Genomic DNA, 144,179 nt, shown 5'->3' with positions numbered 1-144,179 from the left:
CTAATAACAGTGCTGCAATGAGACATCGGATGAATGATCAGGTAAAATAAATTCACTACACCAGTAAGAGAGAATAAAGAAACAGATGGAACCTCGGTCGGAATGTGAAAAGAAAATGGGAGCTGTTATATGACATATATACACGAAACAGCCTCTACCAGCCACTCAAAAAATTCCGTCTCTCTACCTGCAACACGGCATAATCCTCTCAATGAATTGTGGTTGATATCAGAGCTACGACTAAAATTACAATTAACTTGTACTAGCATAAACATATATAGTAATTGTGGTTCAAGAGGGCAGTGCAAATGCATCAGACATTCCTCTTAGTTACTAATGATTTTCAAATGCTCAACAATTGGGTTTCTACAATGAGTCAGCTTGCAGTTTCTATGGTGAGTCAGCTTGCCTAGAGAAGCTTCAACCTCTTCCACTACAAAAGGCACCACATGAGTGCTCATCGTCAAATCTAGACCCAGGTCAATCAGTTGAACAAAATGTTCCCCATAGGTTTTTCCCACCCAATAGTGTCGATGCCCGTGGTCAACTCCTTACAATCGAGAACCCTTAACCTTGGCAAGTGCGGTTGATTTCAATTCGTTGATCAGAAATCCATCTCTAGAGCTTTCTTCATCCCCTTCGTAGACAACCTCCATAAAGATTCAAGACTTCTCTAATAGTTACTACAATCCCCCAATTCCCAAACACCCAAACGAATATTAGTAATTAGATCAGCATCATCATCATCATCAACGTAGACTTGTCCCACCCATTATTAGTAATTAGATGCGGGAACTTATAAACCATACACACAAGCCTTGAACACACCAACCTCAAGCCATCATCTAATAGAGGTTAAAAACCGATAGAATGTTATGGTTCTTGTACGATACTCTGCTTCACCCCTTGCATATAGCCTCACCAGAGCTTTGGGGCTCAGCTTGCTCGTCCACCCCAATGAAATACCACTAGCATCTAGAAGAGGTAGAACTCATTAAAGGAAACCATGGTTGTTAGAAGACAATTGATGTGGACATCAGTGGTACGCCCTTTAAAGTGTATCAGAGGAGAAGGCGTCGCCGACAGAGTGCCAGAACGGAGGAGTTGATGTGGATGGATGACGGGTCCATCGGACCCACTTTTTGCCGCGCTACGAGTGCAGGAGTGGCATGACCGCACCCTGACCATAGATCCATGGGTCGGATTTTACACCCTACCACACAGGTGTTCACCCCGACCATAGATCCATAGGTCGGATTTCACATGAGTGTTTTAATTTTGGACTTTTTTGTTATTTTTCTTGTTTCGGAAGCTTTATTGCGACTTTCTTTATTTTTCGTCTTTTTGTTATTTTCTTGTTTCCAGGGGCTTTAGTACACTTTTACTTTTTCCATAGTTTATGTATACGTTTTGAGAAACCCTATTTTCGTTATTATTGAATGAATAAGAATTCGTCTATTTTCTTCCTCTTTATTCAAGATATTATGGTTTCAGGATTGGCTCTTGGGTGTTGAAGATTTCACCTCGATTCGAGTTTCCCTCTTTCTAAGATCTTCGAGATGCAGGAAAATGTAAAAACCATCCTCCTTTTCTTTTGACGACTAAAGGACCTATACTTTCTTCATCTCGAACCTCTCATCCTTCACCCCTTTCGTTTCTCTCTAGATACCCCTTTCTAGTTCGAGGATGGTTAGTCAGTAGAATCAGATCCAAGCTTACTCATGGATTGACTTTTTCTAAATCTGGGATATCCTCATATTCTGAGGTCCTCCCTTTTTACTATTTACGTGATCTTATGCCAAGGGGCATGATCCTGGCGAAATAACCTCATCTTTGTGTTGAGATTTACCTAATCCCTTTAATTGGAAACAGTTAGTTAATTGGTGTATTTATTTGAATATTCTTTAACCTGATTATACATGCATCTAGGGTTAGGTCATCACATGTCCCAGCATCAACAATAGATGTTTTACAAACCAAATAGAGCAAGACAACCTGAGTATTTTTGCAATTCTAAAGAGAGGCAATGCAAATGTTAAGAAATTAATAGAGACTATTGAGAAGATCTAACAAAAGATTATGCATACTTGAAGTAAATTGCTTCCAAAAATAAAAAATAAAAATGGCACGATACCTAAGTAAGATTTGCATTTAACTGAAAACAGAAGGCAAAAGCCACTCACAGAGTACGGAAACATAACTAATATCAGCCAACAACCTGCTTCCAAAGGAAATTGCTGAACAAGCACGTCCAACAAGGCAGTGAATTTTTCCCAGAAGAATTGCCTGCTCTATCATTTTCAGAATCGATACGTTTAATTGTCCCATGCAATGAAGAACACACGACAAGGAGTGAGGCATAAAGATCTTATCGTCAATTCCAAATCAATTTTCTCATGTGCCTGGAATGCTTCCAATTTTATGTCCCAAGAAATTCCACTTTGGAATACAGATTTGATAGCCCACAGACACCACTTGTCACACTCGACTTAAGCCGTCCATTCTTTTCATACAAGTGTAGCCACCTGATGAGTGGGGACCAACCTGACTTTTCCAGATGGTCACCACGAGGGCACAACTGAATGTTGAATGTGGACCATTGTCGACTTGAGATGACTGCACAAAAAAAGAGGCTGTCATCAAGAGGACCACAACAGCATGTTGCGTGTGGACCATTGGCAACTTAAGCCATCCATTCTATTCATAGTAGTGTAGCCACCTGATGAGTGGTGACCAGCCTGATTTTTACATATGATCATCTTCAAGGTGAAGCCCCACACACTTGCCAAGTTGGGACCCGAGCTCCATGTAAAGGTGCATGTCAACTATGGAGAGAGCTTGTGGAGCTAGCAAACCTCAAAAGACACATTACTACATATGCTCGCAATAAATAAACGAGGGCACAAAAGCTAGCATAAGCTTATAATATTGGTGATGACATCAGAAAGCTTCCAAATATTTGCAGAAGCCCATTTGCAGTATCTGCAAAATCTAACATGGTCTAAAGTAGGGTTGGGAAAGTGAACAAACTGAGAAAAGAATGCAGTCTCAATCAACATTCAAAAGGTAGCGAAGGATATCATAAATTGCAGCATTCATATGCACAACCACAGGTATGGGTCAGGTGACAGGTTCAGTGCAGTCAAAATCAAGACTGAGGTGAAGGAAAAAACAAAAAAAAAAAAAATCCATGTATAACTAACATACGAACTTTAAAAATCAAGACTCCAAAAGACTCAGTGGAGAGTTACCTCGAGTCATAAGTCAACCATTAGATCTTTTGCCTGTTAGAATACGAGATATTTGGAGGCCCCGGCTGAAAGCTTGGTTGAAGAGGATCCTTGTCTGCATCGCCTGGAATCCTGGCATCCATGATAGCAGTGCCACAGGGGCCATAACAAACACACCAAACAGTATATCATACAGGCGAGCTAAAGAAACCACAGTTTCCCACACCACGGTGGGTTGTAGGAAGGACCGAAGCACCTGGGCAATACATATTATGCCCCAACCGGTGGGGATGAAGGCCATCAAGCTCGTGAGCAGATCAATAAATTTGAACTGGGTGAATCTCAGCAATATGATGACCACCAGTGTCGTGAGGCAGATGATGAACAATTCAACTGCCCGGTAGTAAATGTGCTCCTTCGCAGCATACTTGTCATGAGCATGCATGATTACCAGATAAATAGCAACAGCCACAACCACATAGATCCAAGACAGCAAATAGACGGCAATGCTGGTGCTTTTATTGGCGATGCCAAGCTGGTATACGATCCCATACTGGAAGAAAAAGTAGCGGAGATCTAGAATTATCTCCAATAACTTCCCCCAAAGACCCGTTGTTCTCAAATGATCCTGTTCCTCGTACCACCATGTCTCCCAGCTCTGCTCCGCTTTTGTGAATACCCCACCACGATACCATATCCAGTTCATAAAATCATCGAAATCATATACAGTTTTCAACCAATCAAAACCAGATGGATTAAAAACAAAGGGAGCCATGATCCACGATGCCACCATAACCCAACTCGAGATTGTCATTATTATGTAAACAAAAGTGGACTTGGCAACAGGGCTGTACGAAGCATATACCGTCAGTATTACCCCGAGCTCGATGGCCTTCACAAAATGGCTACGAGCATAGAGCCTGTAGTTCTCAGCGAAGCACTTGTGCTGCACGACAAAGCCACGCCCAGTGGCTCGATACTTTGCACCTCCATGGAGAATCGTCCGCCCGAAGAAATGCGTACGAGTTCCCATAGAGAAAGTGTAGAAACAGGATGAAAGCTGGAACTGCATTGTCAAGAAATCCCAGACAGCAGGAAGGAAACCGTGCTCAAGAGTGTTTTCCACAATCATTGGGAGGGCAGTGAACAGACCCATCTGGATGACAAACTGCTGATTGAGGACTGCACCAAGGGCCTTATTGCTGGTAGAATTTGCAGTTTCCCTGATGGCATCCTCAATTCCGCTAAGAGCCATATAAAGGCGGCCCCAGACGAAGACGTAGACGGTCACCACTACTGCCATTGTGTTGAAAAAGAACCCTACAGTTGTGTAGTAAAATGACAGCATTCGGAAGAAGTCCAATCTGTGGCCTAACCTATACACATCCCTGCTCAGCATCTGCTCTCCGTTGCCACTCGCAACCTTAGCCTCAAACATAGATATCTGATTCAGTCCGACATCTCGTCCCTTGCCAACCTGGATATATTCATGGTGTGTCACATTGCCTCCACGCAATGTGCAATTAAAGCCAGCAAATATGTCCTCACTGATGTTGATGACCCTGGAAGCCTTGCTGAGGCCACCACGGCTCATAAACCACAGCCGATCGAACACGTCCGGGTGACCGTAATGCATCCGCACCTTCAGAGGGTTGGCCAGAACCCGCTGCCCAAGGGTGACAAAGCTCGTCTCCTGAGCCGACATGAACCATGCCAGCGATGAGACCGAACCGGTGAATATATTCTCTCGTACTCCTAAAATTGTAGGCCTTCGGATGCCATAGTACCTTGGGAATTCCTCTAACAGATTCCGTATTTTGAGGGATTCTTCAAAGTAGTGGTCTTGATTCATGTCAATGGTCTGAACCGCATCGCCCCTCGTGAAGATAATGGCATGGTTCTGGTTCTCCGGCTTACCTTCTCCAAGCTTCAATGGCCCTGGCAACCTGATCCTATAGATCTCCACCTCCTTCTGCAGCCGCTGATCAAACTTCACCAGAACAGAGTAATACTCCACTTCGTCTCGCCCAGTGTGAACCTCGTCGACATAGGCCACCCGAAGGGCTTCATTCTCTCTCATCAGATACAAGATCTCCTCCGCACGTGGATCTTTCTTAGCTTTCTGAGAGCCATATATCTGGCAGGCAACCACATACGTGTATTTCATCAGAGCAGCACCGTACTCATGGCCCTTGAATAACATATCAACCCCACTGCTCACCATGTTATTTACACCTTTGGAAGTCAGAGACCTAGCGGTGCCCAAACCATCGACCTTGCTCTTGCTCCTACTTCGCATCGTTGAACCAATAACAGCAAGCTTTCTCGTCCCTTCGCTGATGTCCATCTCCGACGCTGTATCGAGAAAGGCCAGCATTTTAAGAGCCTTGTCATAATACATCATTCCCCTGACCGTGCGGGCCAGGGTCTGGCCTCTGTACGACGCCCAAAGACGAAGGTCCCTCAATCTGTCTGTCCAGATATCTTCATCGTCATTCATTCCATTCCTGCGCATGCGCTCGAGAAAATTATGCCACTCATCATCGAAAACCTTCTGCAAATAGAACAGGATCGAGACACCATCTTCGTTATCAGTCCGTAGTTGCTCCCTGCTGTACAGCACGTCCTCACTATAGTAGGGAGTAAGAACGCTGAAAGCGAGCATCTTTTCAACCGGAGGAGCACGAGGCATGTTCATGAACAACGAATTACTGAAGAAAGCAATCCGGCGTCGAGCCTCAAGATTCACCGGGATATTATTCATTGAGTCCCTTGACATTAGAATAGTCTGCAGACGCCTGACCTGCCAGTAAAAGGCCGTGTTCTCGGTGCTTGGCAACATGACAGCATTCTCAAAGAGCAGCCCATCCATGGCCTGCCGAGGCACCAGCCCTTCCTGCCTCAACTCCTCAATAGGCCGCTTCACCTTTGGGAGATCACGGAACCAAATGTCGTAAAGCGTCTGCAGCGTATTCACCACCTTGCTCAACTCTTTATTCGGGCTGATGAGGATATCAACGAGGGATATCAGCTTGGCATGGATGGCTGGGAGCACTGCTGTCCTGTATGTCTGTGTGAACTCCCCAAACTGAAGCATTTTGTCGATCTTGACAAACAGGTTTAAGACAATGGAATGATCCTCCGTGCCATCCATAATGATAGCAGGCAGCAAGTACTTCACGCTGTCGTAAGCTTCGACGACGGCGCACCGCTGGTACTCGTTCTTGCATATCTTCTGCCACAGAACCTTGTCTGAGACGTCCAGCTCCTTCGCCTGGTTGAGGGCAAGCAGCAGCTGGTTGCAGAGGAGGATGCATGGCCATCGGATGACCCTTATATTCCAGGAATTCGGCGGCAATTCCATAAGCTCCAGCTCGTGGTCACTGATGATATCTTCTTCCCGGAATGACAAGATTATCTCGTTCCAGACCAGGGCAAACCTGTTTGCCTCCTGATACGATTCAATCTTCTTGTAGGGGCGGCCCAGCCCGTACCGCAGCTTCAGCCGATTGACAGCATCACTGAATTTGCTCATGAGGGTCCCCCCCTTCTCGAACGGGTGCTCCTCTGGTATCAGGTTGAACTGCATCGCGCTCGCGAAGAACTCGAACCTCAGCCTCAGCTGGTTGATATTCCGGATCTCACCCAGGTGAGATAACAGCCCGATCAATGCCCCGACTATGGATGAGAAGATGGAGTACCAGATCTGCATATCCATGAGGAAGATCAGGACAACCGGCAGCCAGATTAGCACGACGGCAAACCTGTTTGTGTTGCCGAAGAACTCATGCCACTTGGGATTGATGCGCCTAATATTCAAGATGGCCTTTGTCGGGCCGATCATGGGCTTGATCTGGAGGAAGTAGCTGAAGGAGAATTTGGAAGCAAGAACCATGACCCAGAACAGGGAATACTTCAAGTTGTCAATGATCCCTTCCCTTAAGCCACGGCCGACGAACGTACGGCCCTGGAACCACCACATCACCACATACAAGATCTTCCAATTCGCCTTCTCAAGGAAATTCCGGATCCATGGAAGGATGAAGAGAATAATTGCCAGCAGCTCCGGCAAAAGGAACACAAGCATGGCCTCGAGGAAATTCCACACCCTCAAATTTGCCTGATACGACCACCTTCTGTCCCGATACCTCTGTGACCAAATCCGACCGTAGAGGACTCCAAAGGCAACAGTCCACGCCATGGATGCAACACTCTTCAGCACCATCCTCACACCAATCCACGGCGTCTCCCTGGAGACGAGGCTGTACTGGGTCCCAGCGTCGAGCACGGACTGGACGAACCGAAGGCCACCCCAAGTGATGAATATGCTGAGAACCCGAACCTGAACGTCCCGATTCTGCAGAGCCCCCCATGGGTACTTTGTGCCCTGCCACGCGACGATGATGGCAGCCTGCAGGAAGAGGATGTGCATTACCCACAGGCGATCGAAGTTGCGGAACACATTCCAGAATGAGCGCTGCTCGACGAACCCCGTCTTCCCGACCTTCTTGTGGCCGCCGCTGCTGGTGCCCGTCACGAAGAAGTTGCTGCTGAGATCGAGTGGCCATTTCAGACGGTTGAAGCAGCGGCGACTCCAGAAGTACTCATTGATGTCGTCGTAGTTGCGCCAGGCAGAATGAGGGGCGGTCCCGTTGCGGCTGGCGTCGACCTCAGCCTTGATGGTTTGGTAGATGGGAGTGATGACGCGGAGGAGGAAGGCGTTCTCGCCGGACACGGAAGGGAGGATCGGCCGCCCGGTATTGTCATCGATGAAGCCCTCGAGGACGCGGTGGAGCTCCGATGCCATGTGGTGGTAGATGTAGCAGATGCACTCGGGAACGAAGCGGAGATTGGCGGCCTCGCCCCATACAAGGAGGTAGAGGGAAGTGAAGAGCAGCTCGCGGCGCGGATCGGCGTTCCGACGCTCACTGATTGAGATGTTGGATTTCCGGCCGAGGTAGCCGCACCAGGAGTAGTAGTTGGAGAGGAGCTTGCGTCGGACGCTGCGGACGACGGCGGGGTCGAGGGAGCCGGCGTGTTCGGGGGCGAGCGGGGCTCGCATCTGGGCGTTGGCAAGAAGGAGGACGAGGTGCTCGCGCTGGTTACGGACGTTGTCGCGCTGGAAGCCGAAGAAGGCGCCGAGCCAGTCGAGGATGTCCATGCCGTCATGCCAGGGGACGAACGGGGGCCGCCGAAGGTCTCCGACCATTCGCAGGACGGCGGCCGCAGCTCGGACCTCCGGGTATCGGAGGGATGGGTGGTCGAATAGAGCGTTGTGGATGGGGATTATGTTGAACGGCTCTTCGTCCAGTACGGTGGGGCCGCGGTGCGGACCGTACCCCGACCCGGGCCCCTGGCCCCGGCCATGGACGGCCTGTGGTTGCCGCTGCCGCAGGCTCATGACATCGAGCTCTATCTCTCTCTCTCTGCTTCTTCTTCTGCTCTGTTCCGCCTGTGAAGAGGGAACAAATGAGGTGAGATGAGTGAGTGGATGATGGATAGAGATGTACTTTGGTACTCTAATAGAGTCTGATGCTTAATACTCAGGCTCTAATAAAATTGCCACGTAGCATATTGATAAGTTAAAATAATCCGTCCACCTAGTGGCTCTCAGTTTTGATAACTTTCGAACTAATAGGAACTGATTCTACTTTTATAAATTGGATGATTAATGTATGGTCATAATAAAAATACAAACCGTTCAAATTGAATGAGCAGATGCCCTTCAATAATCAGAGGTTAAGATTGATTCAATCAACTTAAAATTTTAAGTGATTACCCTTCTACATGCATTGTGCCATTTTGGCCGTTTACTTTGAGTGGATATAAGCCACGTTTACAATTTATCAGTTGCTGCGCATCAACGTCACACTCTATCAGAGTATCAAATAACGCCGAGAATGGAAGTAGGCGGAAACGATGAGGAGAAATGTGCGTGCGTGTGCGTTTCCTGGTTTTAGAGATAATTACCACTGTAAACGTTACCTTTTATCCATAGTCTTTTATGAAATCCAAAACTGACCTTTCGAACTTAGACCTTCTATGTAGGGACATAGCATTTCAGGACGAAAATACACGAACTTTTCACCTGGCATTGCCCATCCTCAAATGCTCTGTTCGTGCGTACAAGGTCTAAAGTTGGAAAGGTAAGTTTTACACGGTTCATAAAAGATGGTGGATAAAAGGTGGCAATACAGTGATAATTTTCTCCTGGTTTTATTGTCTTGTTGACGCACCACACGACTGGTAACTTACGCTGCGGGAGCACCAATTTGGATTGTGCCTCCGTGACTGGGGAATTAGCATGGGCTTCCGAACTATTCAAGAGAACGGCCCACTATGAGCAGAATACGTTGGATTGGTCTTGCAAATGGTCTGAACCGTTCGATTAATGGAAAGCCTAAACCATGGGGACTACTTCTTGAACGGTTCCAAGAGCACCATCCATACACATGCTCAAATAAGAGTCATATGAAATGCTAGGATATTCACGCGACTGGAAATTGAAAAGGCTATCCAGGCCATACTTGCCAACATAAGACACGTGTACATGATCTCCCCCGCTCATCAGGTGGAAGCTGCTGTTGCTCACAGATAAGTCACGTTTATACTGAATATAGGCCCTTGGTCGAGAAATTTCCGACTATACGACCCATTTATGGTCCATTTCCGAGACGAAGCCCACCTCATTTTACCTTTCAAAAATTAGCCTCAGCTGTACGGACGCCTTCCCCAAGGTCGAAAATGCCCCTGCTTTTCCTTCCGCAAGAGTATCGGCCGCTGACGCTCCTCGAACTCCTGGTTGTAAGAACGGTTCGAAAGATATCAAAGTTACATGGCCACAGTTATGTATTTATTATATCCACAACGTTCATCCATATTTCGAGATCATTTCGGAGCATTATCAAAAAAAAAAAAAAAATCATATCCAAAGATCAACTGGACCACACCACAAAGAGCAGCAGCAGAAAATTGATTTTCACCGTTGAAACTTTTGCAGGGCCGCCTCAACATTTATTTTCCATCCAATCTATTCATAAGGTCACAAAGACCTGGATGAAGAGAAAAAACGAATTGCATAATGATCCAAAACTTCTACAACCCCTAAAAGGATTTCAATGGTAGCCGTTCAATCCGCCACTGCCTTTTACAGTGTGGTCCACTTAATAGCTAAAACTGTCTTATTTTTCGTCTCAAGACTTAATACGAGTTCGCCAAATAGATGGACGGTTTGGACAGTTTGGATATAACACATACCTCATAAAAGGACCCACAAAGGCGGTGGGAATTACAACAAGGAAGAAAAAAAAAAAACAAAAGCCCGGAACTTATAGCTATGGATCATAACCGTAGCCATAACCACAGCCCATGCTTTTTCAATATGTCCTTTGCTATCTAACGAGGGCCTTTCGATATATACGTCGATGTATCGAAGGTATTTCGATATGATTGAAAAAGGTCCAAAACTGTCCAACGAGTTTGCATAAAAATCCAGCAATTTTCGATACATATCGAAGTGTATTTGATATGTATCGAAGCTATAGCTACGGATTATAGCCATAGCCATAATTGTAGTCCGTAAAAGTCTATGCAAATTTATTTTTTTTTATTTTTTACATGGAGAACTTTATTCTACCTACAATTTTCTCTAATATATATTTATATAAATATATATATATATATAAGCATATAAAAATTTTTTCCCTCTTTTTTTCATTTCTTTCTTTATTCATTTAACAAGAATGTCTTCCAAACCAAAATTAGTTACTTGACGTACCATATATGATTTTGGGGTAAGAGAAGCTACTTTAGTCAACTAACCTTGTTATTTTCCAAGATTCCATCAGGTCGATGGTCAAAAATCCATTTCATTCACTTTGCGGACAATTTCAATAAGTTTGCGGTCATTTCTATGCACTTCACGGTCATTTCCATGCATTTTATGGTCATTCCCAGCAATTTCATGTCGATTCATGGTCATTTCCATGCATTTCACAGTCAATTTCCTTCACTTCCCGGTCATTTCCATGCATTTTACAGTCAATTTGCTTCACTTCACGGTCATTTCCATGCATTTCACAGTCATTCTCGGCAATTCCGTGTTGATTCACGGTCATTTCCACGCATTTTACGGTCAATTCCCTTCACTTCACGGTCATTTCCACGCATTTCACGGTCAATTCGCTTCACTTCACGGTCATTTCTATGCATTTCACGGTCATTTCCGGCACTTCCGTGTTGATTCTCGGTCATTTCCACGCATTTCACGGTCAATTCCCTTCACTTCACGGTCATTTCCACGCATTTCACGGTCAATTCGCTTCACTTCACGGTCATTTTCATGCATTTCACGATCATTCCCAGCAATTCCGTGTTGATTCACGGTCATTTCCACGCATTTCATGGTCAATTCCCTTCACTTCACGGTCATTTCCACACATTTCACGATTAATTCGCTTCATTTCACTGTCATTTCTATGCATTCCACGGTCATTCTCAGCACTTCCGTGTTGATTCACGGTCATTTTCACACATCTCACGGTCAATTCCCTTCACTTGACGGTCATTTCCACGCATTTCATGGTCAATTCACTTCACTTCACGGTCAATTCCCTTCACTTCACAATCATTTTCACGCATTTCATGGTCAATTCGCTTCATTTCACGGTCATTTCCATGCATTTCATGGTCATTCCCAGCGATTATGTGTTGATTCACGATCATTTCCACGCATTTCACGGTCATTTCCTTTCACTTCACGGTCATTTCCATGCATTTCACAGTCAATTCGCTTCACTTCACTATCATTTCCATGCATTTCATGGTCATTCCCGACAATTCCGTGTTGATTCACGGTCAAATGAAGTTAAGGGCTTATTTGATTTTCGAATTACAGAGGTAATTCTAGGTAAATGGGTAATAATTATTTACCTTTGTGTTTTCGGTTGATTTTCCAAAGGTGATTTGACTGCCGCCTTTCATTTATAGCACTTCTCACGTCACCTGATGAAAAAAAAAAAGTTAAATTGTGGGGCCCACCTTGATGTTTTTGTATTATCCACACCGTCCATCCCTTTAGCCAACTCATTTTAGGGCATGAGCCAAAAAAAATATGTAGATCCAAAGATCAAGTAGACCACACTACTGGAAACAATGGGAATTGAACTCCTACCATTGAGAGCTTCTAGAAGACCCTGGAAGTTTTGGATCAAACTGATATTTTTGTTTCCACTTTATCCATGACTGTGTGACCTTATTAACGGGTTGGATGATAAATAAACATCACTGTGGGCCCTAGGGAGAAAACAACTTTCAACCATTGACGTTTTAATGATCCATGTTTCCTCAGGTGTGGTCCACTTGAGCTTTTTATTTTCCTCACTTTTGGGCTCATGCCTTAAAATGTATTTTTTAAAAGGATGGATGGTGTGGATAACTTATAAATATCATAGTGGGGCCCACATATTTAAATCGGTAATAAAAACGTTTGTATGGACCGATTTTCGAAACGTAATTCCTGTCAACTTTCAAACAGGTGTAGTGAGCAATAATCAGGTAATTCCGTGTATTTCCCAGGGGAAATCAAAAATCAAACACCCCCTAAGTGAATTGACCGTGACGTGCGTGGAAATGGCCGTGAAGTGAAGTGAATTGACCGTGAAGTGCGTCGAATCGACCGTGAATGAACACGGAATCGGCGGGAATGACCATGAAATGCATGAAAATGACGGTGAAGTTAAGTGAATTGATGGCGAAATGCATGGAAATGGCCGTGAAGTGAAGTGAATTGACCGTGAAGTGCGTCAAATTGACCATGAATGAACACGGAATCACCGAGAATGACCGTGAAATGCATGGAAATGACGGTGAAGTTAAGTGAATTGACCGCGAAGTGCGTGGAAATGGCCGTGAAGTGAAGTGAATTGACCATGAAGTGCGTCGAATTGACCGTAAATGAACACGGAATCATCGGGAATGACCGTGAAATGCATGGAAATGACGGTGAAGGAAGTGAATTGACCATGAAGTGCATCGAATTGACCATGAATGAACACGGAATCGCCGGGATTGACTGTGAAATGCATGAAAATGACCGTGAAGTGAAGCGAGTTGACCGTGAAATGCATGGAAATGATCGTGAAGTGAATGGAATTGACCACGAAAAGCATCGAAATGACTGTGAATCAAAACAGAATCGTCGGGATTGACCGTGAAATGCATGAAAATGACCGTGAAGTGAAGCGAATTGACCGTGAAATGCATGAAAATGACCGTGAAGTGAAGGGAATTGACCGTAAAATGTATCGAAATGACCGTGACTCAAAATGGAATCGCCGGGATTGACCATGAAATGTATGAAAATGACCGTGAAGTGAAGCGAGTTGACCGTGAAATGCATGGAAATGACTGTGAAGTGAAGGGAATTGACCGTGAAATGTATCGAAATGACCATGAATCAAAATGGAATCGCTGGGATTGACTATGAAATGCATGAAAATGATCGTGAAGTGAAGCGAATTGACCGTAAAATGCATGGAAATGACGGTAAAGTGAAGGGAATTGACCTTGAAATGCATCGAAATGACCGTGAATCAAAACGGAATCGCCGGGATTGACCGTGAAATGCATGAAAATGACCGTGAAATGCATGCAAATGACCGTGAAGTGAAGGGAATTGATCGTGAAATGCATCGAAATGACCGTGAATCAAAATGGAATCACCGGGATTGACTGTGAAATGCATGAAAATGACCGTGAAATGCATCGAATTGACCGTGATTCAAAACGGAATTGTCGGGATTGACCGTAAAATGCATGAAAATGACCGTGAAGTGAAGCGAATTGACCGTGAAATGCATTGAAATGACCGTGAATCAAAACAGAATCGCCGGGATTGACCGTGAAATGCATGAACATGACTGTGAAGTGAAGCGAATTGACCGTGAAATGCATGGAAATGACCGTAAAGTGAAGGGAATTGACCGTGAAATACATCGAAATGACCGTGAATCAAAACGGAATCATCGGGATTGACCGTGAAATGCATGAAAATGACCATGAAATGAAGCGAGTTGACCATGAAATGCATGGAAATGACCGTGAAGTGAAGGGAATTGGCCGTGAAATGCAACAAAATGACCTTGAATCAAAGTAGAATCATCGGGATTGACCGTGAAATGCATGAAAATGACCGTGAAGTGAAGCAAATTGACCGTGAAATGCATGGAAATGACCGTGAAGTGAAGGGAATTGACCGTGAAATGCATGGAAATGACCGTGAAGTGAAGGAAATTGACCGTGAAATGCATGGAAATGACCGTGAAGTGAAGGGAATTGACCATGAAATGCATTGAAATGACTGTGAATCAAAACGGAATAGTCGGGATTGACCGTGAAATGCATGAAAATGACCTTGAAGTGAAGCGAGTTGACCGTGAAATACATGGAAATGACCGTGAAGTGAAGGGAATTGACCGTGAAATGCATCAAAATGACCATGAATCAAAACGAAATCGCCGAGATTGATCGTGAAATGCATGGAATTGATCGCGATTTAAATGAAATGAATGAAATTGACCGCAGAGTGAATGAAATAGATTTTCGACCATAGACCTGATGGAATCTTAAAAAATAACCAGGTTGGTTGGCTAAAGTAGCTTCTCCTACCCCAAAATCATATATGGTACGTCAAGTAACTAATTTTAGTTTAGAAGATATTCTTGTTAAACGAATAAAGAAAGAAATGAAAAAAAGAGAGAAATTTTTTTTATATGCTTATATATACATATTTATATTTATATAAATATGTATTAGAGAAAATTGTAGGTATAATAAAATTCTTCATAAATATATATATATATATATATAGACTTGCACATATTACACTTATGGCAATGGTTATAATCCGTAGCTATTGGTCAAATCACCTTCGATATGTATCGAAAATTGCAGGAATTTTGAGGAAACTCACTGGATAGTTTTGGACGTTTTTCGATTAATCGAAAAACCTTCGATACATATCGAAAGACATTTCGAAAGACCTTCGATATATATAAAAGGACATATCAAAATGGCAGGCTACGGCTATTACTACTATTATAATCCGTAGATATAGAAAACTCCATAGCCATAAGTTCTTCTTTTTATTATTATTATTATTTTATTTTATTTTATTTTAATTTTTGCTGTTGTAATCCTATTGCTTTTTGTGGGGTCCTATTATGAGGTATGTGTTATATCCAAACCGTCTGTCTATTTGGCAAACTGGTATTAAGGCTTGAGACGAAACATAAGACAGATCTAGCTATCAGGTGGACCACACTGTAAAAGGCCGTGGAGGATTGAACGTCTACCATTGAAACCCTTTTAGCGGTCATAGAAGTTTTGGATCATTATGAAATTTGTTTTTACTCTTCATCCAGGTCTTTGTGACCTTTGTGACCTTATGAATAGATTGGATGGAAAATAAATGTTACAGTGGGCCCTACAAAATTTTTAACGGTGAAAATCAATTTTCCCGGTGCTCTTTGTGGTGTGGTCCACTTGATCTTTGGATGTGATTTTTTTTTTTTTTTTTTTTTGTTGATAATGCTTCGAAATGATCTCCAAATTTGGATGAACGTTGTGGATATAACAAATATATAACTGTGGGGCCCATGTAACTTTGATATCTTTTGAACCGTTCGTACAACTCGGAGTTCGAGGAGCGTCAGCGCTGGTCTTCGAGCACCAGGCGATCTGGTTCCGGAAAGAAGCAGGGCGTTTTCGACCTGAGAAATAGGGCCGTACAGCCGGGGCTTATTCTTGGGAGGTAAAAAGCAAGTGGGCCTCAAAAGGTTGATGGGCCATATATGGGTCGTAAGTTGGAAATTTCCCCCCTTGGTCATGCTGATCTGCATATTTTACCGTACATTGGTGCACCACAGAACAGTAGGGCTAGCTAGGATCGTCCAAACAGTTTCGGGTTTATGGCCACCATATGACCGTATTGAATGATCAGTTCCATTCTTGTCCACTTATGGCACGTGTCAACAAATGATGGGTTCCAGTTCGTGGTGGCCCCCACCTGACGAATAGATAGCTCTGACCCACACAAATGTGCCCCTTATACGCTGCTCCAGCGGGGCACATGCCTTCTTTGAAAAGAGGGGTTTGCTTGCGCGAGGGGACCGGATTAGGTGCGCCCTGGCCACACCCAACACGGTACGTCCCTAACCGTGAGCCCACCTTGATGTATTTATTTTATATCCACGCCGTCCATCCGTTTTTAAAGCTCATTTTAACATGTGATTCTAAAGATGAAGAAAATCCAAATCTCAACTAGACCACACTATAGGAAACAGTGGTGACTGATAATATAAAAAACATTTGTGGACCACAGAATTTTTGGATCGATCTGGTATTTTTATTTCATTCATCCAAGTATTCTTGACGTTATCAACAGGTTGGATGGAAAATAAATTACTGTGATCAATACAATGGGCTACGGTAATTTTTTAATGATAGGCGTTCAATAAACTTTGTTTCCTGTGGTGTGATCCACCTCTGATTTGGATCTGTTTTATTTTTTCACTCGTACCATAAATGAGCTAGAAAAAAAATGGACGGAGTGGATATACAAGACATAAATCAAGGTCGGCCCCACGCTCAAGGCTGCACCTAATTCGCTTCCACGTGGGAGTGAAGCAGAAGGTGATTCGCCCGTCATCATCGTTTGATTCCTTTCAACTCCCAGTGACAGTTTAAAAAGGAGAATCGCAACCGATGCTCACGGTTGATGCTCACGATTCCGCGCAAAATGAAGCTATGAATAGGTAATCTCGATCGGATGATATATAAAAAGAGCTGACCAGAAAATGCTATGGATTGTAATATCTTAAACATTCGATCTGCGGCCCATGCAAATAATTCTAACAGTAGTCAAAGAGAAATATTTAAATAATCAATGCGTTAAAATGTTTCAATCTGGGAAATAAAATCAAATATTTCATATCCATGTCTGGGCCCATCATATAAACGGTTTAGATCGTTTAAAACTGGGACTACGTGAACTGAATTAAAAGAGCATCAGAAGCAATGCGTGTATGGTAATGAGGGCCTGTAACTTCACCTGATCAAATCGTTGAAGCCGTCACGGAGGATCTTGGATAGGAGAACGGTGAAAAAATGGGTAGTTTTTTACTATAAATCCGATGGACTGCCGATGTTTTTTTATTCGATTCTACCGAAATTTACTTACCAAACAAGAACTCCATCTCTATAGGCAAACTCATAAGGACCAAAGTACCTTCACTTTTTTTCATTTGCTCTACTCTAACGGCAAAGGTATTTTTCATTTGCTTTACCCTAAGGCCGCCAAGGGTATTTTTATCCAAAACTTTATTTCCGTGTCCTAAAAATCTATTTTAATAGCATAAGTTTTCAGACATAAAAAAAAAAAAATAAAGGCATGCAAGGGAAGAGTCTACGGTGTTAATTTTTTATGAAAAAATTAATATTATAGACGCTTACTTTTTATGCCTTTTTTTTAATGGCCAAAAACTTATGTTACAAATGTAAATTTTTCAGGTATGCAAAAAAGATTTTAGATAAAAATATTTGTGATTTTTAAGTAAAAGCAGTTGAAAAGATAAGAGTATATTTGTGTTTGTTGGGTTGTCTGTACAGATAGATGTCTAAATTAATAATGTAGGTTTTGTTCAAGTCAAAAAAAGAAAAGCACACGGAAGGTTATGCCTACGGTAAAAAAAATTTACCCAAAAATGATAAAGTTTTATTGTATTTGGTGTATCGGATGGGAAGCAGGAGCGAGACTAAGATTGTGCGGAGATACCTCGTTTCAACACTAAAGGTCTTGGTACCGATCCCCAGTGGGGGCGGCTAACATGGAGTGTGCACGAACACAAGCTAACTCAAAAAATAAAACAAAAAAACAAAGAAGAAGAAGAAGAAGAATGGGAAGTAGGAGCTACCATGGGGCCCATCCATGATCTGTGTATCATATATCCCATACCTCCCATCCATTTTTCCTGATCATTTTAGGTGGCCATATTATAAGGGGAAAAAAACAAATATCAGCCGAATCCAAAACCTTTTTGGCCCATTAATGATCAACCACCACTGTTTCTTATGGTATGGTCCACCTAAAAATTGGATCTACTTCATTTTTAGGTTCATGCACTGAAATCATCTAGGAAAACGGATGGCTGGCTTGGACATAGAATACATATATCAAGCCCAAGTTAAGGGCCGCACCGTCTTGAGTGGGGCCGTGCCGCACTATTAGAAAGTGCGTTTGTCACTGCCATCTTCCTTCTACACGAGTCTACGTTTCTTAAAATGGTTGAGAGTCATCCTGGCAGACGTGTGTAGAAGTAAGTCAATCCAGACGGTCCGAAGCACGGGATGCACTTTAGAAGGAACACATCTGAAAATTATAGTACTCGGACAATCCAGGCCATCCAAATCGTGCCTACAAAGTGTACGGTTAACATGGAAACGATCAGAACCAAATTCAATAGCGGCTTATTATCAGATGGCCAGGATAATCTGATCAGTGCGATTTTCAAGCGATTCCTCATCCCCACCTGGGCCCAAAATCTGGCCCTCTACATTATCACACGTGTCGCACACGCGTCACCGTTTAAGAAAGCGTGAAAATGCACATAGAATACATGGCAGGGTAATTCATCGTTTTGGACCGTCCATCTTGTGGGAGCAGATTAGGTACGGCCCTTACTGTGGGTCCCACCTTGATGTATGTATTTTATATTCACGCAGTCCATCCATTTTTCCAAATCAATTTACGCCATGAGCCAAAATGAAGTAGATCCAAATCTCAGGTGGACCATACTATAAGAAAGAGTGGGGATTGGACGGTTGACAATAAAAATATCCTAAGGGCCTGTTTGGGAGCGTGGATGATCCACCGTGCTGATTTTATATATATATATATATATATATATATATATATATATATATATATATCAGACTGATCCAAGACTTTTACAGCTCATGACAAGTTTATAGAGTTTCGACACCCGGTGATGGGTTCGAGCATCCACAGGTGATGGCGTAATTGTGTGGTGTTGTGTGTGTTCGTGTGTAAATAATAATAATAATAATAATTTGAATTTGCTTCGTTTTTTAGTGAGAAAATTACCACCGTAAATGACAGAGCATTCGAGGATACCCCTGCTTTTTCCATAGCATTGTACCTACGGACAGGGGGTATTTTCGTCCTCAAAAGCTCTATCCGTACATGAAAGGTCTAAGTTGGAAAGGTAAGTTTTGGATCCTTCATAAAAGACTCTGGATAAAAGGGGGGTCTACAGTGGTAATTTTCTCTTGATGAGTGGCTACAGTACATACATCAAGGTGTGCGCCATCTTGGGTGAGACCGGAGCTGCACCTAATCTGCTCCCCTTGTGGGCCCTACCTGCCGTGGATGATAAATGATTTAAAATACACCCTAATTCTCTGATTCTAGCCGTCCGATCAGTGCCTTCAAACTCACGGTCAGCGTGGGAGAGTGAAGAAAGGTGGTGTATTAGATTGTCTAATTGCTGTGATTTTTAACGCATAAGCTATCTATGATAGGGCCCACAAGCTCGACGGCCCCGACTGTAAATCAACCTGCCACGTGTACTATGGACTGAACACTCTACTATATTATCGCTCTTCCAGCTCTAGCATATACAATATAATATGACCATAAGGAAATGACGAAAACACCCCTGAACTTATTCTAACAGAAAGAGAAACAACTCGCAATTTCTTGGCTTTTCAGGCCCTTTTTATCTTTTTAAGCAGAGACAAGCAGCAGCTATCACAGAAAAATCTCAAGAATATCTGAAACGCTTAATAAAATAATCAAATCCCGAAGAATATCTGAAACTCTTAATAAATAATCAAAATCGCGAGGATGAAACACCCGAATTACGAACCTCAAATTAATCGAAGGAAGAAAGGGACTCCGAAGCCCAACTCCAAAATAATCGCCACGATGAGCTTTTCCACATCGCCGAGTTAAAAAGAGCTGGTGTATCTTTCGAGGGAGAAGGGGGCAGGCTAGAAATAGAAGGAATCTGAGATTAGAACTGAGATCGTATTTGAAGGAAACGGTAGAACGGCGTTGCTTTTGAAATTTTGAAAGGCACACTTTTCTAAGAGGTCTCAAGTCCGACTAGAAGTTATGGCCCACCCTGCATATAACTCAAAATCATATTAATATCATGCAATCCAAATCGTCCAATAGGTTGGCAACATCATCTGGATCGCCATTTGAAAAAATTACCCACACCCACTAATAAACCAACCCATAATTATATTGATATTTATTGACGGTCAGAAATTGTTGCCTATGGTTTAGCCCACCTAATTGGTATACAGCTAATGGAACGGTTGGATTTTGCATTGAATTGATAGGAAGTAAGTTATATTACGGTGGACCATAACATGTGGTTAAACCGGTTGGACTTCAGGCCTCCTTTTTTTCAGTATTTGCTTTGTGCTACGTCGCGCCATATTATTACAAGCATGTGTCACCCCTATTGGAGCCCACATCTGAAATGGTCAGATGATTTTAACTTTCCATCTTGTTTATAATTCGATGCATAGGTGATGTACCAAAATTTACAGTTCGTTGATGATCTTAGCCTTCGATTGTTTAGTTGAATTTGACCCATCAAAAAGTTTCTTTTTAATTTCAGAAGCTTATCCTAACGAGATGAACATTTGAATCATTATTCAGCCTAAATTCTGATGGTTATTAGTATTTATTAGATTTAAAGAACTTGGACGGTTCCGATCATTCGAACATATCAGCATGTTGGCCCAAATAGAGTGACACATAATGGAATTCGGAATCTCGGCAGAGGCAAAATAACCTCATTTTTTAAAATTCTGGATAGATTCATATAAATAATCGTTAAATAATCGTTAATGGGACAGGTCAGTGGTCCATTCATCAAGCTGGACTCTCCAACCACTTCGTGAGATAGTCCGTTCATCAATCTAGACCGTTCAATCGTTACAGCTAGCTCTTGGCAGGTGACAATGAAATAATAACACTAATCGGGCCGTCTAACCATCCGATGATTGTGCGTAAAAAATGGACAGTGGAAATCCAGAAGATGAAAATAGGTTGAATGGTTAACTTGAAACGTCTCGTTGGTGGGCCCAACCTTGGATTTCTTGTCATTCTACACAGAATCTTCCGTTAGATGATGTGTACCATCAAATTTACGGCCTTATGAAACAGACGATTGTAATAAAAATGACCAACTTTCAAAGGGTTGGGATCATTCCATCGGTATGAATTTTTCCATATAGACTGAAAATAGGATCTCGTTGTGAATGGATGGTTCAGATTGATGATTGAATGGGCAAGTATCCAGGACAACTAGTTGCATCGAAAGCCTACCAGACAACTAGTTGCATTGGATTCCTTCATTTTCTTTATGTGCAAACAAAAATGAGGTGGAGGTTGGGGAAGCTGTGGCGATCGCCGTCGCATAAAATGAAATCTGAGTTAAAACGGTGCGATTTGGACGGTTGTGATAGAAAAGGAAATCCAATGGGCCTTGATTGAGTGCTCACGAGTGCACTGTGGCTCCAATACATGTGATGCTTCCCTACAATCACACAATACTAAGCTTAAATCCAAACCGTCCAAGTTCCAGGAACCATGCAGATGGATTACAACTCAAAAATTACACTGAAAGCATGCTGAAACTGGCCTACTGATAGGCATCTAATCGACCGTGAAAGTGAAAGCAGTACCAAAATTAACAAAACGTGTCCATTAATCGGAAGATAGATGGTCCAATCAATCTATTTTTTGGTAAATGTCTCACCTGCAGCTGTCCCACTATTTGATCGGTTTGGATTTGAGAAACATGCGGTGTGTACATCAATGAGCCTTACATACACCCTACCCACACCGACCCGTGTTCGCTGCATCAAACTATTCAGACCGGAAAAATAATAAAGCGTGGGAAGGGGAGTTTCATGCACCCTACCCAGATCCACCCGTCTACGGTGCTAATTTTTTCAAAGAGAAATTTCCGCCTGTAAATCCCAGCTTTTACCCACCGTCTTTTCCAAACGCTCCACTCGTTGAAATGGGAGGAACTCGTGTACGAGATCACAGCCGTTTATCATGCGATTCCCTGTGTATAGATGCCAAGCTGCAAATTTTGGGAAAATCTGATCATGATATAATTCATAGACATACATTAGAATTTGGACCGCTGGCCAATTTTTCTTAACCTTCATTTATTTTTATTTTTTTATTCATTCTGCATTTGGCCAATTTATGTCTAATCACGTCGGGCCCGATTTGAGACGTTGAATTTACCCAGTGGGGATCACATGATGGTAGGATCTAAACCCTCACACATGTGAATCTTTTCAACATGGAGCGACCACATGTGTGAAGTGGACCCCAAGTGTAACATGGGAATAGCATTGCTAGATTTTGGTAATCCATACGCATGCATGCAGCCACTTCTCAATTCACCGTGCATCAAGAAGCCATGGCCGCACTTTAGATGAGCCATATCCCAAATCAGACGATTCTGACTACATGATTCGTAGGGCATCCAAATGGACTCTTAAAACCACTTACGATCAACAGCCCGAAATCGAAAGACAAATGTCCATCAATCAAACAGCATCGGTCCAATCTGATTTTGGTGCTCTAGTCCATCTACAGTGGGCCTCAATGCTTGGACGCTTTGGATTCCCGTTCATTTACGGATTTATCTCTACCTACGTATGAATAAATTCCTCGTAGCCATATACCATATCTTCAAGTTACCAAAAAAGAAACCTTTTCAAAAAAATAATAAAAAAGTAACAGCCTAATAAAATAATATTCGCATACTGTTTTCAAAAAGGTTTACAATAGCAATTTTCCCGCGAGAAATTTATGACTGTGGACCCCACCTTAAGTCATTGGATATTCTTAAAACAATACAAAAAAGTAACAGCCTAATAAAATAATATTCGCATACCGTTTTCAAAAAGGTTTTCAATAGCAATTTTCCCGCGAGAAATTTATGACTGTGGACCCCACCTTAAGTCATTGGATATTCTTAAAACAATACAAACTTAACTTCCGACCTACTCGTACGGACAGCGAAAATGAGGACGAAGCTACCCTAATGGCGTGTTTGGACGGGCAGCCTTCGTTGGAGTAGCCCGTATTAAGTTGGATTGGGTACTCGAATCCCACAGCGTCTTAGCAATTGTTTGTTTGGACAAGTGGTGGATTTGCGGCTGGATGAAAATCTGCTGGATTGTGAGGGATTTGGACGCTGGATTGTGAAGGGTTTTTGGGCATACGATGCAATCCTGTAGGACTCAATGGTGAATAGGGGTTTTTTTGGAAACCATGATGTATGTGTTTCATCCTTTCCATTCATCCATTTTTACAGATAATTTTATGGCTTGATCCAAAAAATGAGAGGTATATGCATTTCAGTTGGACCACACCACATGAAAACAATATTGATTGGACATCTATCATTCAAATCCTCGTAAGGCCCATTGTACTGTTTTTTTGACATCCAATAGGTTGATTAGGTCGTATAGCCCCAGATGAAGGGAATAAACAAAAATGACCTTGATCCAAAACTTTTATGGCCCCAAATTGTTTTTTTAAGGTCGACGCTCACTCAATAATGTTTCCTATAATGTGGTCCATTTAAAATTGGGATATAACTTATTTTTGTTGTCAGATCATAAAATGATCTGTTAAATTAGATGGACGGCATAGATGAGACACATACATTATGTGGGTCCCACGGAGCACCGACCAGCAGCCCATTCAAACACAATCACTGGATTGCCATCCGCCTGTCCAAACACGCCATACCCGGGCCGCTGGATACAGCAATCCAATGGGATTGCATGTAATCCACTGACAACGTCTTCAAAGGCGTGCAATCCACCCTAATACTACCTAATCCCATCCAGTGTGCCTGTCCAAACACGACCTTAAGTAAATCGGCCTATGGCTATGGATTGTGGCCTCTATAGCTACGAATTATAACCGTAGCCATATGTATCGCTAATCCGTAGCCATAAATACCATGATCCAGGGACTCGATAAACTGGGTCAGCTAGTTGGGGTTGACCGGGTTGGGACCCAATTGACCGAGTCAGTTGTCTTGCCCACTTGTTTTTTTAGATTTGTCACTTTTTTGTCTTATATCATAATGAGAGTAGTCAATTCATTTTTTGTTTTATATCATAACGAGAGTAGTCAAAATGAATTGACGTGAGACCCACATAGCTTTCAATGGTAAGGAATTCCTTTCCTAAGCTGTTGTGGGCAATCTGCATCCCTTTGAATTATAGGGAATTCATATAACCCTAGGTTACAGGCAAGTTGTATAACTTTTAGACAATTTAGTTTGCATATGGCTCAATTGAGTTTCAAAATTTCCTATTTCAGTAACTTAATTAGAGTCGAACAGCCTCTAAAAGAGGTTTTTGGCAAGTTGTGTTCAAGCCCTACCATGTGGTGTAATCTACTTTAGCACTAGAGTTTCTTCATTTATTTTTTCATCAAAACCTTCCTAGTAATTCAGCGAGGGAACCTAGGAATTGAGCGAGGGAACTTAGGAATCGAGCGAGGCAACCTAGGAATTAAGTGAAGGAACCTAGAAATTGAGCGAGGGAACCTTGAAATTCAGTGAGGCAACTTAGGACTTGCACAAGGCAACATAGAAATTGAGCTTGGGTTTGGGATTACAACAGAATATTTGTCACATTCTCAAACCACCATTTCAGTGTATACCTAGAGCTTGGGTTTGGGATTACAGCAGAATATTCGTCACTTGCAAGGATGAATTGAAAAACATATTAAACATAAAATTCACAAGATAATCATAGTGTACAAAATCAAAAATAATTGAAAACAGTGTAGCATTTCATGAATTTAAACTAGCTTCGTATGAAATCGAGATAGAAATTGAGCGAGGAAATATCGAAAATTGAGCGAGACAAATTATAAAATTAAGCAAGGCAAACAAGAAATTGAGCATGGCAAACTGAAAATTGAGCGGGGTAAACTAGATGTTAAGCGAGGCAAACTGGATATTTAGCGGGGCAAACTAGAAATTGAGCGGGGCAAACATGAAATTGAGCGGGGCAAACTAGGAAATCAGCGGGGCAAACATGAAATTCAGTAGGGCAAACTAGGAATTAAGCGAGGCAAACATGAAATTCAGCGGGGCAAACATGAAATTGGGCGGGGCAAACTAGGAATTAAGCGGGGCAAACATGAAATTCAGTAGGACAAACATGAAATTGAGCGAGGCAAACTAAAAAATCAGCGGGGCAAACATGAAATTGAACGAGGGAAAAGATGCCTACATCAGTTTGAAATCAAAGTAGACAATAGTACTAGTAAGCAAACTGGTAGGTGATTATATGTAAAGCTAACCTACACGGGAATATATATATAACCTTCAAACTTGACAAGCTTGATGTGTGGTGTGTGTGGTGTGTACATGAACTTTATTGCACAAGTGTGTGGACATAGCAAGGCTCATGTTCAGTGCGAGTACAAATATTAAGTTGGCATACGCATTTCAGTAAATTAAGATTTAACCGTTGATTCAAGTTTCAATTTTTGTTTATTAAGATATACTCATTATACATGCATAAGGTGAAAAGAATAGTTATGAATGCCCCGCTGAATTTCATGTTTGCCCCGCTGAATTTCTAATTTGCCCCGCTGAATTTCTAGTTTGTCCCACGCAATTTCATGTTTACCCCACTAAATTTCTAGTTTGCCCCTGTAACACCCCGTACCGATAGTACACGGGTGTTACCTTTTACACATGCATCAACCAAGATCAAAATAGATTAACCAACTAGCTTGAAATCAACATATGCAGGATGGGGATTCTGGTCGAAATTAAGACCATCCATTAGGGTCTCCAGGAGCCAGAACGCGCCATACGACATTCAAGAGGGTGAGGTTATCCAAACACTCTAAACTAAGACCCTTATGTCGATGGATACTGTTACAACACACGTATCGCCAACACTTGAAAGTTACTAAGTAACAAATCAAGCCTTCATTATAAACAGTACCTTATATTAACCATTAAAAATAAGTATCAGGCCCACAGGATCGACAGATCATCTCATTTGGGTTGATAATAACCCAAAAAAGTGTGTAACAGCCCACCTGGGCCTCACCATCGGCCCAAAATGAGCCAGGATCCCAGTGCAGGGTCCCAAATGCAAATGGATGGAGTGGATTGTGATACTGATATTTCAGTGGGCCCCTACACGATGCATGTGCACTGAAAACGCTTGTGCGCGAAGTGCACTAAAACCTCTGGATCGGCCAAACAAGCTTTGACCGAGCCCTTTGCAAACGAAAAGATCTCTCGCCATCTGGAGATTTAAACCGACCACCTTTGAGCTCCAAAGTGGCCCACCACGGCCATTTTCAGAACCATCCAAACCGTCCATCTTATTCACGGGCCCGGCCCGACCAAAATGGTATAGGCTTTTGGGGCCGTGCATAGGGACGAGAAAAATCATATGAGACCGTTTGGGATCCTCTGTGCGACTGAGATTTGAGATGGTGGGCCCATATGTGACCACCAGGGTGGCCCAAGATCGCAATGATCAGGCAATCCCATCCATCCGACCGTTGAAGGAATGTTTTGTCCTTTGTCAAAAATGGTTGGACACTCACCTGTAGCAAAGAAAGAACGAGGGAACCTTTCCCTTTTCAGAAGTCGGCCGCTGATCGTCCGATGGGCTTCATCCAACCGTCGAAATCCCTCCCTCCATGGCTATATATATGGGTCCCTGTAGCCCTAGGGACTGCTGCAAAGGGGAGAGAGAGAGAGAGAGAGAGAGAGAGAGAGAGAGAGAGAGTGGAAAGAAAAAAACAGGGTGGCCATTGCAGCTCGAGAGCTGGGAGCTGAACCAGGTAGCAGGCTACCTCCTCTTACCTCCCTGTCTTTCTTTCTTTCTTTTTTTAATGCCGGGAACATCAACTGGGGAGCTGGTATTGACCTCCTTCATGCCATGGAGTTAGGTCGTGCCAGGCTCCAACAAACCAGGAAGCCGAGCTTGAAAACTGGCGAACTAAAATCCAGGCCTAGTTTGGGTTGGAAACCGGCCAAGTGATGGCTGTGATCTGGCCCCTCAATGGTTGTGGGACGAGCTGAGCTTGGGCCCCTATTTCTAGTCTGAAACTGAGCCGATCAGAGGCTCTGTTTTAGGCTGAAGACAGGCCATGCAAATGGCAGTACCTTAGGGCTGAAATCAGACCCAACTACAGCGTCTGTCTTGGGCCAGGATCAGGCCAAACGGTGGCCATCTATCAGGCAAAAAACAGGCCTCTGTCGAGCTCTGTTTTGAGCTAGGAAAACTGGCCAAACGATGGCTACGGTTCGAGCCGAAACTTAGCCAATCAATGGCTATAGTTCGGGCCGTTCTTTGACGATGAAAGTGGCAGCCACCGTGCCATTGGTTGAACGGTGATATAGGTTGAAAAAAACGGCCAGGGACGGGCTGTGTTTAAGCTAAAAACCAGGACCGGAAGTGGCTTCTAATGACATGCAGCAGGGAGGCCGTTTTTGCACATTTGCAGCTGATGGGCTGCGCAGAACGTGGGCCTCACCAAATGCAGGTGGGTTGCACTGGCGATGGGCCTCACTAAAACGCAGGTAGGCTGACGGTGGGCCACACCAAGCCACATGGGTCTCCCTGACCGTCCATCCAGGGACAGCACGTCCCTGGCCGTCGACAAATGGACGTCATCCATGCCATCCATCAGAGGACGTTCGGCCCTGGGCGATGCTGCAAGCAAATGAGAATATATATATACATATATATATATATATAATGTAATAGTATAAATACTTATATGGTAGGCCCCACGTGGGAACCCACCTGCCTTTAGCTTGGCTTGGGCCTGCTGATCCAGACCGTTCATCCATTTAGTTGGTGGACCACACGTATGGACCCCACCATGATGTATACGTTATATCCCACCATCCAACACCAGGACGGTGGGCCGGTAATCTCACCAACTATATAGTTGTTGTATTTGTCAACAAGTTCTATGGGGGCTCGTGTGACGTATGTGTGCATCCAAACCATCCAAGACTTGATGGTCCGATCGTATGGGACCCGCCTCGATGTATATGTGTTGCATCCAACCGTTTGTCTGGTGGATCGCAATACAAAAAATAGTGGGGGATGGAACAACTACCCTTGAAGCCCTTTGGGTGCATGGGAGTTTTGGGTCAATGTGATATTTGTCTTTCCAAGATAAATCAGGTCTCTGTGACCTTGCAAAGGGATTGGATGGAAAATGAATGGTATGGTGGCCTTGCGTGGTTTAAGTAGTGGAAACCATTATCTCCACTGTTATGGTCCAGATGATCTCTTGATATGACTCGTTTTTGGGATAATACTCTAAAATGATCTCCCAAAATAGATAGACGGTGTAGGTAATGTGGCCATCCATGAGGCCCACCGAATGTATATGAGATCCATGTGTGAAGTCCGGTTCAACCCATAGCGAGGATGAGCTTAAGCCAGTCGGGCCACCTTGCTTGAATAAGTATGTGATGAGCCTAACACAAACCTAAAAGGCCTTGTTGTTGTACTCCTTCGAACCTTCATGTTAGTTGGACAAAACAATAGGAATACCTGACGGATTTAAATTGTGATTATAGGAGATTCCTTGAGTGACCTTGGGCCGCAAGAAGACTTTGGACCGAGTTCGCAAACACGGCCCTACAGGTGATGATTTCCTCCCCTTAAGCTTTCCATCCCTAACTAGACCAGAAATAGTAGTTTTATTAATTTTAATAGTCAGTTGGACTAATGATAAATTGTGTGTGGAAATGGATTGCATTTCACTTGACCCATCTATTTAACAAATTGATTCTTATGCTTACTATTGTTTAGGCTCTTGATTATATACCATAGACTGCCTAGGTGAATAACCCAACCATTCACGTCATGTATCGTATATTAATGTGTTTTGATAGAAATATATGCATTGTTTCTTATTCCCTATTCATGACAAGCTCTACGTTACTAATATGATGATGTGACACATATATTGCTAAAATCTCTCCATAAGAAGTCCTAACAAAAGAGAGTCCGTGCTTGAGGTGTAACTAGCCTACTTGTGATATAAGTAGGCCCCTGACATGGAGGTCTTAGTTATGGAGTTTGACCATGGGGTTTATCATCCATGTGTGGTTTCACCTAACTGACTTAGAATAAACTTCACAATTTTTTTTTTAAAATACCGTTGTTTACTCGTCTTTGAACCATTCATGCCATTATGTTTTAATCGCCACGTTTGGTAACTTCGACTCTTCATTCCCAGTCGACATTGGTGGTGACCCCTTTATGTGAATTGATTGACCACATGTTGGTGGGTACTATCACACCCTAAGACGGTAGCCTCATGGGCCGGGGATGGTAGTCATGAGATGTTATGACCGAGTCATTGGCCTACACTAGGCCACGTGCTCCCCTTAGTGACCATGAGCTTATTTAAAATGGCTGAGTACTATTGGATTATTAATGGACTGGCTAATCATGCATACATGGCACAAACCAACATCTATTGATATGGTACGTGATGTACGTATTGTTCTGACTGGATGATTTCCCCAGGTTTGATGATTACATGGGGGACGAGCCCACTGTCAACACGGATGAGCATCCCCGGGGCGATGATTGTATTCCATACATTCACGCACTTAATAAGACTGCATCTACTGTGTTTTTGATTCCCTATGTGTTTTCGTGCTATTCCTTGTTTATTGTTGTCCAGAATTTTCTCGACAGCTTCTGGTTGATTTTGGACCAGATTTTGGGACTGTCTGGAGGAATATTCATAACCACCAAATATACTTTTCTAAAAGGTGGGGATCTCATCTTGATGTCTCCCAAATTTCATCCCCATCTGACATTCATTGGGGTCCCAAAGGTGTGGTCCAAGTGAGGTGGACAGTCTGGATTTTCTGCACTGTTCCAGCAACAATCCACCCTGGACAGGTTAGAATTTCAAAATTTATTAAAATAGGTTTGGGTGTGTAAAAATTATAAAAATTTACAAGAATGTGTACCACCCATGGTGGGACCCACCTATAAAATTTTGAGGCCAATGGACACCTGTACACACCATAGTGATGGCTGGACCGGCCCATTATAACATGGTGTCCAGATCAGTCCGATTTTCAGGACAGATGGACTTCTTTAAATAAATTAAAATATTTACAGATGTCCAAAAATTTTAAAATTTTTTGAAGGTGTGTCCCACCTATGGTAGTATCACTCTGTAAAATTTCAGCTCCAACGGACCTCATTTGGGCATCCAAAAGAATGGGCAAAGATAGTTGGACTGCCAGATTTTCTGCTGTACAGTCCAGCAATATGCCTTAATAAAACCATAATTCAAAAATATTTTCTCTGATGGTGGGCCACCTTTTTGGGTTACCTCTCATTGTATGCACCAATTTCCCAGAGTTTTAGAGGCCCTGGACCCACTCTAATGGAGTGCCCAAATTTAGGACAGCAACATGTCATAATTATGCTTGGCCTTTGGGCTGAAATTTTGAGGAGTGAGGCCCGCCACATTGTGAAGATCTTAGAGGAAATAATTTATACATTTAATTTCTTATACTTTTGAGGCCCACCACAGTTGAATTTAATTGGGTCTATGGATGTAGCTAGTTGTTGAACTCTTTAGCCCCAATTGGACTGGAACTTTCCAGATAGGCCCATTGAACTCTAGGGCATTTTTACCATACTATTGTGTTGGGTTAGTGGGTCGGATTACACAAGTAGATGGGCCCTTGGTTGCCCACAAAATTAACTTTAATACTTGGGTCGGGTTGTAGGCCCAACTTACTTGACTAAGAGCATGACATTTGCCCATGTGATTTGAGCAATGGGCTGCCCACTAGGCCACCACAATATATGGGATTAGTGGCCTTTATGTTGGGTCCTAACCTATATGTGTTTCCCTTGGACCTATGTTCTGGATAGGCCTTGGGCCGCCCTTTCTAAAGCCTAACATGAGTGTTTGTGGTATAACTATGGCTGCCCGTTTCTTATTTCTGATGTTGCGTGGTCCTTGAGCCTTTATCCATGATCAATTAGAGATGGGCTACCTCTTGGGGACCAATTGTGGTTGGATGTCCACATTGGTGGCCCTAAGGTAGGCCCATGGGCTTCTATGGGTGGTTAAAGGCCCACCATAGACCCTTGCTAGGCCCGTTTCATTTATTTAGACTCATACCATTGTTCTCCTTAGTCTCGTGGGCTACACCAGGTATATGGGCCCCCACTTGAGGTTGTATTCCTTATGAGGGTTAAGTACCTAACCCTTCATGGTTAGGTAGAGAGTTCATCTTCAACTCATTTGCACCCCTATTCATCTTCATGACCCACTCTCATACGCATCATATGCATGCTTGGTTGAGGTGTGATTGGCCATGGTTATGCCATTGTGTAGGACTATCTCACCAAGAGATGGATGCTTGGGATTGATGCATGGGTGATTGTGTGATTCATGCAGCTGGTATGGATATCCGCCCTTACTTTATCGGGGCCTTACCTCCACAGGGGTATTCGTGAATGGCCGTATGTTTGGACACCAAAATATTAGTTGAGAATACCGGGCATATGATGCCCATGGGTGAAATTTCTAAAACTTTCATGGCACCAAGGATCTGCTCCAACGCCGTGACCGGTGGAATACATGAGCGCACGAGGGCCTTATACCATTAGGCCGCGACTCACCGTCGTGTAGTCGGTTGGATAGGGGTATGGCCTTACCTACCTAGTGTGAGGAGGCATTGCTAGAGTCGACCACTCGTAAATGGGTCCAATCTTCGATTGCCTTGTTGGTGATGAGTACGCGGGTAGTGAGGTCTCTTACTGCGACTTAGTGATGGACCCGGTGGTACTTGATTGATAGGAGGCATCGCATTAGCGTACAAGCCCCCTTCGAGGATATGACACCCATTACTCATTGCATCGCGTTCATGGTAAGCCTTGGTAAGCGGCTCCGCCTATTTTGGGATAAAGGCGCGTAGCGGCAGAGCAAGAGTGGAGTTTGAGGACTCCGGTGTTGCCGATTTCTCTCTCTTTTCCTTTTATTCTCATGTATGTCCTTTTGGACCTTATGGATGATGTAAAAGTTTAAATTTTTAGTGGACTTTACGATGTGTACCTTCATTATTCTCGGATGTACTTACTGTGATCTTGGGTATGCTTGAGAAACTTGAGGCTATGTAATTAGCCCCCAACTGAGTGGGCCAGAATATTGTTCGTATGTTGGTTCAGATATATATCATGTTTCTTTTCCCAATATTTATGCTTTGATTCACTCGTTGATTACTATTATCTTTAGCTAACTCCTAGGTTCTTGGAATTTGAGTTGTGTACTCGGGTTCTGAAAAATGGGGCGTTACAGTCCCGCTGAATTTCTAGTTTGCCTCGTTGAATTTCATATTTGCCCCGCTGAATTTTTAGTTTGCCCCGCTCAATTTCATGTTTGCTCTGCTAAATTTCTAGTTTGCCCCGTTGAAATTCTAGTTTGCCCCACCCAAATTCACATTTGCCCCACTGAATTTATAATTTGCCCCGCTCAATTTCATGTTTGCCCAGCTGAATTTCTAGTTTGCCCCGCTCAATTTCATGTTTGCCCCGCTCAATTTTTAATTTGCCCTGCTGAAATTCTAGTTTGCCCCGCTCAATTTCTAGTTTGCCCCGCTCAATTTCATGTTTGCCCCGCTCAATTTCATGTTTGCCCCACTGAGTTTCCAGTTTGACCATGAACTGATTGAAATTGATCGTGAAGTGAATGAAATGGATTTTCGACCATTGACCTGATGGAATCTTGAAAAATAACTAGGTTGGTTGGCTAAAGTAGCTTCTCCTACCCCAAAATCATATGTGGTACGTCAAGTAACTAATTTGGTTTAGAAGATATCCTTGTTAAATAAATAAAGAAAGAAATGTTATAAAAGAGAGAAATTTTTTTTATATGCATATATATACATATAAATATGTATTAAAGAAAAATGTAGGTAGAATAAATTTCTCCATGTAAATTTTTTTTTTCAAAAAAAAAAAGAAAAAAAGTGCATAGCACTACAGTTATGGCTACGGTTATAATCCGTAGCCAAAGGGCCGGCTCTGGTCAACCCAAGCTAGCTGGTTTCTTCTGTTTTTCTTTTCCCCTTTTGTAATCCCCACCGATTTTTGTGGGTCCCATTATGAGGTATATATTATATCCAAACCGTCCATCTATTTGGCGAACTCGTATTAAGGCCTGAGATGAAAAATAAGACAGATCTAGCTATCAAGTGGACTATGCTGTAAAAAGTAGCGGGGAGTTAAATGTCTGCCATTGAAACCCTTTTAGGGCTACAGTAGTTTTGGATCATTATGAAATTTGTTTTTCCTCGTGTCTTTGTGACCCTACGAATGAACTTAGATGGGAAGGATTTCTCACAAACATCACACTAGGCCCCACATGAGTTCCCAGTGCAGGGACATTCGTCGGCCCTCGGCTCTGCACGCCAGCCATTCCGCAGGGCAGGGGTATTTTCATCCTAGAATTTAGAGTCCGTACGAGGAGGTCTAAATTCGGAAGTTAGGTTTGTATTGCTTAAAGAATATCCAATGGATAAAAGGTGGGGCCCACAGTCGTAAATTTCTCTGATCCCGCACTGCACGTTTCCTACGCAGCCGTACCAGCAAAAAGGTTTGCACTGCGGGTACGGCCCACCGTTATATTTATGTGATATCCACTCTGACCATTATTTACTTAGCCCCATGTCATATCGAAGGCCCAAAAATCAGCCCCAGCCATCCTACAGGTGGATACACGGTTGAAAACATTGTTTAGGGCAACTCTAACCCTTAAAAATGTTAACCTTTATGTGGCCCACTTGGATCATCAATGAATCTGATTTTTATACCCCAAGCTTAAATTTTGATATGTTATTTGATGATTATAATGGATTTTATATAATCATCATGGTGGACCATATAAATTCTCAAATAAATAAAAATATCATATGCTCCGGCACCATAAGGTGGCCCTTATGGCAAGCAGGCAGTTGGGCCCACATTTCAGATCCAGATCACTTATTCGTAAGCCCTTCGTTCTAATGAATGATCCAGATCAAGGGTTTTTTCTATGACCAAGATAGAAGCCTGGTGCCCCTCTTTTGTTCTGATCATGTCCTGCACAGTGTCAATATCTACAAAATGCTGATTGGATACACTATGAAGTGATCTGGACCATTCGATCAGTGGACCACCTCTTGGATGAACTATGGCTTAAACTTTCTTACGCAGAAGTGTTAGGAAGGAACAGGCTGCGTGTACTCAAGTAGGGAAGGTCGTAACGGTTAGCTTGCGTGTACAACTTGGGTATTCAAAATGCCGGAATAAAATAGAATCGGGTGTTATGGATTACCTGCTGCACACGTGGCATTTACTTAAAATAATAACCATCCAAATATCGGGACCTACTGTATATTGAACGTGTTCTCTAAAATAAAATCGATTACATAGGTGGTGAAATCCACCATAGCGTGAGTGCGTGGGGATGCGTGTGCGTGTGTAAAATAGAATAAATAAATAAATAAATAAAATTCGATAACTGTGAATTGTTGAATATTGAAAATCTTCAACTTAGAACAAGTTCCCTGATCTGACAGATAGAAACAGGCGCTTCGGTAGATGCCACGAGTACGATAAAACATGCGCTTCTGCACCGTTATTACTGTACAATGGTGGTGGGCCCCACCCTTTCGTAGGAAATCCGCGTCCCACAGTATCCTACCATTTCCGCTCCTCAGTCCTCATGCGTGGTGGGTGGAAATGCTGGGAACAGTTGCACCGTTGGAATGGGCGCGGCTTTGTGGATTGATTCCTGACTGTGGAGCACATTTTGATATATGTTACTTATATCCACACCGTTCATCCGTTTTGAAAACTCATTTTAAAGGATGATACTAAAAATAAAGCAGATCCAAATCTCAGATGAAGCATAATACAGTAAACAGTGGTAATCGACCATTAAAAAGTTCTCGCGGGCCATAAAAGGTTTCTATCAAACTGATATTTGTCTGGTCTCTTCATCCAGTTCTTTGTGACCTTATCAACAGGTTGGATGGTAATTAAACATTCCGGTGGCCCCCGTAAAGTTTTTAATGGTGGGGATTCAGTCACGTGTGTTTCATGTGGTATGGTCTACGTTAGATTTGGATCTGCTTTATTTTTGGGATTATGCCCTTATATAATCTGTCAGAATGGATGGACAGTGCGGATGTAAGGAAAATACATCAAAGTGGGCTCCACTGTTAGGGATTCACCGACCACGGTGGATGGGGGATCCACCCAAATCGCGCCCATCGGAATGCGTGCTAAGTGGATGTCTCTCGTCGTTACCGAGGATTCCATTTCGATACACGTGAGGCACGTGATTCCGGTTCCGCGCCGTCGATTTAATGGGCCAATCTGCGAATGAAGGGCGAACTGGAAAACTTTTCCTCCTGGAAGATTTGAACCTTTTGATCGGAGTGTAGCTTGCAAATTGAATGGCTGATAATTTAAAAAAAAGTACACCATGGTCCACGTTCACTAGAATAAAAAATAATAATAATAAAGAAAAAAGGATTGAAATCAGGAACTGGGCCATCCCCATCCACGGTGTGGACTGTGAAATCAACGATGTAGATTTGCTGGGATTCAATGACAGTTATGGGATTGTCAGATCCACCGGCCGAGGATGTGAATAGATTTTCGGTCGCTTATGCTCCATACGGATAAGGCCCATGGCTCGGTCATCCAGGCCATTGATTTGGATGCGATGACATCACGGCAATCGCACAACGCCTACCATTCTATCCACCCATGGCATCAAATTGACACAAGGACCGCTAAACCATGGGGTCCCATATCACACAACCTCGGGCCGAGGACCATGTCATCTTTCATCCTTTTTAATGCGCTGTATGTTGGGTCGCGTGCATCGCCAACGTTACGGCATCCCTGAGTCACGAGATTCCATGTAAGTGTCTGCCTCGTGCTTTAAATCACACCGTTATTCTGAAAGGGTCCCACTTACAGATAAAGAGTAGGGACGCAGAATGGGTGGTGACCCACTTCGGTGGTGAAATGACACGGTGAGACTCCCCGCAACCCAGACGACTATGCAGTGGGGCTGAAAGTTGGGCGGGTTCAACCAGACCTACCCGTGACCCACCAGCTGGGGCAAGATATATCGGGTCCTATCTCATGCTTGCTTGGGCTATACAAACACCAGCCCCGTAAAACTTGGGTTGGGCTTAAGTTGAGGTCTCGGGTTGCCCGACTCAACCCGAACCCAATTAATATATTAGTTACTTATAAATTGTAATTGACTGTAAATCGTTTGTGTCGAAGGCACACTAGTGATGTTGAGTCTCATTTGTCCACGTCATTTCCAAGTACTCAAGCTAATAAGATATGCCAGATTTTTCTCTCCCAAATAGATTGCATGCTATGCTACATGACTTTTAAAGGAGTAGTTTTTCTATATTTTAGTTTTAAAAAAAAAAAGAAAAAAAAGAAGTTTTTTATGATGAATAATCACATATATAATTAATAAAATCATGGATACAAAAAATAAGTCCTATATTAAAATATAATAAACTAATGTAATAACGAAAATATTAGCATATATACATTCGACCAACTCGATCAACCCGACCGAGCCCACTTGGGTTGGGCATGGGTTGAGAATTCCCAACCCGAAATTGGGTTGGGTTGGGCACCAACCCGACCCAACTCGCCCGACGTACAGCCCTACTAAGTAGTAAGTAAGATGACTCCGGGCGCGGTTTGGCTGGATACTCGGAACCAAGCTGACCTAAATCTTTGGTGGACCATATCACTAGAAACAGTTACGATTGAATCCCAACCGTTATTCTGAAGGGGTCTCGCTTCCAGATAAAGAGTATGGACGCAGAATGGGTGGTGAGCCACTTCGGTGGTGAAATGTACGGTGAGACTCCCTGCAACCCAGAGGACTAAGTAGGATAGCTGAAAGTTTGGCGGGTTCAACCGACCGACCCGTGACCGACGCGGTGGGATATATCGGTCCGATCTCATGCTTGGGCTATACAAACACCAACATGATAAAACTTGGATTGGGCTTAGGTTGAGGTCTCGGGTTGCCCCAACCCAACCCGAACCTGATCAATATATTAGTTACTTATAAATTGTAATTGAGTGTGGATCATTTGTGTTGAAGGCACACTAGTGATGTCAGGGCTCATTTCTCCACGTAGTTTCCAAGTACTTAAGCTAACAAGATATGTCGAATTTTTCTCTCCCAAATAGATTGCATGCTACACTACATGACTGTTAAAGGAGTAGTTTTCCTATATTTTAGCTTTTTTTTAAAAAAGAAAAAAATGAAATTTTTTATGATGAATAATCACATATATAATTAATAAAATCATAGATACAAAAAATAAGTTCTATATTAAAATATAATAAACTAATGTAATAATAAAAATATTAGCATGTATACACCCGACCAACTCGATCAACCCTGGGTTGAGAATTCCCAACTTGAGATTGGGTTGGGTTGGGTTGGGGTTGAGGTATAGGAACCTTAGGTTGGGTTAGGGTTGAGCACCAACCCGACCCAACCCGCCCAACGTACAACCCTACTAAGTAGTAAGTAAGATGACTCCCGGCGTGGGCACCCGGAACCAAGCTGACCTAAATCTTTGGTGGACCATATCACAAGAAACCGTTATGATTGAATCCCGACTGTTTAAAGCTCCATGGGCGACTAAAATGTTTATTTGCTATCCTCGGTAAGTTCATGAAGACATGAGCTAAGAGATCAGACAAATATAAACTTGATCGAAAGCTTTTGTAACCTAATAAAAAATTTTAATAGTTAATTACCACTGTTTCCTAAATTATGATCCACAAGAGATTGTGATTTGCTTCATTTGTTGGATCATGCCTTATAATGCACATCCATTAAGGTGGCCCCCACATCAGGGATCCCACCCACGCATGAATTAAATAGTTGATTAGGTGTGGCCTGGCCTTACCCAAGATGGTGCAACTCTTACCATAAGATTCACTTTGTCGTGCTTATTGTATATCCACACCATCCTATCATTTTTTTCATATCATTTATGACATGAGCCTAAAAATGAAGCAGGTTTGAATCTTTGGTTAATCATATGTAAGAAGATGTATTGGTCATAATCATTTACTCTTGTAATTATGTGATTACATCACTTACATTTTGTTGCAATGATGATATTATTCTATGTGCGACTACATCACTTATATTTTATTGCAATGATTATTTTGCTACATGGTTCTATAAAACTTTGCTAGCTTTAATTCTTTACTCGGCTTCAATGAGAGTTGTTCAAGCCGGCAATGCCCCTTGGAAACAAATAGAGTCAATAGAAAGAACCTCTGGTGGATGGCTAAGGTCGGGTCCCAACATTTGTCTCCTCCCTCTCCTTATTTTAATAAAAAGAAGAATGCTGCTTGATTGAACAAAACATTGTAAGAACCACCACACTGGTGATTTTGTAATGTGAAAATATATTGATTGTATTTTACTTTACCTCATTTCAATTGGTTCTCAAAATATATGTCATAATTTTTATTTAAACAAATACTTAGAAATTACAATAATGGTGCTTTTTTTGTTCTTTCTTTCTTCATACACACTCACACCTATGCACTCACACGACAGTGAATTTTCATCGCAAGGGTACTTCAACCAATGACCTTGTGTTGAAACTCTTGTTAGTCTACCACAGTGGTCCGCAATAGTTAGGATTTGGATATTGATGACTCATTTATTCATGGAAAATTTGAAAATCTAACCGACAAAATCAGTAAAATATCTTCTAATATTTCAAGTGAGTGCAACATCCCACGTGTCCAATAGGTGTCTCATCATGAGGATTATTGTAAAAATTAGCTACATTCACTCATGACAAGTGTATGATATTAGCCTTTTATTATTTATTGATGACAAGGACTTGTTCTCAATGACATGACTCACCTGTTGAGTGATGGGAATGATTTTTGAACAAGGTGATCCCAACATGTTGAAAAGATGCCACACCCACATTATATTAATATGAAAGTTATAAGGTGCGGCCAAACCGATTGGACTGGAGACCTCATTGGAATATATCCTTCGTGTGTTTTGTGTAGACTTTACCCACAGGATCCGCTTGAATTGGGCTGGTTTAATATGACGACCCACGGATACCCATAAGAGGGCAAAGTCACCGATCCTCTTCGGAGCTTATCATGTCATTATGTGTTAAATGAACTTTGTCCTTGAAGGAAAAAATAAAATAAAAATAAACAGTCAGATCTACAGTATAGGTGGGCCACACCAAATGGAACAAGAGGGATGGAATGCTAACCGTAGGTGGGTTTGTGTTGTCACTATGGTGTTTATATTTTATCAAACCTATTCATTAGGCAAGGGAAAAGATAAAGATATTACCTCTATTTTTACCTCAACAGAAGCTATAAAGAAATGAGAGTAGTTATTGTTGATACAAGAATCTGGACCATCCCACCGAGCTTTGCGTGCTCGAAGCGAACCCTGGTTCTGCACAAGACAGTAAACAAAGAAGACTCTGGCTCAAGCAGGGGACCCTCCGATGCCAAAGTCAGGCTAAGGAATCTGGGTCCAAGTAGAGTAGAGTAGTGAGGGTGTGAGATATTGCATACTTAATCTTGTAGAAATGACTTGTATTTATACCTGAGGGTCATAATGAACGTGTCTGACAATCTCGGCACGGTCATAGACATCACGCGAAGATTACGCGGGGGGCGTTAATTGGTAGTTACCCGAAGATCGTGCGCCGGACATAAGTCCAGTCGTGCATTACAAGGGTTGTGCATTGATGTTGTTGATAACCAGGTTCCCATCCGAGCTAACCACACGGCTCGAGTCTTACTTGACGATCCGAGCCCATATAGAGAGGCTCGGCTCGGAGGAACATTGAATAAGTGGATGCTCTCCTACTTTCCAAGTCGATATAATCAGGTCGGGCAGAGGAGATGGACGGATCGGCTCGGACATGAAGATCGAGTCGATATCATAGTTCTGTGAGAGCCCTCGGATCGGGCACTCACCTTGGGTCATATGCGTATCAGTCCGGGCCTTAATCATTGGTGTCCAAGTTGACCGTGATATGGCTCAGTTCGGATTTATCCATAACAGTTATCAATTGTTAAAAACTTAACTAATGCGCCACAAGCCCTTAGACTGATAGAATATGTCAAGTTAGCCTATCAAATCCTTGGGATTGAAACATTCCACCATGCCTGGTCGCTAAGGTCCATGGCAATCCATTCCATGACAACATGTACTCTCTTGTTTAGATAGTCCCTTTCCACGCATTGTAGTTTTACTCCGGTTGTTCAAGTAGGCCTTTTTATTTAAAATGGATAGTTAAGTTTGTTTTTTTATTTATTATTTTTTTTTTTTAATATTCACTTGTATAGTCAATATATATAGTTGTGTGTACTATATTTAGGATTTATTAATGTAGTAGTTATATAATGCGGGAGTTATATGACCTATATTAATAGGAGTTATACTATTCAGTCGGTGCTAGACCAAAATCATGAAATATTTAAATTTAATTGAAATTTGTGATCAATGCATGAGCTAGGCTATTGCCCCACGCTATTTTAAATAGGTGGCGCACATGGATTAAATCAAATTGTCCATTCTAGGTTTCAATAAAGGTTGGAACAAGTTTTAGAGCTATACTTGGTTTCAAACAAATGAATGTCAAAAGACAAAAATCAAAGACAGCTCCTATTAAGCCAGAAAATGCATACTTATTAAACAGTCAAGATAATATAATTGAAGAAAACTTTAATTAATTGTCAATCCATGTATGTCTCAATATGATGTTTGATTTAAATTTTAATGGTCCATGCAAAATTTGGCCAGCGCCCTATTGGACGCATAAAATTCTATGAGGCCCACTGCAATGTCCATCTAGCATCAACTCTGTGCATCAGTTTCCCAAATCATGTTAGGGCATGGTCTGAAAAATAGGTATATCGACTCAAGTGGACCATACCATAAGAAATAGTGACTATTGAGCACTTGGGGTCTCAAAAATCTTGGGTCAGGCTGGTATGTGTTCTCTCTTCATTCATGTGAAATTGGACGCATAAAATTCTGTGAGGCCCACTGCAATGTCCGTCTAGCATCAACTTTGTGCATCAGTTTCCCAAATCATGTTAGGGCATGGTATGAAAAATAGGTATATCCCAGACTCAAGTGGACCATACCACAAGAAATAGTGACTATTGAACACTTGGGGTCTCAAAAATCTTGGGTCAGGCTGGTATGTGTTTTCTCTTCATTCATGTGAAAATCACTTTATGAAGGGATTGGATAGCATATAAATATCATAATGGCCTAATAATGCTTAATTGTGAGCGTTCAATTCGGCTGTTTTCTCATGGTGTGCTTGACTCTGCCTCATTTTTGGAGTACATCCTTAACGCGAGTTGAAGAAACTGATATATATAGAATACAGGCATTGCAATGGGCCCAGAGGATTCCCTTAATGCAATTGGCATCCCACAAAGATGTTTTGCCCCGAAAGGCACGTAATCTAATCTCTCATCAACTAATCCCAAATTCAGAACTTTTTTTTTTCTCTCTCTCTTTTTTAAACCAAGAATACCTTTTCTTTGGCTTTTTAAAAGAGTATTTTTTTAGATTAACCGGATATTCATATTTCCAAACAGTCCTTATAATACTTCTTTTAAAAAATAAAAATGAAGAAAGAAAGAAAGAGATTAGACTCTGCTGATCATGCACGTCTTAAATTTATGTGGTGGCTTATCATACTTGTTGATGTTGTTTTCGGCTCACCCCTTTTATGTGATACTTTGCTTGGACCTGCACCTTAGACCTACATAGGGAAAAAGGAGAAAGGTAGTGTTGGCCTTACCAGGGGACCCTCCGATGCTTAAGTCAAAATCTGGGTCTTTTAGAAAAAAGTTTTAGGGCGAGAGTTTTTACATACCTTTTACCATTAAGGTCTCTGTATTTATAATGGCATCGTACCCCATAGGGTTTCCGCAATTAGCGTAGATCTCAATCTTTGGGGATCTGTAATCCTTGATATTCCTGGATTTTCAGAGATTTTAGTTTATCCTCCGAAAATCTCGAATGGAAATCCAGAGTTTTACTAGGTAACTTCCGGATATGAAGCAGTATAGCTCGACCGACTCTTTCTCTTTAGCACGGTCATGCCGAGATAGGTTTTATGGCTAATCTCCGCCCACTCTATTGGCTGACTCAATCTTTGGCCAACTGACCTTAGGTCGGCTTGGGCTTTCCTTTGTGAGGCTTTTAATTGAGCCTTGAGGTGCACTTCTTCTCTTAGAGGTTTTGCTTTCTGGCTCAGGACGTTTAAGCTATAGTTGGGCTGAGCGCCTCACGATCCGAGCTACGTCTCTTCATCCAGCGCTTTATGGACTTTGAGCTTTATCCGGATTCGGCGTCCAACAAGTCTGAGCCGTTGCTTCATTGACTCTTTTTCTCTCAAGCTAACTCAAGGACTTGTCATATTTTTCCTCCAACAATGAGCCCCCATACTCCTTGTATCGCTGCAAGGCAGTCATGGAGTTTTTCAGGATTGAGTCGGGTTATGCTTGCGACGAGTTTATGATGAAGCATTTATTGATTGTAAGGCGATTCGTACAGCTTCCGAGACATGTCGTCTTACTTGACCACGCGTCGATTCATTTATCGAGGTCACACGAGCAGAGCGGCCGTCATTTCGGTGTCAAGACGTATGAAAATTGGACACGTGGCGGAGCATTTGATGGGAATGCGTAGGGTGCTGCCATGTGTAAAGATGGGGTGCCCGAGGAAGCATCATTTCGGCTCTTCATTTAATGTTGGAGACACGTGGCAGCTCTATATAAAGGGGTCACCCTAAATAGGCTTTTGCTACTTTCGCGACTTCTTTCGATTCTCTCCCCTTATCTTCTTGTTTCTTCTTGCGAACTTCGACATAGTATCAATTTGCTTCACTGTCCGTTTTCGGTACTCTTGGATTTCTCCCGGTGAACTCCTTCTTCCTCTTTTTCTTTTCTTTTAACAATGTCAAGTCCCACAAGCCCTAGGGAGGGAGAATACAGCGGTGAAGGTGAAGCAAGCGGCTTTTGGGCGGCTTCGGAATCACCCTCACTGTTGGCGAAGGTTGCTGGAGAGGTAAATATCCTATTTCGTCATTCACAGAGGGTAATGGACCCTCTGGCATAGAGGCCGGCGGCGTCAATGAAGGCATTGGACTCACCCCCCCCGAGCGTACGACCATTAAAGGTTCCTCTAGTCGTTCCGATCCTAAGGAGGGTGGTGAGGAGAAAGTTGACACCGAAGGATGGGTTAAAGGGCCCGTGCCTTTGGTGATGACAGCAGAGGAGCTGTCTAAAATTCGGTCCGGATACCACATTCCGGACTAGGTCATTTTGACTTTCCCTCAGCCATGAGAGCTACCCGACCAACCTCCCCCAGGGCAGTTGCGATTTTCCATGTTGCGCTATAATGCAGTCTCCGATTGTCGCTTTAGAAGATTGCTCGGGATCTGTTAGGCAGTCTTGGCATAGCTTCAGGATAGGTTGTGCCGAATGGGTGGAGAGACTTGTTTGGTTGTGCGGTACTCTGGGCCGAGATGCAGCAACCTGAGCTAAGTGTGAATGAGTTTCTCCACTTATACCAAGTGTGAGCGCACACTCAGCATCCTGACTGGTTCTTTTTCTGCTCTTAGCGGAATACTGGCGAGCCTTTAATAACCAACCCTCCTTCATCGAACAAGCATTGGAGGGATGGGTGGTTTTGGGTCGCGTGCATCGCCAACATATGGCATGCTGAGTCACGAGATTCCACGCAAGTGTCTGCCTCGTGCTTCAAATCACACCGTCATTTTGATGGGTCCCACTACCAGATAAAGAATACGGATGCAGAATGGGGGAAACGGATTGGCTACTCCCCCTCACACCAGCCCCGTGGCTGGTGGTCAGTGCTCTGTGGGCCCCACTATGATGTATGTGTTTCATCCATTCCGTTCATCCATTTTTAAAGATCGTTTTAGGGCTTTAGCCTAAAAAAAAGAGGGATATAAATCTTAGGTGGACCACACCACAGGAAAACAATAGTGATTGGATATCCATCATTTAAATCCTCCTAAGGTCCACTGTACTGTTTATCTGACATCCAATCTGTTGATTAGGTCATAAAGACCCACTCCGGTGGTGAAATGACACGTACACGTAGACTCCCTGTAACCCAGAGTACAAGTAAGAGAAGACTCTGGGCAACAAAACCTACTTAATTCTTAGGTGGACCGTATCACAATAAATAGTCATGATTAAATCCCTACCACTAAAATTTTTACGTGGCGAGCAAAACGTTTATTTGATAAGTTCATAAAAAGATTAATTACCATTGTTTCCTAAATTATGGTCCACCTCAATCCATTAAGGTGGCCCCCACATCAGGGATCCCACCACCAAGCCACGCTCGAAATAAACAGCTGATTAGGTGAAGCGCAGCCTTACCTGAGATGGTGCAGCTCTTACCATGGGATTTACCTTAATATGTGTATTGTATATCAATGTCATCCTTTCATTTTTCCAAATCATTTCAGGGCATGAACCTAAAAATGAAGCAAGTTTAAATCTTTGATTAACTAAGATGTATATCAAATGATGGTCCTACCATCAAGAAGGTTCAAGATGAAGTGTTCCAGTGATTTGAGCGGACCACATATGGCTATAAGAACCTGACAACTTCCAAACTTACTTTGCACGACTCCGTCTCTATTAGCACCACGTGCCCCAATCAAATCCCACCCATTAGGTCACTATGGGGGTCTGTGGTGGTAGGGTCATCATGTAATCTCCCATGAAATTTGATTGGGCCATAAGCCACGGCTGGAAATGAGAAATGAGGCCTCACTCAAATTATATTTAAAAGTTATCGAGTATGTACTTGTTGAACTCCTCTTATCTTTAGCAGCAACATGTGGCCCAATACATGGCCCAATCAAATTTCGCTAAGTGATGTCACCGCCGTATGGTCACCGCATTTCAAAGTCCAATGATTGAGCTAACCTATTTGATTTTCCAAGGTTTAATAGTTGCAAATTGGTCATAATCATTTACTCTTATAATTATGTAATTACATCACTTACATTTCCTTGCAATGATGGTATTGCTACATGTGCCGATTATATCACCTTACGTTTGATTGCAATGATAATTTTGTCACATAGTTTATTTTATCCTGAAAGGAAATCATCATAAACTTCTTTTATCTTCAGTTCTTTATTTATCCTCAATGAGAGTTGTTCAAGCCAACACCCATGGGAAACAAATAAAGTCTATAAAAATAAGTTATGGCGAGTAGCCCTGGCTATTGGCTATCTTGATTAGGCTGGGTCCCAACATCCATCACCTCCATCTCCTTAAGTTAGGAAAAAGAAGAATGCTGCTTGGTTGAACGAATATTATAAGAACTACCACATTGATGATTTTATGATGTGAAAATATATTGATGCATTTTACCTTCATTTCAATTGGTTCTTAAATTACATGTCATAATTCTTATTTAAACAAATACTTAGAAATTACAATGATGGCTTTTTCTCTTTTTTTTTTTCTTTTTTTTTTTCTTTTTCTTAACATGCAGTCACACCACAGCTGAATTTTCAGCGCAAGGGTACTCCAACCAATGAACTTTTGGAACTCTTATTAGTCTACCACTGAGGTCCGCATGAGTTAGGAGTTGGTCAATGATGACTCATTTACTCATGTAAAGTTGGAAGATCCAACCGACAAAATCAGCAAACTTCTAACATTCAATGTGAGTGCAACATCCCGCGTGCCCCAATAGGTGTCTCATCATGAGGATCATTGCAAAAGATTAGCGACAATCAGTCATGACAAGTGTATGATATTAGCCTTTTATTATATATTGATGACAAGGACTTCTTCTCTATGACATGACTCACCTGTTGAGTGGATGGGAATGATTTTTGAACAAGGTGAACCCAACATATTGAAAAGATGCCACACCCACATGATATTAATATGAAAGTCACAAGGTGTGGCCGAACCGATTGGACTGGAGACCTTCTCATTGGAATATATCCTACGTATGTTTTGACGCAAGACATGATGTGTAGACTTTACCCACAGGATCAGCTGCTTGAATTGGGCTGCTTTAACATAACGATCCACGGATACTCATAAGAAGGCAAAATCATCCAACCTCTCCAGAGCTTATCATGTTATTATGTGTTAAATCAACTTTGTCATTGTAGGGGGAAAAAAAAACAATCAGATCTACAGTATAGGTGGGCACACCAAATGGAACAAGGGGGATGAGATGCTAACCGTAGGTGGGTGTGTGGGGCCACTATCATGTTTATACTTTATCAAACCCATTCATTAGGCAAGATGAGGAGAACTATCAAACCCATTCATTAAGCAAGGTAAAAGATGAAGATATTATCTCTATTTTGACCTCAACAGAAGCTAAAATGAGATGACAGTATTTATCAATTATTAAGAACTTAACCAATGCGCCAAAAACCCTTAGATTAATGGTATATGTCAAGTTAGCATATTAAATCCTTCTTATTGAAACATTCCACCATGCTTTGTTACTAAGGTCAGTCCATTCTATGACAACACGGTAGTTTCACTCTAGTTGTTCACGTAGCCCTTTTTACTTAAAATGAATAATTGAGTTTGTTTTTTTATTTTTTTATTTTAAATTTTTTAAATTCACTTGTATAATCAATATATATAGTTGTGCGGACTACATTTAGGATCTATTAATGTAGTAGTTATATAATGCAGGAGTTATATGATCTATATTAATAGGAGTTATACTATTCAGTCGGTGCTAGACTAAAGTCATGAAATATTCAAATTTAATTGAAAATTGTGATCAATGCTTGACCTGTAATATTACCCCATGCCATTTTAAATTCGTGGCGTACATAGATTAAATCAAATTGTCCATACTAGGTTTCAATAAAGGTTGGAACAAGTTTTAGAACCACACTTGGAGTCATACAAATGAATGTCAAAAGATAAAGATCAAAGACAGCCCCTATTAAGCCAGAAAATGCATACTTATTGTCAAGATAATATAATCGAAGAAAACTTTAATTAATTGTCAATCCAAGTACGATTCAATATGATGTTTGATTTAAATTTTAATGATCCATGCAAAATTTGGCCAGCGGCTTATCAGAGGCATAAAATTCTATGAGGCCCTCTGCAATATCTGTCTAGCATCGGCTCTGTCCATCAGTTTCCCAAATCATGTTAGGTTGTAGTCTGAAAAACGGGTATATCCAGGACTCAAGTGAACCATACCACAAGAAATATTGTCTATTGAACACTTGGGGTCTCAAAAATCTTGGGTCAAGCTGTTATGTGTGTTTTCTCTTCATTCATGTGAAAATCACTTTATGAAGGGATTGGATAGCATATGAATATCATAATGGCCTAGTAATGTTTTAATTGTGAGCGTTCAATTCAGCTGTTTTCTCATGGTGTGCTTGACTTAGCGCTTGGATCTACCTCATTTTTGGACCACATCCTTCACGCGAGTTGAAGAAACTGATATATAAAGTGATTGTTATACACGCATCGCAATGGACCCACAGGGTTCCCTAGATGCAATTGGCATCCCACAAAAATGCTTTACCCCGACAGACACGAAATCTGATCTCCCATCAACTAATCCCGAATTCAGAGCGCTCTCCCTCTCTCTCTCTCTCTTTTAACCCAAGAATACCTTTTCTTTGGCTTTTTAAAAGAGAATATTTTTTTTTAGATTAACCGGATATTCATATATCCAAACAGTCCTAATAATACTTCTTTGAAAAAATAAAAACAAAGAAAGAAATAAAGGAAGAGATTAGACTATGCTGATTTTGCGCGTCATAAATTTATTTGGTGGCTTATCATACTCACATGTGGCAAAATGTACAGCTACGGGATCAACTTGTGGGTCCCATTATGGACAGAGCATATCTCTAAAGTCATACTGAAAAGCCATCCTAGCCATTGCTCTAATTAAGAAGGAAAAGTAAGACTGTTAATATTATCTTGTTGTTACAAATTTTCGGTTATGATTCATCCATGTTAGTGTCAGCAATTTGGATGGACCGGATTTCATTACAAGAAGGCTATGTGTACGGCTGAAAACTTTTTTAAAGATGGTGCAAAACTAAAACAAGACGTTGATTGATTGAGAAAGAAAGAGAAAATTTTGACACTCGGGTAGCAAGTGGTGAATGATACGTAGGCCCTAAGAAATTTGAAACTACACAAGTGGCACGCAGTTTTTCAAATTAAACTGTCAAAATTACGGGTCCAAGTTTAGATGCTCAATCGGATTGGTGGACATCCATTGGACGGTTAAAAATGAGAGATATCCAATGGTCCTATTTCAGACTGTCCACAAATCAGACGTTAGGATTGTCCAACTAATCTGATACTGAAGCTGCGGCTTAGAGGCAATGGACTCCACTTTTTAGCAATTTTAGTTTGAATTAATGGACAATAAATGCACAATTTCTGAGTGCCTGCGTATCAAGTGCTATAGGTGGCGGAGTATCAGTAACTCCCTGTAAAGAGAAAAAGGAATTATCAGACGATGAAAGTGACTTTCGAAAGCGGTGCTGATTTAAGGGAGCGGATTAGCTGTTACCCGGGTAACACCTTAGTTGGTGTTACCCTAACTGTGTGGGGCCCACCATAATGCACTTGTTGTATATCTAAGCCATCCATCTGTTTTTTCATCTTATTTTAGTATGCAATCTAAATCATAAGAAAATCTGAATCTCAGGTCAACCATGCCAATAGAAACAGTGATGAATAACAATTAAAAAAAAAATTCGTGGGCCACAACAGTTTTGGATCAATCTGATATTTATATTTTCCCTTCATTCAGATCTTCTTGACATTATCAACAGGTTGGATTGCAAATAAATATTACAAAAACCTTACGATGGGCCTTCTGAAAGTTTTAGTGGTGAGGAACTCAATAACCACTGTTTCCTGCAGTGTGGTCCACCTGAGATTTGGATCTTCGTAATTTTTGATACCGTTTCCTAAAATGGGCTGGAAAAACAGATGGACGGCATGGATATAAACACATAATCAAAGTGGGCCCCACGGTGGGGTAACACCCACGTGTTACCCCGGGTGACACCTAATCCGCTCCCCTGATTTAAGGGCTCGTCTGGACACCTGTGATAAGAGTACAATGAGTCCCACCCAGATAATGCTATCTAGTACAATGGGTCCCACTCGGCTGATGCTACATGTGGGACACGATCGCGTGGTGACAGTGCCAGTAGCAACTCCTATTGGATGGTGCTATGTGGGCCCACACTGATGTATGTGTTTTATTCAAGTCTTTTATCCATTCTGCCAAACTTATTTTAGGGCATGAACCAAAAAATGATATAGATCCAATTTTGAGGTGTGCAACACTTTATATTCACCTATCATCTCTCACTCTAACCTCATTTTACATTGCACTAAAATGCATGATGGTAAGCTCTTAAATTAGACGGCATGTTGCTCATTCCACACACATGATGACGGTAAAACATATACTTTGATTTTTAAAAGGCATAATCTCTCATGTACTTTTACTTTCGTAAGGGTCCCCTCTTATTGATTGCTTACTCCGATGCTAGTTGAACTCGGGATTCTTATTATTGCAGTTTTATGTTGGGCTTTGTGATCTTTCTTGATCGGAATTTAATTTTCTGGATTACTAAGAAACATCATATCATTTTTGTAATCCAATACTGAATCAAAATGTCGCTCATTGATCCTCTTGACATCTGAATTATTCTAGATACGTATAATTATGCATGATATAGATATCTTCTTAAAGGAGCTTCCACTTTTATATTGTGGTAATACCAGTTTATTGATACAAAGAATCAGGTGTCTGACATCTTCACTAAGGGCATGTTTGGCCAGTGCTGGATATAGGATAAAGACGTTTTACGAGGATTATACTGTTTACATCCCATCCCATTTTCTATTTGGGACGGCGGGATAAAAACCATTCCACGGCATCCTTGTAAACAGCGCCTGAATTCCGCCAATCCCGAGATATAGGTTTTCGCCGCCGTGTAGGGCCCTCCAAGATATCAATGAGATATCTACTCCATCATTTTCACTTGCCTACATTCAACTATGAAGTTGTTTTGAGGCAGTTATAAAACAGTGAGTGGGACACACCATGAGAAGCAGTGGAGATGCAAACTCATCCATTTGTGACCATCCAAACACTCTGCTGGATATCCCATGAGCTATCCCAAACCCATGGTATCAACAGACAAATACTAGCACCACCATCATTACCTTAAAAACCATTCCATCCCACCTAATCCCATGGGATTGGTCCGGCCAAACACGCCCTAAAGGATTGAGCACGATTTAATCTCTTCCAAGACAAGTTTCTCACTATTGAACATTCATTTCACTTGCAACGTTACAAATAATTCTTCTACAATCAATTCCTCCAAACAATTCGTTTTCAAATGTTGAAATTGTAACTCATCTCATCCCATGCTTCTATACATATAGCAGCGGGCCTTATAGCTCATTTTTGTATTAGAAAATATACACTTAACCAAAGAGTTTTCATGGTTCACATGAATTAAAACGAAATGTCCATTTTCGGTTTCAATAAAGGTTAGACCAAGTTTTAGAACTGTACTTGGTGTCATACAAATAAATGCCAAAAAGACAAAAACCAGAGACAGCTCCTATTGAGCGAGAAAAAAGGCTTAATTAAATAGTCAAGATAATATAATCAAAGAAACCATTAATTAACTGTCAATCCACTTATGACTGACTCAGTACCATGCTTTATTCAAATTTTCATATTCCACAGTATGGAGTCACAAAACTCATACCAAAATTTGTACAGTAGTTTATTGAACAAACTCAAACTCTACTAGGCCTACTTCAATGTACGCCAAGCATCCACTCCGTGCATCAACTTTCTAAATCATATTCGGGTGTGGTCCTAAAAATAAATATATCCACAGCTCAAGTAGACTATACCACAAGAAATAGCAAGTGTTGAACACTTGGGTTCCCAAAAATCTTAGGTCTGACTAGTACGTGTGTTTTCCCTTCATCCTGGTGAGAATTACTCTATGGAGTTGGATAGCATATAAATATCATGGTGGCTTAATAAAGTTTCAATTGTGAATCTTCAATCCTAATATTTATCAGGTTGTGCGGGATTGGATCTGACTCATTTTTTAGACCACATCGGAAAGAGGGTTGGAGAAACTGATATATGGAGTGGATGTCAAACACGCATCCCAATGGACCCACACGGTTCCCTGATGCAATTCGCATCCCACGGAAATGCTTTGCCCCGGGAGGCACGCAATCTAATCTCTAATCCCAAATTCAGAACTTTTTTTTTTCTTTTTGTTACCAAGGATACCATTTCTTTGGCTTTTTAAAAGAGAATATTTTTTTTAGATTAACCGTATATTCGTATATCCAAACAGCTCTTATAATACATCATAAAAAATAATAAATAAATAAATAACATTTCATCGAGTACTAGACTCCTCTATGATTTTGCACGTGTTAATCTTACTCACATGTGGCAAAATGTACAGCTACAAGATCAAATTGTGGGTCCCATTGTGGATAGAGCATATCTCTAAAATCATCAGTAAAAAGCAATCCTAGCCATTGGTCCAAGTGAGATTAAGAAATGACAGTGTTAATATTATTTTTTTTACAATTTTTAGGTTATGATTCACCCATAGTTACTCTCAGCAATTTGGACGGACTGGATTTATTTTCAACAATAATATGGATATGCGTACGCCTGAAAACTTTTTTAGATTTAGATGGTACTAAACTAACACAAAACATTGATTGATTGAGAAAGACTTCCCGATAAAGGGACGAAGAAAATGATCCTTGCCTGCCACAATCAGTTTATTATTAATTGGATAATTTCAAGAAACAGAAAATTTGATACTCTGGTAGCTGAGTGGTGGACGATACGCAGGCACTTAGAAATTAGAAACTGCACAAGTTGCACGCAATTATTCAAATTAAACTGTCAAAATTATGGTCCCAATTTAGATGCATCATCATTAAAAAATGATTATCTGATTATGTATTGTATTGGTGGACATCCATTGGACGGTTAAAAATGTAAAAATATTCAACGGTCCAAAACAAGTGTCCACAAATCAGACGTGAGGATTGTCCATCCAGTCTGATTATGGAGCCGCGGCTTAGAGACAATGGGCTCCACTATTTAGCTGGTTTAGTTTGAATTAATGGACAATACATGCACAATTCCTAAGTGCCTGCGTATCAAGCGTTATAGATGGCAGAGCATCAATAACTCCGTATAAAGAGAAAACGGAATCGTTCGACGATGACTCGAAGACTGACTTTGGAAAGCAGTGATCACTTTTGTGGACTCTCACGTAGACACCTGTGATACGAGTACTGTGGGTCCCACTCAGCTGATGCTACACCTACATCTGCATCGCGGACGGACGCGGATTTCCTGCGAAAGCCTCTCGCATGAAGTTCCTGCGCTGGGAACCCAGGTGGGGCCCACTGTGATGTTTGTTAGAAATCCTCTCTGTCCATCCGTTTTGTGAGTTCATTTTAAGACAGATACCAAAAATGAACCGTATCCAAAGCTCAAGTGGGACGTATTAAAGGAAAATGTGGATAGGGAAATTCCTACCGTTGAAACCTACCTGGGTTCGACAGTGATGTTTACATGCCATCCATACCGTTAATAACATCATTTCTACTGGGATGAACTTAAAATACAAATATTAGCATGATTCAAAACTTCTGTGGCCCACGATTATTTCAACTGTGGAGGTTCAATTATCACATTTTCGGCCTACTTGAGCATTAGATATGGTTCATTTTTGGCATCATATCCTAAAATGAACTCACAAAACGGATGAATGGAGAGGATTTCTCAAAAAACATCACAGTGGGCCCCACCTGGGTTCCCTGTGCAGGAACTTCCTGCAGAAGGCTTTAGCAGAAAATCCGCGTCCATCGCGGACTGCGCACTTACAGTGCCGTACTCGCCGCTGGACATGGTCTGTGGCACCAACATGATGCAGGTGTTTTATCCACGCGTTCTATTTCGCCGGCTCATCTAGGAGCCAGGGATTATCCAAATCTCATGTGGGTGACACCACAGGTAAGGTGGTGATTGAATGCCCACCGTTGAAAACTCCCTGAGCACCACTAGTTTTAAATAAAGCTGATATTTTTGTTTTCGCTTCATTATCCTAGCATGTGTGACTTTTAATAGGTTAGATGGCAAATAAACATTACAGCGGGCTTACAATGTTTTAAATGATTGGCATTCAATCCCTACTATTTTCCTATGGTGTGGCATATTGAGTTGTATCTACCTCATTTTAGGTTCATGCCTAGAAACAATGATCCAAAATGGCAAGGGTAAAACACATACATTGTTAGGGGCCATCATATATATGCATGTGTCTTATCCACGCCATTTATTTCTTCAGATCATGCGAGGAGCTAAATCAAAATTCAAGCATATCCAAAGTTCAAGCAGACTACACCACTAGAAACAATATGAATAATGATATTCACGGTTGAAACCTTTCTAAGCTCATAGTGATGTTTATTTGTCATCCAACATTCTCATAAGGTCGCATGGAAATAAATGAAGGAAAAACACAAATATCGCTTGATTTAAAATTCCTGCAGTTGCCAAAAACTTTTCAATGGCAAGTGTTCAATTCACACAGTTTATGTGGTTCCGATATTCTTTAATTTTAGGCTCATGCCCTAAAATTAGCTGATAAAATGTGGATAAAACACATACATCATGTTCAATTTACGCTTTAGATTTAATTCTTTAAAGTTGGATGATAAAATACATTGTAAGGTACACACCTTTTTCTTTTGTTTTTTAAATAGTCATTTTTCCCTCACCAACTTTCTATCATAGCTGAATGATCTTTAGACTCCTTTGGACGTATCTCTTCATAAGTGTGTTTCTGAAAAGAGGGTTTTAAAGCTGCTTTTTCTCCCTCGATTTGATTGCTTTTTAAGCCGAGTTCACATTTTCCCGCTTATTTAGTCCAGCGGATTGCCTTTTTGATAAAACTGAGTTTAGGCTAAGACTCACCTTAGGAGGGTGCATGGGAACAGGCCCTTTAAAGATCCGATTGGTAGACCGCCTTAAATGAATTCATCTCATTTTAGTGTTTTTTTTTTTGAAAGATGATCTCATTTTCATTAATCATAATTATGTATTAGAGATTATGATTGTTGGTTTTTAAGATTATTTTTAATCCTTATGAAAAAAGAAGAAATCTTTAATACATAATTGTAGTTACAATTAACTAAAATGAGATGAACTCATTTTTAGGCATCTCCAAACAGGCCCTAACAAGATGGGCCCAAAATCTAAAGAATCTCTGCAAATAGCAGCCCATATCTACCCCACGATGAGATTTTAGTGGACCTGTTCACAATCTTAAAAACAAAGGAGAAAGTTTTTACTGTACCATTCAGCTAACATATCTCGAGGAAGACAAATCCCAGTTTCCAAGTTTCCGAGCCAGCCAAATTGAAATCATTTGAGAACAATCAACCATTAAGGGTCCATTTGGACGAGTAGGGACCAGATGGAGGTTTTCAAAAGCATATATCCAAACGCATGAGGCTGAATGGAGTTTTGACTCAAAACGGTGTTTAGCTATCAAAACACATTCAAATGGGCTTCTAGAAGATCTTAAAGTTTGTGAAAATCCAATTTGAAGCCACATTGAAGAGCTTTAGCCATGGCTTGTGCGCATGCGCGCACACACACACACACACACAAACACATGGCCGCAGATAAGCTGTGGCTGGGGGCCAAGCAAAACCAGAAAGGGCCCGTCCCTCTCAGGAAAGTTATTCAACCCTAAAACTGGTTACCAGTTGCCTATTAAAAGTCCGACACCAGATCACCATGAAATTCTTCTCGAGTAAGGTCCCTTCCCTCTGTATGGGCCCTTTTATTTTGTCAACATCTCATGTTCACATATTCGCGTGGTCCTCAAAGATGGGACTATTTATTTCCCTCCACACGCCCCATGTAATCACACATGGGAGCATCTGCTATGAGACATTACAGCTCCATGAATGGACCTCCAATCCATCTCCGCAAGTTCTTATGCACTACAACGTGGATAGCCTAACAAAAAGAGCCAGACCAAGGCCCATCTAACTTTCCATTCGGGTCTTGTACGAGGAAGACCAGATTTCACACCCAAGAGCCTTGCAGCTGTGCAACCCCAAAATCTCCCCAAAATTAGAGAATATCCCATACGGCCGAAAAATCTGGTTTAAAAAAAAAAAGAAAAAACCACAAGCATTGAACGAAACACATCATCATTTCAAAGAATCCCTCTTTCACCACCTTATATCCTTCCTTTTTCTCCCTCATTTCAAAGAATCTCTCCCAACCATCTAATTTCTTATTTATGAGTGCACACCAGGCAGTGGTCGCAACCTTTGTACAAAGAGGGTTCTGTTCCTAGAAACAACTTTGGGCAGTGGTGCAAATAAAAATAATACGCTTGAACGAAAACAACACTAAGCAAAAGTAAAATAAGTAAGAGGAAATATTGATTCATCTACACTATTCCATTCATTAACCAATGACCTTTAAATAGGCAGTACACCAACAAATAGATCCAAACTAATAGCACCAAACTCGGTACTACACACATCGTGTAAAACAAACTATCCTATAAAATAGGTAAAATAAAAGACCATGATCATAAAAACTGGACACGTATAATAACCATAAAACTACTAATTGAAAATATCCTATTGACCCGGACAACTAAAAGACTCAAATACTTGAGTAAATAAATTATTTCCAACATTCCCTCCCTTAAACTAAATGTTGTACATTCAGTTTAAAGAATATCAACTGCGAACTTCAACCTGAACCTTCCAAAGTGCAGACCTCAAGCAACTCTCTTAACTTCTAAAACAAAGGCATTTTGAGAGGTTTGGTGAATATGTTAGCGATTTGGTCTTCACTTCTGCAGAAGATAAGATTAATCACTTCATCTTTCGTGAGATCCCTTAAGAAGTGATACTTTACATCTATATGCTTGTTTCTTCCGTGCAAAATAGGATTTTTGGAAAGTTTAATTGTTGAACTATTGTCACAATAAATTGAAGTGGCTCCTTGTTGCTTGAATTGAAGTTCTTCAAGAATTCTCCTTAGCCAAATAGCCTGACATACACATGAAGTTGCGGCTACGAATTCGGCTTCGGTTGTTGATAAAGTGACAATTGGTTGTTTCTTTGAAGACCATGAGACAACCCCTGAACCCAGCATAAGATCATACCCTGAAGTGATTTTTTTATCATCTTAATCTCCAGTATAATCACTATCAGTAAATCCCATCAAATCTGAATTTTCTCCCTTCTTGTAGAGCAGTCCAAAATTAGCAGTACCTTGCAAGTAACGAAAAATCCTCTTTGCAGCTAGAAGATGCACTTCGCTTGGGTTTTCTATATATCTGCTAATAAGACTTACATCATACATTATATCAGGTCTTGTTGCAATCAAATACATCAAGCTTCCCACAATTTGCTTGTAAAGGGTGTTGTCAACCCTCCTTTTTTCAGGATCTTTGATGAGCTTCAAACCCACTTCAGTTGGTGTACTAACAGAATTGCAATTCTTCATTTGAAACCTGTCTAAAATTTCTCACATATACTTATTTTGAGAAATAAAAATTCCAGCTGCAGATTGCATCACTTCAATACCAAGAAAATAGTGCATCATTCCAATATTAGACATATCAAATTCAACCATCATAGACTTCTTAAATTTGTCAAACATGACATTATCATTTTCAGTATAAATAAGATCATCCACATATAAGCACACAATGATTATCTTTCCTCCATCACCAATTTTAATATAGAATGTATACTCATGTGGACATTTTTTAAATCCCTCCTTGGAAAAATAAGCATATATACGACTATACCAAGCTCTCGGAGCTTGTTTTAGTCCATATAATGCCTTTTTTAATTTATACACCTTATACTCATCTCCAATCTTAACATAACTAGGAGGTTGATCAATAAATACATGTTCTTCCGAGTCTTCATGTAAGAAAGTCGATTTCACATCCAACTGAAAGATAGGCCATGAGTTTTGAGCCGCCAATGCAATCATCAATCTGATTGTATCAAGTCGTGCAACAGGAGCAAACACTTCTCTATAGTCCACACCAAACGCTTGCTTATAGCCTTTAGCTACTAAGCGTGCCTTGTACTTGTTGACTTCTTCATTCTCCTTCAATTTTGTCTTGTATACCAACTTGACACCAATTGTCTTGTGCCCTTTTGGAAGCTCAATCAACTCCCAAGTATTATTCATTTCAATAGATGCAATTTCTTCATCCATCGCCTTTCGCCATTTTGATTCTTTAAGAGCTGCTTCGAAAGTGGTAGGATCACAATATAAGAATAGAGCAAAATGTGCAAGTGAGTCCTCAGATTTGTCAATCCCAGTTACCTCATAATCGGTCATCCATGCGGGCTTTCTTCTAGCACGTTCTGGTCGTTGTTCATCTTCAGTAGCTATCGGAACTGGTTGTTGCTCATTCTCCATTGACTGTTGCCTTCCATCTTCTTTTTCTCCATCAAAATCAGCAAGAATCTGTTGTCCAATGACATTGTTGTTCAATAGCCAAAATCGTTCTTCATAAAAAACAACATCGCGGCTAATAACAATTTTCTTGGTGCTAAGATTGTATAACTTATAAGCTTTTAACTAATCACTAACACCAAGAAAAATGCAATTTTCTCCTTTGTCGTCTACCTTCTTCCTCTTCTCATCTGGAATATGGGCATAAGCAATACACTCAAAAATTCTAAAATTATCTACTGATGGTCTTTGTCCGCTCCAAGCCTCCTCTGGCATCATATTTTGAACAACCAGAGTGAGACTTCTGTTCAAAATATGAATGCTCCAATTGACTGCTTCAGGCCAGAAATTTTTCGGAATGTCGCTCCTCATCAAAAGACTTCGCACTATATTCAGAATAGTGCGATTTTTCCTCTCGAAAACTCCATTTTGTTAGGGCGTGTACGCTGTAGTAAGTTGCCTCTTGATACCATAAAACTCACAAAAATTTACAAATTCATGCGAGTTGTATTCTCCACCACGATCTGTGCGAAGAACTTTGATTGGACTTCCAACTTTTTTCTCAACAAGCACTTTATAATTTTTAAAGGCTGAAAAAGCTTTAGATTTCTCCTGCAAAAAATATACCCAAATTTTCCAACTATAATCATCAATGAAGGTAATTATGTATCTTTTGCCTCCATTAGATGATGGATTTATTGGTCCGCAAAGATCAGAATGAACTAGCTCCAGCAGCTTCTTTGCTCTCCATGATTTTCCTTGCGGAAATTGATTACGATGTTGTTTGCTAACAACACATTCTTCACAAACTTCCGAATGAGCTATAATTTGAGGAAGATCAGTTACCATATTTTTCTGCTGTAGAATCTTCAATCCACCAAAGTTTAGGTGACCATAGCGAAAATGTCATAGCCATGCGACATCCTTCAATTTTGCTGAGAAGCATGAATGAGTGATGTTGTGGAGATAAAGCGGAAACATCCGATTTGCCAAATTTTAATCTTCTTTGCAGCTAAAAGATGATTATAGCTCCTCAAGTTGAAGGATGCCGCATGGCTATAGCATTTTCGCTATGGTCACCTAAACTTTGGTGGATTAAAGATTCTACAGCAGAAAAATATGATAACTGGTCTTCCTCAAATTATAGCTCCTTCTCAAGTTTCTGAAGAATGTGTTATTAGCAAACAATACCGTAATTAATTTCCGCAAGGAAAATCATGAGCAAAGAAGCCGCTGGAGCTAGTTCATTCTGATCTTTGCGGACCAATAAATCCATCATCTAATGGAGGCAAAAGATACATAATTACCTTCATTGATGATTATAGTCGGAAAATTTGGTTATATTTTTTGTAGGAGAAATCTGAAGCTTTTTCAGCCTTTAAAAAAATTATAAAGCGCTTGTTAAAAAAGAAGTTGGAAGTCCAATCAAAGTTCTTCGCACGAATTGTGGTGAAGAATACAACTTGCATGAATTTGCAAATTTTTGTGAGTTTCATAGAATCAAGAGGCAACTTACTGCATCGTACACGCCCCAACAAAATGGAGTTTCCGAGAGGAAAAATCACACCATTCTAAATATGGTGTGAAGTCTTTTGATGAGGAGCGGCATTTCAAAAAATTTCTAGCCTGAAGCAGTCAATTGAGCATTCATATTTTGAACAGAAGTCTCACTCTGGCCGTTCAAAATATGACGTCAGAGGAAGCTTGGAGCAGACAAAGACCATCAGTAGATATTTTGAGAATTTTTTGGTGTATTGCTTATGCCCATACTCCAGATGAGAAGAGGAAGAAGCTAGACGACAAAGGAAAAAAAATATATTTTTCTTGATGTTAGTGATCAGTCAAAAACTTATAAGTTATACAATCCTAGCATCAAGAAAATTGTTATCAGCCGCGATGTTGTTTTTGATGAAGAACAATTCTGGCTATGGAACAACAATGTTATTGGACAACAAATTCTTGCTGATTTTGATGGAGAAAAAGAAGATGTAAGGCAACAGCCAATGGAGAATGAGCAACAACCAGTTCCAATAGCTACTCAAGATGAACAACGACCAAAACGTGCTAGAAGAAGGCCTGCATGGATGACCGATTATGAGGTAATTGGGATTGACCAATCTGAGGACCCACTTGCACATTTTGCTCTATTCTCAGATTGTGATCCTACCACTTTCGAAGCAGCTGTCAAAGAATCAAAATGACGAAAGGCAATGGATGAAGAAATTGCTTCTATTGAAAGGAATAATACTTGAGAGTTGATCGAGCTTCCAAAAGAGCACAAGGCAATTGGTGTCGAGTGGGTATACAAGACAAAATTGAAGGAGAATGGCGAACTCAACGAGTACAAGGCACGCTTAGTAGCTAAAGGCTATAAGCAAGATTTTAGTGTGGACTATAGAGAAGTTTTTACTCCTGTTGCACGACTTGATACAATCAGATTGGTGATTGCATTGGCGGCTTAAAACTTATGGCCTATCTTTCAGTTGGATGTGAAATCGGCTTTCTTACATGGAGACTTGGAAGAATAAGTATTTATTGATCAACCTCCTATTTATGTTAAGATTGGAGATGAGCATAAGGTGTATAAATTAAAAAAGGCACTATATGGACTAAAACAAGCTCCGAGAGCTTGGTATAGTCGTATAGATGCTTATTTTTCCAAGGAGGGATTTAAAAAATGTCCATATGAGTATACACTCTATATTAAAATTGGTAATGGAGGAAAGATGATCATTGTGTGCTTATATGTGGATGATCTTATTTATACTGGAAATGATAGTGCCATGTTTGACAAATTTAAGAAGTCTATAATGGCTGAATTTGATATGTCTGATCTTCGAATGGTGCACTATTCTCTTAGTATTGAAGTGACACAATCTGCAGCTAGAATTTTTATTTCTCAAAAGAAGTATGTGCGAGAAATTTTAGATAGGTTTCAAATGAAGAATTGCAATTCTGTTAGTACACCAACTGAAGTGGGTTTGAAGCTCATCAAAGATCCTAAAAAAAGGAGGGTTGATAACACTCTTTACAAGCAAATTGTGGGAAGCTTGATGTATTTGACTGTAACAAGACCTGATATAATGTAAGTTGTAAGTCTTATTAGTAGATATATGGAAAACCCAAGAGAGATGCATCTTTTAGCTGCAAAGAGTACTTGCAAGGTACTACTAATTTTGGGCCGCTCTACAAGAAGGGAGAAAATTCAAATTTGATGGGATTTACTGATAGTGATTATGCTGAAGATCAAGATGATAGAAAAAGCACTTTGAGGTACGCTTTTATGCTGGGTTCAAGAGTTGTCTCATGGTCTTCAAAGAAATAACCAATTGTCACTTTATCAACAACCGAAGCCAAATTTGTAGTTGCAACTTCATTTGCATGTCAAGCTATTTGGCAAGGAGAATTCTTGAAGAACTTCAGTTCAAGCAACAAGGAGCCACTTCAATTTATTGTGACAACAGTTCAGCAATTAAACTTTCCAAAAATCCTATTTTGCACGAAAGAAGCAAGCATATAGATGTAAAGTATCGCTTCTAAAGGGATCTCACGAAAGATGAAGTGATTAATCTTATCTTCTACAGAAGTGAAGACCAAATCGCTGACATATTCACCAAACCTCTCAAAATGCCTTTGTTTCAAAAGCTAAGGGAGTTGCTCGGGGTCTACACTTTGGAAGGTTCAGGTTGAAGTTCGCAGTTGATATTCTTTAAACTGAACGTTGTCAAACATTCAGTTTAAGAGAGGGAATGTTGGAAATAATTTATTTACTCAAGTATTTGAGTTTTTTAGTTGTCCAGGTCAATAGGATATTTTCAATTAGTGGTTTTATGGTTATTATACATGTCCAGTTTTTATAATTATGGTCTTTTGTTTTACCTAGTCTATAGGATAGTTTGTTTTACACGATGTGTGTAGTGTCGAGTTTGGGGCTATTAGTTTGGATCTATTCATTAGTGTACTACCCATTTAAAGGCTATTGGTTAATGAATGGAATCATGTAGATAAATCAATATTTCCTCTTCCTTATTTTACTTTTGTTCAGTGTTGTTTTCGTTCAAGCGTATTATTTTTATTTGAAACAAGTAGAGGCCTCAAAAGCAGATGAACTTGCATGGGCATGGAAATGAGAACAAGAAAAAGATCACCAAAGGGGATTACAAATTTACAAGTTCGTTTTTTTCATTGTACCATATATGCCATGAACACAAACATCTTCATCAGATGATTATTTAAAAAACACCAGAGACGTAAACTAAAAAAACGTCAATCCATACAGCAGCAGAGTTTAGAAACGTGGATTCAACCTGTCCAGCAGAGAGTTGAAGTCCACTGGCTGACCACTCTCCTCCATCCTGTGGATTACATTTGCAACCTGATCCCTCTGATAACCCATGCTTGCAGCTTTCTCGATCATCTCGGCGTATGGGTGGTTACGCATCATCTGTGAGTTTGGATGGCGGGCTCCAACACCAGCGGGAGGCGGCTGCTGATTCTGGAGAGCAGAGACATGGGTTGGGGGATAGCTACCCTGCTGGAAGTGCGGTTGATGAGAAGACCTGCTGTCAGTGTCATACATCATATACCCATGCATGGAAGGCTGAGGGGGGTGGGGTCCACTTCCTGGGTAGCCACCGTCACCCACAGGTGCTCCAAAAGAGCTTTGGTTGGACTGAGGCAGCGGCTGACGCTGTATATTATGGGGTGGAAGTGGGGGCTGCTGTTGTGGCAGTGGGGGCTGCTGTTGCGTTGTTCTACCAGGCCCACCATAACCATAAACTGCAGATTCTGGGCGGTTCGGAGCAACACCAGAGAATGGAACTTGCATGGGCATACTGCTTGGATATGCCTCGGGCGATGGATTTGTTGGTTGATGTGAGTAGGCAGGGTACACAGGTGGCGTCTGGGGTCGGATTTGAATTTGTGTAGATGGTGGCTGTGGTTGGGTCTGTTGTGGGAACTGCTGAGGTGACTGCTGAGGCCATTGCTGCTGATAAGGTGGAAACTGTGGTGTTTGGGCCGGATTGACATGAGGCTGAGGTGGCGAAGCCTGCCTAGACAGGTCCTGCATTTGGGGCCTTTGCGGGGCATACTGGAGTCCGGCTTGCAAGTGTTGATCCATCTGGGGTGGTTGATTTGGCAATTGGTTCTGCTGGGAGTAGTACGTGTTTGGATGGCTCTGAACATGCAGAGGCTGCTGTGTTGGTAGAGACGAGAGCGGTGGCTGCTGTACCGGTAGAGACGAGAGGGGTGGCTGCTGAACTGGTACTTCTTTATAGGGCTGATTAGCTGGAAGTGAGGTTGGTATGGCTGTTTGGTGAGGCAAAGCAAGAGCTAACTGCTGGTTCTGTGTTTCAGGTGCGTTGTCATGCTTATTTGACTCAGTTGTGGATGATGCAACTCCATCTTCCTTGTGATGTGTGGATTCTTTCTGTGCAAGCTGAAGCTTGGCCAGTTCCTGCTGAGCATCAGCAAGCTCTTGCTTGTCTCTCAGAATTTGTACAGATCTGCGGACCTGGAGCAAACACACAAGATGAGAGAGAGAGAGAGAGAGAGAGAGAGAGAGAGAGAGAGAGAGATTGTGTATTAATGTTAGTTTTCACAAAAGAAACACATGGGTGGGTGTAAAGATGACAGGTCATCCACTTTCTCATGTAATTAGGCTAAGCTAGTTCTTGGTAGTACACTTAATAGTAGCCAACAACAGCTTTAAAGCAGTCATCTACAGTGATGTTTATCAGAGTTGTCAGCGGAACAGGGCTGGGTTAAGGAAAATAAAAACCCTACAAGTTTAAATCCAGAGGCCCAAACTAATCCAGTCCCCACAATTTTAAGGCCTGTTTGGATTGAAGGAAAAAAGAAACAGAAAAAAAAAAAAGAAGAGGAAATAGTGGGAAAGTAAATATTTTTTCAAATCTGTTTCTTGGGAAAAGAAAAAAGAAAAAAATTTCATGAAAAGTTTTACTTGAAGATGAAGGTGACACGTGTGCGTTGAAGATGGATTATGTTATGTGTCACATTGTCACATGTGGGACATTGGCACTGCTTGAAGATGGATGGCGGCACATGTTGCACATGTGGACAGCTTAAAGATGGATGGTAGTGGCACAATAGCAAATGTGGGACATTGGCACATATGAGGTGCTTGATGATGAAGGTAGCACATGTGGCACATTCCCACATGTATGGTACTTTAAGACGGATGGTGGCACATGTGGCACATCTTGGCCACCTGAAGATGGACTTTTGCACATGTGGGACACTTGAAGATGGTCGGTGGGAAAAAAAAAAGATGGTTGGTGGGACATGTTGTACATTGGCACGTGTGGCATGCTTAAAGATGGACTAGCCATGTAGCATATGTGCACATGTGGATCCTTTGAAGATGAGGTGTACCATTGCACATGGCACATTGACATCCAGGGCGTTGAAAGATGGGCAGTGAGTCAGTAACACAAGTTGCACATTGATAAATGTATGGCGCTTTAAGATAGATGGTGGCACATTGGCACATATGGGGTACTTGAAGATGGACGGTTGCACATGTGACGCACTTAGAAGATGGGCAGTAGCTCATGTGACCATCATGTGGGCACTTTGTAAAGAGAGCATTTCTGCCATTTCCCCTCAATTTATTGGAAATGAGGTTTCCTAAGCATGGGCAAGGAAATGAAGAAGGGGCATTTTTCAGGAAATGAGAGGAAAACGGATAAACATTTCCACAAAATTTACAAAAACAAATAATGGAAATGCTATTTTCATGGAGACAATGTTTTCTGAATTTATGTTTCAATGAATCCAAACAGGCCTTATCATCGTTAACAAAAACTTTACACTAACGGACTCGCAAAAGAAGATGCATTTTTTTGAAAAGCAGAATGCCCACTCTAGCTAAGGAATGAACCTCTAAATTTCCTTCAAAAGAGATGAGGAGAGAAGAACAAAAATCATCAATCTCTTCCAATCAGTTTGTAAGCCTCGAGGAAACCAAAAGACAGTACACCAGATCACAATCGTGAAATCCCCTTCAACCACCACCGGAGAAATGGAGAATTTGGGACTCCTTAACACCTACTCGCAATGACCAAACCTCCGCTTTACTAGAATTTACTTCCCCCGCCAACCCTGAGTAGACTTTGCAGACTTCGGCCTGACCATCCTACAATGAAACTTACCCACAACGGCCACATATTACATGAGGAACTACCATCAGATTACCTAAGGAGCTACCATTTAGCAGACCATCCAGCCATAGCTTTCAAGCAACTATCTTGGGATTGCAACAACCCACCATTAATAGCTTCCAACCATCTAATTCCCACAAAATTTTCACAATCAACACCTATGAAATTATTCTCCAATTTACTCTTTTGTAACTAGCTTCTCTCCTAGTGCTGAAAGATCAGTTATTGCATTCTATCCAAATGGACAAAATAACTTCTACAAAAGTATGGTTCCATAAATATTTACCGTCAAGTTTTGATATCCAATTCTCCAAATCACCATCAACCATCTATAGACTTGGGCACAATTATGCCACCCTAACGAACTGACAAAGATACCAACTTGCAACAAGATCTCTCAGTCTTACAAACAAACTCGGAAGGTAGAAGCTAATACAACTCACACTCAGAAGGTAGAAGCTAATACAACTCACAAACTCAGAAGCTATAACAACTCACTTTTAGACTTAGAAAGAAAACCATTATAACTCACCCAAACCCTCAACTAAGCTTGCTTCAAATGAATGAGGAGCTTCGAATTTATAGCCAAAAGGCAGACTTGAAAGAGCTTTGAATCATGGACTTAATATCGATTGACGTTCAGAAGCATTGAGACTTTGGCCTTGAATACAAAAATGTCGACATTCGCTCTAGTAAATTTGTCCTCTTTTGCTACAGTATCAATCGTGCTTCTGCTCTAGTGAAATGCCGACATTCGCTCTAGTAAAACTTCACTAAGAACTCCCAGAGGCAAATACTTATTAGCCTCCCCTCCATTGCATGGGAGCAGCAACGAAGGGATGCAGATCTAGTGGAAAAGACAAATCTGGTGGAGGAACAATGAATGTTTGAGATCAAATCTGCTGGAAGAACAATGGATGGAATGAGGAAGATAGACGGTCAAGATCAGGGCCAAATCATGGCTTTGATACCATGTTATTTTACAAAAGACTACATAGTGGAAACTGTCTATCTATTATGCTACAAAGCCGCAGAGTATGTCGATCATCTGTTCATCTATTGCTCATTCTTCGGAATTGTTTGGCCTAGCATTCTTAGAAGCTCAGGTCTCTCATGGGTTATGCCAGGCTCAATCGATGGTCTTTTTGGCATGCTGAAGGGGGTGGGCAAGTCGAGATGGAGAGCTGCGCCACTTGCTGTTTTATGGTTCATCTAGAGTGAAAGAAACAACAGTTGCTTTGAGAATGATAGGAGCTCTGCTTTGGGAATTCTAAATCGGGCTCTTTTGTATCTGAGGGATTGGGTTCCCTAGTTGTGGTTTCTGGCCAATTGTTTTGGCTTTCTCTTTCTGTCGTAGGCTTTTTAGGTTTTTTTTTTCTCTTTTTTGTTTTAGTTTTAGTTTAGTTTGTCTTCTTCTCTCTCTCTCTCTCTCTCTCTCTCTCTCTCTCTCTCTCTCTCTCTTTTTTTCCTTTTCTTTTCTTTGCCCTTTGTTTTTCTTGTTCTTTGGCCTTAATAGTATTCATCATCTTCCAATAAAAAAAGGAGTTGGGAGAATTGTAAAGATCTATAGAACTTAACAGGTATACATGAATTCACCAACATAGCTATCTATAGTGTGTATGTGTACAGTTGTACATACGTATCTTATACTCTAACAGGATGAAAACACTCTCACCATCGCAAGGAGCTTGACCAAACTGTTTGTCTCGCGAGTTCCAACCCAGCTTCCACACTTTGGCCAGCTTGCACAACTTTCACCCAATTCTGCCAACTGATCTCTCTCTCTCTCTCTCTCTCTCTAGAAACAGGAAGTCACTTTGGAGAATTACCAATCCGCCTCCAACACTCAGGCCCTACCTAAGGATCAGCCAGGTAGCCATGGCCAATTACACTTGACTACGGAGGTAAACTTCATGTCTATCTGTTGTACCAAAAAAATATGCTTAATAGTGGCCATTGGACAAGGCACATACTTGTGTCATCAAGTGAAGTTGCTAGTCGATCTGATGTCCGAAAAAGGAAAAGGAAAGAAAAAGAAAGAAAAGAAAAACCAATGCTCAAGCTCACACTGAATTACTTAAGAAAAGCGATAACCCATCAGTAAGTTGTCAGTTACTAAAGTTTGTTTATCAGCCTGTCAGTTACTAAGCTAGCACGGAAAAAAGTGAGAATCATAAAAATTGATTAAAACACGCAAATAAATTACTAGACAAAGGGTGCTTTGGAATGATTAACACAATTGGCAATTGGCAAGAAAACAGCATCCATTCTATCTCAGCATATAAATTTACAAAGGGACTGGCAACCATAAAAAGATTTCATTTGGCAAAAGAAAACTAACATGGTAATCCAAGACAGATGCACAGTCAATTATCAGTCAATTGTCTGAAATGGCATCAAGATGTCAATCATTATCAGTGTCTTAAGATTAAAAAATCTCAGACAGTTCTACAAGAAGGTTAAGAGTCAAAATATATTTCCAGAAAATAAACAAGCAAAGAAGTACAAAACCCAAAAAGTGGCTGTTATGTACATAAGCTTCAACTCCACTCATTATAAAATGAAACAAAACATAATGTACTAAGTAAAAATAAATTGAAATGGAAAAGAAACGGTGAAACAATTATCTCTGGGTAGTATGCACATCTTCTTTGAAGGTTTTTCTTCACTGTCTATACCAAGCGTATAAATCAATTGTAGCAATGATAATGCATAGGAAAATCAGAAAAATGCATTGGGAGAGATTGATCCTTTAAAATCAAAGGACAATAGACTTAGTCACTTAAATCATCTAACTGTATATCTCACAGAAGCACATGCAGGACACATGTTTATAAAGTGACACATGGGTCCTTACTCATGCCTCGGTGGTAGACTCACAAGAGTTTCAACACGAGGTCATGGGTTCGAGTACCGATTGTGGTGAAATCCCACTGTGGTGTGAGTGCATCTGTAAAACCCTGCCAACATGAGTCTATGCAAATCTGCATGCATGAGTAGGGAGTGGAAAACATGAATGTAAAAAGCCTTATTTAAATACCGTGCCACGTAAGATGGGAGAACAAATCATCCCATGAGAATAAAAGCAATGAATGAGGAAAATATGAGACAAATGAAATAAACTCACTTCTTGAAGATGCTTCTCAAGAGACCTCAGCTTCAGATCTGCTTCACCGTGATCGCGAATTAAATCAGCACGAAATTCCCCAATTGATCGTTCAAGATTGTAGCAATATAATTCCAGCTGTGACAGACGTCCACTGATTCCCTCAAGGTACCGGAGAAGATTGTCAGCATACTTCTTCATGGTTTTTTCAACGGTAGAGAGAACATCCTGGTGGAAACCTTCTTCTTGTTGATTATAGACATTTACCGATGATCTCCCCATCCTGCTTTCACGGAAATCCTGCACAATCATCAAGGATAAGAGTTCAACAATAGGTTTTTTTTTTTTTTTCGACGACACAGGGTGTCACCACCCCCTTTTTTAGGCAAGACAGAGTTCAACAATAGTTACTCCCAGGACAATGCAAATCCTTGAGAATCGCGGAGCTTTAGTTCTTCAAGAAACCACCCACATTATGTGAAGTTTAATATGATAATCGTAATCAGATTTCATAGAAAGGAGAAAACCTCAGTAGGATAAAATACAATAAAACCATTATAAGTTGGAGACTATTGTCAGTAGGAATTTTCTTGGAAACTTCCCACTTCACATGCTTTAAACCTGAGTGCGCTACCCCTCAGTGTAGTACTGTATCCCCTCCACATGAAATTGCAGCAGCAGAACATTCAAAATTGCTTGCTTGAATCAGCAAGAACAATAAATGTAACTTGGAAAAAAAAAGAAGAAAAAAAAGGGAATCTGAAACCTGAATATGACAGGCTGTAAAAAGATGGGATTGTGGTTTTCTTTCTTATTTTGTCTTTCATGGTCTCTGGTCAATATCGTGCGCAATGAACTCCACGAGCCCTGGAAAAAAGAATGAAAGACAGGAAGGAATTATATGGCCAACGAGCTTTATCTCCGCAGAGTTTAAAGGCCAAAACCGCCCTGCAGCATCCACTTGAAAAGGAAGATCCAAGTTTGAACCACCTGCTCTCTGTGTTTCTACATCATGCATTCTGGGAGTGCACACACCATTTCATGCAGGCAATTTCTAATTATCTGCAGCCAACTTCCCTGTCCTACTAATCAAATCATGGTAGCTATTTCCCATTTTCTAGACATGAATTCTCCTCTCCCTCCTAATCAAAACCTTGAACTTTTCTGTTAAATAACACAAAGCCAACCAAAAAATGAAAGCTGGTTCACACATAAAGAGTGGCTTAACTCCTATGATAGTTCACCTTTTAAAATGGTGATGGCTCATCCACTGCAGACATGGTGAAGTTGTTCGGAAATTCACACCAACCAAATCTCTAAACTGATCGTGTATGGAGCATAACCCAAAAGTCACACCAAGCAGATGATAATAACCAACTGTTTTAGCCCGTTGAATTTGGACAAACCCATCAGTTGGATTGTTAGGGTTGTTCAATTAGTGTGATTTTGGAGTAAAGTTACATCCATAATGTGCCCCATAATTTGGATGACCTGGATAGTCAGGCATGTGTGCCACATGTAAGCAGGATGAGTCACCACCGTTTGAAAATGGTGATGAACTGCAGCTGGAGTCTCAACCCCTACTTTAAAATCTTTGTTTTTATATTTTTCATAATTGGCAAAATCCTTCAAGAATCTCACCAAAGGCCTCCCATAGCAAGTTTAGCAACTCATTCTCTGTCCTTCCCGAACAGCAAGAAATGACAACAATTTTTATTTTTATTTTATTTTTATTTTTATTTTTTTTGTTTCAAGCAGGTACGAGCAATTTAATTGAGGTGGAGACTCAGGTCAAAGATGGATCAAGAACTTCCAAATTATCATTTTTTTGGCCTCTAAGGGTGCATAACAAATTATCAAATCAGACTACAGTCGCTGGTAAAAATTTGAAATAATCAAATTGCTATTTCCTTTAACAGCACTCGAATTAACAACATGGACTCCAAAAATAGCAATTACATATTTACATTACCTTTAAGTTGGACTTCAAAGGAACATAACTGCAATATGAGGGCAGCTTCCACATTACAAATATGAGAATTGATAGCTTACAGCCAGTTGCATGTGAATGCTGACATGTCACTTAAGTAGGACATCCAAGGCATGTAAATGGACGGCACCATGAAGATTACCTGACACAAAAGTCAGGCTAGTCCACTCATCATGTAGGCCACACCTTCAAAATCAATGGATGGGTGATGGTCTTATTCAATGTACAGGTCTGGCCCACCTAATGAGTCGATTGGCTTGATTCCCAGGACAGGTGATGTTCAGTGAGTTTTTTTCTTTTTTCCCTTTTTTATTCTTTTTCCATTTCCTATTGATTAGTCAGAGCATTCACAATCAACTCACTTGTGGATCCAAACAGAGCCTAATTCCCGAAAGGGATTAATAGCATAGTCAATGGGGCATCATCCCAAGATTACTAGCTGTGAAGATTATTCTTCCTAGATAATGATATTCAGGAACTAGCATCTACAATGAAAATCTCATTTTTGTCATGGAAATTGAAATTCGAAGAATATTCCTGCAAGATCGTTGGCTCTCCATGGGATAATTCCAATTCGACTAGATAGTGCATCCCAACAGACCCTTAAAATGGATATAACAATCCATGGACATACCTTCCCAGAATTGCTGCCAATTGCAGAATCCGATCGCTTTCCGTTAGAAGCTTCTTGATTTGGAAAATCTTCGTACGAGCAGAGGACATCATCGGAACCGAAATCGAAGCCTTTCGAGCCGGAGGCAGATCGGCCAGACGATCCGGAGGCCATAGACGAATTAGGACAAGACGATCCTTCGATCAAGAAGAAAAATGGAATAGAGATTTGGAAAGGGGATAAAGAAAAAAAACTAGGGCTTTTTTTTCGTATGCTACTTCTATGGGTAGGAAAGAGACGAAGACAGATGACTGATGAGGCGAAATGAAAATGCTTTAGCTTGGGGAGCGGGTCACGGAAAAGGGTATTTATAGGCTGGCAATGGATTGGGCTTATATGGACCTGGGCTGGGCTCTCTACGACTATGGTTTCGGCCCGTTTGACTCTACCCATTGGATAAGCACTACTCGAATTTTGAAGTCATCGTGCAACAACAAAACAAGAAGGGCCAGTGGAGAAAGATCCGTACGTGGTGGAAGTATGGTAATTACCGTACGTGCGAGCTGTGTGGGGCGCATGGGATATCTGAGTGCCATCCAAATCGTCCATTGGATGCAGCCTTTCATTTTATGGACCGGAGCGTTCCACAACGTTTTATGCAGTGGGTACAACACTTGCGCTCTGTTGGACCCACAGTGCGGTATGTATGGAATCCAATCCGTCCATCGGGTTGGACGTGTATGAAATCCACTCCATCCATCGGGTTGGACCTTATTTCACAGTATGTACAAGGTATCCTGTCCGTCCATCAGGTTGGACCTTATTTTCACGATATGTATCCACCGGATAGATGACTTGGATGCGCCAAACCAATGGGAACAATGTGAAATTGCGCCTAAAAAGGCCCATTTGGCCGGGTGGATTGGAAGGGATTGAATGGTATTAGGGTGGATGGCATGGATTTCAAGGTAATGATGGTGATGTGAGTGGATTGTCTTGAGATCCATGGGATTGTTATATCGCGGGATTGCTATATCAAGTACGTTTGGCACTCCCAGCCAATCCTGAGATTAAACCTTCCAATCCCTCCAACCAAACACGTCCGAGGCAAATTTGAACAGATTAGGATGGATTGGATGGGATTTAAAGGTAATGATAGTGTTGTTAAGATCCATGAGATTGCTATATCCCGGGATCAGATCACCCTGTCTGTTTAACACGCCGGGTCAATCCTGGAATTTAACTTCCAATCCCTTCCAATCCATCTGGCTAAACATGCCCTAAGCGGCTGTTTGATTTCTACTTCTCCAAAAACTAAGCAAATGACTTATTATAATGGTTGGGCGGCCTGGACAGCTCTATGGCTCAGAGCTAAACACCCTTTGTTTTAACACTTAGAGCAGCATGTGAATGTTTCAAACTAGAACATGAACACAAAAAATGAGGTAAATCCAAAGCTATCGAAGCCTTTGGCGCACACTACAGAAAGAGTTGCCACTTAATGTCCACATTTGAAAGGCTTTTCATTCTTCAGACTTAAAAGATTGTTTATTTGTCAGGTAGATAGAGATTATAAGAAAACACAAATATCAACTTGGTATGAAAATTGTAAAGCATGAGGAAGTTTTTAATTATAGGAGATTTATTCTAATGTTTCCCATGGTGTAGTCCACATGGAAATGCCTCGAATTTGGGCTAGGCCATAAATTAGCTGAGAATATGGATGAACAATGTAGCTAAGTCAAATACATCACAATGGGCCCCACATAAAACTCACATTGGCTCTTGTTGTTAGGACCTATGAGGGTGTGGATTTGGAACCCCTTGATTCGAAACCCCTTGGATTTGGAATCTTCCTGTTGTGTTTAGCGTTCCAAAATTTAGAATCCCCTCTAATCCAATGGTAGCTATCCATGGTATATTTAAAGTTGTTTAAATTTAATTACTAAATCAACTTTAATATCTTTAATTAGTGTATGTAATGGTTGACACAATAGTTGTAATAAGCTCATTGAAATATATACTTCACTTAAAAATGATGAAATTCTAAGTCTCAAATGGGCCACAGGCACAAGATTACATCCAAGTGTCAACGATTTTTAACTTTGATTTATGTAACGCCCTGAAATTCAGGGGTCGAGCATAATTCAGCTCCCGAGTTTCAAAACATCACTTATGCAACATATTTAATGATGGATGCATGTTGTCTGTATGAGGATATAAAATATGGAATAGATTAAGCTAAAGTGATTGATGCAAACTTCACAAGCAATCGAGTTTAGCGTTAATTACTCCACAAATAGCTTCTATGGAAAATAGAGGTAGTACTCGGGTCTTGACACAAAATTTTCCGAGTCATTACAATTTACGTGGATAATGTTTGAACAACACAAATCATTATATTAAAGTAATTATAGTGATGTAGTTGATAATTAAATTGTTATGGATATCATCAATGAGGCATGTGCCCAATACATCAATGGTCTATTGAAGCACATGTTACACACGTAACTCCTGAAAAGATTTTAGATGTAATCCAAGATTTCGACATGGATTTCAAACCCCTTCTTTGAAGGTATTTAAAATCTCCTAGATTTGAAACCTACAAGCTATGAAAACCTCCAAATCTATGGTGCCAAACAATCCCTTAGGGCCTATTTGGGCGGGTGGATTGGAAGGGATTGAATGGTATTAGGGTGGATGTCATGGATTTCTAGGTAATGATGGTGTTGTTAATGGATTGTCTTGAGATCCATGAGATCGCTCAATCCTTGGATTGCTATATCCAGTCTGTTTGGCACGCCCGGCCAATCCCGGGATTAAACCTTCACATCCGTTCCAATCCCTCGAACCAAACACCTCGCAGGAAAATTTGAATGGATTAAGGTGGATTGGATGGGATTTAAAGGTAATAATGGTGTTGTCAGTGGATTGTCTTAAGATCCATGGGATTGGGATCAGATCACCGACTCTGTTTGGCACGCTCGGCCAATCTCGGGATTTAAATTCCAATCCCTTTCAATACCATCCAATCCCTTCCAATCCGACCGGCCAAATGGGCCCTTAGTGTTTAAGAAGTAATTAATCAACATCCTCATTGAATATTGGGTAAGAATTAGAAACCAAATAGCTCTTAAATTCACTAGGTGTAGCCTACATAAATGACTATGATTTTGTATAAAAATGGCTTTAGGTCATTGAGATCGTCTACTATGGGTCCAATGAGATCAATGGTATGGATATATGACCAAATCCTCACTTGCCACATATCAAAACTCAAAAAGACAGGAGAGGCCCCAGATCCACCAAGGTGGGTGGGCCACATGACCAGGGGGCTTACATTGATGTATGTGCCTTAAGTCTATACCGTCCGACAGTTTTGAAAGCTCAAACATGATTCCAATAAATGAAGTAGATGCAAACCTTATGTGGACCATAATATAGGAATCAGTAATGATTAAATCTCCACCATTAAAAACTTCATGGGGCCACTAGAATGTTTATTTTCCATCCAACCTGTTGATATGGTCACAAAGATATGGATGAAAATACCAAACAAATATCAGCTTGATCCAAAAATTTTGTGGCCCACGAGAAGTTTTTAATTATCGATTATCACTGTCCATTAACCATTAATTTTTTTTTAATAGCCACAAAAGATTTGGATCAAGATTATATTTATTTTTTAATCTTCATCCAGATTTTATTGACCTTATAAACAGTCTGGATGAAAAATAAACATTACAAAAACATTAAACTGGGCCCTAGGAATTTTTAATGGTGAGATTTCCAATCAATACTCTTTCCTTTAATGTGATTCACCAGAGATTTTTAACGTCTTCATTTTTAGATTCATAACATAAAATAATATTGAAAAACGGATGGACGTAGTGGATATAGAACAAATATATAAAGATGGCCCCCACGGTAAGGGCCGTGCCGTCTTTAGTGAAGCTAGGGCCGCACCAAATCCGCTGCCTCTGACAACGGCTCCCCGTGTTGTGTTAGGGTCTCGTCTGCTCCTTTTCCTTCAAGGACGCTGGGAACTCAGGTGGGCCCCACCGTGATGTTTGTGAGAAATCCACTCCGTCCATCCGTTTTTTAAGCTTAATTTTAAGAAATGAGAGCAAAAGTGAGAAAAATATACGACTTAAATGGGCCGTACTAAAAGGAAAAGGTGGTAAGGGAAATCCCTACCGTTGAAACCTCCCTGGGGTCGAAAATGATGTTTACATGTCATCCATACCGTTCATGTAGTCATTCCTACTGGGACGAACTGAAAACACAAAAATAAATATGATTCAAAACTTCTGTGGCCCCACGAATATTTCAACTGTGTAGTTTCAATTCTCATGTTTTCTGTCCACTTGAGCATTGGGTAGGGTTCAAATTTTTTTCCCATGGGCGTAAAATGAACTCACAAAACGGATGGACGGGGTGGATTTCTCACAAACATCACAGTGGGCCCCACCTAGGATCCCAGCGCAGGAACTTTATGCGAAAGGCTTTCGCAGTAAATTCGCGTCACAAGACCCTTTAAAAACACAACACGAGCACGAAATTAGGGTCTTCGTTTCTCTGAGAGGATCAAACGCCTAAAGTCTCTTCATCTCTCCTCCTGAAGAAGTAAAGGGTACGTTTTCCTACTTCGAAAATGTACGAAGGCGAGGAGTATGATCCCCCAGACGAGGAGGAGGAGGAGGAGATCACGCAGGAAGATGCGTGGGCCGTGATCAGCGCCTACTTCGAGGAGAAGGGCCTAGTCCGGCAGCAGCTCGACTCCTTCGACGAATTTATACAGAACACCATGCAAGAGATAGTGGACGAGTCTGCCGACATCGAGATACGTCCTGAGTCCCAGCATAACCCTGGCAGACAGTCTGATTTTGCTGAGGTCGGTTTCTTTTCCTCCGTTTTCTTTTATTGAAGTCAACGGAAAATTTCCTGCTGGGTAGGGTTTCTGGTCGGCAAAAGACGTTTGCAAGTTTAGGAAATTTGAATTTCACTTAATTTCTGGAAAATTAGCTCGTAATTCAATGTATGGAAGTTTTGATTCGGGTCGCAAGGTTTGGGATTTGTAGTGTTAAGTGAATTATGATAAATTAGTAGAGAGGTTGAACATATTGAAAATTTTCTGTTCTCAGTAGCTAAAGTCATGGATGTGAAAACTGTTTGCTTTGTACATCTGATTCCCAGAGGTAGATATGGGGTTGTTGAGGATGGTGTTCTAGTGATTATAGAGGAAAATTCAAGTGGATGTTGTGGGTTAGAGTATCAAATAATTACGAAAATTGGGTTCCCTGTGCATATTTCCATGCTTTTCCTGTTTTCATTAGGTGGGTCAAGCATTAAGTGCATTTAAGTGCTCAGTGACGAGAAACTGATCCGAACAGAGAAATGAATGAATTGGAATGATGGATTTATGAAATTTGTGCTGTTTCTGATAAATTTGGGAAGCAATTTACCATGCTACACATGATTTGAATGAGTGCAAGTGCTGTGTAGAACCAGAATGACAAACTTCATTGAACTACAATGATGCCAAACTATCTCGAGTAAATTACGACTTGCAAAAACTGTGTGAATGCCCCGTTCTGGTATCTCGATTGAAATACTGATAAATGGTATTTTACATAGAAATAGTATTCTTGCTTATTTTGACGATCCCCCGATACAGAAACACTTCTGGAATTACTAAATATGGGACCAAAGAGGTGGATTCAATTGTCAAAAAAGATGATTTGATTGAGTATCGAGGAGCAAAAGAATTTAGGCTGAAATACCAAATGAAAGCAGATCAATTGAAATACTGGGAGTGCTCTAGGACACAATGGTTTTTTTTTTTTTTTTGGTAGGCACACTATCCACCTTGTTGTATATTTTAGAATATGATTGTATGCTGCCTGTTTTCAGATGGTAAACTTCTGCTCATTCTGGACCATGATCCCAGCATCAGCTTTATGAAATCAATCACTGAGCGTGTGGCTATAAAGCTTAATCAAATGATGAAATAAGTTAATAATGGCCTTGATTATAATGATATACTCCTCTGGTCAATAAGCTATTGTTGCCCACTAAGGCTTGCCAAAATGCTTAATCTTGTGTTACTTTGGTCAGTTTTCCTGACAGATTTGATTAATCACATTTTGTTTGACCAAAGGTTGTTAATATGGCATGGAGAGTCATGTTCTTTTTGTCCACTATGCGCATGCTGCTTTTGATTCAGCAATGGTTGCATAGGCCCCAAAAGCATCCCATTTCATGGTCTATCTCAATTTCAAGCAGGATTCCCCATTTCATGTCATAACTTGTGTTAAAGCATGTTTTCTTTAGTTTGAGCTATGAAAATGCTTCTTGTTGATCCTGGGCTAGAACAACTCTACTCATTCTGCGTACTAGCATCATTAATGTCCAAGCGGATGCATTTGGTGTTATGCAGTCAATCTACAAGATCAGCTTTGGTCAGATATATTTGAGTAAGCCTATGATGACGGAATCAGATGGAGAAACTGCAACTTTGTTCCCAAAGGCCGCGAGATTGCGGAACTTGACATACTCGGCCCCATTATATGTTGATGTCACAAAACGGATCATAAGGAAAGGGCATGACTGTGAAGAGGTCACAGAGACCCAGGATTTCACTAAAGTCTTCATTGGAAAGGTTAAAACTTATGTTATGAATCAATAATTTAAAGCTGAACATGTATTTTTGTTGGGTACTGATTCTTTGCCTTTCATTTATTTTTCTTCCATTTCAGGTTCCAATAATGCTACGGTCTAGTTATTGCACTGTGTATCAAAACTCGGAGAAAGATCTAACAGAACTTGGGGAATGCCCATATGACCAAGGTGGATATTTTATTATCAATGGAAGTGAGAAGGTTCTGATTGCACAAGAAAAGATGAGCACCAACCATGTCTATGTATTTAAGAAAAGGCAGCCTAACAAATATGCGTACGTAGCTGAGGTCCGGTCTATGGCAGAGACCCAAAACAGGCCACCAAGCGGCATGTTTGTCCGCATGCTTTCTCGTGCCAGTGCCAAAGCGGTTAGTTTACTTAGACTTGTCCTTTCTCCATGCAATATGGAAATTGTGACTGTCTTTAGTTTTTTGCCCTGATTGGCTTTAGTTTTTCACCATGATTGTTCTTGAGCTTTCTTTATCTGAGATCTACATTGCAATTATGCTATGCTTTTCAACACTATATAAATATTTCTTATAAGTTTGGTCCCTTTGTTTTGGCAGGGCTCTTCAGGGCAGTATATTCGGGCTACTCTTCCATATATTCGGACAGAAATCCCAATAATTATTGTGTTTCGTGCATTAGGATTTGTTGCTGACAAAGAGATATTAGAACACATATGCTATGACTTTGCTGACACTCAGATGATGGAGTTACTTCGGCCATCCTTGGAAGAAGCTTTTGTCATTCAGAATCAACAGGTTTCTATGATGCTTTTTACCTGCCAAAATGTTGAAGTGAATTGGGAGTTTCTGGTTATATTCTTGATCTTGGAGTTGTTCCTAGACCTATAAAATAGGTTGGTAGGGTTGTAATTGTAACCTTTAGCCCAATTCCCCATTCACACACGAGAATCCTTGATCCTGTCATTGGATTGAGGACTGATTTTAAGTATTCAGAACTGGTAGATATCATGTTGTATTTTTAATCGACTTGATTTTAAGTTCCCTGGAGCTAAATTTTCTGAGAGATGGTACTTCGATGTATTTTATTGTTTTTCTAATGCCGTTTCAATCATCAAGAGTGTTTTGCTTTACTTTCAGGGTGAAGTTTCGTTAAAGGGCCTGTTTGGATAGCAAATTACAACAATATTGTAGTGTAGAAGCCCCATGATTACGATTTTACAGTGTTTGTTTAAACACATAATTCTGTGGTCAAATAAAATACATATGTAATAGGAGACAAGTAAATGAATTTGTCATCATTACAAATTTACAATACATTATAGTAGAAGTCTCTTATCCAAACACATGAATCAATGTATTTTTCTTATTGATTTGACATCTCAATAATGTAAAAGTATCATCGTTGCACTTTTATCACACCTATCCAAACACGGGAATTCTTAGTCAAATTGCCCGCTGACCAGGGGATGGGTATTGTAATCATTGCACTTTTACAATCATTACAGTCACAATTTGCTATCCAAACATGTCCTAACTGTTCTAGTGGCATGATAGGCAAACATATTCTCATTCAATTGTTCTTATTTCTCTCTCATTGTTTGTTGTTGGTTTATAGAAACTACGGGCTTTCTTGATTTTTGTTTCATCTTGTATGTCTTATGTTATGTTTTGTTAGTAAACATGCCTCGTTACTTATAAAAAAAGCAAGCAAGAAAGAAAGAAATGGTAGTATTAGAGCTCCAACTAATAGGGGTGTGAGGCATTGCTCTCATTGTTTGCTTTTGTTTTATAGAAACTATGGGCTTTCTTTCTTGGTCAGATTTGCATCTCTAGTAGAATATCTTGTTTTATCTTTATTAGTCAACATGCAAGGTTATTCATTAAAAAGTTAAAAAAAAAATGGCATGCATGTGATGCATGTTCTTCTATCTATAGGTGGCTTTAGACTACATTGGGAAGCGAGGATCAACTGTTGGTGTCACGAGGGAAAAGAGGATCAAGTATGTCTTACTTTCTCCATTTTTGCATGGCAAAGTCTTAATAGTTTTTCCCTTTTGAAAAAAGAAGTTTTCAGTAGTTTTTAAAATAACCTACTTGATCATAGATGATTCTACTCTTGACCGTTCACATCCAATGTGGATGGGATTATCACTCTTACGTAATTCTACTGCATGCATGAATCACATCCAATGCGGATGGGATTATCACTCTTGGTTCTTTTGCAGGTATGCTAGGGAAATTCTTCAAAAAGAAATGTTACCTCATGTTGGTGTCGGGGAATATTGTGAAACGAAAAAAGCTTTCTATTTTGGGTAATTTCTTCCTTCCCAGTCTTGCCTTTTTATTATTTTGGCAGCTTGCTTTCTTTGCTGATTTTTCCCGTCTTGCCTTTGACCAATATGATTTAAAAATTCTAACTGCTTGACTTCTTCCAGATATATCATTCATCGGTTATTGCTGTGTGCACTTGGCCGAAGGCAAGAAGACGATAGGGATCATTATGGCAATAAACGGCTTGACCTTGCTGGTCCTTTGCTTGGAGGCCTTTTTAGAATGGTTTGTTTGTTGTGAAGCTGGAAAGAACTAAATTTTTTTGTTTGAAGGTTTAATGTTTTAATTTTTATTACTTTCAAAAAGAAAAAAAAAAAAGAAAAAGGAAAAGGAAAAGGAAAGAACAAGAAAAAAGAAAGAAAAAGAAAGAATGTCTGATTTCTTATTGTGGATATTGTTTTTTTTTATTTTGCATGCAGCTGTTCAGAAAGTTGACCAGGGATGTGAGAGGATATGTTCAGAAGGTCCCTGTTCTTGCCCAACCTTTACTTTGTTTAACGAATGGTGTTATTTTTGGGGGATCTTGTCACTCATTTATTTCACATGGAACAGTGTGTTGACAATGGAAAAGATGTTAACTTGCAATTTGCAATCAAAGCTAAAACTATCACTAGTGGCCTCAAGTACTCCCTTGCTACTGGAAATTGGGGACAAGCAAATGCAGCTGGTACAAGAGCTGGAGTTTCACAGGTCCTATTTATGTTTGTAACTTCAATGTGGTTTTTCTTGTCCAGGTTCTTTTCCCCTTCATTAAGTTTGTTACTGTCCCCCAAGCAATAAGGCTAAAGCATCTTTAAACTGACAGGTGTTGAATCGCTTGACTTTTGCTTCTACCCTGTCCCATTTGCGAAGGTTAAACTCTCCCATAGGACGTGAAGGTAAAAGCTCTGTGGTGTTCATTATCATTCTGGTTCATGATGATGTATTTATTGTCAATGCACTATCTTCTATTTTTCTTTTCTGATTTACATCTCTTCCTTATGCAAACAGGGAAATTGGCAAAACCCCGGCAATTGCACAATTCTCACTGGGGAATGATGTGTCCTGCAGAAACACCGGAAGGGCAGGTAAGTATCCGGAGATTCTTTTCCATACACACCCTCATGGTCATATTCATCAATTCTTTGATATGTTTAAACAGTATTCTTTTGAAACATTATAGATACTTTCTGGCTGTTAAAATAGGCATGTGGACTTGTGAAGAATCTGGCATTGATGGTCTATATAACAGTTGGATCAGCAGCTAATCCCATTTTGGAATTTTTAGAAGAGTGGAGCACTGAAAACTTTGAGGTATTTCCCTTCACATCTTGTCCAATTGCTTGTCAACTTGTTATATTCCTTTTCCATCTTGAGGTTCTTATGTGCTTATGTCGTTTTTTTTTTTTTTTTGAAGGAAATATCTGCTGCAGTTATCCCTCAAGCGACCAAAATTTTTGTCAATGGCTGCTGGGTGGGCATTCATCGTAACCCTGATCTTTTGGTGAAGACCTTGAGACTGCTAAGAAGACGGGTATGGACTCATTATTTTCTGAAATCCACTTTTCTGCTATCTGCATGGTGGTGCATTATATGGGTACCTTGTCTAGTGGCTTCATCTATTTTGATAGAGAATTCGTGTTTACTGTTTCTAACAATTAATTTATACTTTCTTCAAATTAAAAGAAAGTGGCTTTTTTTTTTTTTTTGTGGGGGGGCCTACACCAAAACTTATTTATAAGAAAAGGCTAAGGATACATCAAAGGCATTGAATCCCCTATAGAAAGTAAAGATTGAGGAGCCCCATATTTGGCTGGGTGGCCGATAAATTATCTTCTCTAGGAACAAAGGGAAGCAAAAATGTTTTTCCTTGGAGTTAACTCTCCCATCTCATAAAGAAATAAAGCTTAATTTCCAAGGTTCTAGAAGCTTTGCCTTTCGGGAAAGAGCTTTGCCTTTTCCCTCTGAGACAATCACAATGCCAAGATTTTAAATCTCATTTGTGATGAATGGTTACTAACACAACTTGGTTAACCTGGACCAATGTTACCTAAATTGCCAACCACCTTAAGTTTTCTTTTTGACAGGTGCAATTTGGATTATGGGTCATGTATGATTTGGATCTATGTTTTTACTGACCCAAAATTATGGTTTACACTCTCAGTGTTGATTAAGTTATAATTTATCTTTAAAAAGTTGCAATTTGAGTTGGCTTAAAAAACATGGTAATTTAAGTTTATATTTAGAATGTAGATGTCTAATCTTTCATTTATGTAATATTAGGCATATATAATATAATACCACACATGAAAGACTTTTAATTAAGATTGGTCATTTCATATAAAAATTACAATTTCAATTTTGGATATATCATATATGTATAATTCTATCATGCGTGCTCAGTAATATGTTCTAGAGTGACCAACACAATCCTTACCCTATCTCACGTGTAGCGGTAAAAGAGCGTACCATGTACCGGAATGACCCACAATGTTGGTAACCTTGCCCTAGATGATGCAGCTGTTAGAGGAGGCAATAATGATGACAAAGTTCTCTATCCTTCTTGTAGTTCCCAAACTTCTCTTCATTCAAGTACTTCAACCCAATCAGTTTCACAAAGTTAATTTAACATCCCCACTATCACCTGTAAGAAACCTCCAGTCTTGTATGGATCCTGGTTACTATAGGATGATCCACATTGGAATGTAAAACTTCTGTCAGTATTTTAACAAGTTCAGCCTCCAACTTCAGCAAGAAACTGATGTGTTTTAGCTGTTGTTATCCACTAATTTGATTGGTTATGCTCTCTCACACTTTATTATTACCCACACAGATATATGAAATGGTACCATGAAGTCTACCTCATGGGAGCTTTCCATGAGGTCGACCTTTGTGTGCCCCAACGTATCGCTGTGCATTTGATACCATGTGAAATTGTGCCTAAAACATCTAAAACTACTTGTTGGGGCCCACCTGGTTTTTGATATGGCTGAAACTTAGTGTGACCCCTCATCCAAGTGGGACGCACACAATGGATGGGCTGGATGTTTAAACCACATCTCAGTGGGCCCTATAAACGGTCATGAAGGTTTCAATGGGTGGGTATGCACTCTCAATTGTTGTCTCTGGTGTGGCCCACCTAAGTCATTGATTGGCCTGATTTTTAGGCCCGTGCCATCTGATTGATGGGGTGGATGTCTGACATAGATCGCGGTGGGGCCCCTAGAGCTCGACCTCATGGGACCTCCCCACCACACACACACACACACACACAGAGTCATGCTCTCCTGCGCACCTTCTCAGGATACCACCCCGTGCGCACCTTTTGCTCATGTGTCATGGGCACAAAATCTGAATGGTCCATGTGATGCGGCACCCCATGAAACCCCCAAGGCTCAACTTTCAGCTTAATCCAAAACTCTGGTGGGCCATAGCAAAGAGAAGCAAATCAAGGGAGGTAACTGTTTCCTTTTGTCATGGCCCACTAGAGTTTTGGATCAGGCTGGGAGTTAGGCCTCGGGGGTTTCATGGGGTTTTGCATCACGTGGACCATTCAAATTTTGGGCTTACATCACTTATCAAAAAGTGCTCATGAGTTCTCATGAGAACCGATTCCTAGGTGAGCATTTATATGTATGTATATATAGGTCTCAAGTCCAACTGGTTGGACCACAATTTATGGTCCACCCAGCAAATAACTTACCTTCGGTCATGTATGTGTGACATCCAACCCTTTACCCTTCCAATAGGTTGGGCCGACCATGAGGATCGTTTTGTGCAAAAATCAGCCACGATCATACCATAGAAAACAATTTCTAACCATTGATAAATAACAAAATACAAGTGTGGTCCATGCGATGAGTGGATGTGGCTGGTTTTTATGCAAGTTCATGGTCATGGTCGGCACAACCTATTGGAAGGGTTAGATGTTGCATGCACGTGATAGAATAGAAGTCATTTGCTGGATGGACTATAAATTGTCGTCCAACTGGTTGGACTTGAGACCTACTCCTTTCCAGTAGTCAGTGTCAATGAGCATGGAGTTGCTGAATTTGGCTTTTGTTCAAAGCTGTTGTATATGTATCTTTTAGTTTCTTTGCATCCTTCATATCTAGCAATGTCAACATGGCATAACATGTGTAATTAAAAAAAAAAAAAAAACAATTTTAAGGCTTCAGTTTGGAGGGAAGTTTAGTTCTAGATGTGGGGTTTGTGGCCATGTGTTTTGCATGCAGAAGATCCTGTTAATCATTTGGGCAAACCAGTGGATGTGAGAGCAAGATGGGATGCCGCGCCCGCGCGCATGTGTGGGGTGGGGGGTGTCTCAAGACTTGTGAGTTGGAAGTCGAGATGTCTTCACCCAAAGTGAGAATCATGCCACTAGGCCAATTGTCATGTGTATTTCATTCAGTTTTCAATGAGGGCAAAAATTCTAAATTGCAAGCAGATGTATGTTACAATCTAGAATGTGCCAGATGTATATTACAACAGTAATGATTTGTTGTCTGGGTTTCTATGCATATTTAAGTGGTGAAGGTGGCCAATATTCTTCTGTTACTTGTTTATTTGTTGCCTTTTAGGTTTGCATGCAACAAATTATTGGTTTTAGCTTTCATTATCTTTGACTGATTTTTTACCATTCTGTGAATTAAACTTTATTCATTATTTTTTGCAGATTGATGTCAATACTGAAGTGGGAGTTATCCGAGATATTCGTCTGAAAGAACTACGCCTTTATACTGACTATGGTCGTTGCAGCCGTCCATTGTTTATTGTGGATCAACAAAGGCTGCTGATAAAGAAAAAGCATATTCATGCCCTGCAGCAAAGGGTATGTAGTATTCTAGAAATCCAATACAGGTTCACTCATACTATGCAAAATATTCAACTTTCTGTTTCTTTTCCACAGGAAACCCAGGAAGAAGGGTGGCATGATCTTGTTGCAAAAGGATTCATAGAGTATGTAGACACAGAAGAGGAGGAGACTACCATGATTTCCATGACCATTTCAGTGAGTATTTGAAACAAATTTGAATTTGGGGGGATTCTTGGCTTCTGTTTTATTTACAAACAAAGAAGAGAGAGAGACTAGAACATTTATTATTAGTAACTAACGCAGTTGCTTTGGATGAATGCTTTGCTCTTGCCTTAATATACTAGACATGTACCAACTCGTTTATGCAGGCTCACTTTCTGCATCTTTGATATGCATATCCAGTTTGAAAATGTAATATCAATAGAAGCCTATAATACCTGGATTCCTGTATAGTCTTGGGCTACCAGTGTCCGGAGGATACAGGATATATATATGGAGTACTGCATTTGGGATGGATACAGTTAAATTTTCAGTATATGCTTTACAGTATAATGTCTACAGCATAATGTATATTATGTTTATGTGTAGTACTTATACTGTGAATATATTGTAAAGAATCTAAAGATATGAAATAAAGAGATCAATATGGCGTCGTACTCTGTTTGGACTATTTTTATTATAAATATCATGTGTATTGTATTTCTGTTATAAAATCAATATGTTTTACAGATATATGAAATAATTAAGAGAATATCATGTATCTTACTATGTTTGCACTATTATTAGCTGTTAGGTTTTTCTCATTATGTCATCTTTTTGAAATAGTACAAACGTATGTAGTATTCCATATCCATATTCAAACATTTTGAAAACTGCTGGGCAGCTCCTGCATCCCTATCAGGATATTGCAATACCAACACCATGCAGATCCAAGAATGTGCGGGAACTAACTACAATCTAACTTCTAAATGTGTACTACAGGATCTTATAAGTGCAAGGCACAATCCAGAGGAAGCATATTCTGAAACTTATACTCACTGTGAAATCCATCCATCATTGATATTGGGCGTTTGCGCTTCTATTATTCCATTTCCTGACCATAACCAGGTTAGTAATTATGTGAGCAGCCTCTCTCTGACCAGGAAAGTTGTCTTTTATATTCCTTGCATCACTTTTATTTGGCAATGCAATGCAGTCCCCTCGTAATACATATCAGTCTGCAATGGGCAAGCAAGCAATGGGAATTTATGTCACCAACTACCAATTGCGAATGGTTCGCTCCTGGCCTTCTTTTTGGTTATTGAAATCTTTTTCATATTTGTTGCCCATTTCTTCCGTGATCAAATCTGTGCTGACTCTATTCATTTTTCCATTCAGGATACATTAGCTTATGTCCTTTATTATCCACAGAAGCCTCTTGTTACCACTCGTGCCATGGAGCACTTGCACTTTAGGCAGCTACCAGCTGGCATTGTAAGAAACTAAAGTGTTTTTTATTTTATAAACTTTTGCCTATTTTGGCTGTAGTTCTGATTTATGTTTTCTGAATTTATCATTCTATTAAAGAATGCCATTGTCGCAATTGCCTGCTATTCTGGATATAACCAAGAAGATTCTGTTATCATGAACCAATCATCAATTGATCGTGGGTTCTTCCGATCGTTATTCTTCCGTTCATACAGGTAGTTTTTTTTCCCTTGTGTGTCATTTCTTTAACATTTTTATGTTATTTCTTACCATTCCCTTTGTTAGAAGTGTTATACTGTTGATCATATTTATAATAAAATAAAATATTGATGGTGTTCCTCTAGGGACGAAGAGAAGAAGATGGGAACTCTTGTTAAAGAAGACTTTGGGCGTCCAAACAGGGAGAGCACTATGGTAAGTGCTAGATTATGGTGAGAACTTCTTCATGGTTTGCCGGAGTTTATCAAATTCACCTATTGTTTTGCAGGGCATGAGGCATGGATCTTATGATAAACTGGATGATGATGGTCTCGCACCTCCTGTGAGTTCATTAAGAGAGAACCTGTTAACTTTATGATTTCATACCTTTGGGATATGTATATCATTAACTGCATCTGAATACATATATTCTCTTGCGTTAGGGCACAAGGGTCTCAGGTGAAGATGTGATAATTGGGAAGACAACTCCTATTGCTCAGGATGATGCTCAAGGACAAGCTACACGGTACACAAGACGTGATCATAGCACAAGCTTACGCCATAGTGAAAGTGGGATGGTGGATCAGGTATGCGATTTACTACTTTTGCTCTTTCCTCACTTTGCTTTATTGCTGAAATGGGATCCTATCGTATAACATGGGGGGTCTTTATGTCTTATTATAATTTTAGTATTTGGTCTTGCTGAAGCTACGAACTTTGAACTCGTGTTGTCCATGATGATGTTTTTGCATGACTGTTTAGTTCTATTTTTCTCTTCGTCAGCTCAACAGCAGTCTATTTTGCAGGTTTTATTGACAACAAATGCTGATGGGTTGAGGTTTGTGAAAGTGAGAATGAGATCGGTTCGAATTCCTCAGATTGGAGATAAGTTTAGCAGTCGACATGGGCAAAAGGGGACTGTTGGCATGACTTACACACAAGAAGACATGCCGTGGACGCTAGAAGGCATCACACCGGATATTATTGTGAATCCACATGCCATTCCTTCTCGAATGACAATTGGTCAGCTTATTGAGTGCATCATGGGGAAGGTTGCAGCTCATATGGGAAAGGAGGGGGATGCCACTCCTTTTACTGATGTCACTGTAAGTAAATATCTTAGGTCTCAAAGACATCATGCCTGTGTTGTAAGCCTGATTTATAATTGTAAATACCATGCTTATGTGATGCAGTGAGGGCATGAAAGTCCTAGTGTGTAACGGGCTTTTTTTAAAAAAAATATTTTTATTTTTATAAACGCAACTTTATTAAAGAGAGCCAAACGGCGAGGAAACAACTACAACAGCCCAGCTAAATCCACCCAAGCATTACTTGAGGCAAGCATACAATGGAGAAAATCAAGAACATCAGATTTAACCCTTTTTACAATGTTTGCCACCGACCCACTTCAATCCCGGAATGTCTTATTGTTTCTCTCCCCAAATTGCCCAAAAAACTGCCAATGACATCAATCTGCATGCCACCCTACCATCCCCTTCTACACCCTTCCCATGCCATGCCAAAGGAAGCGAATCAATAGACCCTGGCAACAATCAATGCATATTGAGTATAGCAATACAATTATCCCAAACCTCTTGAACAGTTCAATGAATGAACGGGTGGTTCACTGACTCTACGTTCCCCACATGCATGGCACAACAATTAGGAATCACCATCGCTCTTTTCTGTAAGTTATCCGATTGTGAGAACTCGGTTCATTCTAGCTAACCAAACAAATGCCATAACCTTGGGAGGGGCTTTGTAGGACCATACAATAGATGTAAACCTGCACCCCTCACTCCGAAAACATGGAGACAACTTATAAAACAAGCGAATGAAGAACCGGCCGGATTGTACTTTGGACCACGCCATAGCATCCCTGACTTCAAAAATCGGCCTAACGTTGTGGGGCTTGCCGATAGTCGAGCAACTTCCTCCACTTCCTCATCCAATAAATACCTTCTACATGGGGCCAAACTCCCTCATCTGCCGAGAAGCAATGAGCCACCGAGATCAAGGTGTTCCATTATGATATGGGCTGTAATGGCCTTTATGACTTTTTTAAAAAATAAAAAATAAAAAAATAAAAAAATGTTTATGGACCGTTACGGGCTCGCTACGAGGTTGTCACTGCCCGTTACAGACCGTTACGAGGTTGTTTCAACTCTTTTTTTGTTCTTTAATGGTCGTTACGGCCCCATAACGTGTAACGATTATGACCATTACTGTTATGTAACGGCCGTTACGGCTGTTACATAACCGATTTTGAATACCATTCGAGATACCCCGGTCTAGAGTAAGATTCCGCTGATCTTTGTAACTCCTCTTGAAGAGGCCGGTCTCCAATCTAGTGATTGACTCAGAACCTAATCCTTTGCCAATCACTGCATTTGAATTGAATCACTTAAATTTGTTCTTCACTGTATGTATCACTTTCCAAATCCTAGATGCCCCGTAATTTGACAACTCCATAACCCACCAACCCCCTCCAGAGTGCTATACTTAAACGCAATCACTCTCCATAACCATTTACCTAGGAGTGGGCTATTCATTTGCTCCAGCTTTCTAATCCTTGCCCCTCCTTCCCTATATGGCTTGCACACTTTATCCCACCTTAGAAGGTGGAACTTTCTGATCCCCGCCCCTCTATTATTCGCTCCAGCTTTCTGATCCCTGCCCCTCCTTCCAATCTAGCCAACACCACTATCGGACATTAAAGGGGGACATATGGTAAACTAGTAGGCTCGACATTACCGCCTTGATTAGAGTCAATCTTCCACCTAATGAGAGATGCCGGCTTTTCCATTTAGATAGCTACCTTTCAAACTTTTCTATTACTTTATCCAATAGGTGATTAGCAAGCTTGCCAATGCACAAAGGTAACCTGAGATATGTAAAAGGAGAAGCTCTGGCCCGACATCTAAAGACCTCCACCATTCTAGCCACCTCCTCTTTGGACATACCAAAGTCTAACATTTCACTCATTAAAAGCTCCTCACTGTTGACGCAAGACGGATGGCCTAAACTAGGATGATGCAAAGAAATTAATTAACGGATTACCAGAGTAAATCAAAGCATCAAATAAAGACAATCTACCAAAAATACAGAGAAATCAAATATTCAATTAAGCTCAAGTTCAAGACCACATCACAATCCCACGAAATAAATCCTGAAGGCTATTGATCGGATATGGCCCTAATGGAAGCCTAATGGAAGGTAGAACTTCCATCTAGCATAGGATTCGTTCTAGATTTGAGAATTCAATTGCGCTTTGCTCGAGTTTGAATGGATTAGGGTTTGGGTTTGGAAATCAAAAATTAGGAATTTAGGGTTTTATAAAAGGTTAGGGCTAGGGCTACGGTTAGGGTTTTATAAAATAGAGAAGAAGAGAAAAGGATGAATGAAGGAGGAGGCCAATCGGCTGTACGGACAAATTCGTGCAGTGTACAGGTACATCTGTACAGTCGTACAGACGGCGTGCTGGGGCCAAAGCCCTCCTTCTCTAATGTACTTTGAATTGTGCTCAGATATCCTCATCAATAATGACCTGAGTCCCAGGCCTTTTTATCTTAAAATTTAGAATCTGAATCAAACATCCCTACAATATATCTCATTTGGCATTACATTGAAGCAAATATTACTTTTATTGTATCATATCCCTGAATAATGATCATTTTGCGCATTTCCTGTCTTCCCAGGTCGACAATATTAGCAAAGCCCTTCATAAATGTGGATATCAGATGCGTGGTTTTGAAACCATGTATAACGGTCACACAGGACGGAGGTTGCCTGCTATGATATTCCTTGGCCCCACATACTACCAGAGATTGAAGCACATGGTTGATGACAAGATCCATTCACGAGGGCGGGGCCCGGTGCAGATCCTTACCAGGCAACCTGCAGAAGGACGCTCGCGTGATGGAGGCCTTCGCTTTGGAGAAATGGAGAGAGACTGCATGATTGCGCATGGGGCTGCACACTTCCTGAAAGAAAGGTTGTTTGATCAGAGCGATGCCTATAGGGTTCATGTCTGTGAGCGCTGTGGGCTGATTGCTATTGCCAACCTTAAGAAGAACTCGTTTGAGTGCAGAGGTTGTAAAAACAAGACCGACATCGTTCAGGTACTGGCTCCCTTCCTGACTTTTGGACATATCTCCTGCAAAAGGGCCTGTTTGAAGATACCTCCTGCAAAAGGGATTTCAACTGCTAGTAAACCTTTAGTGCCCTGTTTGGACATTATCTCCCACAAAAGGGATTTCCACAACTCACTCCTTTCTCAGATTGGTTTTCAGTGAGTAGGCTTTTTGGTGCCCATGACAAGTGGGGACCAGATGGGGGATTTCCGAAAGTGAATCTAAAGGTTTAAGGCAAAATGGAGTTTGTGTTAGATGGCATTTAGCCCTGGAAAGTCCCTTTTGAGGGTGCATCCAAACCGGCCCTTAATGTGTATTTTCAATGTTGGATCTTAAGATTCCTGCACTCTTTTTCGCCATTATAATCTATTGAAAACATAAGGGTGTGGCCCCTTCCTTTTCCTCATACCAAATGCCTTCTCAGAATTATCAAAGACACTGTTTCTTGTGATGATCTAGGTGCACATACCTTATGCCTGTAAGCTGCTCTTCCAAGAGCTCATGGCCATGGCCATTGCTCCTAGGATGCTTACCAAGGAAGTGAAACCATCCAAAGATGGTAAGAAGAAAGGAAAGCTTGTATAATATTAAAGCAGAAGAAGAAAGGAAAGCTTTTATAATATAAAAGCAGCAACTCTGTTGGCCGAAAATAAAATGGGGTTTGTCTACCACAAGAGTAAAGGGCAGATAACATTGGCTCGTTCAAGGCGGAATGGCAAAAGTGGGTTTTCCTCTCTGTGGAGCAGGCCGCTTGAAGAAACTGTGCTGGAAGCTCTGAACCAACAGAACTAAAGCTCCCTGCCAATGTTGTTCTAATGGTAAGAAGATGCATAGATGTTAGTTTGGGTTTTCAGTTCTGAGCTGACTGAGAATGTATGAAAAGGATGTAAGAGAGGAAAGGATTCTATTTGTTACGGTTCCATATTTATACTGCAGAGAAACATTGCTTGGTGTTAGCTGTGTTAAAATATATAGGAGCAGCTAATCATATTCAATTTAAGGAATGATTGGCTTCCTTAGCTCTAGAGAATTGTTCTTTCGAGCCAAAGGGTAGAAGATTCTACTGCTTGTATAATGTTGTTGGAGTTTAGGGAAATACAGTTTTTTCTTTGCAGTTTTGTAGGGGGGCTGGGGTTTAGCTTTGTATACTAAAAAAATCTGGTGTTGAATACTTAACAGTTCTGACCACCCATGTATAAGGCAGTCCATCTACATTTGCCAATGTCATCCATTGGTTGGGTATGATTGCGTCAATTGTCTAGCCTAAAATCATGCTGGTCGTCTCATCACAAGGGCCACAGTGATGGAGAAAAGGCAGGTTGCTTAGAAAAAAAAACTTGAGGTCAGGGGCATTTGATGACTAAAAGCCGTTTTGATCTAAATTCCAGTTCATGTTGTGCATTTAAATGCACTTCTGTAAATGCCAGTATCTGACTGATTCCCCACTCCAAATGGGTGTTAAGAAGCTCAAAAAGCCTAGTAGCTGAAAACCAACCAACCTGGCTAGTTGGGAATAGGGAAACACCCTTTTGCAGTTGTGTCCTTGGCCGTTTGTTTCTTGAAATTTAGCACTGCCTGGTAAGAGGACAGATGAGGGATACCGACAATGGAGCTCAATTGATGCACGGCTGTATTTCATGCACCTGTGCCATGCTGGCACATTTTAGTGCACGTCCACGTATACAGCTTTCTAATTTCTTCTCCATGAGAACTGATCACCTCAAACAAAGATAACACAACCTGTGGTACCAGGCCATCTTTTCTGTCAGCATGACGCCTGTGAAGGACATCAGAATCACGGAAACGGTGGGCCATACCATCAAGATCACCAGTCACAAAAATCAGGTCGGTCGGTCCATCAGCTGGGCCACAACATTGGAGTCAATGGGCAACCGATGGTCTGACTCAAGATACAGGTGTGGCCCACCTAGTGAACATGACAGTCTGGTTTTCGAGAAGGGCGATCTCCAGTGTGTGATGCGAAGATCTGGTCCGCTCATATGCAAGGTTAGCATGGATGGTTTGTCTTCGATGTAAATGCCATTAGACAATTCCATCCATCTAATCTATGGCCGTAGAAACAGTCAACTGTCAAACAAGCAGTGGGATGAAATGTGTAAAAAGTAAAGGATGACATTTGTCTTATGATATGCGGGTGGACCCGATACATACATGGCCCTGCCACGTGTCCTCTGGAGAGATGGCTCTACCATATTACGGTTCTCCCGGCTGGACGCGGATTGGGTGGTGTGTTGACGTGTTGAGCGCTGTGCGGCCCAAGGTGATGTATTTGTTTTATATCCCCACCGTCTATCCTTTTTTCCAGCTCATTTTAGCTTTTAAACCCAAAAATAAAGCAGATCCGAAGCTCACGTGGGCCACACCACAGGAAACAGTCGGGATAATGACATCCACCGTTGAAACCTTTCTATGGTCCACCGTAAAGCTTATTTATCATCCAACCTGTTGATAAGGTCACTCAGACCTGGATGAAGGGAAAACACAAATATCAGCCTGATCGAAAACTTCTGTGGCCCTCAAAAAGTTTTTAATGGTGTCCGTTCAATCACTACTTTTTTCCTGTTGTGTGGTCCACTTAAACTTCAGATCTACTTCATTTTTGGATTAGTGACATCAAATTAGAGAGTGAACGGATGGACGGAGTGGATATATATATATATATATATATATATATATATATATATATATATATATATATATATATAAAACAAACAAACATCACGTGGGCCTCACAGAGCCCAACACATCAACACACCGCATCCCTCTCGGATCTACTGTATCATCAATCATCAGGTTACTCAAATCCCTATATAAGAATCTGACTTCGAAAAATAGCCAACGCAAAAAGAAAAATGAGCAACACGGCTTCTGAAGCTACCCAGCCCACCTGCCCTGGTGAGATTCTCTTTCATTCTCTTTCCCTCCTTTTCATTTCCTTCCTTTTTCTATTCGATGTCTCTAGCAATGCCACGCCATGAATTTTTCTGGGTTCTCGACGACTGTCGCTGCGGTAGAAAATCATGGGTTGTTATTGTTAAAGATGCACATCTTGTGTTTGAGGTTTGTTTTGAATTATGAGAATTCTACTCTGTAAAATGCATCTTATTCTCTTTGACATGGATTTTCCTGTTCCCGATGTTCGATTCGTGGGTTGTTAGGAATTTAGTTCTTAAAATTGTCTGGTATTTGAAAATCATGGGTATTTACAGAGGCTCTCTTGCTCGGTATTTGTGTTTCGAGTTTCTGTGGAATTTGGGAGGTAATTCGATTGTAGATGTTTCCTGGAGATGATGAGGAAAACCTGGATCCGATTCCATATTTACAAGTTACATGACTTTATGCATGTATGTATGTATGTATGTAGTTAAATGTCTACATGTATGCAAGTAGTACAATGGGTAGGTGATCGCTGTACTGGCCGGATGAAAGTTAATATACCTTCTATTATGCCTGGTGGTGATGCACCAGCTGGTTGCAAGCCCATATGAATGAGGGTTGATTTCAGGTGGGGAGTGCATTCATCAAACAGTTGGCGAGCATCCCACTGATAGCTGGTTCCTGGGACATGCCATATGGTCATGACGTTGGTGAGTAGAATGTGAACGTGAAATTAATGTTCAGAAGAATTGTTGATCAACTTGGACCTTGGCAAGTATGGTTCAGAAGTCACTTAATCCTGAGTCCAAATTCTAATTTTATTAAAAATTGAAAGTTTTTCTTTGACCGATTCTGAACCCGAGTTTGGGTTGGATGTTGTTAAAAATTAAAAAAAGGCTCACTATGGGAGGAATGATATGATCCTTGGCATGAGAATATGCAGTGTGCTCAGGCCTTGAATTGGTACTAGTGGGACCCGTTTTGTCGTGATCTATTTTATTGGTTTGATGATTCCCAACTGGATGAATGATGCTCCAAAGAACTCTCAGATTGGAAGATCCTAGCAATCCAATCTTTGGTCCTCTCTCCATAGACAGTTCTGCTAACTGTCTATTTGAAGCCACAGATTGAAGGGCAAGGATTTTCCCATCTGGGTGGTTTTTGGGGCACGGTCCATCTGCAGTGGGGACCATCAGATAAATGTTCTGGATGAAGGATCCAAGTGCCCCACTGATATGATGCAGCGACTCTATACATATCCTTAGCCTAGGATTACACATGTCCTTGAGGATGAGAGGCTAATTAGGGAGACATTTTCATTTGTTGTTTTGTTCTTGAAGCTAATGGTGATGTGTGTAAACCGAAGGCTTCAAAATGAGGGTGAATGCCTATGTTCATGTGTGTTTTGAGTAAGCTGATGACTAGTATGTTAAATAGCAAACTGCATGTAGCATAGCCTTCACCCCTCTAAAATGTGAGGCATAAACTCTATAACTTATAGTGTAAGCTATATGCTACTTCTAGATTTTTAATTAAGCTTGTGCTTAGTAGCACCAAATGTCATGAAATTTCATGATATTTTTGCACCAAATTAGACTGGTTAATAGTAAAATTTCATGATATTTGGTGCTACAAATACAACATAAAATAATAGAAAAAATAAAACAGAGTAAGTATAAAATGAAGAAAGAGCAACTAAGCCGATTTAATGCTATTATTTATATTATTTTACAAAATCACTAAAAAGATCTAATTTTTATGGAAAATGAAAAATGTAACAAATCATTGAAAACATTAATTAATTTTAATGTTTTAGTGAAAATAACTTTTAATGTATAGCTACGTACCATGTAGCATATAGAGTATGCAAATTAGTGTGTAGCATAGGCTACACGTGACTTTAAGCTGTTTTCATGAGCTGCCGTTAAAGGCTAAGCTATGGTATGTAGCACACGCTATATAGCATAACTATTTAAAACAATGTTGATAATTTGGTCTTATGATCTAACATGAATTATGAAAATATAACCTGATAATACTATCCATTGCCCTCTTTGCATTCATGTATGAAAACCTCATCAAGCTTCTATGGTGGAGCATCCGAACACCATGATGGCATGATGGAAATATAACTTGATAATACTATCCATTGCCCCTCTTTGCATGCATGTATGAAAAACTCACCAAGCTTCTATGGTGGAGCATCTGAACACTTGATGGCATGATGGAGATGGCCAGAGTCGAACCTGATTATAATGGTTAGATTCTTGCATGAAGGTTACTAGCCCAAGATACCCACATGCTAAAGTTCTTGAGGAATGGCATAGATTGTTGAGGAGAGTGACGCACATACCATGGCCCAAGATAGATGCATGCTCTCTAGTTTCTAACATATCTAAGATTACTTGCATTGATGCCATGCAAAACCTGAATCGTTTCGTAACTCAACCACAAGAAAAAAGGTTTGTTTCTCTTGGAACCTGAAATTTGAGTCTAAATGGGAAAGAGCAATGCTGAGGTGGGTTGGTGAGGTGATTGATGAGGCCTTTCTTGGCACACATGTCAATGTGACCCATGTTTGAGTTCTAGGCATCTTGGTGGGGTCCAAAAGATAGAGAAGCTTCAATCATTAGGTGCGCCACACATTTACTTGAAGATATACCACTGGTTATCTTTATTTCTAACGTGTGGCCTGCCTGATTAGTGGATTGACCTGATTTTTTTAGTCAAGGCATGTTTGCCGTGGCCAATTCTTAGATCTCTCATACATATGCCAAGTTGGCAGATCTTCCATGAATAATTTCTTCAATGTCTCCTTGCATGAATTGTCGCCAATATTCTCCATTGGAAAGGTCATAAACATGCCCTGGTTAAAGGGCCTACTTAATTATGCCCCAGGAGGAAACAAAAAAAAAAAAAAAAAAAAAAACAGAGTAAGAATCCATCAATGCTGGTTTTAAATTTAACAATACAAGAGATTCTTCATCGGTAATATTTGTTGGTACTGTTATTCTTTTTAGTCCTTTCATTGGTGTTGTGACTTGTGATATTGTCATGCCTCTTTCTTGTAAAGAACTCCAAGAGAAATTTAGTCACTGGATTATTTTTCATGTGATTTTCTATATGAGTGTAGGGATAAAAGCTTTCATGAGCATGGTTCATGTCAGAGCATCATGAGGAATTATAGGATCTGTGCCCTGATGCTTTGACAGTATCTGCTGCAATTGCAGCCAATGGTTTGTTAGTCTAGGCCACTGATCTGTTATAATCTCACCTAGATGAACCATGCTACGAATATCTTAAATAAGATAGCCTACAAAAAAGATGGTTAATAAGTACAGCTGCGGTCCACATTCAACTGAAAATGTCCCAAGGTTGGTGGTCAGGATCTTCCAATCTCAGAGAACTTTGGGGCATGGTCCGTCCACTGTGGGATGCAACAGATAGATGGCCTGGATTACCGAATCATATGCCCTGTGGCCCCCACCCGTCAGATTTTAAACCCATGTATGTATACTTTGCAAAGACTCAGGTCCCTTATCCTTTAATTCCTCAGGCATTACTCCATAAGCTTGAATGCATTTCCAATGGCAGCCTTATCATGATTTTGATGCAGAAATGGGTCAAATGGTGTGTGGGCGCTGCCGGCGTCTACTTTCTTATCCACAAGGAGCCAAACATGTCCAATGCCTCCGCTGTAAGACGGTCAATATTGTATTGGATGGTTAGTAAGCATTCTATGTAACAGTCAATCCAATCCCAACTTTTTCTTTCTTCTTTTCCCATTTAGATCCTTTCCCATTATGAACAGCAGTTTTCAAAGTTCTTTCCTATCACTTTTGCTACTATATTTCTTCCATTGATGTATGTTTTACCATTGCTACTATATTTCTTCCCATTGCTATTATATTTCCTATCTCTCTATTGTTTTCAAGGTCATCTCCTAAATCAGTGCATTACTAATTTATAAATGCTTTAGTCCCAAACTTTTGCAAATTCACATTATTCTATATGTAAATTAACACCTATCTTTGGGCTGTTGCATTGCAACCTCTCATTTAACTGTTTCATCTTGTTACCTGTTGTCTGGACATTTTCTATGTTACTTTCTGTATTCCTTTCATATTGCTACATCCCATGCAACCATTTCTTGATCAGCTTCCTTAAGCCTCACTTTTTTTTTTTCTCTTTCTTTCTTTCTTTCTTTTTCTTTTTCTTTTTTATTTTTTATGTACCTTAGATGTGTTCATCCTTCCTTCAGGGAAATGATTCTGGCATCTTGAAGGAATAGAATCCCTTAACTTTACTCTCAGCCTCACCTGTCTTTCTTATCAAGTTTCTTCTAATTTTGTTGGTCCTATTCTCCCACTTTATATCCCATTTGGGTTTTCATTTACTTTAGTTGTGTTTTGATGTACCCCCAAATCACAAGTGAGCATACATTTTTCTGGACAGATGGTTATTAATTCTGCTTAGTTTCTGGGGCAGCTTGGATCTTGGGAATTACATTGTGGGATTCAGTTTTATGCCTACACCACCCAAAGTGTCCATAACACTGGATATTGATGGGGAGGAGAATGACAGAAACTGGGATTCACGTGGTTCCCAAAATTCAGCTGAATGGTTATACCATCTCTTCCAACAAAATATCCACTCCACTGAGAGTTGGGGTACATCCAAATACACCTAAATTTTCTCGACTTCCCATTGTCTATTCTACTCGTATTAAATTGGAAAATCTTATATTAACATAATTCTTTTTCTCTTCTTTCCAAGACATTCAGAACTTAATGAGGGATCCTCTTAGCTGTGAATAACTGGAAGCTCGCTTCTCTGATTAGCCATGTGATCGGCTAACAAGTTGGCCCTGTAAATATATACAATGTGTCAACAACCACCCATTGCACCAAAACACAATGATATCAAGAATCTCATCAAATGATGACTTCTTAGTTGTGGAAATCATTTCTGGTAGATTCTATAATATCAAAGGCAGAAAATGTTTTGTTTTTGCAGCTAATCAGGTTGGGCATGTCAAGTGTGGGAGTTGTCTTGTGTTGCTGATGTACCCATATGGAGCTCCATCAGTCAGGTGTTCCTCCTGCCACTTTGTCACGGAAATCGGAGTAAGTAGATTGTTCCTCACAAAAAGTACATCTACCTTGATGCGTGATTATTGCTTGTATATAGGAGCTAGTATTGGCATGTCTATACAGTGGATAACACACAAAGAATAGGACATGAATAAAAAGGTATAATTCACGTGTGGGATTTTAGGAAAAATAGAAAAAAAAAAAAAAGAAAAAAAAAAAGAAGAAGAAAAAAGAAAAGAAGAAATGTCAGTGGTTGTAAGGCTCTTGAGTTCTGGTACTCAGGAGAGGGCATGGCTTCAAATCCCACTTCTGATAAGCAAAATTTATCCAACCCAATTAATTGGTATAAGGCTCAGACAGTGATGATAATGTCAGTGGTTGTAAACAATCCAAAGTCAAGTCATATTGATATAGGAAATGCTGAGGTTCTTATACAAGTATACCTTGAAAATAATAGTAAATTCTAAAATGTCCTTAGATTATGACCCTCTGCAACTAATGAAACGTCGTCGAAAGTTGGATGGAGAGGTCAAGTGGTGATGGTTTAGAGAATTGTTTGCTAATATATTGTCAAAAGTTCGGTGAAGATACATGATGGAGGAATGCTATTGTGACACATGTGAATTCTTTATTGTACATGGCACTTGTATATTGTTAACAGGACTCTTGATTTGGCAGGTCACCAATGTGCTATACCAGTATAATAGCAACCTTGCTCCAGGCACAAAATTAGGATTCCTTGCTGCAAAACTGGCATTTAAAGAGAAACCACTGGACTAGTCAAGGCCAGTGGGGCCCACTGGTGAGCAATCACTAGTGGGTGGGTCCCATATGTTTAGGTTTCTTCCGGCCGTTTCCTTTCTGTTGAGATTTCAAATTCATCTTTGAATTTGATTTTAGATGGGAGATAGAGATATGACCGGATTATCTGGTCTCATCTAAACTCTCATTCTTTCCTATAAAAGGATGAATCTCTCTCGTAAAATATAGATAAGAAATACTGTGGGTATACAGAGATATATAGTGTGCACTAAAATTTGTCCATTTTGGCTTGTCCTCGGGACGATCTAATCTATAGATCGTGATTCGGGGTCACCTATACCGTAGGATCAGAGGTGTGAATAGATCCATCTGCTCCAGTAGTAGATAGGCGGGCCGTTGGAGCATTAATCTTCTGCTTTGTGAGGGTTCCAAAACTCGTGTAGACCGTCAGATCTTGAGGGCTCACACTTCCGTGCTTCCTAACAGTTTAATCTTTTTCTCAAGATTGTGATTCGGGGTTACCTATACCGTAGGATCAGAGGTGTGAATAGATCCATCTACTCCAGTAGTAGATAGGCGGGCCGTTGGAGCATTAATCTTCTGCTTTGTGAGGGTTCCAAAACTCGTGTAGACCGTCAGATCTTGAGGGCTCACACTTCCGTGCTTCCTAACAGGTTGGGCATGTCAAGTGTGGGAGTTGTCTTGTGTTGCTGATGTACCCATATGGAGCTCCATTAGTCAGGTGTTCCTCCTGCCACTTTGTCACGGAAATCGGAGTAAGTAGATTGTTCCTCGCAAAAAGTACATCTACCTTGATGCGTGATTATTGCTTGTATATAGGAGCTAGTATTGGCATGTCTATACAGTGGATAACACGCAAAGAATAGGACATGAATAAAAAGGTATAATTCACGTGTGGGATTTTAGGAAAAATAGAAAAAAAAAAAAAAAAAAAAAGAAGAAGAAAAAAGAAAAGAAGAAATGTCAGTGGTTGTAAGGCTCTTGAGTTCTAGTACTCAGGAGAGGGCATGGCTTCAAATCCCACTTCTGATAAGCAAAATTTATCCAACCCAATTAATTGGTATAAGGCTCAGACAGTGATGATAATGTCAGTGGTTGTAAACAATCCAAAGTCAAGTCATATTGATATAGGAAATGCTGAGGTTCTTATACAAGTATACCTTGAAAATAATAGCAAATTCTAAAATGTCCTTAGATCATGTTGCAACTAATGAAATGTCGTCGAAAGTTGGATGGAGAGGTCAAGTGGTGATGGTTTAGAGAATTGTTTGCTAATATATTGTCAAAAGTTCGGTGAAGATACATGATGGAGGAATGCTATTGTGACACATGTGAATTCTTTATTGTACATGTGGCACTTGTATATTGTTAACAGGACTCTTGATTTGGCAGGTCACCAATGTGCTATACCAGTATAATAGCAACCTTGCTCCAGGCACAAAATTAGGATTCCTTGCTGCAAAACTGGCATTTAAAGAGAAACGACTAGTCAAGGCCAGCGGGGCCCACTGGTGAGCAATCACTAGTGGGTGGGTCCCATATGTTTAGGTTTCTTCCGGCCGTTTCCTTTCTGTTGAAATTTCAAATTCATCTTTGAATTTGATTTTAGATGGGAGATAGAGATATGACCGGATTATCTGGTCTCATCTAATCTCTCATTCTTTCCTATAAAAGGATGAATCTCTCTCGTAAAATATAGATAAGAAATACTGTGGGTATACAGAGATATATAGTGTGCACTAAAATTTGTCCATTTTGGCTTGTCCTTGGGACGATCTAATCCATAGATCGTGATTCGGGGTCACCTATATCGTAGGATCAGAGGTGTGAATAGATCCATCTGCTCCAGTAGTAGATAGGCAGGCCATTGGAGCATTAATCTTCTGCTTTGTGAGGGTTCCAAAACTCGTATAGACCGTCAGATCTTGAGGGCTCACACTTCCATGCTTCCTAACAGTTTAATCTTTTTCTCAAGCTGATTTTCCACCTCAGCTTTATATTTAAGAAAACAATCAAAAGTCTCAGATTTGTGTGAGATGAGATATACATATCCATAGCGCGAATAATCGTCAATGAAAGTGACAAAGTATTGACATCCATTTCTGGCATGTACATTGAATGGTCCACAGATATCCGAATGGATTATCTCTAGTGTGACCTTGGACCTAGCCGCTTTAGGAAATGGTTTCTTCGAAGTCTTCCCAAACACACAATGTTCACAAAATGACAAATTAACTTTGAATAAGGAGTCTAATAGACCAGAACGTACTAGTCTTGTTATACGATCCTTTCCGATGTGACCTAACCTCGCATGCCATTTTTGAGATTCAGATACTACAGTTTCATTCGACATAGCAAATAAAGCAAGGGGTGCATTATCACAATATACGTTCAGAATAAATAAATCTAAAAATAAATTTCTCCATGCAAAGATGAGGTTATTTAGTCTCAAAGAAACTCTTGTCCCAGAAAATCGAATATCAAAACCATCAAATAATAACCTAGAAACAAAAATTAAATTTCGACGCATCCCCGGTGCATAAAGAGTATCACGGAGGATTATTGTTTGCCCTACGCGCGTACGGAGATGAGAAAAACCAATCTCTAGTACGTCTTCGACAATATTATTTTTCATATACACTTTGTAACTTCCCTTAGCTACAGGCTGAAATTCCTCGAGTCCTCGACGACTCCATGTCACGTGCTTTGTTGCGCCTGAATCCAAAATCCACTCGTTAGATATAGTATAAATGGAAAGGATTTCAGAACAAACGCCTACATACAAAGTATCTAGTGACTTAGGAATCACTGTCTTTTTATGGGCACACCGCTGGGCATAATGCCTGGAATTTCTGTAGACAAAGCAGACTATATTTGTCTTTTTCTGGTTCTTCTTTCCATTCCCCTTCTTGAGATTTAGAGGAGGTGCTGTGGATATCTGTTCTTGGTTAGTCTTTTTCGCCTTCTTACGTGCTTTGAACCGTTTCTGGTTAGCTTTCCGCTTATGGGTCTCTTCTACAAAGGCCTTGGCTGAACCTGGCTGAATTGCATTCATTTCAACCTCTCGTACCAAGTGGCCACAAAAGTCTCTGAACGTAGTGATAGAATCAGTATGGTTCAGAATTCTTTTGGTTGGGTTGTTTGGTCTTTGATTGTTATTAGGCGAGTTAGATGGACAAATTTTTGTGCCTATCCCACAATGTGATTGCGTGGGAGATGTTGGACGTAGGCTAGTGGGGCCCACCGGTGAGCAAACACTAGTGGGTGGGTCCCATATGTTTAGGCTTCTTCCGGCCTTTGTCCTTTCTGTTGAGATTTCAAATTCATCTTTGAATTTGATTTTAGATGGGAGATAGGGATATGACTGGATTATTTGGTCTTATCCAATCTCTTATTCTTTCCTATAAAAGGATGAGTCTCTCTCGTAAAATATAGATAAGAAATACTGTGGGTATACAGAGATATATAATGTGCACTATTTATATGCTCCCTACACATATAAATAGGTTGTGCATAACCTGAGTGGGAGTTAATTCTCCTTCACCAAATGATGCATGCAACCTGTAATGGAAGGTTGCACGTTATACAAATATAATTTTATAAAAGCATCAATCTCATCTTAGATAGAGAACTTGATTGTTCTACACCGCCCATTCGGGTATGTGGACTTTCAGATCTCGTTAAAACGTGTTGCAGAGAGAAGGAATATGACACTATTGGATATGGTTAGATCGATGATGGCACAAGCCAATCTCTCTACCATATTCTAGGGAGACGCACTGTTAACAGCCGTATACGTCCTTAATAGAGTCTCATCCAAATCCATTCCTAAGACCCCATATAAGATGTGGTCTGGGAGGATTCCTTCTCTAGCCAACCTATGCCCTTGGGGATCTTTAGGATATGTTTTGCTACCTACTCCACATAGAGGTAAACTTGATAGTAAAACCATTGAATGCATGTTCATAAGGTACCCTCTGCATTTAAAGGGATACGTTCTTGTTTATGAGGACCATGGACGATGGATTGAGATAGAATCCCAGGACGTGACCTTCGTTGAAGATAGATACCCTAGCCGAATGCAGCAAAAGGTTTCAATCGAACTTTTTGAAATACCTGATGTATCTCAGGAGAGTGAGAGTTCTGCTTCTCACGATGATGATGCTCCTATAGTTTGTCAGGACAGTGTGAGGACATCTCAACAGGCTCCTGAGTTACGTCGAAGCGAAAGAAGATTGATTCCCCGAAGATACTTCGATATTGAGGGGTAAACATTCTCTTGCGTTGCGGTTGATAATGATGAACCTGATTCGTATCAGGATGCATTATTATTTTCTAACTCGGCCGATTGGGTGATTGCTATGGACGAAGAGATCGCTTCCATGGAAAAGAATAAAGTCTGGGAACTTATTGATTTGCTTTCCAATCGCAAAGCGATATGTAACAAATGGGTACTAAAGATCAAAAGAAAGGCAGATCGTATAGTGGACAAGTATAAAACACGATTAGTTGCTAAAGGTTTTACACAAAAAGAAGACATTTATTACGAGGAGACCTTTTCACCTGTTGCAAAGTTCTCCTCAATCCGCATGATATTGTCCATTGTCCCAAGTTTAAACTTAGAGTTATATCAAATGGATGTAAAGACCACATTCTTAAATGGTGACTTGGATGAAGAGATATACATGCACCAGCCCATGGGTTATGTGGACAAAAAACATCCAAAGAAAGTCTGCAAGTTGTTGAAATCTATCTATTGGCTGAAACAATTTTCAAGACAGTGGTACATGAGGTTCCACTTGGCCATCACCACTTTTGGATTCACGATGAGTAAAGAAGATCATTGTGTATACATGAAACGGTCTGGAAGATCTTTTCTGATACTATCTCTATATGTAGACGATATCCTGCTAGCTGGTAATGACATGCAATTGTTGATATTAATAAAGGTTGGCTATTCTCGAACTTTGAGATGAAAGACCTTGGAGAAGCTAACTTTATTCTTGGGGTAAAAATCATTAGGGATCGCCCTAAGAAATTTTTAGGCTTGTCTCAAGCCACCTATATACAAAAGATCTTAGGTCGGTTCAGGATGGAAAATTCAAAAGCTGTTGAAACCCCTATGGATAAAGCTACCAAGCTAGACAGAAAATCGTGTCCCCAGACTAAAGTCGATAAATTGGCTATGTCCTTAGTACCTTATACAAGCGCAGTAGGGATCTTAATGTATGCTATGCTTTGTACTAGACCGGATATTAGCTATACAGTTGGCATAGTTAGCCGCTATCAGAGTAACCCAGGACAGTCTCATTGGCAAGTCGTCAAATGTATATTCTGCTATCTCAGAGGAACAAAGGACCTAATGTTGTGTTATGAAGGCACAATCCTCGAGCTCAAATGATATTCTGATGCTGCTTGGGGTAACGATACCGACGAGGGAAAGTCTACTTCGGGATATGTATTCTTACTCGGGGGAGGAGCTATCTCATGGTTGAGTAAGAAATAGACATCCACAGCTCTTTCATTTATGAAGGCCGATTACATTGCATGTTGTGCTGCAGTTCAGGAGTGTGTATGGGTTCGCAGATTTCTATTAGGTCTGGGTGTTGTACCGAGTGTTCGTCAGCCTATATCGCTGAAGATAGACAATACTTTTGCCATAGTCTTGGCAAAGGACTCTAAACACCATTAGAAGTCTAAGCACATTGAGATCAAGTATCATTATGTTCGTGATCAAGTGAGAGATAAGAAGATCGCCCTCAGCTACATTCCTACTAAGGAGATGATGGTTGATCCCATGATGAAACTTATAGCTAGAGATCTATTTCAGGTTCACGTCAGGCAGATGGGATTGAGGAAAGCTCTGATACCACTGTTGGGAAGCACGGAAGTGTGAGTCCTCAAGATTTGACGATCTACACGAGTTTTGGAACCCTCACAAAGCGGAAGATTAATGCTCCAACGGCTCGCTTATCTACTACTGGAGCAGATGGATCTATTCACACCTCTGATCGTACGGTATAGGTGACCCCGGATCACGATCTATGGATTAGATCGTCCTAAGGATAAGCTAAAATGGACAAATTTTAGTGCACACTATATATCTTTGTATACCTACAGTATTTCTTATTTATATTTTACGAGAGAGACTCATCCTTTTATAGGAAAGAATGAGAGATTGGATGAGACTAGATAATCCGATCATATCTCTATCTCCTATCTAAAATCAAATTCAAAGATGAATTTGCTTACAGTATTTCTTATTTATATTTTACGAGAGAGACTCATCCTTTTATAGGAAAGAATGAGAGATTGGATGAGACCAGATAATCCGGTCATATCTCTATCTCCCATCTAAAATTAAATTCAAAGATGAATTTGAAATCTCAATAGAAAGGAAAATGCCGGAAGAAGCCTAAACATATGGGACCCACCCACTAGTGATTGCTCACCAGTGGGCCCCACTGGCCTACGTCCAACAAAAGGTCTGTTTGTAGACAATGGAGTACGTAGTGGCCTTCATATAACAACAGAGGACTTGGCTCATTTGCAAATGAGAAAATTAGATTATGAATTTTTCATGATTATTTGTAGAGAATCAAAGCATTGTCTTTTCTTTTCTTTTTCTTTTTCAATATAATTTGATATCTGTGAGCTGTTAAATAGTATTCTGTCTTCTCGTGGATATGTGCTTTTTTAATGAATAAAGGAACTTTGACACTAGGAATTTTTTGGCTTTTCCACTGATACCCACATGACGGCAATGATGATAAACGCAAGAAACATCTTGAAAATTCACCTGGGTATTTTCGGATGGTTGTAGTGCAGCTTCATTTCAATATTCTCTATTCAATTGAATTATTTGTATCCCTGAGATTGTGTATTTTAATGTTATTTGGAAAATGTGTATGTTCTTCTTTTTCTTTTTTTTTTGAAAGATGTGCATATTCATTTTGTTTTGTTTTGTTTTGGTTTTTTTTTTTTTTCCCCCATATTAGGTAAACAACCTAAGGCCCCCACTTTCTGCACAACAGGGCCAGCCGCCTCCACCTCAGCACCCTGTCCATTAGAACATATTCTTCTATTGGTGACTAGGCCATGATCCCGTGGTCGATTGTGTGACTCAATTTTGGGATGATTAAGAATCCAACTCCATTAGAAACAGTTCTGGATGCCAAGCAATGGGATTTTTCTTGTACGGAACTGGAGGTGATTTTTAAATACAAGGGTAAGTATAATATTTAATTTTTTCTGTCATTTGTGATTTGCTTGGTATAGGGGTTCCAACCCATGGCTCAGTGGTAGACAGATGAATTTCAACACTAAGGCATGGGTTCGACTGCCCATGTGATGTGTGCGCGTGCATGTAAAGGAAAAAGATTCGCTTGGTATAGGTTAGTATGGTTATCAGTCAATCAGTACAATGCATAAAGAATTCACTTCTTCTTCCTCATATCAATAGTGCATAAATAATTTATTGTCAATGTCATCATCAGCATCATCTAAGCTTTATCCCAATTAATTGGGGTCAGCTACATGAATCCTTCTCTACCATTCCACTCTATACCTTCAGCCGGGGGGTGCCCTAGCCAACCCTTACTTATTTCTCACTACACCTGGGTTCCGATGTAGCATCTTGCTTATAGGTAACACCACAACATGAATTTGGAATGTCATATTCTTCAGATTCATGATGAAAGTTATTGTATAAGTTTGACACCGGCCCATAACTTAACACAACCCTCCTTTATCCAGGCTGGGGGTCGAAATGAGAGCACAAAACTCCCACAGGCACAATGTAATAGACTAGTAGATAGGTTTATATATATATACATATATAAACACGCACCCCCCCCCAAAAAAAAAAAAAAAAAACACACACACACGCTCACGCCAGTGGGATTTCACCACCTATGGATACTCGAACCCTTGACCGGGTGTTGAAACTCCCATGAGTCTACCACCCGAGCAAGAGTAAAGATCCAACTAGTAGATAGGTTGATTACAATCAACGAGTTAATTCACGGGCAATTTATACAGAGAAAACCACATCTACGATACCCAACAGTCCCTAGAGTATTGGTCTGAAGAACATGATACAGATATGGAGTGGGAGATATGAGTCTAATTTCACAATTTTCAACCTAGGTGTTGCTCCCTCTTCAAATCATGCTTTGTATTCCTGGTCCCCTGGCTCCTTGCTGTTTATACTTGCTGACATTTTAAAACGGATGCTTTCCTGCTGCCGCACTCGAATCTGTTTTTACAAATACAGAACTTTCCTGCCGTTTTCGGAATTTTTGGTAAAACATCATCCACTTTGATTTCTATAATATGTGAAATACTAATATGCTATGCAAGGAATGTTGAGGAGGCTTCTAATATTTGTCATATACTACCCACCATGTGATCCAGACCCTTCGCTGGAAGGTCTCATTGTAGTGGACCACATTGCAAAAATCTCACTGATTAGAGATCCTCCCCATCCATAAAGAGGTGAGTTAGAAATTATTCTTTTGGACCATTGTTCCTGAGTCAACTTTGTATGCATGTTAAGATACCTGATGGGTGAGATTCTTTCCTTGCAACCCATCTGTGGTGGGACCTTACACATGAGTGATCTGGATCATCACAAAGTTGGGGCAGAAGGGGTTAGCAGCTGGAGCACAAATTTCTCACTGTTACACTGTAAAGATGTAGGAAATACCATATATCTTAGTATCTTTGGAGTAGTTTCAGCTCTTAATCCACCGTAGTATGTTCTGTAGTGTGCTCTATCTCGTGCCTGAATGAAATCGGTGGCATGGTACCACACCGAACATCTCAGCACCAATTTTAGGACTGGGACACTCGATCCCATTGGGACTGAAATATGAAAAAGATCAAAGCACACAAGCATGATTATGGTGTGGGCATTTTGAGAATCAACGGCTGAAATGGGGATGGAATACTGCATTAGGATTGCAGATTTTAATCTAATTGGTTGAATCTTTTATGAATTGATTGTATTAAATTCTGAATTGGAGATTTGCTAGTCTGCAATTTACTACTGCTATATTGCATGATGCAAGGTGATTCTGTCTCCGTCTCTGCTGTAATAGACCCTTGTAGCTGCCGTGACTACAAAGCCCAAAAAGCATGGCGACCAGCACCCTCTAGGTAGATAGTTGGAAAAGTTGAGGAAACATCAAGCTCAATCCACACCAAGGTTTCAAGACTCAGCAACTTGAACCAACTAATCCAGTCGAGCCATGACTTGGCTGAATTGAGACGACTCAACCCAGTCAGGCTCAAATTGGAGTGCCAAACTGGTTTGAATAGACCCAGCCCGAGCCACTCGCACCACAAGGGGTACTCGCGTGACCTCTTGTTGAAACTCCAGAGAGTCTACCAGTTAGACGAGTCATCAAACATTTGTATGTATCGCATCTCCGAATGGTGGGTCACATCCAGTACAATCTCTTTCTGTAGTTGGAGTTCTGTAAGCCTGTTCGCCAAAATTCGATCCTATTCAGTAGTTTTTATGCAAGTGAGGCCCATTGTTCCTTGATCAAGATCATTGTCGAGCCCTGCTATGAAGGAACGTGGCTTGAAAACTTCTTGCTAGGACGATATTAACCCTTCAATCTGTGGCCTGACAATGGATTGTTAAGCAGATGAATACAGTAATGGTCCAAATTCAGCTGAAAAAGGTCCCAAGATTGGTGGCTGGGATCTTCCAATCTGGCAGTTTCTTTAGTGCACGGTCCATCTACATTGGTCCTGTTAGACCAACGGGCTGGATTGCAGAATCATGGGCCCATTTGTATACCTCTACAAATTGTGGTTTTGAAGATCAGATCAGATAATTCATCCGACAACCAATAATTCTGGCTACGCAAACTACTGATGCATCGATTGAATTGATTGCATGGAATGATTCCGAAGAAAGAGCCCATCTTACAGTGAAAGCAAACCGTACGTTCGGTCACCCATAGCTTCGTTCCTCCCATTTGACCGTTGGTTCTTTGGCCATTGAATGTGGATTGCCCCCTGTACAGATTTCTAGCATCCGCTGGATCTTGATCGGATGGTTAGGATTATAGAATGAAAACATTTCATAGGTGTGGCCATCAAAAGTTGGTCCCACTTGATGGATGGCCACAAACGGTTATGATATTGTGATGTGCAGGAGTGCACCGGATCATCATCTACTGAAATAAAATAATAGATTTGAGGGGCATGACAATTGACAAACCTGGTTGTGACTTAAATCTCTCACATGGACGTACGGGCCATCAGACCATCCAAATTATGGGTCCCAATGTGGATAGAGCATACGTCTAAAATCACTCTAATCGATCAATCCTAACCATAAATTTATGGCTACTTGGTGATGTTCCGTCCAAAGTTGCATCGGTGATTTGGACGGTTCTCATCTTCTCCTTGTGCCCAAAAATCAGTCCGATCCAAAACCATGGTAAGCCAGGCCATGTAAAATTGTGGCTAAACATCTAAGTCACATGGTGTGGCCCACATGACTCCTGAAATGGTCTAATTTTTGTGGCAACCATTCACACTAGTGGGCCTCATCTGATGATCAGAATGGATAGCTTATAGAAAGCGTACCTTCCCAACTTTACCCTGTAGTGTGACCCACCTGTATATTGGATCGGCTTGATTTTTTGCATACGGTGTTAACATGACGGGTTGCACGTAATGGATGGGCTGGAGATGAGCACTGCATCAATCACGCAACATCACGGAATAAGCTTGGAGAGAAGTGGTCCAGTGATCTCAGAGAACTATAAGTTATGGTGCTTCTAGTTGCATTTAATTGTATTTGGGACACTTGAACCATTCAGTCCATTGGTCTAAGCCGTTCATTTGGTCCAACCCATATTTTATTCGCAACCACAAAAGTAACACAGAAATTTGACAAATATTAACCATTCGATGAGTGTTCTTTAATATAGACGGTCAGGATCATTTGCACAACAGTAAGTCCAATCAACAATTTGATCCATCTATTTATTTATAGACCGTAATGGATTTGCTTATGATTCTAAAGAATCACATTCTTCAGGCAATCGTACCCATCCCATCCATGGCTTGGGAAAGGGATGGCTATAGAAAATAAGGCCAAATCATTAATGGACTGGATCATCCCATCTGTGGAACTTTTGCAGAATAATCCGAGAAGTATGTTATGGACTTAATGGACAGTTCAGATACAGGGACGTTTGTTTCCCATACAAGTGGTGGGTTCTGTTGAGATGATCTGGTCCATACAAAATACCTCGCAATGTATTCCACATGATGGATAATGGATGGCTCAGATATTGCACAAGCATTCCCTTTTAGTAGGAGTTCCTGCGTGTGGATGGTAGGGCTAAGCACGTGCAAGGAATAGGAGAACATAAGGCTGCACGAATACATTGCGAAAATAATTTGTGTGTAATTAAGGACAGCGGTTCCTCTCTGTGGAACCCACTGTGATGTAGGGTTCACATCCAATCTGTCCGATTGAACAAGAAAAATTATACTGGGTCACTGACCAAGGAAATGATGGGCTGTTAGAAAAACATCCAACCGTCCGAACCAATAGACACGTGGTGCACTTGATTAATAGCATGCTACTCATCAAGTTAAGAAATATAAAAACGTACAACCAAGCAAACTGTTGTGATTTTTGCCGACAGATGATCAAGGTAGGGTTATCAGATGGACGGTCGGGATGCTGTGCATGCATGCCACGTCGTGGAATACATCCCTTAATATAAATGAATAGAAATGTGACCGCATGAGAAATTGATCGAACGCACGAAGAGTTCAGATGGGGATAGGCAAAAAATCACAGCAACCGTGTTGGGACGCACCTTACAGCACGTGTGGCCCACTTCACATCCAAACCGCCACAAAAGTGGGACCCACCGCGTTTACAATCCAGAATTACACCGATCGTATGATCCCAGCTAGCTGGCTCGGAGATGTTAAATCAGAAATTGGTAAGAGGTCCATCTTCATCAAACAACTGTCCATTAATCTTGTCTTGTCCATCTGATTTTCCCGACATGAACGATCCATATTTATTCCCTTGGACCGTCCGGATTTGATGTACATGCCACGTGTACGGTAGGTAAAAGACGCGAATTTCCTGCAATAGCTGTGGGGCCCACCTTATCTATCGCTGAAATATACTCCGTCCGTCATTTGCGCGGACTCTTGAACCCAAAAACTGAAAGAAAAAATTACGCAGATCCAAAACTCAAGTGGGACACACCACAAGGAACAGTGTAGATGGGAATGCCCGCCATCGAAACTTTCTTGGGCCCACCATGATATTTATATACCATCCAATCCGTCCATAAGGTGATTCCCACTGGGATGAACGATAAAACCAAATATCAGCCCGATCCAAAGGTTAGTTGGGCTGGCGCAGATGGACGGATTGGATGCCACGCAAAAATCAAGGTGGGCCAGAAAACTGTGTTGCAGCCTGCAGGGGCAGGGGCTTACTGTTGTAGTAAATTCACGTCCGTAGAAGAGCAGAGGACACTTTTTGTGGTATTGTAGGAGACACCCTATCATTAACCCTTCGTACAGATGTCTATCAGTGAGTGGACCATGATCAAGAGATTGCGCCGTTTGACGAGCATGGCACTCAAATTGACGGCACAAGAACTTAGGAGAGTCAATGGTCCACATTTCATTGGAAATTTGATAAACTAACGAGCCAGATCAACCTATTCTAGACTTCGCCCCACCAGATGAACGGTTTCGATCACGACGGGCACGTGGGCCCATAACGTCTCTAGGGGCATACATGCCTTTTTACTTGATCGGAAGGGTAATTGAGTAATTGAACCAATAGGCGATGATTGGCCCACGCAACGAGGACACGTGAGCCGCAGCTGCATGATCGAATGTAATGAATACTCTCTCTCTATAAAATGCCTCCCTTCACTCTCCCAAATTCTCTGCTGTTGTCTCTCCTTCCATTTTCTTCCTGAAAGCGCTTTCTTGAGTGAGAAAAAGGTGAAAGAAAAGAGGTTTTCTTGCAACAGAAAGGTTAGAATTCCCTTTTTTTCCATCATTTCTCATTTTCCTTTCGTTTAGAAAGAAAACGTGAATTCGTATAAGCCAATCTTCTATTCTTCTCTTCTTTTGTTTTCTTCTCATTGGATCTGAATCTCCATTTTTCGTTTCTTCATTTGCAGATCGTTTTGGATCGGAGCATAGGAAATCCCAGATCGTTCTCCAGGTGTTGATCTTTATCTTGAAGCTCTTCCTTTTTGTCTTTTCTTTTATTTTCTTTTTCCTTCTATCCTTCTTGAGAAATCTGCTTCTGATCTTCTGCACATTTCAAGCGACTCAAGAAGATCGCTTTCTTCTCTTTTGAATCGTTGGGCTTTATCTTCTCTTTTTCCTTGAAATCATTTCACAGCTACGCTTCTGTCTGTTATTTTCTTTTGATTTCAGTTCAAACCTGTAAAAAAACGTCCGATCGTTTCTTTGAATCTGCAAATCGATTGAAGCTTTTGGCTTCTCTTCATTTCAAGATAGATTCTTGTAGAAACTTCTGCAGAATAAGACGTTTTCAAGCGTTTTGTGCAACTGCCGCTTTTCTCATTTGATTTTGATATTTAGCTTCCTTTCTTTTTTAAGTTTCCTTTTGCAGGAGATCTCATTTCTCTTCAGTTTCTGTTTTTTATTTTTTATTTTCTTCAATCTCAAAGTAGGTTCTTTTTCTTCTTTCTTCTTTCTTTTTCCTGCCATTTTTACTTAAAAATTTCAATATTTCAGAAATGAAAATTTCTGATTATTTGCTATCTTTCACCTGTCATTTAATGATTCTGACCTCTCTCTCTCTCTCTCTCTCTCTCTCTCTCTCTCTTCTGTAGGAATGGAAGCTGCGCCTTACAAACAGCAACTTGCGGCTGGGGAGAGTATGGTAACCTCTCTTTCTCTCTCTCACGCTGTTACGGTAAAGCCATCTCTCACTCCGGACACTACACGTGGCAAGGTGGCTTATGATTTATGGCCGTCCACCTAGCCTCCCATTTATAGATGGAAAATGGTTCAAAATGCATAAGATTGGACATTTCTAGGCATGCGATCACTGCCTGGAATTTGAACGGTGGAAAACAATGCTGGCAGTGTGATTTTCCAAAAAACCGGCCACGTTTGACAGGGGCCACATGGACGGTCTGGATCTATAACCATATTGCCACTCTATACGTTTATATGGCATCATCATCTCCCTCCCTCGAAAGGCCTGTCCGATCTCTCTCTCTCTTTCTCTCTGCATCATTTTTCTCGCGTGCTGTTGGTTCTTCTGTTTGCATCTGGGTTGTTTGCTGTAACAACATTAAATGCAGAGGCACGTGGTTTTACGGTTTCCCTCGGCGAGTAGTGCGTCTCTCGTTCCTCGCGTTGGACCGTCTTGGTTCAACGAGACTCACCACCGTCGGTGAATCCAGACCCTCAATCTAAGTAGGCCCATGGTGCAGAATGACTCACCTCAGGCAAACCCAGCATTCCGATGTGTGCTAGGTAATTTTAGTCTAAGAATCATGTGGGTGGGTAAATATTGCCTGCGTGCCACCTTTTGCATAAGTGGGCCATACAAGTTAGGCCCACCATATGGATCTGAGCACTGGCCCAGTATGATGATGAGATGGTACGACCGAATATCTAACGGCAACAGACGTATGAGACAAATTTCAAGGTTCTAACTGCATTATTTTTCCACCAATGATTTCAAGCTGGAAATGGGTCCATTGTTTCAGACTAAAACAGAATTTTAATGGTATAGATCAATAGCTAGGGATGTGAAATTTCGAGGGTGCCGATTTAGTAAAACTGGAGACGATGCTTTTTAACGAAAACGACCTGAATTTCAAAGTAATCTGGATTGCAATTGAATTGAATGGCAATTCATTCAGTCCCACACGCCTGTCGAAGCAGTACACGCCGCACGTGGATGTATTCGCATGTGTGAGATCTGAACTTTCCACCAGGTGTGATACTATTTAGATCTTCTGGCATGAAAATCAGGCCATTTCGACACCTCAGGTGGGCCACACCGTATCAAAACAAATGAATGGCTAAAGAAAACTTTTAATCTGCAACTTACATTTTATGTTGTAGCACCTAAAGAGTGGAATGGTCTGATCTTATAGATCAAAGGACTATTTCCAATCTTATGCAGGGTTCAGATTTTACACGCGTTTCATAGTTGCAAGTGCCCAGGCGTGTGGATGTGTACGGATCTGCACGCGTGTGGAAGTGGGGCTGCAGTATTTTCTTTCTTTTGTTCTGATAAAAACTCGGCGAGTATTTGGGAGCGTTTTTGAGTGATCGGCAAACAAGGACGGTCGTTATCAAAGCGTATATTCTCGAGGCGTAGTGGGGCAAGGACGTCTGACGAAAGGTTGGCCGTTTGCTTTTTCAGGAAATAGAGTACTTGAAAATGCATGATTCGCTCCACGCACAAAAGCCATCCTTGGCCAGACATTCGGTGTCGAGCGCCGATTCTACCCCTGACGAGTGGTCCAGTGGTTAGCCCTATCATCGCTTGTTTCATGCAAATCTACAACTTTGACCCAAAAGCCCCCATAAATGCCTCCATGCCAAGGGCATTTGGGTCATTTATAAATCATTGTTATTCGTTTTTTTTTTTTTTGGTGACCTTTTTACGTGTAATAATGCTTCGGAGCTTTGCAGGAGAAATTGAAGTGGGCTCTCTGTACAAAATCGACCACAAACAGCTTCCACCGAAATCACCGATTCAGCTCAAAGCAATTCGAGCTGTCATGGCAAGAATCATTTGCTTCTTATTCTACGTTCTTATTCAAAATTCGATTTCTTCGAAACACAGAGAAAGCGACAAAATAGATTGTTTTCTAAAAGTAAAAAGTGGGAATTGAAATGTATACCCACCCTTTTTTATTTTCAGACACCTTATTTCAATATCCGGAAGTTAAGTAGTACACTTTTGCACGCCCGGAAGTCTGCAACACCCGTTTTATACAGCCGCCTAAAACACCAAACCTATGTGGGGCCCTCCATGGCTTTAAATATAAATCCACTCCGTTCCTCAGGTGAGAAATATTATTTGAATCATACAAGCTGAAGCTTACCCCCATTAAAAACTCAGATGGACCACACCAATGGAAAAAATGTAAAATTGTTCCTAAAACCTCTTTAGTTCAACACTGAGTGGCCCGCCTGATTTTTGTATTTTCACTTTATCCTGTTGAGTCACACCTAACTACTGGGTTTAATGAAATATACAAACCATGGTGGCCCGACAGACTACCCTATGGTTGGCCTCCGATCCCCATTGTTCCTTGTGGTGCGGCGCATCTGAGTTGTAGATCTCGGTGATTTTACGATATACATTCTAGAATCGAGGACAGAACCTATGGACGGAGTGGATTTTACATATACAACATGGTAGGCCGCACATGCATAGGTGCACGTAAAACAGGTGTTATTGAGGATTTCGGTTCTTTTGGACTATTCTGATTCCGAAAACGAGTCTATGTCAATCGAGATACTTAAATGCCTCTCATATGGACACTCGTTATGTCTGATACAGGTAAGTGAGAAAACGAGGCTCAACGTAACCGTCATATTCCCAAGCATCCTCTCCCTGCGGAAATGCTTCTGCAGCGAGGCCGACAAAGGCCAAAGCCCTAATGCCGCCGGGGAAGCGCATCCAGCGCTGGACGAGCAGTTCGTCATGGGCATGAACGTCGCTGGAAAAGTCCTCCGGCGGTATATTCCTCCTTCCGAATTCGCCAGGCAGAAGCATATGGAGAGCTTCTGGGAGGTATCGCCGAAAGCTGAGGCCGGTGTGAAGACGGAAGCCCGGACATCGCCGGAGAAGAAGGCTTTCTTGGAAGTGTGCCGGTCAGAGCTAAAATGCGATGGGCTGGTGAGCTGGGGAGTGCGCAGGAAGGTCAGGTACATCGGGCAGCACCGAGAGATGCCTCCTTTCTCGGGCTTCATAACGAAGGAGGAGGATGCTGATAGGGCTGATGGGAAACGAGTCGCGAAGAGGCCACGTGGCGGCCCCAGCAGCAATGATAGGAGCAGGAAGGAGCCGAGGCGTGACTCGAAAGACCGATGGTCTAAGGAGAGGTATGAGATGCCTGTAATTAGCAAAATGCCCTGGAAGATTATTATGAGTATTGATAAATTATGGGTATTTCGTTCTTTTCATGCAGGTACGAGACGGCCGAGCTGAAGCTCGTGGATATCATGCAAGCCGAGGGGGCAGTGCTGGGGAACCCGATACTCCGCCCGGAACTGAGGGCGGAGGCGCGGAAGTACATCGGCGACACGGGGCTGCTGGACCACCTTCTCAAGCACATGGCTGGCAAGGTGGTCCCGCAGAGGGATGTGCGTTTCCGGAGGCGCCACAACCCCGAGGGGGCCATGGAGTACTGGCTCGAGCAGGCCGACCTCATTGACCTCCGGAGGGAGGCTGGGGTACAAGATCCTTACTGGGCCCCACCACCTGGGTGGAAGCCGGGGGACGGGCCGGTTATGGACGCTGCGTGTGCCAGGGAACTAAAGCAACTCAAGGAGCAGATGGCCGATATGAGGAGGTTAGTAGGAAATGACGGTCTGGTGCTGCATGCTGGCCCAAGTGGCCCCTCGGAATCTTATTGGCAGATACGCTGGATGGGAGTGTATTTCACGTGGGCCCGAGCTGAACATCGGTTGCTCCACCTCTAGTTTCTGGCAATTGGAAGTGGGAGGGGCAGCTAACTTGGCGGTCAGCTGGACTACTAAACCCGGTCTATGCTTGACTGTTTATACGTCCTCGTTCCTGTTTCTTATGTGAGGGACTTGTAGACTCACACATATTTCTACGGTGCAAGAGCGTCCTTGCAACTCGTTTCAGACCTCCCAAACTCTAGGCCCCACCAAGGATGGGAATATCATAAAAAAATACACACAATAACCGAATGATCCCAACACTCCGTCTACTAAAATGGTAGATGAGTGAGTGAATCTACTCCCCTGTCCTGCGGGTATTGCGAATGGGTGGATGGTATGCCTGACCAGAATCGCCTAAACAACCTGTTTTTACGCGCGAAAAGCAACACAGCTCCGTGCGGCCAAAACCACGCCGTACGTGTGAAATCCACTCAAGTTCATACAAAACTCAGGTGGGACACACCACTGGGAACCAGTACAAAATATCAGACCGATAAAAAAAACCTCAGGTGGGACACACCAATGGGAAGTTGGGAACTATGTAAAATTGCACCCAAAACCACTAAGTTCATGCAGTGGGCCCCTCCTAAAATTTGGATCAGGCTGATTTTCGTACGGTACGCTCATCCTGTTGAGTCACACCTAATGAATGGGTTTGATGAAAGATACAGACGAACCTATGGTTGGCATCTCATCTCTATTGCTCCCTGTGGTGTGACCCGCCTAGTTGTGGATCTGGCTGGTTTTTTTTTCCTACGCTGTATCATGGGGCGCACCTGATGGACGGTGTGGATGTCGGTCAAACAACAATGTGGACCTGGTAGAGCTAGGGTATTTTGCGCCCTGTGGAAACAGGGTGTTGTATAGGATTCCGGTCCCGGTGTGATCAGCTTGCTAACAGTAATCTTAGTAAACAATGAGGCTTTTAAACTTCCATCTCAGAAGCATCTTTTCTTCTGTATATCTTTCACTAGAAATTTTGAAGAACTGCTTGATAAGAAGCATGGAAGTGAAGAGCCACTGACTCAGACGAACGGAGACAAAGCCTGCAACATCACAGTGTCTACTGCTGCGCAAGAATCCCTTCTCGACTCTGGTTCTAGCAGCTCCTTGCAGGTAACTCTTCATTGAAGAAATCAACTGATGTAATTCCAGTTTTATACATGACCATGTCCGATTCTCATATTATTTCTTTTCGTAAATGATCCGGCGCTTTCAGAGCACTATGAGTTACTGTGTCCTAATGGACATTTGGACAGTTCATCCGATCTGTTCAGATTGTCCGTTTTGTTCAGCATATATTTCAGGGCCTACACCATGAAATGATTCATCGATCATATGATCCAATCCATCCATAAGTCTCCCTTCTTTTCATACCCATCCTTTTCAAAAGCCACGGCTAAGATCGATAGGATTCTCGGACAAATGCAATTCTTTAAATAAAAAAGCAATCCATGATGGGACCAAAGAAACAGATGGCTCAAATTGTTATCTAGGCCTACTTTTCCGCAAATGATCCTCACCATCCGTTTCATAGGCCGTTGATGGAATGGTTAGAATCATCCGATCAGCATGGCTTTTAAATGGTGGCCCATGAAACTAGAGCTATACCCAATGGACCGCCCAGATCAGTCATTTGGATGGCTCAAGTGTACCATTGATCACTTTCAGATAAATAAATGTGATTGATAAGTATCTTTGACAATGAGTATCGATTTATTGTATCTTTCTAACCGATACACGATGCATACCGGCCGATCGAATAGTATCGGCTGATATATAAAACCATGCTTTTTCATGCTTGAGTCTTGTTAAGCTTGCTTTCCGTTTATGCATTGCGCAGGAAAGCTACAAGAGCTTAGTCACTAGAAAATGCGTGCTCGAGGAGCAGCTGAGTGAAATATCCAACTCCCTGGACGGAATACAGGTGATGTAAAAGCAGTCGTATAGCCTATGTCCACGTGTGGAATCAAGGAACGCCACGTGGATTTTGGGGACTAACAACAGCGCGCCACGTGTGCAGGAAGAGATGAAAAAGCTAGTGAGCGAAGTAGAGAGGGCGAAGAAGAGAGCCGAGCCGGAGGCTGAGGGAAAGCCGTGTATGGTGGTGAGGAGCGGCTTCAGGATCTGCAAGCCCCAGGGCACGTTTCTGTGGCCCAGCAACGCCAGCAGCATCTCGCCCCAGCTGCAGGTGGAGGATTTCCTCGCGGTCCCCACCCCTCCGTCCGCCTCATCCGCCACGTCAGCCCCTCCCCTGCCGCTCGCCCCTCCCAAGCCCGGCTCGCCCGTCAAGCCAATGCCTCAGATCCGCGCCACCCTGTCCGTGGCTAGGGCCGACCACTACGAGAAGATCAGTGACAGGACCGGCAGTTCTGGCTCGCTCTCCTCGTTCCACCACGACATTCTGCCACGTGTACGTATCCCAGATGCAGCTTTTCCGCTGCTACATGTCAGAGCCAACGAATGTGGGGCGCCTACGTGTCGGTCTCCAAGAGCAGACCTAATTACAGCACTACCAGTGAGGACATTACGGTCATTCGACCTCAGCTATTTCTTTTCTTTTATCCCCACACGAGTTCTTCTATACCAGATCACACGTCCCTATCTCGGATATGTATGGGACACGTGTCCGGTATTCGCCCCACCGTGGGGCGCGTTTACAGTGGATCCGGGGAACCACCGAACGGTGGGGCCATCTTGAACTGTGTGTTTTTATATCCACGCGTTCATCCGTTTTTCCAGCTCATTTTAGGTTGAAACCTTCCAGGGGCCACCGTGATGTGATGCTTAGATGCTATCCAACCAGTTTATGAGGTGATTTCCACCAATATGAAAAGAAAACACAAATATAAACTTGATCCAAAACTTCTTTGACCCTGATAAGGTTTCAACGGTTGGCGTTCAATTCCCGTGGGGCTCACTCGAGAGTTTTGGATCTCACTCATCTCGTAAAATGAGCTGAAGAAACTGATGGACGGAGTGGATATAACAGAAACATCGTGGTGGGCCCCGCGGTGCTTTGGTATACAGTGCAGTCGTGTAGACCCGATTACACGCAAGTCGCGTCCTGCCCATGTGGGCAACACCAGTACCAAAACAGTGGACACTGTAGGCAAATTCCAACGGTATCCGTTGCACTACACGTGGACATGTGGACGCAGATTTCCTGCGAAAGCCTTTCCTAAGAAGTCCCTGCGCTGGCATGCTAGGTGGGGCCCACCGTGATGTTTGTGGGAAATCCACTCCGTCCAGCTGCTTTGCCGGATCATTTTAGTACGAGATCACAAATCAAGTGGATCCAAATCTCAAGCGGCCATACGAGAGTAAACAGTGGGGATTCAGTGACCACTGTTGAAACATTTGTATGGCCACAAAAGTTTCGTATCAGGCTAAATTTTTAGTGTTTTTACTTCATCCCAGTGAGAATGGCCTTATAAACGGTTTGGATGGCATATAACATCGAGGTGGAGCCCAAGAAGGTTTCAGTGGTAGGGAACTCTTTCCACGGTTTTCCCTCTCGTATGGCCTCCTTGAGTTTTGGATCCACCTGAATTTTGTTCTTATTTCCTAAAATGATCCGAAAAACGGATGGACGGAGTGGATTTCACAGAAACATCACGGTGGGCCCCACCTACATCCCAGCGCAGGATCCTCCTTTCGCTGTAAATCCGCGTCCTGCACATACTAACGAGTGGGCTGTGGACCGCTAAATTTTTTTCGCAGTGTTTTGTACACGGTGGGGGCAAACCCAGTTCACGGCTTCAGTGTCCCACTCACGCGTCTAAGTTAGATACGTGTGGCCTTTGGTAAAGAGAACTGATCAGATGCAGGCAAGGGACCACAGCCGGTTGCACCGTGAAGATCACCTGGGATAAGAATCAAGGCGTTCTACTCATCAGGTGGGCCACATCATTTGAATCAAGGACAGGTGACGGTATGACTCGACGTATGGGTATGGCCCATTTATTGAGCGGGTCATCTGACTTTCTTGATCTTCATGGTGGGGCCTGCCGTTTTCGTGGTAATGATGTCCTGAACGAGCTGCACGTTGGAGAGAAAGATGGTGGTGCCGTTGCCTGCATGTGATCAGTTCACATAGCAAAACTCTCTTTAGAAGCAAGAAAAGCGAAGGGGGAAAAGTGCTAATAAAGATGGAAATTTGCAGGCATCATCTGACGATGGGGAGAGCGAGCTGGCTGCGAGGGATTTGGAACCGTCAGATGCGGTCGCGGGTAGCAGGACGATCGCGGATCCGACGCACCCTGACTTCTCCGCCGGATCATGGCTTGCTCTGTCGATTCCGCACCATTCCCTTGTCCGTTTCTAACTTTTATCCATGCATCTTCCCAATGCCCCCACTTCCCCTTCTCCCATCTTTTTACGAAAGTGCCCTCATCATAAGCACGAGCGCTGGTTGTACTCGCGGTGTCGTGGCAGTTTTGTAATTTAGAAAAAACCGGGGCCCAATCGTCGACGCCTCTCTGCCATCTCTTTCGAATTTGCATGCGGGAATGTACACATTGAATTCACGTGGTAGGATTACGATAGCAAAAAAATTACGAATTTCACTCTAAGAAATACGGATATCACTGGTATTTTCATACTAATACTTTTTGTTTGGGAAATATCTTGGAAGTTGCCTGTGTACGTGAACGTTTTGAGAGGATAAGAAGGACTGCGATTGCACACCGAAGTGGACACCTGGCAGATGTGTCCATATCATCTTGGCCTCCTATCAAAGGGTCCACACCAAATGAGGGAAATAGTCCCGATTCGAGAATCTTGGACGACCCTAACCTCCGATTTAGATGAAAGATATCCAGCCCCCATTTGTGGCCTTTGTTCTGATTTGGAGGTTAATATCATCCAATCTACCCCACGGATGAGTGGCATAGATCTTACACTCTGTACCAATTCCTGTCTGCAGATTGGCATTTCATTGCCAACGGGTATAACCGTGGATAACAAAAGTTTTGGGCTTGTTTAAAAGCTTGGATTTCAAATACCTAAATTCTGAATTAAGATGATTCTGATTAAATACTGAACCTGAACCCCCCTCCTTTCAGTTTTACTTGGCAACTTATTGGACTCTTGTAATTCAAAAATAACAACAAATTGAAATTACGTAGAAGTTTAAATTTAATAATTAAATTAATTTTAATATTTTTAATTTAATTAGCATAGATATACATATGTGTGTGTGTGAGAGAGATATTAGACACAATAATTGTAATAAGCCCATTGAAATATATACTTTCACAATTAAGCGACAAATCAATGTTTTCTAAGTGTTGATTTATATAGTCAATGTTTTGTACAAATCATATCATTCTAGTAATAGAATTTTAGTGATGCAATCGATAATTTAATTGTTTTGGCATATCATTAGTGAGTCATATGTACAATGAATTAATAACTCAACAACATTAATGAAAATGAGCAAAAGCAAGAAAGGATTAGTAATCTCAGCAAAACGGAGAGTATGCAAAAACCAGCAATCTCCTATATTCCAAATATCTCTGATTTAAGGGCCAAATGACCTTTGGATTCCAAATACCCTCTAATACCATCCAATCCCCTAATCCATGCTGCCAAACGACCTCTTAGGCCATTCAAGATGGGCCTATCACATAAGCACTTCGGTTTCAGTAACCTAGAGCCATGTGTGTAGAGGGAGTCGTAATGAACCAAGATGGACCGGGAGTTCCTCTGTAGAAAATAAATGCTTAGAAAGCCAGACCTAAGGGGAAAGTCGCGCCAATTCATCAGGTATACAGATGCTAGTCCGAATGAGGAGAGTCTACTCATCAGGAGGGCCGATAGTGCTGAGATGAATGTTAAGCAAGAAATGGCTAATGGTCTACACCTGCCTGATGAATGGAGCAGCCTACTTTTGGGACAGAGCGTGTTCAAGGTAGATCCCACCTGATAAGTGGCCCAGATGTCCCACTGCAGCGAAAATCCTACTAAATCTGCCTTGAACGCACGTTTGATTGCAATTCTTACAGGGAGTTGATACTCCGGCAGTGTTCGATGTTGATAACCAGGCACTCAGACATTTTTACACGTGGCATACATTAAATCAAATTAAGCCATCCAAATTGGGGGACCCACTGTAGATAGGCCATCGTCGAAAAATCATACTTGTTGAGCAATCCCAACCTCAGATTATTTTGACACCGACCATCGGTTTTTTTTCATATTAAGATGGCCACCAATTTCCTATTTGAGTAACTAAATCAGTATAGATCTTGATTTATAGTCCATTGAATGTGGCTCACAATCTAGACGGTTTAACTTGAGCTGCAGTGTCTCGATCATCGCACTCGAGCAGAGTATCAAAGCTTTTCTATCATGTCCCGTGATACCTACCACTCATTTTTGCACTGTATACACGGCTTTGAATTCTCACAAATGGGACCATTGGTTTGGTAGTCGAGACCACTGATCTGTCGTGTATCACCGTGAATAGATCACGTTTCAAAGTATTGCTTAATAGGAAAATCTTGCCCTTTCAATTTGTGGCCAAGCTGATGGACGGTTTAAAAAGAGATATAAGAACAGTCGACCTTCAGTTTGGATTTCTTTTTGTACATGACCAGCGTTGGGTTGGCTTGGGACGTTTTGGGAAGCATGAAGCCCAGATCGGCCCATTGACAGCCCAACCGCTCAGAATTGTTAGCGTACAGTGAGAAGAGAAATCATCCAATTGTAAATTTTAGAAGCCAAGATACCATGCAGCTCTGTTATGTCCACTGTGATGTATCTGTTACATCAACTCCGTCCATCAGTTGTGTCAGGTCATGATACGACGGAGACCAAAAATGTAGTGGGCCACACCACCTAAAACAGTAGGGATGAGAACTCCCACCAATTGAACCCTTCTTAGGACCCACTGAAGTTTTGGATCAAGCTGATATTTGTGTTTCCCTTCATCCTGATGGGAATCACCTTACAAAGAAGTTGGACGGCATATAACTAGAGGTGTACAAGTTGAGTTAGTTTGTTAGCTCGCTTGGATTGACTTGGAAAAGCTCAACTTGACTCGGATCAAAATTGTGTTCGAGCCAAGCCTAGCCAGTTTTAATGAGCTCGAAACATTTTGAGTCGGGTCCGAGCTGGACCTAGCTCGACTCGAGTTGGTATTGACCTCGACTCGACTCGGATCGATTTTTGAGTTAAGTATATATAGGGTTTTTTTTTAATAGATTTTTTTTTTAAATTTTAAAAGAACACCCTTAACTGTTCGCCCAACCCTAACCCCCAATGGCCAGCGCCCAAATCCTATCCCGTTCGCCCAACCCTAACCCATTCGCCCAAATCCTCTCGGCCGTTTGCCCAAATCCTGTCAGCCATCCCTTCGCCCAAATTCAAACCAACTGGCTGATGAAATGACCCAACCAAGTGTTGGCCTTTGGCAAGGAAGGTGTGTATGTGAAATAAATACCCATTTTTCTTGTGTTTCATGTTGCCTACGAGGTGTTTGATGAAATACCTGTAAAAACCGTTGCCGTTGTTTTACAAACAGTGAGAATTTGAGAGGTAGTCCATGTGTTTGTGAAAATGCCACAGAGGCGTACTCGGCTCGGATTGGCCCGAGCTAGTGACCGAACCAAGTTGAGCTGGCCAGTCAGGCTTGAGGACAGAGCCGAGCCAAGTTCGAGTTGGGATCGGCAAGTGGCCAAGCCCAGTCGAGCTGTGCCAAGCTCAACTCGGATCAACTCGTGTACACCTCTACATATAACACTCCGGAAGGGTTCACCAGCTGGCGCTCCCATTCCCACTGTTTCGTGTGGCACGACCCACTTAAATTTTGAATCTGCCTGATTTTTGAGGTCACGTCCTAACATGAGCTGGGCCCAGCTGATGGAGAAAGTGGATTATCAGACGGGTATCAGGAAGGTATGAATTCCCTGGAGGAAATGCAGGCCCTGGTTTTCTTTTTCTTTTTCTTTTTTAAAGGATACCATTTTATTGTGAGGCATGGACGAGAAATCTACACCGAAGAAGAAAAGCAAAGAAAGATCGAAGGGTTGAAGAATTCGAAGACGAGATAGATTAAATACAATCTGTCCATGATACAAAATGCAGATATCCCTTGATCAATTAAAAAAACAAAAACCTTCTCAGGACTCTTGCTTCTATTGCGTAAGCATCTGTCATTCCTTCATATATCTAAGTGGCCCTCTGGGATTTTGGAAGATAAGACTCCGAATCGAAAGTCCAGGTTTCAGGCCCAATTTAGGTTGATGTTATCATATGTGATTGATGGAAAAGAAAGAAAGGAAAAAATAAATCCATGTAGAGCAATCAATTGTAGCCATGAACTAAGTTCCTGATGAGAGATGCTGCTAAGGCAACATTGAAGAATGGAGAATGTCAAACCGTCTCCAAAAGCCAAGTGAGTTCATTTGATGAAACAAGAACAATAACCATTCCACTCAACACAACTAGAGCAATTTCCAAGTGCACCCTAAACCACTTATCTCGGTATAAAATAACATTTATATCATCATAAGGCCATTTGTAACAGGCAAGGAAATTACATGAATGAATCATGAAGGGCTCATTTGGGAGCCGTAAATGGAGGTAAATCAGAAATTAAATTGAAGGTAAATGAATTGGAAGTAAATGACTTACTCAGTTGTGTTTGGATGGTGGGAGTAAATGAAATGCATTTGAAATTCAAATATTCTGTTTGGATGGGAGTAAATGGGAGGATTCGTCATGCCTTGAATATTTCAATATATTCACGGGAACATATGATATCCCAAATCAGCTTTAACATCCCAAAATAAGTGTACATATATGATATTTAATAGAATGATTGTAATGTACCCATTTAAATATATTCAAGACTTGGGTGGGTCACAAACATAAGGACCAAGAACAAGCAATTTGTCAGTTTAGATGGCCAACCTTTTGGCAGTTTGGATTATTCTATTGGTGTGATTTTAGTGATGTATCAGATTAGTGGATTGTTTCGAAGTATCATTAGCATGCCACATACATGGCAGACATGTGCATAGCGGCACATTTGTTTACTCGTGCGACTCTCCAAGGAAACTCAAAAATGCATTTCACCCCCTTTACTTACCAATTCTCTTCAAGAGAGGATTTCATTTACATGCCCATTTACTCCCATTTCATTTTATTTTCATGCATTTACACCCATCCAAACACACCTCAAATGCCAATTACCTCCATTTACTCCCAATTCCCTCCATTTACATCCATTCACTCCCATCCAAACCTTCCTAATGAGAGGTGCTGCTAAGGCAACATTGACAAAGGAAGAAAATGTCAATTTAATTGTTAACTGTGGAATCCCCAGCAGAATGGAGAATGTTTGTCAAACCGCCTCCAAACGCGCGCCTAAGTGAGTTCATTTCTTCAAATGAATGAAACAAGCACAATATCCATTCCACTCAACACAACTATAGCAATTTCCGAGTGCACCCTAAACCACTTATCTCAGTATAAATAACATTTATAGCATCATAAGGCCATTTGTACCAGGCAAATAGATGCATGAATGCAAAAATCAGCAGGGGAAAACATACAAAAGAAAAGAAGAACATTCTCACTGTAACAATATAATTCTGTCAACCATCATGTCAAAATGATAATTTTTGCTAATTGCAGGAAGTGAAATAATCTAATATGGTGCTAGACACTTGTGGTGCTAGACACTTGTGTGTGCGATCTCCAGTGGTTTTCAAGGGTCTAGCCTGATTTGTGCCATCAGTCCTACGGCTTTGGGTGTATTGGTCAGGTACCCAGCATTTAGTATCAGAGCTGATGCCTATCCCATGTTCAAGTCGGGGAGGGGGGGATTTGTGGAAAGGGAGATTCAGACCACTGTGCGAGCCACCACAAGGTGGAAAGGGCTACCTGGACATACGCAAACGTGAGTGCTGCCGCAGGGTGGGCCATCAGGGACGTTGGCTGTGTCGTATGGTAGCGTGTTATGATCTCCAATGTTTACCGGCCCAGCTTGATGAGTTCCATCAATGTTTGGGCTTTTGGCCTATTGGTTAGTTTCTTAATGACTTATGTCTAAATTATCAAGCTATCTCTGTAGATGTGGCACAAATCTACATGATCCGGACCATTCATCTTTGGGCATCCCATGGATGGGTCCTACCCAAAAAATCACGACAGTCATATGCTCTGAGTTGCGACCAACTTAACATTGAATGGGAACCACTTGATGAACCTTTACTAACCACCCATTTCTAATAATCAAAATCCTCTAATTGGCGGGTAGGATCATCGAAGCGGTGTGTTTTTTGGTTTATGGTCTATCCCTGGTAGGGCCCAACGGATGAACTTTCCAGATTGTGCGACAAAGATACGAAGACATGCCACTTCATGGTCAATTAAGATGCAAGTTTGCGACACTGTACTCTTCCTTTATGAGAAACCTAACATGTATTTCTGGCATTTCTTAAGATGCAAAGTACACAACTCATACAGTCTACCTCAAAAATCTAATATATTATAGCAATAGACCTTTGGACATTGGGCTGTTGACCCCAACACCCTCTTTGCGCCTCTCTCCTCTTACTATTTTTCCTCCTCCCTTTAGTCTGGGCTACTTACTAGTGGTAATTATATTAGATGCTTGTCGAATAACTTTTTTTCTGTGATATGATGAATCACTGATGCAGGGAAGGATGTGTTGAGGTCAAGCACCATCTTTACTCCAAATCCACGGAGCTTCTCTAGACTCCTCACAGAGATGCCTTGAATCCTCAAAGTAAAGAAGAAAATAGAAAATAATTTCTAGAAATCCCAAAATAATTGATTGATCCTAAAAAACGAGTCTAAAATCCTTTAAATAATGTTATGAACCCTAGGGAGAAGTTTTAGAATCAATTTACAACTAAAACTCTCAAAAATCATGACTTACTATAAATAGTAAACTTACCATTTATAGACAGTCATGATTTCCACTAGATGCATGGTTTTCGGCCAAAAATAATGTCCTATTTTGGCTCAACTATGTTATTCTCCTAATTATTCTAAGCACTTTTCATGTTGGACACAACTCCTAAAGCCTAACGGATGAAGAGTTATAATCAAACTAAAACTTACTATAAATAGTATAAACGGAAATTCGACTATCGATGTGATGGAATCTCGCAAATTTGGCATGCGCAACCCGGCATAGCAGGTTTGGGTGGCTAAAATAGCTCATCCTACCCCAAAATCATATATGGCACGTCGGATAACTCATTCCGGTTTGTGATATATGGCCGTTTTAATGTTTTGACAGTCTGGATCACTTCCGCCTCTGATTGGCCCTTTTTCTGGTCCATCTTGGCCAAGAAATTGTACGCCACCTGCTCTACATCAATTACTTAAAGAAACTCTAAAAGAGGTTTGCTCAAATACATCCAATGTATTGCAATAAGATATTTCGGGACTCAAGCCGTTGGATTTGACTCTCTTTTAATGACCCAAACCGTTCATTTGACAGGGCTCCCCTTCAATGGTGAATGCCCAAAAAACTCTCAGCTTGAATAAACGAACCTTTGATTATACAAAGGTTATGATCTTAAAATCAATGAGCCAAATTATCAAAGGGTTGAAATAACCCAATCCAGAGCATTTATTTGTTAAAATCAGTATATGTTTTTGAGCAAACCTCATTGTGGCAATACTAGCACACAGGCATAGACAACGTTGGACCATCCTTATTTTAGGCAAGGCACATACACAGTGGGGCCCACCCACCAAACAACTTGGATCTTGTATGAAACCATGTGAACTGTTCCTGCTACAGCAGAGATGAGTGAAACAAGAACCAACTTCAGATTTGCGCCAGCATAATAATATAAGTAAGATATTAAAAAAAATAATAAATAAAATAAAAATAAAACATTAAAAAAAAAGTCTTCAATTACCAGCATTCTATCAAGAGTTCAATTGCAGTCCGTTTGGATGCACAATTGAATTGAATTGCAATTGTTAATAAAAACTGGAAGTACCAAACAGTGATTTCCTATCTTTGCATTGCAATTAGGGGTCCAATCTCCAAATTACAGCTACATTACATTAACTAAAATCTGAGGGAAACTTGAAACATCAGTTATTATTTTTATTTTTCCATTTCCTCCTAATTAAACAAGAAAAACCAAGGGAAGGGCTCAACCAAAAAACAGACAACGAGTCCAAAATTGAGTGATACCTCCGGTCGAGAAGTGTGAATGGAATCGACAAACCCGCTTCTTAGCAATCTCTCGACATACTTCCCAATTATATCCACCTCCAAATTCATCTTCTGCCCAACCTTCTTCAAAGGATGATCACATTCTAAGTATAAGCTACCAACGTGAAATCAAAGCAACCCTAGTGAGGGTGGCTAACATGGAGTGTGTACTGACATGGTTGTGTACTAACAAGCTCACCCCAAAAAAGAAAAACAAAACTACCAACATGAAATCAAAGCATCCCTCCTCCTCGAAAACATTAACGACGGTCAGACTCGTCCCATCCACCGAAATATACACGGGGAATTTCAACAACTCCGGCGGTTCCTGATCCATGTGGGTTTAACTTTCAGGAGATCCAACCCGTTCATCATGTACAATGTCTCTCTTTTACCATGCGATCCATAAATCACGGTAATGAAAGTCTCAGGTAGACCGCATCGTAGGAAACATTTGGGATGGATCGCCACCATTCGCTTATGTAAGGCCCAGCGTGGTATAGATATTTCATTTAATGCATTCATCTTACTTTCCTCATCAGCCTGATTTTTGGGAATATAGACAAAAACAGAGGGTCTTTTACCTGATGGACGGGGTGGATCTCATGTAAGTAAAGTCCTTCCACTGACAGGAGCGGTACGCACGCTTCCCGCATATTGACGCAACTCACGTGAGAGTTTTGGAAAATAATTTCAGATCTGTAGTCAACCTTACTGAACCCAGTGAAATTAGTTTATTATGCCCCGCTTTTTTTTCCTGGCTATGTATAGTACATGTAAGAAATCTGAGCCGTAAAAAATGTTGGACTCATAATAAATATCATTTGATGTGAAAGTCAGTTCGATCCAAGCATCAGGTGGATCACACCGTTCAAATCAATGATAGGCGATCGATCTGACCCAAGATACACGTTTGCCTACATGAATAGATCAACCCTAATTTTATTCTCAGGTAATCTCAACGACGAGATCGACCTCTTCCAGGGATTGAAGTCTTACAAATGTGACACGTGCAGTACAGTGGCAGTATCTTATCATTTCTCCTGATACCGTTAGTTTAATGGGAACGAATTGGTCGGCATGGATGTCTAAATCAATGAAGTCAAACTAAATTGATGTAATATAGAATTAGTAATATAGAAATGGACGGACTTGATCTGTCAGTAACCTCCAAGAGCCATTAATTATTAAATAGGCAACTCCATACTACGTGGGATTTGACATTGACAAGTCATGTGATACTCAGTTGTGTACGACGCTTGAAACGCAGGTACTCGGTAATTGTACACGTGGCATAATTAACTCAAACCCAAGATTAGGTATAACTCTGGGAAAATATATATATATATTTAAATAAGTGGACCATAATCAATCCATGATAGGGCCCACCGAATGTATTCTCCATAATGTTAATTGCACTTATTTCTATCTTAACCATCAATTTCATTGACTATCGAGGAGATGGTTAGAACCATCGCTTGCCAGATTCTTCTGAAGTGGCCCATGAAGAGTGCGCTGGATCAATTGAAGGGACCAAATTCAATTGCCCGTCCACGTGTTCATGGATCACTGCAGCTGAATGGATCTTTTGTCCTTGAAAATGTTTTCCTTGCATTTCGATCTAGGTTAGCTGAGGTACGAGCGGACCCCTTGCTTGTCCCAGTTGAAACTGTTTTTATAAAAGGCCGCGTGAAAGATGACGTGGACTCAGTATAAAGGTTAGATCCAATAGATTATAAAAGGCCTCATTAATTTTATAAAGGTAGCCTGCTTCAACATATGTTACAACATTTTAATTAAAAAAAGTACTTCATTACTCTTTCAACTCTCTTTCCGACTCTACTTCTCTGCACTGTTTTCATATTTGTGCAGGATCCGCCAAGGTGGGTGGGACCCTGACTGTGGGGCCCACAATGATGTATGTGTCTTAAATCCACACCTTCCAACCATTTTCAGAGCCCATTTTAGGGCATGATTCCAAAATTGAAGCCTGCCCAAACCTTAGGAGGACCACATGACAGAAAGCAGTCAAAATTGAATCCCCACTGTTAAAAACTTCATGGAGTCCACCGAGATGTTTATTTGCCATCCACCCTGTTGATAAGGTCTAAAGACCATACAAATATCATCTTGATCCAAAGATTTTGTGGCCCGCAGTAAGATTTTAATGGTCAATTACAATTGTTATAATTCATATGTGATTTAGATCTACTTCATTTTTTACATCATGCCCTAAAATGAGTTTTCAATATAAATGGCGTATGTGAATGTTGTCACGTAACATCAAGGGGGGTCTGGCAGCCAAGGCCCCCACACGTATCCACCAAAGCTGCACCAGAGCTAAATGGTGTAAGGACTTTTGTGGGGTTGATGTTTGTATTTTATCTGCATTGTCTATATTTTTGCATGCTTATTTTAGGGCATGATCCTATATTAGAAGCATATCCAAATGTCAAGTAGACCCACCATAGAAAATAGTGGGAGTAATAACATGCATGATTGAAATCTTCTTAAGGCCAATTGTGATGTATTTGACATCTAACCTGTTCATAAGGTTACAAAGGTCTTGATGAAGGAAAGAACATGAATATTAGCTTGATCTATAAATTTTGTTGCCCTTAAGAAGTCTTCACCGATGGACCGTAAATCCCCATTGTTTTTTATGGTGTAGTTCACATAAGCTATTGATATGCTTCAATTCTAAGACCATGTCTTAAATGGTTAGAAAAACAAATAGACAACATGGATGTAAACATATAAATTACAATAAGCCCCATAGAGTCCATGCACAGTACAGCTGCGTGGTGTTGGGTTCACAACCCCTGATCCATTTATGACTTTATTAAGCAACACAATGCATGCTAAAAAATAAAAAGGCATCTTCAGCTCAAACTTAAAATAGAAACTAGGTGAGGGTTGCTTTTGTTTCCATCCATCCTTTCATATTATCATATCTTTAGAGCCAATTACTTTATATGAGGATTTATTGCACCTAATCATTTCCTTCTTGTAGTGTAGAATAAATTAATTTGTGCCACTAACAAGTTTTTAAAACCAAACTAAATTTGCAACTCTTCAAATCAACTTCAAAACATAAAACACCCAATTTAGTTAAGGTTATCATGTCAAGAGCCTGCTCTAAAGGGGCCCTTTTAAAGTAAAAAAAGAAGAAAGAAAAAAAAAAGAAGTAAAATAATAACCAATTTTAATTTTAATTGTACAAATTAAGATTTAAAATTTTATAAATCCAGGAATAATTAACTCAAACCCAAGATTAGGCATAACTCTAGGAATATATATATATATATATATATATATATAAGTGGACCATAATCAGTCCATGATAGGGCCCACCGAATGTATTCTCCATAATGTTAATCGCACCTGTTTTCATCTTAACCATCCATTTCAATGGCTACTGAGCAGATGGTTAGAACCATCACATGGCAGATTCTTCTGTAGTGGTCCATGAAGAGTGCGCTGGATCAATTGAAGGGACCAAATTCAATTGCCTATCCACGTGTCCATGAATCACTGCAGCTGAATGGATCTTTTATCCTTGAAAATGTTTTGCTTGCATTTCGATCTAGGTTAGCTGAGGTACGAGCAGACCCCTTGCCTGTCCCAGTTGAAACTGTTTTTATAAAAGGCCGCGTGAAAGATGACGTGGACTGAGTATAAGGGTTAGATCCAATAGATTATAAAAGGCCTCATTAATTTTATAAAGGTAGCCTGCTTCAACATATGTTACAACATTCGCCAAGGTGGGTGAGACCCCGACTGTGAGGCCCACAATGATGTATGTGTCTTAAATCCACACCTTCCAACCATTTTCAAAGCTCATTTTAGGGCATGATTCCAAAATTGAAGCCTGCCCAAACCTTAGTTGGACAACATGACAGAAAACAGTTATAATTGAATCCCCACTGTTAAAAACTTCATGGAGTCCACCGAGATGTTTATTTGTCATCCACCCTGTTGATAAGGTCTAAAGACCATACAAATATCATCTTGATCCAAAGATTTTGTGGCCTGCAGAAAGATTTTAATGATCAATTACTATTGTTTAGTGTATTATGATTCATATGTGATTTGGATCTACTTCATTTATTACGTCATGCTCTAAAATGAGATTTCAATATAAATGGAGTACGTAAATGTAATCACATAACATCAAGGTGGGCCTGACAGCCAAGAGCCCCATGCGTATCCACCAAAGCTGCACCAGAGCTAAATGGTGCAAGGACTTATGTGGGGCTGATGTTTGTATTTTATTCGCATTGTCTATATTTTTGCATGCTTACTTTAGGGCATGATCCTAAATTAGAAGCATATCCAAGGCGGAAGTAAACCCACCATAGAAAATAGTGGGAGTAATAACATGCATGATTGAAACCTTCGTAAGGCCAATTGTGATGTATTTGACATCTAACCAGTTCGTAAGGTTACAAAGGTCTTGGTGAAGGAAAGAACATAAATATTAGCTTGACCTATAAATTTTGTTGCCATTAAGAAGTTTTCACCGGTAGACCGTAAATCTCCGTTGTTTTTAATGGCATAGTTCACTTAAGCTTTTGATATGCATCAATTCTAACAACGTGTCTTAAATAGATCCTTGCTCTTTCTCGGGTGGTAGACTCTTGGGAGTTTCAACACCCGGTCAAGGGTCTGAGTATCCATTGGTGGTGAAAGACCACTACGGTGTGAGTGTGTGGGGGTGTGTGGGGGTGTAATAAATAAAAAATAAAAAATGGTTAGAAAATCAAATAGACAACATGGATGAAAGCATATAGATTACAATGAGCCCCATAGAGTCCATACATGGTACAGCTGTGTGGCGTTGGGTTCACAACCACCGATCCATTTATGACTTTATTAAGCAACACAATGCATGCTAGAAAATAAAAAGCCATCTTCAGCTCAAACTCAAAATAGAAACTAGGTAACGGTTGCTTTTGTTTCCATCCATTCTTTCATATTATCATATCTTTAGAGTCCATAACCTTATATGAGGAATTAATGCACTTAATCACTTCCTTCTTATAGTGTAGAATAAATTAATTTGCCACTAACAAGTTTTTAAAACCCAACTAACTTTTGCAACTTTCCAAATCAGCTTCAAAACATAAAACACCCTCTGTTTAGTTAAGGTTATCATGTCAAGAGCCAGCTCTAAAGGGGCCCTTTTAAAGTAAAAAAGAAACAATAAAAAAAGAGAAGTAAAATAATAACCAATTTTATTTTTAATTGTACAAATTAAGATTTAAAATTTTATAAATCCATTCATCATTATCACTTTCTATCCTGTCTATCATTTACCTCGCAACGCATCGCACTATCTTCTACCCTTTACAAATTAAAGAAAGGGTTCAAATGAAAAGGCCAGCAACCCTCCATGCAAAGTTATCAGTGGACGGTTTACAACAAAGTTTTTCACAATATGTTAAAATAAACTTACCTTATTTTTAATGAGCTGATGTCCTAAAATGAGCTAATAAAATGGATGAACTGTTTAAACCTTACACAAACGTTACAATGGAGGCCTTATTATTTTGTCTTTCCTTCTTACTCTTTTTTTTTTTTTCTTTGTGAAATTATCAATGCGGTAATCTTACGTATATTTTTCATTTTCAACCCTCACTGCCCATTTAGGTACAATAACCATTGTAAAACGTTGAAACTAATAGGCCTAAATTCCTCTGTGGGAATTGTATGAACTTCCAACCCTAGGAAATGAACAATATCTGTATTGCATGGATGGGGTTTGTGAAAAGCTCGATCAACACCACTGGATCTTGGCATTGGGTCATTCTTCAGTAGACCATTGCATGTAATTATCCACGACAATGGTGTTGAAAGGCGAGCGTACGGCCCTGGATATTTTTTTGTTCAGTGGTCCTTGGCGTTGCCTGAGGGTCCCACCAGTAGGAAGAGAAAAGATCAGGAAACCGAAAGCGTGTTTCTTTGTGATTGTTAGTTGGCAGACGTGTCACGACGCAAGTGGTTCGTTCCTTTTTGTCGTTTTGCGTACAGTATACCAGCCCAACTGTCTCCAACTCCGTGCCGGCTGTCCGAGGTAAAAGAACCAAACGACATTTGCGTCCGGACGCGGTTTGGTTGATGACCCAACACCAGCTAGCTAGTCGAAGCTATGTGGGCCCCACCATAGTATATTTATCCGCTCCGTCCATCCATTTTAAAATGTCATTTTACTACGTGAGACAAAAAATGGGGTAGGTCCAAATCTCAGGTGGACTACACCAAAGGAAAAAGTAAGGCCTTAATGCTTACCGTTGAAAATTTCTTGGGGCCACAGAAGTTTTGGATCATGCTTATACATGTTTTTTCCTTTCATCAGGGTCTTTGTGACCTTTTTTTAATTTATTTTTTATTTTTTTATTTACACACGCACACATACCCCACGCACACACTCGAACCATTACCGGGAGTTGAAAGTCCTGAGAGTCCACCCGAGCAAGAGCAAGGACCCAGGGTCTTTGTGACTTATCAACAGGTTGGATGGAAAATAAACATAACAGTGGGCCCTAGTATATTTTTAACGGTGGACATTCAATCAACACTGTTTTCCTGTAATGTGGTCCACCAGAGATTTGGATCTGCCTCATTTTTTTATCTCTTACCATAAAATGATATGAAAAAAATGGATGGATCGCATGGATAAAACACATACATCATGGTGGAGCCCACAAAGCTTTGACACCAGCTAGCTGCCTGGTGTTCGGTCACTAGCCATAGGGATGCCGTTGGTTCTTGTTTTTGTTTTCCGAGTCAGGATCCGTGATCAAACAGAACATAATTTTTTTATGATCGTAAACCGCGAGGATATACACATCAGGCTCGGCGCTTAGTTTCATACAAATGGGTCCCTTAGTTCTGTGATCCGGACCATTGGTCTGACAGATCCCAAGGTGGATTGATCATGGTCCAAACATCTCAAAATTCATATAACCTTGGACACCTGTCTCGGGCCTTTCAGTCGATAAACCAATGATATGAATCAGTGAGCGGTTGGTCCCACGTAGAAACCGACGGCTGAGAAATGTGCTTTACATATCCTGGATATGAGGAACCACTATTTAGCTCCCCTATCTGCCCTACATTCTAGCTTTGTGGGGCTCTCCTTGATGTGCGCGTGCCATTCTCTCCGTCATTATATGACCTCAGGTGGGCCACACCAAAGGGAACATGGGAGACATTGGCGAAGGGGACACAAACACAGAAAATTAGTGTGGGTTCCACCATGTTTTGTACATGTCATCCCAGTCCAAACCATTCACCAGGGTGAGGCACATACTCACAAGCCATTACAAATTTTGAGGGAACACAAATAAGTTAATGCATATAAAAGTCACAGGTGGGACCCACAAAGCTCAAACATATGATGATTATCTTGGGTTCAAATGCATGTGACCATTACCTTAATAATTAGGGTTGTAAATGGGTGTGTGGGACCCAACGGAGGTAGCCCGATTTTAACAGTTCCAAATCCACCTTCTTTTTTTTTAATACCATTAACTTTTGGGTCTGACTAGGTCTGGCTCAGGTCCACCAACTTAGACTGAGTTAAAACTAAGTTGAGTGTAGCTCAAGTCTCGTTCGGATTAACATTAATACTATATATATTAAATTATAGAATTCATGTAGCCAATTCTAATTAATTAAAATAATGCTTAGATAATAATGATGATATATTTAATATATACTGATTAATTCTAAGCCCAATACTTGTTAGAGAGCATATTCATAAACCAGCACAGGTACCAAATGACAAATGTTGGTTTACCATCCATTCATTATTTAGCCAGACCATGTAAGTGATCAATCACTACTTGACTTGAAACCTAGATCAATTGATCTAAATGATAGCAAAACATGCACTTGAAATGGTTGGATATTGTCAGGGTCTCTAAGGGGATGTTTGGATTGTTAGTTACTTAAGATAAGTTACTTATTCCACAAGTACCTTATCTTAGTTTCTTCTTATTAAGAAGATAAGTATATTTAGCAAACAACATACTTATTAGCTCCTCCTCTCTGTCTCTCATGATGCCTCTTTTCAGCAATTTATGAAACGTAGAAAAGCTAAACAAATTAATTGAAGTGATTATGTAGTTTTTAAGTAAAAAATATTACTTATAACTAATCATAAATCAAACCTACTTATCTAAAACAAGTCACTTATCTTCTGCTGTAAATAGGAAAAGTAACTTATTTGGTGGTATCCAAACGGGTCCTAAATGAGACATGGACCCAACAAAACCCAAACCCAATTAGCACAAGCAAGGGTGCTCTATTAGCATATTTTGAAAGATAGGAAAACATAAAACTTTCAAAACTCAATATTTAAGATTACTGTCTAAATATAATAAACCATATTCAATGCCTAAACATTACCTTATATTTATGCAGTATGATCTTGGCAAAAGACTATCCTCCAATATATAATGTCTCTCCCTAAAGTCAATGAGATGAGAGAATAAAAAGTCGTGTTACACATTCACTATAGAGTTGGGCGTATGCACCTAAGAGTTGTCCACTAGCCTAGGATTTTAAAAATAGCAAGCACCCTATGTAAGGTCCGTATCCTAGACTGTACCATTCTGTAGGCTTCCGCAGTCCTCCCGGTCGAATTTCGGCAACCTGCGACCTGTAATCAGCGGTTGCGCGCGACCCTAAGTTGCATCTTGTATATCTATGTTGACTACTCGAAACTTGTATCTTGGCGACCGCGCCGTCGCCGCTGTTCCAAAGTCGCGCCTCCCACACGCCGATGCGATACCCAGGCCAGGAGTTGTAGGCCCGCATTTATTTCGAGAAAACCGTCGCGCTTTGCGAATTTCGAGAGAATCTTTACAACCCATCACATCAATCAATCAATTACAAGTCAAGTATACAACTCATCTCTCTCTTACCAACATGGCATGACTCCCATCTCTCTCCCATTTCCAAAATCAACTCTCTCTCTCTCCACCAATCCCTTTCTTACAACATCCATTCCTCCCATCCCATCTCTCTTACAACACCCTCTCCTCTCTCATTCTTTCCACCATTGTCCAGGCTTCCATGAGAGAAAAGCTCTAAGGATACCCCCCTCATCTCACCATCCAACCCTTCAAACTTCATCATCCACCCTTAAAAAATTAGCTTAGGAGCCAATATAACACCCCATACCTCTAGTACACGGGTGTTACCTCTGAGAACCATTTTTATGGGAACTAAGATCGATTAACTAGGTGACTTAAACTTTACACGTGTAGGTTGGGACTTCCAGTCAAGAATAAAGCCTACCACCAAGAGCTGAAGGAGCCAAGTCGAACCCAGCACCAGTCTGAGAGGTAAAACTCAACAAACGCTTGAGTTAAAACAACTTATAAACAAGTTAACTAAGTCACGTTGGCACAATACACCCACTAACAACCCTAGAGGAATAAATTATGGCCAACCAAATGAACAACGTGCTGTAGACCCCCATTTAACCGTTGAGACCAACTATTAGGCCATTCCAACCGCTAGTTTAGTGTACACTAGCCAGATAAGTCCTAAAATAGGTGATGGGGCCCACCTGGGCATCACATGTGCCCTAAATGAGCCAGGGCCCTTATATAGGGACCCTTAGACAAATGAACGATGTAGATTTATCATAAACATCACAATAGACCTCGTACAAGATGCGTGTGCACCTTGTGTTGTTGTGCACAATGTGCACTAGACCAAGGGGAGTGGTCAAATAGTCTTTGAACGATAAACTCCCACAAATCTCCAGAAGCTCTCCCGCCATTTCAATATTTTGAAATTTAGAGCTTCAAGCCCTAAAGTGAGCCACCCTGGCCACTTTCTAGACAATCCGAACTGTCCATTTTCCTCGTGTGGTCTGCCTGACCAAAACGGTATAGGGGTTTGGACTCATGCATAGGAACAAAGGAGATAGGCTTGGACCGTCCTTTCCTTTTATGTGTGGCTAGGATCTAAGGGAGAGGACCATCAGGTGGCTTACCTTACAGGCCAGCACCCTCTTTACCCCGGGGATTACCAGCCTCCCATGAGCCAACTGGAGAGGGTCTCTTCATGACAAAAAAAAAAAAAAAGGCTAGACAAGCCTTAAGGAAGAAAAAGTGGGATTCCCATTTTTGGCAACAGGAGGCTGGCACCACTAGGACTGTCCAATGGGGCCACGGGGAGCCATCCTAGTCCTCCCAGTAGGATGGTACGAGATGAAAAGCTCACCTATCTTATCTCATGAGAAGGAGAGGAGAAAATGGAGTTTCTCATGAGATAGATCAAGGTCCACATCCATGACCCGAAAAGTGGACCCCACACCGTTTATGGACCCTATCCAGTCCATTCAAATGATCCAGATTGCCCGAAAACCCCCTAAGCAACATTCCACCATTAATGGATAGGTCATCTTCCTCAATGGCTCATCCAAGCTTGATCGTGAGATGGGCCCCACCAGACCCAAGGGATGTACTTTTGGGAAGGCCATGATGTTAGTAATCCATCCCCAAGCATGGATGGGTCCCATGCATAGCCATTTGTAAATCCCAACCGTTGCATGAGGTGGGCCCTCTCCTAATCGTTGTTGATTCCTCCTCTAGGCCATAAATAGGACCCTACTGCTTCAGGATCTCCACACCATAAGCAAAGAGAAAAGAGGGAGAAAGAGAGATAGTGAGGAAGAAAAGAAAGAAAGTGTTGGTGGGAGCATCAACCACCTTGCGGGCCTGGCCAGGTAACGGCCTAACCACCATCCCTTTGTCCCTCCTTTTTATGTGGATTCCATCCACGTTTTCGTGCCCCAAGTAGGGTTGAAAGTTGGGCGGGTTCAACCCGACCGTCCCAACATTGGGTTGGGCTCGGGCAGGATGTATCGAGTCCGATCTTAAGCTTGGGCTATACAAACACCAACCCGATAAAACTTGGGTCGGGCTCGGGTTGAGGTCTTGGGTTGCCCGACCCAACCCGAACCCGATCAATATATAAGTTACTAATAAATTATAATAGTGTGGATCGTTTGTGTTGAAGAAGGCATAGGAAATTCCAGTGTTGTTGGGTCTCATTGGTCCACATCATTTTTGATGACTTACGCAAATAAGATATGTCAAATTTTTCTCTCCCAAATAGATTGCGTGCTACACAGCATGACTTTTAAAGAAATAGTTGTCTTATATTTTAACTTGTTTGTTTAGAAAAAAATGAAGTCCTGTATTATAAATAACTACCTATATAATTAATAAAATTATAAATACAAAAAATAAGACATGTATTGAAATACAATAGACTAATGTAATAATGAAAATATTATCATGTATCCACCTGATCAACCCGACCAATCCGACCGAGCTCGCTTGGGTTGGGCTTGGGTCGAGAATTCCTAGCCCGAGGTTGGGTTAGGTTGGGTTAGGGTTGAGGTACAAGAACCTTGGGTTGGGCTAGGGTTGATCACCAACCTGACCCAACCTGTCCAACTTTCAGCCTTAACCCCAAGTAGGCCGCACATCCGGACCAAACTCAGGCCCTACACCAGCCTGAAAACGTGTAACGTCCCGTCCAACCAGCATAGTGTCCTGTGGCATCCACGTAGGATTTTCCACAGGACCATTCATTTAAACTACTGGTGGGGAGGTTCCACAAGTAAATTAATCAAGGATTAGCCCAACTAAGTAAACCAGACGGGTCATGATAGGACCTAGTGCGGGCTTCCAAGCCAAATGGCCGTTTACAATTAGCAACAGCCCGTGCGGGCTATACTGTGACGCGGGAAGGTCGGAAAAATCTAAAAATTTAGAAAACTGAAGATCTCATTAGGCTTGTGATCCATCGCGGACCACGGACTCAGTGGACACCCAGGAATAAACTACCCACGTCATCCCAGCGGCACTTACCAAATGCAACCCACCAAGGCCAGAATTAGAATCTAGCACTTACAAATGAGATTGGGATTCTAGGCATTTTAGCCGTCAGATTTCTTTCAAATTTACGATAAGGTCTAAGGTATTTGTCTACGCCCGCCCGCAAAATCTAGGACCCGATCGTGGTATGGCGACTGTTGATCGCAAATTGGACCCGTACGACCAAACCCCTTATCCGATCGTTTCCAAAATTTGCATGGCCCTTCATCAGGCCATGTAGCATCTACCTTATGAGTTTCAGGGCCTGAGGGCCACCAGAACTACTCTAATCATCGGAATGGACCCCACTAGGCCATTTAAAGACCAGAACTGTACGATCAAACCCAATATCCGTTCATCTGTTTGATCTCAAATTTTACGTGGCCCCTCATCGGGCCATAAGGTACCAACACACCAGATTTGGTGGTATAGGGGGTGCTAAGGTGCCCCTAACACCAATAGGGAGTCCTAGAGGGCTACTTTGGAGAATTATTAGAACTTAAGGCCAAAGGGCCCAAGTCTAGGAGATAAACCCTAGCTCTCTCTTGACTCTCTCATTTACCACAACTACCAAGGAGTAAAGGGGGAGCAAGAGAGTAAAGGAGAAGAAAGAGAGTGTGAAGGTGTAACGCCCCGACTTTTCAAGACCCGAGTACATGACCCGTGTCTCGAAAACTCAAGTGTTAACCTTAAAGGATGGTCAGGTATAATATTTTTCTTTTATCAGAGTAAACAGATGAGCGTAGAGTGGACAAGTAGCATAAAGGGAAATTTCAAATTTCATTTAGAATATACAAGTGTTGCCCAAAATGACTTATACAAACCAATGTCTCCAAACATTAACAAATACAAGAATTACATGATCTAATACATGAGAAATAATAGAAAGCATATAAATATAAGCTGCAAGATCACACAGCTCCTCCAAGCATACAGTCATGCATTCCTGGTGATCGTACCCTGCTCCTTATCAAGTCTGAACATGCATATCACTTAAGCCACCTGTACTACCTGTACGGTTTTATATTTGATGGATGAGTGGCCAACTCAGTGTGAATTCTCCTCAAGATTACACACCGCTGCATTAGGTAAGAAATAGTATAAAACATACAGACAACCAAAACAGAGTAAATGCAGTTTTGTTAGATGCATGGATGCATGAATGTAATGATCGACTCGGGTAAAACATCCAGACAGTCTGTGCCCCGGGTAAAACATCCGGACGGGCAATGTCCCGGGAAAAACATCCGAACGGACATTGGGGTCGTCACCCAGGGATAAGACTGGTTATCAGCGCAACACGCAGCGTAATCGCAGGGCATGATAATCCGAGTCAATATCACAATCGAATGACTGGTCATAAGCGCAACATGCAGCGTAATTGTAGAGCAGAGTGATCCAAGTCATCGAAATATGCCATGTATGCATGACTTGTCAGCCCATTATTAGTTCATTTGCAACCAGCCAATTTAAGTAAGCTCACAGTCACTACGAGGAGCACATGGCCCAGCGTAGGCCGACAGCTCGGGCATAGGTCCTATTACCACCATCCCCAGCTCATGAGACTACCACCTTAGGATGTTTAATGGAAACTCATCGACTAGTGGCCAATCATATTACGGTATATGGGGCTTACCATTGCATGGTTGCACAAAATAAAACATCGAACCCATATAGAAAAAATACTAGAACAAAGCCACATAGGGCGATATCAAAGTAGGCCACATAGGGCGAGTATCAGAACTGTGTGATAAAAGACCATCCTTGGACACAACAACCCTAGATGGTAGGCCCATATCAATGATCCATCTAGACCATCACTTAATAACCACCAAGTCGAAGGTCCATTACGATCACAACTAGTCAAGTTACATCCCAAGTATGGGTGTACATTCATATGTGAAAATTTTCCATTAATATACCAGTTTAAGTTCCATAAGCAATCTACAAAAAGAAATCCACAAGCATGAACAATTATATAGGATAATCATAAAGCATGTAATACATCAATTCAATTTCCACCAGCTAACACATGTGATTATAAAGGGAGATATCAATTATGAATTTAAATAAAAACTATAACTTAAGCTAATGAGAAGATGGAAAGCTCAAGGGGAAGAATCATCACCTGTAAGATAGTGTTCTCGAACTCAGCCCGAGTCTTCTTGTAGCCCGGGGTCACTCAGGAAACCTTTTAAGAATTACAGTTTACGATTGTCAAGTATTCCCACGGCTTGGTACACCTAACAGAAAGTACTAAGGGTTGTAACAACGAGGCTTTTTAGGCTCGTGCTAGGCCCACCATGCATTTTAACAAGGTGACCCAACAGGGGTTATAGAGGATGTTTAGGTATTTTGGCCATCCATGACCAACGTGGGGGCGCATCGAATGTTTCAGATGGCACCGACGCCACCCATGTCGATACACACATTTCATGTTAATCACCTCGCTAAGGATTGATACCACGAACTCTAGTGCTGAGATGAGGTATCTCCATCCTGCGTGTCAGCTGAGTTATGGATCTGAGTGATCATGTCCAGAGCTGGGCGTCCACAGGTGGACGATCTGGGGCTGTCCATTAATGGTTGACCAAGGATCCATGGTCTTTTGAGGAGTGGATGTATGGTACATGTACTAGGGTGGGGTCCCATCTTCAGGTAAACATATGAGTGGGGTGTGCAGTAAGGTGGGCCACGCTGACCTTGGATGGTCTGGATCCAACATATAACATTATATATATCATATACATTAGTGTTTTGTATTACTTTGGATGCTCTAGAGGGGTATTTCAACAATTACCACAGGTAGAATGGAATGGATAAAATAAATGTATTAAGGTTGGCTACGTCCAGGCTTCGGATGGTCTGGATTCAACATAAGTGTTAGGTGGGTCCCACATGGGGCCCACCACACGTATCTAATATATATAAATATCATATTAACGTCTCATGCATCTAAGATA

The 144,179-nt window shown here is 41.1% G+C and overlaps 5 protein-coding genes and 1 non-coding gene across 13 annotated transcripts in view; 3 read left to right on the top strand and 3 right to left on the bottom strand.

Moving 5' to 3' along the window:
• The window catches only part of LOC131245247 (callose synthase 12-like), an 11,193-nt gene extending 2,474 nt beyond the window's left edge, over positions 1-8,719 (bottom strand). For 2 of the 5 annotated variants that reach the window (XM_058244570.1, XM_058244572.1), the window contains exon 1: positions 3,252-8,719. In XM_058244570.1, the coding sequence (XP_058100553.1) occupies positions 3,265-8,631 (5,367 nt within the window). In that variant the 5' untranslated portion in view covers positions 8,632-8,719 and the 3' untranslated portion in view covers positions 3,252-3,264. Of the gene's footprint in view, positions 188-2,130; positions 2,617-3,251 lie in introns of those variants that run through there. The other 3 variants (XR_009170813.1, XM_058244569.1, XM_058244571.1) reach the window with 3 other exon arrangements.
• On the bottom strand, positions 5,565-5,645 carry LOC131247740 (small nucleolar RNA J33). Its single transcript, XR_009172012.1, has one exon. It is a non-coding gene; the product is annotated as a small nucleolar RNA J33 (small nucleolar RNA).
• A 53,559-nt stretch (positions 8,720-62,278) lies between the features above and the next one.
• Positions 62,279-71,371, bottom strand: LOC131245246 (uncharacterized). 2 transcript variants are annotated; one of them, XM_058244568.1, is made up of 4 exons: positions 71,049-71,176; positions 69,191-69,291; positions 68,446-68,724; positions 62,279-63,649 (listed from the first exon to the last, which is right to left on the bottom strand). In XM_058244568.1, exons 3-4 carry the CDS (start codon positions 68,704-68,706, stop codon positions 62,423-62,425), a joined length of 1,488 nt encoding a protein of 495 aa, XP_058100551.1. In that variant the 5' UTR covers positions 68,707-68,724; positions 69,191-69,291; positions 71,049-71,176; the 3' UTR covers positions 62,279-62,422. The 2 variants fall into 2 exon arrangements, with proteins under 2 accessions (XP_058100551.1, XP_058100550.1); XM_058244567.1 differs by lacking the exon at positions 69,191-69,291 and having other exon boundaries at positions 71,049-71,371.
• A 4,218-nt stretch (positions 71,372-75,589) lies between these two features.
• LOC131245245 (DNA-directed RNA polymerase II subunit RPB2-like) lies at positions 75,590-91,557 on the top strand. Its single transcript, XM_058244566.1, has 25 exons — positions 75,590-75,921; positions 77,467-77,688; positions 77,786-78,076; positions 78,275-78,472; positions 79,613-79,677; positions 79,903-79,989; positions 80,113-80,233; positions 80,428-80,472; positions 80,561-80,698; positions 80,814-80,886; positions 80,999-81,075; positions 81,194-81,301; positions 81,405-81,521; positions 84,663-84,818; positions 84,897-84,998; positions 85,785-85,910; positions 85,999-86,076; positions 86,181-86,276; positions 86,370-86,485; positions 86,615-86,684; positions 86,758-86,811; positions 86,912-87,055; positions 87,275-87,574; positions 90,167-90,589; positions 91,061-91,557. The coding sequence occupies exons 1-25, from the start codon at positions 75,682-75,684 to the stop codon at positions 91,184-91,186; spliced, it is 3,573 nt and encodes a 1,190-aa protein (XP_058100549.1). The 5' UTR covers positions 75,590-75,681; the 3' UTR covers positions 91,187-91,557.
• Positions 91,558-93,328: 1,771 nt separating this feature from the next.
• LOC131245244 (protein LOL2) lies at positions 93,329-108,845 on the top strand. 3 transcript variants are annotated; one of them, XR_009170812.1, is made up of 5 exons: positions 93,349-93,517; positions 97,116-97,223; positions 98,516-98,625; positions 106,374-106,603; positions 108,477-108,845. XR_009170812.1 is itself a non-coding variant. In XM_058244564.1 (4 exons), exons 1-4 carry the CDS (start codon positions 93,475-93,477, stop codon positions 106,443-106,445), a joined length of 333 nt encoding a protein of 110 aa, XP_058100547.1. In that variant the 5' UTR covers positions 93,349-93,474; the 3' UTR covers positions 106,446-106,632. The 3 variants fall into 3 exon arrangements, 2 of the variants coding, with proteins under 2 accessions (XP_058100548.1, XP_058100547.1); XM_058244564.1 differs by lacking the exon at positions 108,477-108,845 and having other exon boundaries at positions 106,374-106,632; XM_058244565.1 differs by lacking the exons at positions 97,116-97,223; positions 108,477-108,845 and having other exon boundaries at positions 93,329-93,517; positions 106,374-106,632.
• Positions 108,846-113,260: 4,415 nt separating this feature from the next.
• On the top strand, positions 113,261-121,753 carry LOC131246900 (protein DYAD-like). Its single transcript, XM_058247366.1, has 7 exons — positions 113,261-113,308; positions 115,961-116,505; positions 116,592-116,975; positions 118,065-118,206; positions 118,934-119,017; positions 119,114-119,608; positions 121,256-121,753. The coding sequence occupies exons 1-7, from the start codon at positions 113,261-113,263 to the stop codon at positions 121,415-121,417; spliced, it is 1,860 nt and encodes a 619-aa protein (XP_058103349.1). The 3' UTR covers positions 121,418-121,753.
• Positions 121,754-144,179: the final 22,426 nt, after the last annotated feature.

The sequence above is a fragment of the Magnolia sinica genome, chromosome 5 (assembly GCF_029962835.1).
Source record: "Magnolia sinica isolate HGM2019 chromosome 5, MsV1, whole genome shotgun sequence".
In the NCBI taxonomy this organism is placed as follows: domain Eukaryota; kingdom Viridiplantae; phylum Streptophyta; class Magnoliopsida; order Magnoliales; family Magnoliaceae; genus Magnolia; species Magnolia sinica.
Note: the sequence above shows the minus strand (reverse complement) of the source record. Positions and strands in the feature narration are given on the sequence as shown.

What these genes read in the sequence shown, in the direction of transcription:
- LOC131245246 (XM_058244567.1), bottom strand. Translation starts at nt 71,201, where the DNA reads ATGGCCTCCGGATCGTCTGGCCGATCTGCCTCCGGCTCGAAAGGCTTC. An exon ending in TTGGCAGCAATTCTGGGAAG is followed by an intron (nt 68,725 to 71,048) that starts GTATGTCCATGG and finishes ATGATTGTGCAG; the next exon opens with GATTTCCGTGAAAGCAGGAT. An exon ending in TTGAGAAGCATCTTCAAGAA is followed by an intron (nt 63,650 to 68,445) that starts GTGAGTTTATTT and finishes TGTTTGCTCCAG; the next exon opens with GTCCGCAGATCTGTACAAAT.
- LOC131245245 (XM_058244566.1), top strand. Translation starts at nt 75,682, where the DNA reads ATGTACGAAGGCGAGGAGTATGATCCCCCAGACGAGGAGGAGGAGGAG. An exon ending in CATTTCCTGACCATAACCAG is followed by an intron (nt 85,911 to 85,998) that starts GTTAGTAATTAT and finishes AATGCAATGCAG; the next exon opens with TCCCCTCGTAATACATATCA. An exon ending in CCAACTACCAATTGCGAATG is followed by an intron (nt 86,077 to 86,180) that starts GTTCGCTCCTGG and finishes TTTTCCATTCAG; the next exon opens with GATACATTAGCTTATGTCCT.
- LOC131245244 (XM_058244564.1), top strand. Translation starts at nt 93,475, where the DNA reads ATGAGCAACACGGCTTCTGAAGCTACCCAGCCCACCTGCCCTG. An exon ending in GGTCAATATTGTATTGGATG is followed by an intron (nt 97,224 to 98,515) that starts GTTAGTAAGCAT and finishes TTGTTTTTGCAG; the next exon opens with CTAATCAGGTTGGGCATGTC. An exon ending in ACTTTGTCACGGAAATCGGA is followed by an intron (nt 98,626 to 106,373) that starts GTAAGTAGATTG and finishes CCCCCATATTAG; the next exon opens with GTAAACAACCTAAGGCCCCC.
- LOC131246900 (XM_058247366.1), top strand. Translation starts at nt 113,261, where the DNA reads ATGGAAGCTGCGCCTTACAAACAGCAACTTGCGGCTGGGGAGAGTATG. An exon ending in GTTCTAGCAGCTCCTTGCAG is followed by an intron (nt 118,207 to 118,933) that starts GTAACTCTTCAT and finishes TGCATTGCGCAG; the next exon opens with GAAAGCTACAAGAGCTTAGT. An exon ending in ACCTAATTACAGCACTACCA is followed by an intron (nt 119,609 to 121,255) that starts GTGAGGACATTA and finishes GGAAATTTGCAG; the next exon opens with GCATCATCTGACGATGGGGA.